The following is a 103798-nucleotide window of genomic DNA, read 5'->3' as shown; positions in this document are numbered from 1 at the left end:
GAAGGGGGCTATGAATCACAGAAGAATTGGCCACGGGTGGGTAATGATGAAGCCTAGATCCTTTCACTCTTTACTGCGCTTTGTCCCACAGTGAGCAACCTGGGAGCAGCATTAGAGGATGTAGGCTAGAGGAAGTGGAAGGCAGGGGGAGGGAATTGAGTGGAAACAGATTGGCAAAGAAGTGAAAGGGAATGTATTCTTTAAGCAGAGGACGTTACCTTTTCCAGTTCCTGCTGATTAGCCAAGAAGCTAAAGGTGTGTGTGTGTGTTTGTGTGTTTGTATGTGTAAGAAATGGGAGGGTAAGGTCTGTTGGAATAATGTCAACAATAAAAAGGATCTGGGAACCATTGTGTTGGGTGGTTTGGAGGTGGTGGAAATGGAGTGCAGTTTTAGCCACCAAGCCTATTAATTGTACCCACACTTCTAGACTTAAACTAGACTCAAACTGGAATGCTTTTTTTTGGGGGGGGGGGCTATAGCATAGAAAACAGCATTTTTTGTGCCTGTCTAATAAATGCTTATTTAAAGAATGAAATATTCAACTTAAACCAAAACATAAACCATTCAGGAACCTGTTTTTTAAAGAGTCCTCAACTTTTGGTAAATTGCACAACATGCTAATTAGTTTTTACGAAGATGCTTGTGAGAGCAGATGCAGTAAAACTGACAGAGGGCATTTGTGCCTTTGTAGTCTCAGCCTATGCAGGGCTCACATCTGGAGGAAAGGACGAGATCAAGGTAATGGGCCAGCCCCCTCTCTCTCCCCCAGCTCCAGGGAGGAAAGGCAATATCTTTGGGCCCAGAGTTAAATATAGAATGGTTACCAAGCAGTCAGGATTTGCATATCTGGGAATAAAATGGTCCTGTTCTGGAACGGCTTAGCAACTTCGGAGAGGAAACCTTGGGAATTTCCCCGGCTTCCCTGCCAGTGCAGAGAAAGCTCGAGGAGAATTGAACTGTACAAAACTGCTGCTTACTGACTTCAAGACTTTAAACGAAAATGTAAATCGTCTGTCTGCAACTCACATTTCCCTGCATTTTAATTTTCTGAAGTAAAAAGTGTCTTAAAATGTCCTTATTGTGTATGCTAATGAATTCGTTGTTGAAGTGACCAAATTCCTATAACACGAGTAATGCTGGTCTTACACCAAATTACTTTTTTAATGCGATTTCACTATTGTAGACAAATTTCCAATGTTGGACTAAATACTAAGTTCTGCTGCATGAGTTGCATGAGAGCATGCTCTTTGGCTAATAACCCAACCCACTCATTTGGACTCCGTCTATCACTAATGATGCCCCAATACGAGGTGGGTGAAGATTAGCACATCCCTCATTTAACATATATGAAGTCAGCCACCTCTTCTTTACGAACTGTTGCTGATGCATCATTGCCGAGTAGCATCACAGCGCATTTGAAGGAAAGCACAGCGACTCGGTTCTGATACATCAGCTCACAGACGCGGAGAGAGCTCCATCTACCCCCCCAGACAAAGCAAGGTCAATCAATTGTGCTCTCTCATGGCTTCAGCAGCAGATGCCCAGGTGCATGAACAGGATTCGAACCGGCGATCTCCTGATCATAGTGGCAGCGCTTTGCCCGCTGGACCACTCGGAGCCCCCTGTTGTTGCTTTTACACTGATGTGAAATAGTTACATGACAGCAGTATGTAAATAGATCATGAACTGTTACTTCAGGAACAGCTTGGGAAGTCCTACACCTGTGTAATTTGTAAGGTGTTATCTTGTAAGTGAAGTTAAACATTAACCAGCATGCTCATGGCAAGGCAACGTAAATTGTCATTAGTATTTTTGAGGGCTAAGAAATATTTCCAAAATGACAGACCAACATAAAGGATACTGTGGCATGAATCTAAGAATTTTTAAATGAGGGAGAAATACTTGGTGCAACATGGTGCCTCATACTGTAATGCATTGGTGCTAGACCAGAGTGCGCATACTAACACTTGTCCAACGTCACCTGTGCCTACCCTGGACACACAAGCTTGTGAACTGGTCTTAATCTGAGTCTTGCTTTCTCTGGATAGTCGTGTTCACATGCACTGTTATCCTTTGGGATGTATTGTTCCCAGATCAGTGAGTAGAATCTCCATTTGTAAAATAAACTATTTTGGTGGCACACAGATGAAAATCACTAATAGTAGGTAGGTGGTCATAATGTTTCGGCTCATCTGTGTATTTATTATATATTTATTCACATGTATGCTTGTGTTCCAGCCTCTGGCTCTTTGGGCGAAGTGGAGTTCTGAGGGGATGTCACTGCTGCTCAGTTGCTGCATTGCTTCCACTTAGCCGTCCAGACTTTCCCCTGGCTCCATTTCAAACCAAATCTTGGAGCAGTCCCACAGAAAGTGCATTCTTTCAGGGTCCCTGAGAGCTGTGATCCAGCACCATGCCACTGCCAAAGGTCGCCCAGGCAGACGCACTAAGCCAGCATTCATTTACACAATGCACGTCAGAAACGTAGAAAAAAATATATATGTAGGAAAACAAGGAGCTGCCTGTGCTGTATATGACAAGACATTATTTTGGTTCTGGTGCCTTATTTTCTGTTTACTTTTTTTCATCATGTGAGCGGTAGAAAAAATGACATTGTGAAAATGACATACCTTAAATTTAGTGGATTTTTTTTCTTCTTTTTTTGGCATTGTCATCCAAACTATAAAGAGTATTTTAGAATAGCCGTATTTGAGTAATATTCTAATCCATATTATGGCAAGAACTACTCAACTAAGTAAAGAAAAAATACTCTAAGAAATGAAAATCAGTCAATCCAAATTATTGCAAGAACTTACTATCCTCAAAAGTATCCTCAAGTGCAGTCACAAAGATCATTAAAAACGTAAAGATGAAACTGGCACTCATCAGGACTACCCCAGGAAATTAAGGCCAAGAGTTTCCTCTGTTGCACAAGTTAATCAGCCTCAGAAACCACAAGTTACCCGCTCCCTAGATAAGAGCACCTAAATGCTGCACATTATTTGGGTGGTTTTTAACCGTGTTAAGTTACTACATGATTCCTTATATGTTCCTTCATAGTCTGGATTACTTTAGTATTTATTTATATATTCATTTGTAGGAAAAAATAGAAACATTGTATAAGAAGGTGCGTCCAAATCTTTGACTGGTACTGTGTGTTTTAATATAGTGAAATATATGAACATTTCACCTTCATTTGAGAAATACTGAGAGATGAAGGAAATTTGTGCAAAAAATAATAAAATAATTTTCTTTCAAGGAAAAGGCCAGGACACGCCCACATATATTACTACTAAAACAGTAGACTCATCATCTGCAGATGATTAGAACATCATTAGAGATTTAGGAGAATCCTGTCTAGTTTGAACTGGTATTCCGTCTAAATTATTTTTGATTGTTGTAGTGATTGCTACCATCATAGCAAGATCCAAAGAGCTCTCTGGGGCCTTCAAAAATACAGTTGTAGATACTGATGAGTCTAAAAGGGGATTTAAAAAGATCTCAGAACAATTAGCAATCCTCAGTTCTACTGTCTGAAAAAATATATAGAAGTGAAACAACTGCCAATATGAGCAGGTCAGGCCATCATAGCAAGTTCAGTCCAAGGACAGACCACGAGATGAGTAAAGACGACTCCAATAGCGGTGTGTGCTATGTCGCATGGTATACAATTATACACAAATAATTTTGCCATGATAAAAAGTTCATATCCTGTTAATATCAATATTCTTGAAAGCAGTTTATTTTGTATTTGTTATTTTTGCTATTTACTATATTTATTTTATAAGTGTTTCTTTGCATTTTATATTATTATTATATACATTGCCAAGTCTTGATAAGTTGATTAATCAATGTTTTTGTCATATCGTCAATAGTTTATTTATCGCAAAAAATACCTTAAAATACTGTAATATTATTTTAGTGCTATATCACTCAACCCAAGTCCCAAACATTCCTAAAATGTCATAAAGAGACCTACAGGTCACTTTCCCAACAGTTTAATGGTACAATATCTAGCTATCATAAAGGGACCAAACTATTTAATTTAATTGTCAAGATGGAAAACTCTTGCTGTAAAAAAATATATCTACAACCTTCTTCCAAGCTTCATCTCCTTGGTTCTGAACATGGATGATACCACTGACTTCAACAAAAAAAGTTCCAATATTAAAGGAAAAATAGGCCTCTCAAAAATCTCTTCTAATCATCTGCAGCTTAATTACTTAAAGAATCTTGTTTGTTAAGTTATATTTTCTCCATCTCTAAATTATATTAAAATTACAGCTCTGGAAAAAAATATAGAGACCACGCCAGTTTCTGATGCAGTTTCTATTATTTTGCTATTTATAGGTATGTGTTTAAGTATTTTTTTGTTTGTTTTATTCTTGGAATTTGGGACAACATTTCTCCTAAATTCCAAATAAAAATATTTTTATTTAGAGCATTTATTTGCAGAAAATGAGAAATGGCTGAAATAACAAAAAAGATGCAGAGCTTTCAGACCTCAAATAATGCAAAGAAAACAAGTTCATATTCATAAAGTTTTAAGAGTTCAGAAATCAATATTTGGTGGAATAACCCTGGTTTTCATGTTTTCAGATTTCATGCACCTTGACATGTTTGTCCTCCTCCGCCAGTCTTACACACTGCTTTTGGATAACTTTATGCCTTTACTCCTGGTGCAAAAATTCAAGTAGTTCAGCTTGGTTTGATGGCTTGTGATCATTTATCTTCCTTTTTTTTGATTTGGTAAAATCAAGGACTTTTATCCACTAATTAGACTGTTGTTTTGTAGGCACAGTCTTATATATCGATAGAAAGAAAGTGTTTTAATGGGATGTTCTAGCTTTTCCACATGACTGTACAGTATATGACTGCAAAGAACATAGTGTTTTCTTTGTATTTACAGTTTGCATTTGTGTAAGAGATCTCTCATATAGGCTCCCAGCTCAAAGTGAATGCGCATGTTTCCTGTTATGTAAAATTGGTAGTTCTGCAGACTCAGCGTCTTCTATTGAGCAGTTCAGCGTTGAAGCGAGAATGTTAAACGTCTGGTCTGATCTGCTCTCCTGTTCTCTCCCTCTGTCCTTGGCAGGAGGTTCATGTTGACCCATCATTGTTTTACTCCCACTGTTGGCTTAGGACATTTGTGAATGTGCTGTTGGCGAATTCTTGAGATTGCCCGTTTGAGAAGTGAGATTAGGCAGCTGTTAGCATTTGATCTTACAAACAAAGACCCTAATCATTTCCCCCTCTCTCAGGTATGCAAACATCCGTTGATGGGCCAAATAATCCTTATCTCAGCCTGAATGTCACTGCATACTAAAAACTTTAATTAGCCCATAGAAGCAAAGACCCAGTTTAGAATATTCATTCTTTCAATATTGGCGTTATCTAGATCTTTATAGATTTAAGTATACATGTTAGTAGGTGTAAACTAGCTTTTTTTTAATCCAACTAAAAAAATCTCACCAAATACTTTCAGCCCTCCCTTCAAATTTACTCCCTCAAAACATAGGCTAGCTACCAGTCACAGTCAAGTATTCCAGAGAAGAAAGATTTTAGTATGTCAGAAACTAGATAATAATATATTGTACAACAAATAGGGAATTATTAAGTCATATTATGTATCTAACAAGTTTCCTTTAAAAAATCTAAACTTGTATTTGGTTTATATTTGTGACTTGCGTTTGATTTTGCCATGTATTTTTTTTTCTTTCGCTCTTTTATCTTGGCTTAGAAGTGCAAACTGGGGGTATATGTAATCATGTAACTTTTAGGGACTAAAAACATGGGATATGGGATATGAGGTAGGTTATTATACAGGTAGGTTGGCTATCGAATCATTTAATTTGGACTAAACATAGCTTGTACAGACATATTAAAAAAATGTACATTTCTTCAAAAATATATAAATATGTTAATAAATGTGCCCATTCAACAAATACTCATATATCAAACGTTTTTCTCTTTTTGGAGAAAAAATAATAAAATAAAACGCTTTTTACATAAATAAAAAAAATTAAATAAAATGTGCATTATTTAGACTTAGATTTCTTTGTTCACTAAGCCACTTAATAAAATAACTTACAATAGTAAAGAGATGAACTGGTTTCTCGTAAAACGGACAAAATATGGTTATTTGTAAGAGCTCAGTTATATTAGTTAATGATGTGCAATATTGTGCATTTGTCTACTTACCTACGTAACCACAAACCTATTTCTAAATTAAATTATCTTTTAGATTTTTATGTTAATCTTTAATTTTTTCTTTCTTTCGTTGATGCTTTTTTTTGCATGTATTTCTTTTCTAATGTATTTCAGTTTGTGATACACAAGTCACAAAGCCTGGACCCTAAAAAAGCTTCAATTAAAGTTGTTGAAATGAGTGGAGTTGGAATGGCAGGAGAATCCAGACAAAGCGAATGTTAGTCACTGATCTTTGTGGGAACCGCTGTTCTGTTATTCTTCACTTAGTCTCTGTTTCCTTGGCTCGCTCATTGAGGTGCTGAGAGAAAAGCCGGGCCTCCAATGAAAAAACAGAGTTATTGATTGTTGAGGTCTGGGGGTGTAGAGGGTTATGGTGCCACGCAGGTAGTGACCCCATTGGACCCGGCCACGCCTTCCCTTGGTTCTTTAATACCCTGTCACATTCCACGCATTCCCTCTGGCTCTTGCTCAACATTCTCCTCTCCCTCCCCAAACCAAACAAAGTCATCAGGTTCAGCCTCTACCCTGCCATTTCAGTTTCACACGGGGTGCAGGTGATGGTGCGTTGCAGATTCCACAGAAGCCGAAAGTCTGTTCTGCTTTGATGTGAATGTCATAATATTGGTATATTTAGTGCAATCATATCCCTGATCCTATCATTCAATAACTCAAGCTAACGGACACGGTGGTGCTGCGGTGCAAACAGCATGGAACACTGGTAGTGAACAGTGTGAGTGAACACACATGACTGAAGCTAAGGTATTGATTTCTTAGTTTTTAATCATTCACAAAAAACACCAGACATATTGGCTTGGAGATGGAGACCATGGCAAGAAAGGGGAAACAAGAAACAAGTTTAGTGCTCTCACATATTAAGTTTTTTTAGGTTATATTTAGGTTTTTTCACTTTATAAAGGCTGCATCCTGCAATGGCAAACCCCAAACCATTTTTTATTTTATTTTATTACAAATTTTTTCAATTTTCTTCCAATTTATAGAGCCAATTTCCCAACCCACTCATTAGGACTCCCCCTATGACTAATGATGCCCCAACACACCAGGAGGATGAAGACTAGCACATGTGAAGTCAGCCACCGCCTCTTTTCGAACATTGCCGAGTAGCATCACAGCATGCTCGGAGGAAAGCACAGCGACTCGGTTCTAATACATCAGCTCACAGATGGCTCGTGCTGCAGACATCACCCTTTGGAGTGATGAGGGAAGAGAGCACCATCTACCCACCCAGAGAGAGCAAGGCCAATTGCCAATTGTGCTGTCTCAGGGCTCCGGTAGCCGATGGCAAGCTACATTAACAGGATTCAAACCGGCGATCTCCTGATTATAATGGCAGCGCCTTGGACCACTTGGAGCCCCACATCCAATAATGAAAGTACCAAGGGCTCTAAGTAGACCAGTGGGCAAGTGCTATTCTTTACCCACCTGGTGTTGGGGCATTGCTAGTGATAGGGGGAATACAGCTGATTGGGTGGGATAGTTGGCATAAGCTAAATTGGGGATTAAAAAGTGGGATAGAATTTTGAAAACAATTAGTAACTAAAAAAGAAAGAAAAAAAAGAACCATACCATTAAAAAACACATTCTTCAAGAGCTAAAACCACCACTGCCAGTATCAATGGTTATTTTACATCAATTAAAACAGCTTGCAGGTCACTGTGTTTTTGCAGTATTTAGGGATATGATGTGTATTAAAATCACGTGGGTAGGACTGTACTAATCAGATAACCAGAGATAAGCCACTGCAAATCCAACTGTATTAACTAGGGTCCACTAGTGGGACAATGGGACGCATATTAAACAGGGACCAGTAATGCCAAATCCCATTGGCAGCGTTGTTGGCAGAGACCACTGCAAATTGATTCGATTCTCTGTGCTGCTATTTTTCTTGCACATTTCCACCTACCACATCAGTTGTTTAAAGTGCTGTATAACTATTATTTGTGTACTGTACTGACCAGGAACAAGTCATTGCAAATCCCTCTGGTAAAATTGCAAACTGCACTAAAATATTTTTTTTTTTAATAAAAAAAACAAAACAATGGAACTTTTATCGCAAAGACATACAGATGTTTTTTGTATATATGTTTAAATTTTTTGCACATACACATAAAATTGCACCCCACACCAGAACACCATGCATGCTGTACATGTGATATATATACATTACTACACATACACAGACATCCCAAGTTGCAAAAGTTGATTTCAGGGAGGCTGAAGAACAAAGTGTAGTTCCAGATTTCTCCTGGATGCTCCTCAGCCAGCATGTGTGAGCATATAGGTTTAGTTCCGTCAGCAGCTCACCTCATTTAACAAAGTTACCAATTTTTTACCAAACCAGGTGTTGATATGATGAGAACTAGAAATAACTCTATTAAACTCTAATCAAAATGAGGAGAGATTAAGAGATGTTTTAGGGAAATCAGGGCTGTAAATTGTAAAATTGCTGTTTTGCTGTATTTAATGTAATGCTGGTGTTTTACTGAGCTGATAAACACTTACTGCACAGATAAGAAGCTTTTTTTCTTTACTGAAATTCCCACAGGTGCATAAAACATGTGCATAATACTGTACATTGCACAAAAGTAGAAACAATACATTGCTGTTACTGCTTCTGTTACTGCTTCTGTTACTGCTTCTGACTTTCCTCAGCCAGCATGTGTGAGCATATATGTTCAGTTCCGTCAGCAGCTTACCTCATTTAACAAAGTTACCAATTTTTTACCAAACCAGGTGTTGATATGATGATGATGATATGATATGAACTAGAAATAAATCTATTAAACTCAGATGAGGAGCGATTAGGAGATGTTTTAAGGAAAAAACAGCGCTGCAAATTGTAAAATTGCTGTTTTGCTGTATTTAATGTTTTGCTAGTGTTTTACCGAGCTAATAAACACTTACTGCACAGATAAGAAGCTTTTTTTCTTTACTGAAATTCCCACAGGTGCATAAAACATTTGCACAATACTGTTGATTGCACAGAAGCAGAAACAATACATTGCTGTAGTGTTACTGCTTTGTTATCTTTCTTTCACTGTGTTTCTCTCTCTCTCTCTCTCTCTCTCTCGTTTTCTAACCAGATGAGGATCTGCTCCGTGCTTCGGCGGTTCAGTCTCACAGTGGCAGACTCACTTGAGATGTTTCTGGGGTGGTCAGGAATGTGCAGTGGGCCATTCACTCTCTTTTGAACACTTCCTGCCTCTGAGGCCAAGGTTCCATAAATTTGTCAGTGAGAGTGAGTTAATTGAAGAACAGAGCCGACTTTACTAGGCAGATACTGAAGGGTGTGTGTGTGTGTATATGTGTGTGTGTGTGTGTGTGTATATGTGTGTGTGGCATATGCAACTGCACACGTTAAGGAGAGGATGTGTGTACATATATTTATGTTTGTGTGTGTCTGTGTGTGTGTGTGTGTGACAGGGTTGCCGTGCCGTGAAAATATTTCCTCCTCTGGAAAAACATTCTCCTTCGAGGGAAAACTCACAAAGCTGCGGTTTGCTGCACACTGTCGCGTTCTGCGCAGCCAACACAAGAACAGCCATTTTGTTCTGACCATAACTCGCTCCATTCATAAACTTTACATGTGTCTGCACTTAGCGAGTCGGGTCTGCTGTCGCCATGTGATGGAACAGTGTGTGGGGGAAAGGAATTTCTTTACAGTGACTCGATGGAAGTAAAATAAACACCATTCCACAGAAATACATTCTTTGATTTACGGCAATAGATAATAGCCCTGATATCGACCCCCCGCTTCTTGTGGTCCTTCCACTAACAGTCCAGCGTATTCGTTCTGGAGAAAGGAAAATCTCTTTTATTACACTACAAGATTTTTACATTCCCAAAGGATACAAAAGACATGTGTTCCAGCTTTCTGGAACATTTTAGTATCACAATATTTGGGCCAAAGGTTCTTTTGACGTCTCAATATTGATAGGTTCAAGGTGAAGACCTTTTTACATAGATCATTAGTTAGATGATATTTCTGAGGAGACAATTATACCATATATACAAAATTGATTTAGGAATTTAAACAATACAAACTCTGCCTTCTCCAGCCATGTACACTCCTTAATTGTGGAACAGATACCTAACAGACACAGGTAGCTGTAACAAAGGTAAAGGATCAAAACAATAAACACAAAAGCATCTCAATAAATTGAGTTGCTGGGGTTTCTTTGTAAACTATGTTTTGCTTGAGGCTGATGCTGAAATGTGAGTTTGAATTCCAGGCCGTGCTACTTTGGCATCAGCAGCCAGAGCCTGAGAGGCAGAGCACATACAATTGGCCGTGCTATCTCTGGGTGGGTAGATGCTGCCATCTCCACATGACAAGACAACCATATATTCTATACCCATCTGTTTCTACATGAAACCTTTATATTTAATGCCTACAGAAAAATCCTCAAGATATAGCTGTGTAATATCAGGCAGAAATTTGACAAAAATGATGGCATGTTAAGGGGTTAAGCTAAGCTAAACTGAGGTAAAAAATGTAAATTATACTGTGAATGTCAAAAGGCACCTAAGAACAAAGAATAACAACTTTAAAATATGCAATTAAGACCCAAAATCTTATCAAATGCAAAATGAATTGCCCTACAGCACATTTTATAATCAGCACAGCATGTACATGTTTTTATTTATTTATTTATATAACCTCTACCTTTATGAATAAATTAAGCCAAAATTCAAAATTGCAGAAGTGGTTGATACTTCAAAAAAAATGTACAGTACACATTGCATCAGAGGTACAGCACAAAGCTTTCCTGCAATGTCGGACGCAGTTGTAAAAAAAAAAAAAAAAAGAAGCCAAGGTCTAAGCGAGTGATGGCACTGACCCCGGTGCTCTTAATGGGGATTAGTGTAAATTTAAACATCCGCTGGTGGAGACAAGCACAGGGCATGAGAGCAGGAGAGAGACACCTAGCCTGTGTGCTTTGAAGTCCAAGGACCACGGAGAGCAACCCAGGACCCAGCGACAGCTGCTGCCACTGCTGCTGCTGCTGAATCTTCTGTTTTTGTTTTTTCATTTGGTCACAAATTGAGCAACCTGCCCCATGTGTCACAGATTTGTTGAAAAAAAATAATAATAATAATAATACACTTTAAAAAACAAAGACAGCCTACTGAATAAAAAACACTTTAGGAATGGTTAAAAGTAGATGGTCCTTTCAAAATCTCAATAGAAACCACTTAGATGAACAGTTCTTTGTTGTTCTTCTTTGAAATCACAGTTTTTGATGAAAATATCAGATTGAAAATTTAAGAAGTTTCAAGAACTTTTGAAAAAAAAAATGCTTTACTGGTGTTCACTTTCGAACACAACAAAAGTTTTGGAGTGGGGGGTGTATTTTCCACTACAGCTGCTCCTCATTTGTATGGTATTGCATTTTTAACCCCCCACCCCCCCAGCCCTGCTTTATGTATCCCTCTAAAACATATTACAGAGCGGTGCAGTTAGGCAGTGGCACTGTTTTGGCATTTATAGTTTGAACCAACTGTGCGCCAAATAAACCAAATGACATTGAATTTGATCAAGTTTGTATATATTTCTACTTTCTGTGAACAGCAGGTATCTTCCACAGGCATTGTTTTACTGTTTTAAGGCTGCATTCCATACCATTTACCTATTTACTTGCTCTTGTGTTTCAGGCTCTATGCAGACTCTATACATCTCTATACAATCCAGACACAGGACAATAAGGGAGTCCACTTGCTCTCAATCTTCCTGGGAAAGCCCTCAGTCTCTGCCACGTACAGTAGCAAGGTAAAAAAAAACACACATCAGATCACTACAGAAAGTGTGTTCTTCATCTGGCCTCCAGTACGTCCGCATCATCCTCTCTCATTTGTGCCAGCAGATGGAGCCTTTGGCCTGCCAGCTTCCCATGCAGCAGAGCACGAACGTGCAGAGCTGGCACGGAAAAGGGCCGCGCAGACCCACCAGGTAGTCTTCCAGTCTAATTTATACTCCAGCAACAGGCTTACAAATACACTGCAGGAAATATTATCCATGCGGGGCTGAATTATGTGGGAAAGGCATGCTTTTAAAAGGAGCGCTCTGACTTTTTCATGCAGAATATTTTCAGGAAGAAGCGTAAATATGTTTTTATAATGACCTCAATGAAAAGAAGTTGATTTGCTTGGCTCGGCTCGTGTGAGAGCATTCCAGAGCAGTATATCAATGAAGCTACAAGTTGATTTTTTACGTTTAAATGGTCAACGTGAATCAAAAACAGCAGTTTTATATAAATTCTTAGTATTTCCACTATTTATAGAAATCTACAATGTTGTGTATTTCGTATCCAATAAACTCCTTTAGATTTTTTTAAGAATATGAAATGCACTGATTTACTGCAATAGACAAATTACTAAACATTAAACTAAAGCAGATTTGGTTTATTCAAAGGACATTAATTTCTAAAGCAGTCATTTCCGCACTGACTATATCCCTTACATATTTTATGTAATAACAGTATATAATAACAGGAACGTTTTCATTGCTTAAGCACCAAATAATCACCAATTGCATACTATGTACACATACTACGTATAAGGGCAGATAAATACACAAAACATTAACAAAATAACTCATTTTGTACTAACAGGAAGTAATGAAGCATTTTGCTATACCAACACAATACAGTATCAGTCAAATGTTAGGACACACCCTAAATTAAGTGGTTATTAATTATTTTTAAAAAATATTCTGCATTGTAGATTAATACTTAAGTTATCCAAACTATGAAGAAAAAAACGTGGAATTATTTAGTAAAATAAAAACATTTTTTTTACTACAACCCAGAATATGTTTTAGACAAGAGCCATCTAAATGCTTCACAGAGTATCTGGGTTTGTTTAACACTTTTAAATGACTATATGATTCTATGATTATGTATTTCTTTATAGTTTGGATGACTTTATAATAATTTATAATGTATGGAAAAAAAAAGGTGTGCCCAAAAATGAGTAGCTCCTCCCATTCTGTTTTGATTTGCATTATGGGATAAAAGTGTCAATTGTAACCACACTGAGTATGTATCTTGCGTTTGAGTATAGTCACGTTTATCTATACTACATACTTATTACTCAAAAAGTAGTGTTAGTAAGTAGTGTAGAATTGGGACGGAGCTACAGTTTTCATCACTTCCTGTGTGCTACACTTTTAACTGTCCCCACAAAATATTCAGAATTTTCTAAATAATGTGAGTTAGAATATAGAAAAAAATAGAAATAGAAAAAATGTTTCATTCAGTGATCATTATGCCTCAAAGAGCTAAAGCACGGATATACTAATGCAGTTTTATAATACATCTTATTTATGTTTTCCTGATAAATATGTTTGCAAGAAATGTAATATATTATTACAGTAGCATTTTTAAAGATCTTTTTATTTTTACAGAAAAATACAGAAAACTGGTAAATGTTTTTTCTTTAGCGTGTTACACAGTGCTAGTTATTCCCTAGCTTCTCTCAGTCTGGGAGACAAAGCTTCTGAGCTTTTTTAGAGCTCTACTTTGTTCTGGGTGTGGAAGCTGAATTCTAGCCCTCGGGTCTCTGGCAGCGCAAGGGTCAAAGGTCAGTAGGTTTTTCTGCCTGCAGCTTCCTGAATCACAGGAAATAAACACAGTGAGATTTGCCAGTGCACAGAAACAGCACTAGATCTAGGTTAGCATGCACGCTAGGTTTTTACTGTAGCTAACAAAACTGGGCTTTATGAAACAATTACTGAATAATTAGCATTATTGTCCTTTATTACTAAAGGTCTAACCTGATTAGTAAAAAAAAGAATAAATAAAGGCAATAATAAATTATATGTAACATAATTTATTAGTAAGAATTTATTTTGTAAAGAAACAAACTGTTTCTTTTTATCCATTAAACCAAACTCATTCAGGAGGTTGAAGATCTTTTTCCAAGATATGTTTAAGCATTTATATTTATCAGGAAATCTGGATATTAAATTACAACAGACCACTAAACTTCATGTGGCTGTCAGATTAGTAGAAGAACAGTAGAGCGTAGAAATCTTCATGTATTGGGATTCCATCGCCTAGCAGCTGCATATAAGCCATTTAATAAACAAACATTTGATAAACACAAGATAGTCGAGCAGAAACTTTTGGCAATATAGTAAATAGAGTCTAGATTATTTAGAAATTATATAAATATAAATGTCCTATGTTTTTCAATAGTTGAGAGAAATAATTAAGTTCTTTTTCAAATACTTTAAGTTCTTTTTGTATAGTACTTTTTCGTTACTGTTATATGGCAAAAATGTATTATCATTTCATTTTTAAATATAACATTTGTTTAAATATGTCATGAGTACTGGACTAATAAAAAAGCTAATACATGACATGGAATAAAATCTTAAAGAAGGTTAAGAAGGTTTTTTCCTTCTCCTGAGAGATTGCTGATTTTGGAGATTAAAAGTTTTTGATTGACAGCAATATTTAGTACATTGTCTTCTTTAAAGGGTAAAAAAACACAAATAATCTACCCTTTAAAAAGCATGTTTGTGTGCTTCAATAAATTAATCATTTAATACTTAATTTAATTAATCACATCCTTGGGTGTCAATATTAATACCATCATATCGATTTAAACATTAATACTGCTTAAAATAATATAAAAAATATAAATATCCTTTACAATAATAATAATAACAAAACTACAATAGTAATAAATATGACATGTGATTAACACAGTCATATAGGGTGTATTGTACATACCTGACACTGCTATGTAAGCTTGTTGATGAATCCTGTCAGCAGTAATGAAGGCCAGTGTTTTTAGCAGCAGGTCAGACGGTTTAACAGTGATACATGACCAGTGAGAAAACTCCCCAACACATCGGGTGTCTTATCCTTGCATGCCAGCGTGACATCCGTTTCCCATTATGACTGCTTCACTAAAGAATGCCCCGCATATAGCCCACTCTTAAAAACCCAGTCTTACAACTGACCTTCTGCCGGGGTCAAGAGCCACTGCACAATTAGTCTGACCTGCTTGTGGCCCAATGGACAACAGTCTGTTTCACCCAGCTAAATTGGAATAGCATGGTGGAAAATGAGATAGTAGATGGTGGCAGATGAAGCCAAAGCTAATTGGAAAATGCATGGAAATGGAGGGCAGTCGGAACTGACCCCTGTGTGTCTTCTCTAATAAAAATGTCCTTCCATTAAAATCAGGAGCCAATGATGGGCTTAAAAACGGAATCCATTATAAATAATGATATCTGCTGTGTGCTTTATTAATATTAACTGCCATATGTAATGTGATCTCATTATTACTCTAAATGTAACATTGAGATTTGGAGATGTTTTATACCAAAAAAGATGATCTAAATAAGGTATTTCAGGTAGTTCATCTATAAGAATGCCTATGGTAACCAGTGTTGGGCACATTACATTAAAAAAGTGATTAGTTATAGTTACTAGTTACTTCTCCAAAAAAGTAACTGAGTTACAAAATGAGTTACTCCACTACAAAAGTAACTAGTTACCAGTAAAAGTAAGTATCGCATTACTTTTGCATTACTTTTGTGTTAATTGCTCCCGTAACATACCTTAGAAATGTAGACTAAATTGGTAATATTTATTGAGCTACACATACAGACATAGTGTAATGCACATGTAACGCAATATGCCAAACATCTTGGCAAGATGTAGAGGTTCTTAATGGAGTCCTGTGTTAATCCATCCCATGTAGCTTGAACATTCTCACACAGTTACTGCAGTATGGGAAGAGTGTTGATAGTGTGTCCAATAGCATCCCACACATTTTCAATCGTGGACAGGTCTGGCGATGTGGTTGGCCATGGCATAGTATTTGTGTCTTTAATCCAAGCTCTTGAGACAGTAGCAGTATGTGGACAAGCATTGTCCTGTTGGAACTGCACACAGAAGTGTGTCTTCCTAAAAGCTAAAGCCACTGGTTGCAAGACCATAACATATAATTGGGTTTTCAAACTGTCCTGTAATGAATACTGTAGCTGATTTTGTATCACATGAAACTGCAAAGAAAACTATAGCACCAGAACTTCTGGATGTGTGGCATATGACAACAAATGATTCATCCTCTCACTGACCACAGCTTCTTTACACACAGAGAACTGTGGGAGCAAATACTGACATGAAATCAATGTGATATAAACTGTTGTTTGTAAAAGTCACTTAATAACTATAATGTTTATGTTAGAATGCCTTAAATTTCAGATGTAAGGTTGGGGTCACTGCAGGTGAATTTTTAAATATTTTGTCAGTAATCATCTCGTAATGGATGCCAATAAAGTTTTACTCTGATTATTAATGATGTATCATTTATTATATGCAGTAAAATATAGAACAGTATTGCAGCTGGTTTCACCATAAACCGAACAACTTCTCACCTGTATGATCTCACATGAGTTCCTTTAAATCCCCTAGTGAGCCAGTGAGGGTTCTGTGTTTAACTGGCTAATCCCCTTGAGGGTTCTACACAGATCTGGCAACCTATGACCAAATCTCAATGTGTTGCCTCCACATTCTCGTTCTCATCGCGTCTTGTCACACCTCTATTTGTAAAGAAATACTCTCATGTTATGCTACTCATACAACTTACTGGAAAATAGCATTAACTTTATTTAAAAATAACAACATTATCTTTATGATATACTTTTATTCGTTTAGATTATACACAACAGTTTTGTCACAACGGTATATTACATATCATCTCCCATATTATCCTGCTTACTCTGCTTTGCTCCCGTACTTGGATCCTAACCTTCTGCTATAGTAAATATTGGTTAGGCTCTTCTACTCCAAACACAGCAATCAATCAGATGACATCATGGTATGAACCTGAGGCCCTGGGTCTCCACCTCCCACTGCAGACTCTAGCATATCAGCAGAACACACACACACACACACACAGAGTGAACAGTGAGACTGATAGAGTCAAGGAGGCTGATAGCACACTCCTTTTACCTGCGGCTTGACCCCTCACCTGACCAGGAAACCTTACAATCACTCTGTTGCAGGCCATTGTGTCCTGTATTTGTTCACAAACACAAGTCTCTGTGAAGGTTGTGGTGGTCTAGGTCAGAGGCTCTAGAGCCTGGGAACATGAGAAGTTTATGAGACCTGACTTCACCTGAGCTTTCTTAGAATGGATGCTTCTAGACCCCCCAAAATGGCCTGGTCAACCTGACCCCAGAGCATTGTCTACATAAGTAAGGCAGATATGCCTGCTTAAAGTGTTAGGTTACAGAGCCAGCAGTGGAATGGTCCAAGTTCATTCTTATGCTCTACTCACATAAATTAAATTAAATTAAGAGCTCAGATTTGTGCATCATGGTTGGTATAGGTTTTTACTACTTCACAAACGGACAGTTTCCAAGCTGAAAAATATGAGCTGTACAGGGCCAGCCAAAGCCTTATCTCGATCGGATTTGTTTCTTTTATGAGATGTCCTCTGTGATTTTACTCCTGTCCGGAACGACCACGTATGTGTTTTTCTCAGACGTCCTCTGAGAAAATTACAGGCTGAATTATACAGTTTTACAGTTTTCGCTGAACTCCGTGATCCTGCGGTAATTTTAGTCCCGTTCAGACTCAAAGTTCTGAGTTTCGTCATCTCACGTTTAAAAAAATAGCTATTTGTCCACTGCCTCACACCGTTATTACACTTTGGATGTGTGTTTTTATGGAGTTCTATGTAAACACAACAGCGAGTGGAAATGGAGGAGCTACTGAACGTGATCAAGAAAACAAAAAACTCACTGGTTCTCCTGTTTTTTTCAATTGCAGTCCGGATGTAAGAGTTCTATCACTGAGTAGAAGTGTGAAATATTTGTTACAGATATGAGAAACATATCCTATCTGGATAAGGCTTAAGAACGTAAATGGAAAATTAAAATAGGGAAAAATAAAATATAAGCAAAATAAATAAAAATATTCAAGAAAAAATGTTTTTTGGCCAAATGTTTCATTTAGTTTATTTTGATTTTAGCGAAACGATCTTATTCTGATATATTCTGATGAATTTTTGACAGACAATTTCTGTAAGCGGATGGGTCTGGAGCAAATTCACTGCACAATTGTTGACTGGAGAGTTTCAGATTTATTAGAGATACAAGATACAAGACTATTTTTTTTGATCAGACAAATTCTGTAGGCATTAAGAATGTTATCAAAGTGTGAAGAGCTTCCAGATAACTTAGGTTAAGAGTTCTAGAGCAATCAAAGTTGTTTTTTCCATAGCCAGAGCCAAGAACTTTTTAGGAACTTGTAAATGACGTGTGAGCATGAAGAGGCTTTCCAAAGTGTGAAGAACATCGAGATAATGTAGCCATAGCCAAGATCTATTTAGGAATCTTTATTTTTAAGACTGTTTGGTAATTTTACACTAGAATATTCACAGTAATTCTAACTAAGACACCTAAGCCCACGCTGCAGTGCTCTCCTGTTTCTGAGATCCTTGCGAGGGTACGATTCCCACGTCTTGGTGAGAAGATGAGAAGGACCTTCTGACATGGAGACCTTGATGCGTATGTGTGTGTGAGAGTGTGTGCTGACCCTAGAATGGCACATCATACCCGCTTCCTCTCTTGGAGCGCTTCCAAAATTACAGGATGAGCTCACGGAGGTTAATTTGCACTCAGACCAGCTCCCCTCACCTTGGCCTTCTCAGCTCCATTAGACACATGAGAGCCTGCTGACTATGAATAGAGCAGCTCTCCCTGCTGCTCACCGGGACACTCTGCTCCAGACGGTGTAAGAGAGAGAGAGAGAGAGAGAGAGAGAGAGAGAGCCCAGGTTCACGCACATCGCTACGCGTCTCTCCCGCTGGGAGTGGGCCAGATGTCCGTGTCACCCACCCTAGAAGGGAGTCAACAGCAAAAACAGCTTAGGATGATAGTTTGCATCTCTGGGATGAAGTGACCCCTCATGCTACTCACTGCTCCTCCCCTCAAACAGTGCAAACGGCCCTAGATAGCCTCATTGCCCTGTTACCAAACAGACAGAAACACTGTGTGGTCAGTGGAGAACCAGTGCCACCCCCTCCCCATCCAAGGCCAGTGGGTGGTCAACCATCTGGATGCATTTTTGTCCTCCTTCAGCTTCTATATTTAATTTGTTAATTTCCTAAGCTGGGACAGGGACAGCTGTACCACCTCAGTGCAGGAAAAAAAAAACACCCAACAAAACTGAATTTTATTCTCTCTCTTTTTTTTATTAGATACTTTATTTCAAAATTTTATCCCATTTTCTCTCCAATTTTCATGGCCAATTACCCAGCCCACTCATTAGGACTAACCCCCTATCACAAGTAATGCCCCAACACCAGAAGAGTGAAGACTAGCACTAGAACACACCTCCTCTGATACATGTGAAATCTTTTTTTGAACTGCTGCTGATTTAGCATTGCCGAGCAGCATCACAGCGCGCTCGGAGGAAAGCGCAGTAACTCGTTTGTGATACATCAGCTCACAGACGCCTTGTGCTGTTCAACATCAACCTTTGGATTGATGTGGGGAGAAAGTGTCATCTACCCACCCAGAGAGAGCAAGGCCAGTTGTGCTCTCTCAGGGCTTCGGTTGCTGATGGCAAGCTACATGAACGGGATTAGAACTGGCGATCTCCTGATCATAGTGGCAGAGCTTAGCCTGCTGGACCACTCAGAGCCCCATGTTATCCTCTCTTTAAATCTGCAAAAAAAAAAAATACAATTATTAACTTGCTGAACTAGATTTTTATGACTGTCTTCAAACTTTTCATCTCAAAAATGTACCCCAAAGGAAATTTAAGTGTAGCCATGAAAGAATCACTAATTTGCTACCTAAAATACCCACGTTTGAATATAGATTTGTAAGTGTGAGATATGTTTCAAAAGATCTTCCTAAAACCCTTACATGGCAAAAGTCAAAAGATGTAGCAGCATGTAAATTCATGAATTATCATAATGTATTACTCCAGGGGAATCAGCAGTGTCTGTCTAGAAATGTATGTGTGAAGATCCACATTCCATGCTGGAGGTCCCACAGTGTTTTTCAGTCTCTATTGGACATGGCCTAAGTGTGGCTTGTCAGAGTGATATAAGAATGTTCTTCACGCTCACTCATCTCATCTGGATTCTTTAGACTTCAATAATAGGATGAATCCTCACAACGTGGCGCATGTATTGTCTTCAGATGAATCAGTATTCCGGATCTTTCTTTATGAAGAAATGCATGCCGCATGTTCCATTTCAAAGATGAAAAGGACCATCTAGACTTTTATCGGCAACCAAAGTTCACAAAGCCAGGGTCTGTCATGGTATGGGGTTGTGTCAGTACACTTCAGTCACAGCAGCATTAATGCAGAAAATACATGGAGATCTTAGCACAACATATACTGCCTTTAGGACAAAATTTTTTATTGTCTGTCCATTTTTTAATGCATTTTTTAACAAGGCAATGCAAAAGCATGCTGCACACATTACAAAGGCAGGGTTGTGGAAAAAGAAGGTTCTGCAGTCCTGACCTGTCCCCAATAGGGAATGTGTGGACCATTTCGATAACACCTAAAATACTTTGCTTACAGGATCAAAATATGTTTTACGTGTTTAAGTCTATTTTTTTGGAATGTGTAGCAGTCCTAAAATACAGCAATGGATGAATATTGGCAAATGAAATTAGGTTGAAAACACAAACCAAGCTGAACCGCTTGAATCTTTGCCCAGGAGTGGCATAAAGTTATCCAAAAGCAGTGTGTAAGACGGGTGGAGGAGTACATGAAACGATGCATGAATACTGTGATTTAAAACCAGGGTTATTCCACCAAATATTGATTTCTGAATTTTAAAACTTTATGAATATGAACTTGTTTTCTTTGCATTATTTAAGCTGCATCTTTTTTTTTCAAACATTTCGTATTTTCTGCAAATAAATGCTCTAAATGACTATGTTTTTATTTGGAATTTGGGGAAAATGTATGTAGTTTATAGAATAAAACAGCAATGTTTGTTTTACCTAAACATATATCTATAAATAGCTAAATCAGACAAACTGATTCAGAAACTGAAGTGGTCTCTTAATTCTTTCCCAGAGCTGTATTGGGTTCATTTTGTCTACAATGAAATAAGTGTTTCAAATATAAGAAATCTGATTTAAGGTTGTATTTCCAGCCACATGATTTTTTTTTATTTTGCTTGATTACTGGCAGCAGTGATTGCTGGAGGACATAAACTATAATTGTTTGTAATTAATATTTTCTGCCTGTTGATGCATAATGATGTAATCGAAATATATATAAATTTTAAAGAAGGATAAATGATAAAGTTACGCTCTTACAAGCTCTTACAAAAAGTCTTGTGTTGTTTAAATGGTGTGATATGATGGACGGTGTTTAATATGACCTGGGATGAGAACTTTCGAGGTACCAACTTTCAGAATTTCAAATTGACAACCCTGGCTGTGAGTCTAAATAAAAAGTCTAACAAATATCGCTCTCAATAAAACAGCAAATACGAGGTTGACGTGGCAGATTTACAGTATTCGCTGAGTTGCCATGTGCAGTTTGCTTTTCTTTTTTCTCTGTGTGCTTCTGGAACTGGAAGACTGGAGCAGTCTGGGCCTGATGTGTGGCTACAGGGCCCTGGCAGACGGCTTCCATAAATGTATCTCACATGGCGGGGGCTGCTATGGAGGTGAAACGGTTAAACATTGACATCGGGTGGCGAGGGGTCTGCGTGGTTGGTCTCAAATCTTTTTAGTGTGCAGCAGTGGACGAGTTCTCCTACAATTTGCCCAGAGCTCTCCCCTCCTCTGTCCTAAGAGAAAAGAGAGAGAGAGAGAGAGAGAGGGAGAGTGAGTGAGCGGTTGGTGGGGGGGTTAAAGAGAGAAAGGGGGGGAGGAAATCTGTGTTCAACCCAAAGAATGTCTTTTGAGATGCACATGCTCCTTCTTTTTACACCCGCTGAGTGCTTTGTTCACCCGTCTTCACATTTGCACAGACTTGGGCTGCATGCAGGAGAGAATGCAGAAAAAAATACTGAGAAAATTGTCACTAAAAAAAAAAACACAACACACAAACACACGCGCGCGCGCACACACAGTGACTAAAAACACACTTTCCCATCCGCAGTGTCCTGCCCATGTCTGAAGGGAGGGAGATGATTCAGGGCTGTGTTAAGTGACAGGATGAACACACACTATTTTTCCCAGTCTGCTGAGGTCTGAAGTCACTGTGCTTTATAGTGAAGGTGTAATGGATCTTGGTGCTCGTGCTTTTCCACACTCACGCTGCAGCCTCTGCCTATTGATTGGACTCGTTTCACGCGCTCGCGCTCGCGACGCCGCTCTGTCTGCTGGGGCGGAGCCGAGAGAGAGAAAGAGAGAGAGAGAGAGAGAGACAGAGAGAGAAAGAGAGAGAGAGAGAGAGAGAGACATTCCTTTCAGCTCCACCTTCTTTTGGGGGGTCCGAGGGCTGTTTTTTATGAATGAACTGAATACCAACGACAAAAAAACGAGCATGCATCTCTCTCTCTCTCTCTCTCTCTCTCTCTCTCTCTCTCTCTTTCTCTGTCTCTCTCTCTTTCTCTCTCTCTCTCAGCACACAAGCCTGAACTTCTAACATGGTGAAGTGGACAAACTTGTTCCCACTGTTCCTCAGAAAAAGAGAGAGAGAGAAAGAGAAAGCCATTGAGAAAGGTGAAGAACTGGACCTGTACTCTTGACACACACACATTTAACATCATGTTAATACAGATAATAATAATAATAATACACACACTGCATTGCTAACTAATACACTTTCAGCATCTAATTACGATAAAAGTCCCCATAAGTGCAATGACATAATTATCTCATTTTTTAAAATCTCATAATTATTTACTTGGCCCCACCCACATTTAACATACGTATCCCTGTTTAATTTTCCGCTTATTTCAATCAAGTTTTAAAGGGAATTCTAAAAAAAAAAAAAAAAAAGATTTTTATTTGCACAATAGTTTATTTGTGGTCACACATTATAATTCACTAATTTCTGTTGAGATACCTTTTTAATTGGTGCAAGGTAATTGATTGATTCAGTTGCCTGCCAGTCAAAAAGTAGTGGGCGGGGCTAGGAGCTGCCTTTGGGAGCAGCAGAGAGAGAGATAGAGAGAGAGAGAGATGGCACAGCAGCTAGATTTGTGCTCAAAACATGTTTAAAATGTGTCTAACAGACAGTTAGTTAAACCTCCAGTGTGGTGTGAAAGCATCTCTGATGAGGTAAATTGTGTTTATGTTCTTGTAAGCTCGCCAAAATGGCATGTATTCAGCTATGCTAGCTAACTTAGTATGGCTAACATACTGTATGATGTAAAGCTGCTTGAGTGTTGAAATGTGTTTTTCTTAAAAAGTTTGCTTAGCTAAGCTTAACTGTGGAAGTACACGGACAGTGTTTCTGGAGAGCCCAGTGAGCTGCACAGAACTAAAGCTGCTGATAAGGGAGCTGCGCCTGACTCTAAAATAATAATAATAAATAATAAATTAAGTCACTTTTGTATGTTAAATTAGGTGTTTAACAAGCTGTTAAAAATACACCACGCTGCAGGAAATAGCATCTAATTCATTAAACATTTTTTTTTTTTACCAAAACGTATTATTTTAATTATCTTGACATTTTAGCAGGACAGGGTGGACAGCTAAAGCTTTACTTCTGCTAATATTAAGACAATACGAATAATATTAAGTGAAATTGCAGCAAGTGTTTTCAATTTCAGTACCATGTCTTGTCTGAATAGCATTCTATTAAGTAATCTAGCCTTCAATTTTATTGGGCTAAAATGCTAACCGCTAATGACAACACAGTTAAACACTCATATCAAGAAGTGAGAACATTGTCAGAGTGTAGACCACCTTCAAAGTAAGATAGTGTCCGGAGCAAGAAATCAGATCAGCATTTCTTTTATTTTGGACACAGGGAAAGTGTATCAATTATATTTATGGTTATTATGGGATTTTATGTTGTTTGTGGGATGTTTTCTGTGTGAAATATGTGTCATATTTCTTTGTGGTGGTTCTACTGGTGGAGACCCTTATTCACTGTCCACTACAACAATAGGAGGGCGAATAAGGGTCTCAAGCTTGGAGCCATCATTTGATGAGAAAACCATTGCTCATTTCAGTCCTTCACACTTTCTTCTGTTCTATATAAAGTTGTTTAACAGGACTATGTTCAGGCCTTGCTACTTGCTACTGCATGTCATTGAATGTACCTATGAAGACACAATCATTTCAGTCAGTTTTATCAAGAAGCCTTTCTGTTAAGAGTTAATCACAGGAGAACCCCGGAAGCAGTAGAAATTGATGATTATATTAAACTAAATTAACTATACCATATATTTTTAAATGTCTCCTCAAATGTTGATGTTTTTCTGTCCTAAAACTGTATTCATTAGGCATTTCTAAGAGCTGTACTCCTTAGAAATATGGGTACATGAAAACACATTAGCCTGTGTGCTGTATGTTGTAAGCCTTGTGTACTGTGTGGTCAGTGTTGTGGTACAGGTCAGGTCAAGCTCGAGAGCCGCTCATGCTCCCGCTGTCCGGTGAGTCAGGGCTCGCGGGCAGATCGTGGGAAAGTGGTTAAACGTAAAGGCGAGTGTGTTCCTTCTCTGCCGCTGTTGTTCTTGTGTAATTGATCTCAAAGCATGTCGATGAGCGGAAGCTTCAAAGCTCAGAGGCCTACTGGAGCCGGGGGTCGGGGCGCATGCTCAAGATCAGGATCAGGAGCGCACTTGGCTGTGTGATGCTGGCAGAAAACTAAAAAAGTTGCATATTAAAAAAATAAGTTTACATAGTTTGTACACTGGTTATAAGTCGATATAGATTACATTACAATTGAAAATGTTTTTTTTTTTTCAAATTAACTCTTTAAATGCATGCCTGAACTACTTTAGTTGCACCTACTGCTGACCTGAAGTAAATAGTAAAGAAGTAGAACTACTTTACTACTGTATTAATCCCTAGAACACTAACGCCAGGTGATTTTCACCCACAAAATTTTTCCATGTGATTTTCATTGTGTTGCTGCTGTCTGAGTTGCATGGGCTCACTGATATCATTAATGTTATGGTTGATTCCCTCCTCCTATCTATGTTTTTTTCAAGAGGCATGTATTCAGCTGATTTTTCATCCGATGTTAGTGATATAGAGTAACATATTTTATGGGTGTAATTTACCTGATGTTAGTGTTTGTGTGTTTAAATCAGGCGCTAACATGTCCAAGGAATGGATGGACCAAAGACCAAGTTTCCAGCAGCAGTTTTTTTTAGGACCTGTAAAGGATTACCTGATTTTCCAATAATTTTTCTGCTTTTTTATAGGGTCATCCATGGTACCTTTTTATTTTATGTTATATTGTATGTTGTAAATTTGAAAAAGGTGTCCAAAACTTGTCATACAGAGTATACCCAACGTTAGTGATGTTGTTACTAATTTTAACGTTAGTGTTCTACAAAAATGCTGCCATTTTTTTCTCCTACTTCCACCTGTACTTCACTACAATTTTATGTGCTATGTTAATTGTTACAATTATAAAAATGTTATGAATCATTTTAAACCCACATGATCGCTAAAGCCAGAGCAGTGGATGCTCTGCACTCTTACTGATAAGGCTGTCATGATAAAGCTGATCTTATAAGAAGACCTCGCTTCTCCTGTTCTGCCTTTTGCTTTGAGAACTTTTCAATGCTTTCTGTAATTACTATGTTACATTTCTGTAATTACTAAGACACAATACATTTTAGAATACTTGCAATACTTAAGACATAATGTGTAAGCTTAAAGTACACTTAATATTCTACTCAAGTCACTTTTTTAATAGAGCACTTAAACTTTTATTCAAATCTGGGTGTTTTGTACCTTGTACCTGCTGCTGACACAGAGGTGCAAATCCAACGATGCAGACAGCTTGCAAATGTAAAGAGACATTGCCCATAGAAAAGAACCAATTCCAAAGGATTTAAAACATTGCGCTTTGTATGTATTGTGAGGAAATGTACACTGTAAGTAGGGCTGCTGTTGCCTTGATTGTCAGAAGTGTAGAAGCGGGTAATGTAAAGGTAGCGAGTGCAGTTATTGTAAAATGTCTTCTCTCTCTCTTTCCCCCTCTCTTTCTCTGTTTCTATATCCCTGCTGGACCGGCTCCACTAACATGAATGGTGTGGGACACGTGAGTTTGGCTCGCTGTGCTCTCCCCTCTTAGCACCGCAGAATTTCTCATGTTTTCTGTGGCTCCCGTCCAGTTCTTTCTGTCTGTCTCTCTCTCTCTTTTTGCACCTCTATGCGCTGCCTCCCTCCTTCCCTCTTCCCCCATGTTATCCACCCACGGGGGAAAGTGATTTTGGTCCGTCTTGTTTTTGTGTGTTTAATGGATCTGCCTCCGCGTCGCCCAGTCACCGCCTTCAGTTCCGTGGGGGCAGTGTTTTTTTAAATGCCATCATTTCTTTCATTTTTGTGTGTGGGTGTGTGTGGGTATGTGTGTGTTTATTTATTTATTTTAATGAGTCAGCTGGTGTGGTGGTCTTTGCCAATCTGGACCTGTGTAGGGCTCACTCTCACTCTGCCATTGATCACAAGATGATTTTGTGCCACTTTAATCCAATGCCATGCACCCTGTTTTATTCTCGCTCCACCTCTATTACTCACTGAAGTTAACAACTCATCTTCTGTATAGCCTCTGCACACACACACACAATCATTCTTTCTTTCTATCTCTCTCTCTCTCTCTTACACACACACACACAATCCTTCTTTCTTTCTATCTCTCTCTCTCTTACACACACACATACATAGATTAATACACAGAGTCCATATTTTACTCTTTCACAAAAACACATCTCTCCATCTCTCTCTCTCTCACACACACTTTTTTCTTTCTATCTCTCTCTCTAACTTTCTTTCTCTCATACACACCTTTCTATCTGTCTGTCTCTATCTCTCTTACTCATATATGTTTTTTCTCTTTCTCTGCCTCTCTCCATCTCTCTGACAAACACACTTTTTCTCTCTCTCCATCTTTCTTGCTTACACTCATTAATTTTCATCTCTCTCCTTCCTTCACACTACTTTCTCTCTCTAACACACACATACAAACTCTCTCTTTCTCTCACTCTGTCTCCTCTCACTTTTCTCTCTCTCTCTCTCTCTCTCTCTGTCTCTCTCTCGCACTAATACACACACACCCACTCCTCTTGCTCACTCTATACCCTCCTCCTCCCCCCTGCCTCCCCCTCCCATCTCTCTCTCTCAGTCTTCCCTCTCTCTCTCTGTGCCAAATAGTCTAGTGTACTCGAAGGGGCAGCACGTGCTTCCTTCACTCCACTCCGCATCCTCCTCACCTCCCCCCCATAATTTTATTTTTATTATCATTCATCTATTATTACCAGTATTATTATTATTATTCACCGAGTCATCATCGCTGCTCGACCACCACAGCACACCCCCTCACCACCTTCCTCCTCCTCCTCCTCATCCACCTCCTCCTCCTCCACCGCCTCCTCCTCCTCCTCTCTCGTATTCCGCAGGACGTCCGGTGCTGCGCGAGTCACAGCCCGTGCTGCGGGAACGGACGGCGCACGAGGGGGATTTCTTGCACCCGCTTGGCTCCCAGGTGACGAGATGAGCGCGCGCGGAGAGCAAGGCGGAGAGGGCGGCAGCGGCGAGGCTTCGGGCTCTCAGGAGCAGCCCGGTCCCGCGGAGCCCCCCACCAAGCGGAGACCCGGCAGACCGAGGAAGCCGCAGCAGGTCAGTGTGGAGCTGGAGCTCGGCTATAGGGGGGTGGGTGATGATGGCGATTAGAAGGGATGAAAGGGGGTGACTGAGGGGTGTTGGGGTAAAGGGGGGTGCGTCTGTTTACATGCATGCGCGTGGGGTTCTCAGAAGGCGCGCCTCGATCGGTTTCTGTTGCATGAACGGACGGAAGCGCGAGCTGTGCCTTCGAGCGCGAGCGTCTCGATCGCGACGCTGACTGAACAAGAAGCTGCATGTATGTAACTTTATGTTGCGCGCGGACAGAGCTGACACGAGCTGAATGCTGAATTTATGCACGGTTCTCCATGTTGTGTGTGCGCGCGTCAGAATGAACGCCTCGCTTGAATGCGTGCATTTCCTCATAAAAAAAAAAAAACATAAATAAAAATAGAAAGCGTTGCAGGACTTTCACGAGCGTCTTGCACGGTTCATGCATGCATTGTGTTGTTTTGTGTAGTTGCACGCTTGCACTTGCCGGGGACACAGATTTTGCACGGTAAGCTCGGGCGCTGCGCCCCAGTGACCAAAACGCGACCCTCGACTGCGTAACCGCTTTGGCAGACCGGTTGCACGCGCGTGGAAGCGAACCGGAGCTGCACGCCGGAGAGTTTTGTGGTTAAAAACAAAAGACGCGGTTCGTTAGTGTGCAGTCGCGAGCGCAAACCGCGCTGCACGAGACGGAGTTACGAGGGGCAGAAAAATAACAGTGCAGAAACTGTAATAATAGCTATAGTAATGGTTGCAGTGCAGTCTGTTAGTTTGATCTGTATTACAGATAGATATCACGTGATTATGACCCTTAAATATATTATATATATTATATATTACTATACATTTTTATCTTTATTAAACAGACATGCATGTAATGTTTACAGAATTTGATAAATACACAGAAAGTAAATGTTAATTTAAATTACTTTACACTCTCAAAATAAATGGTACTGTCACTGGGATATAGTATCCTCAGCAGTACTCATGTCTTTAGTAGCTTTAGTTTAGGGACATATTTGTACTTAATTCCTTTGCAGTTGTTTTTTTTTCACTATACTTGAAGCTTCACAGTTGTAGCTGAATGAGCATGCTGTACTTTTGATTGTGCATTTACGCAGATTTTTTCGGGTTTTATTTTATATTTGATTAAATTGATTTAATGCTCTATAATTGTGAAAATATGCAAAAGTACAAAACTTTGTGAATGAATGCATGTGCATGAGTGACAAGAGAGTTCAAAACAACAGTGGAGAAAGTCGCCAATTGTTGCAATTCAATGCAATTTATTCAATTAGTCAGTTTGATCTGTATTACAGATGTCACGTGATTAAGGCCCTCTACTAATGATCCGTTTTATATAGACTGATATAAATAACCCTATATCGAATGGGCCTGCATGTGATATAGTGTATTAGTAGAATTTGATCAACAAAGAAATGTAAAAAAAATGTTTAAATAACTTTTCACTATACAAATAGTACACAATTGTTACTGGGGTGGTATACCTCTTGTTAATGCTGTATCTAGTATCTATAATTAATTAAGGGACAAAGTTCAACCTGAAGGATCATTCTGTACCTTTTTGGAGTACATTCACACTTGTAAATAAGCTTCATGTTTATAATGCTAATTAGTTGTGCAAATATTTTAAATAACAAACATGACTATGTTTCAATGTATGCATGCATTCTGTTTTTATATAAATCCATTTAAATCTTAAAATGCAATTTTAAAACAGGCATGCAACATTTCATGCATGTACTTATTTTGTCTCACATAAATCAAATTTTAGGGAGTTCATAATCTAATATTGTTTCCATTATGACATTTCATACAGTACTTTCCACTTACTGATCCCCTCATTTATCCATACATGAATTCTGATTGTACTCATGCATGCATGCACTCAGGCTCACCCCATTCACACACACACACTCACACACAATCCAAACCTTTGTCCATCTCTTCGGTTCTGACTCATAAATACTAGAGCACCAGTAAATGAGTGCATTATTGTGCACTTCTCTGGTCTTGGTGGGTGGGTGAATGGGTGGGGAGGGCAAGGAGGTGGGGGTCTGCAGTGGGCAGGGGAGCGCAAGGTGCTCTGTGTTTCTGTGTTGAAGGGTCGGCTTTTGTTTCCTGTCCTCACAGTCCCGTGTTCACCTCCTCTTCTCCTCAGGAACCCACGGGCGAGCCTGTCCCCAAACGACCGAGGGGCCGCCCCAAAGGAAGCAAGAACAAGGGCCCCTCCAAAGCAGCGCAGAAGGTGAGAAGCAGACTACTGCCGCACACCTCCACAGCCTCGGAAAACACACATGCATTAACTCCTGTGGCACCTCATTCACCACTGGTTGGCTGTGAAAATACACACACTCTCACACAGTCACACACACACACACTCTCTCTCTCTCTTTCTCTCTCTCACACACATAGTTTTTTCCTCTTGCATTCCTTCTGCATTCATGTTCTCATCCATGCTGTGTCCTCATGTGCCTCATTGGGCTTTATTGATAAAGAAGAAAGGCCTCAGACTCGTAAAGAAGGGCTTTGACTTTTGTAAATCAGTCAATTCTCCCGAGTTTAAAGGCATGTGGGGAATGTTAACTAGCTGAGTGTGTGTGTGTGTGTGTATGGTCATGTATGTGTGTATAAGCTGCAGGAACGTGTCCTTGCTGTCTCAGTTAGCAGATGCATCCATAATCGCAGCACTATATGATCCTGCAGCCTTAGTTCCTGATACAACCCACTAAACTGTTTAAATACACACACTATTCATATGCACTCTCCTATGCAAGAGTTCTTTGAGGGATGCTATAGAAGAATAAATATTGCTTCTATAAAAAAACACTTTTTGAAAAAGCTGTGGATCTGAATATTCTTTAAATTGAAAAAGAATCTCCTCACTGAAAGGTTTCTTTGTTGTTTAGATGTTCTCTTTTGGAAATGTGGGGCATTCCATTTCTGAAGTTGAGCAGGGCATTTAACATTCCTCAATCCACAGTCACATACCGGGAATATTATTATCATGTTATAAAGGGCATTACCACCCACAGTGGACAGCACAGTGGGTGGTAATGATGATGAAATGGGTAGAATTGTCTGAGTGAGCTGAGTGGACCAGCGGTCTAATGCACTGCCACTATAAACGGGAGGTCGCAGGTTTGAATCCCATTTATGTAGCGCCCAAAGTGGCCCAATTGGCGGGTGGGAAGGCACTAGCCGCTCAGACAGTGATGCATCAGCAGAAGCTAAAAAAAACGTTGTGACTGACTTCACATGTGTCGGAGGAGGCATGTGCTCGTCCTCACCCTCCTAGGGTCGCAGGCGTCCTACTAATGGGGATGAACAAAGGGGTGGGACAGTTGGATAGCCAAATAGGGAGAAAATGGGAAAAAATAAGAGTTAGAAATAAGTACAAACAGACAAGCAACTGTTAGAAATCACATTCATATTACATGCAAGAGGTTCGCTGCATCAATCATTTGCTTCCATTTGACGTGGCAAAAGTCAAGGGACACTGTACTAGCTCATATCCCATGACGTGACATATGTCACTGTAACACATACAGCTCTCTAGGTCGGCCACTGATGAAGTCCTTAACAACAAGCCCCAATTTTTTTTGTGTGTGTGGTCTGGTCTGGCCTGCTGCTTGTGGGAAGTCCCCCTGACATCAACTGCAATCTTTGGTTTAAAAGTATTAGTGTGTGTGTGATTCTCATCTGCGAGCCATGGCATGGGGGGGAGTTTGGATGTCTTCATTCATCTGCTGGTGGTAGGAGGAGGAGGAGGAGAAGGCGGTGGGGGATCAGGCTGTGTTAATGACTCGCTGACAGCTCGGCTTGCTCTCTTCCGCATTAAGGTACCACTGTAAACAGTCACGGGCCCGCTTTTGAAAAGCCCAAGCACTTTTCTGCTGCCGTAATCCTGTTTCATCTCATTTGGCGTTGTTATGATAAACAGTGCACAGATAAATCTGCTAAGATGAAAGGAGTCGAAATCGCCAAGGCGCCTGACTAGGAACACTTTTCACAAGGTTTGCTCTCCCACCCGGAATCAATCATCCTCATCGGCTCCTACCGCTTTAATGATTGAAATGAAGTGTTCATCCCCGGAGTTTAAAAGCACTGCTCCTCACTCTGACCCCCAAACTGTTACCCAAACGCTGCTGTCTAAACCAAACAGAGAAGAGACTCAACATGGGGGCTTCTTCAGTATTGTTGAGGGCCTGATATGGGTAAAAGAACATACTGTATACTGGTGGGAGCACCCGCACCCTCTCGTCTTTCATTTTCATTGCTGTCCAATGGAAAACATGAATGTCCAAAACGGTGACTTGACCTACTGGTGACTTGACTTTATATGGAAGTTAATGTACAAACAAGAGTTCATTTCAGATATGTTTATAACATTCCTATAAGTCTATTCACATAGATTTCTATAAATAATATAGAGTAAAGCTCATGCACAGCAGTTTTTTAAGCACTGTGATCATCACCATTGCTTCCTCAAAGATTACACTGTGGAGTGAACAGACGGAAAGAAACAGAAAAAAAAATACTGAGCTGTTTTGTACTGATTTGTTTGACTGGGTTCTTAGATAACAGTAGGATGTTTGGTCTGGAAGCAGCTCTGTGCTGCAGAAATGCAACATAGGCAACATTCACACAGTGGCCCAAATCTGAGCTTCTCACCAAATTCAAGTCTTTTGGGTCTCGTTAATGGGACCCATGCTCCACATTCTTTTAAACAGTTTACTCTCCAAAACTGATGCCCATGCGCAAAATAAGTCATCAAATTAGCAAGGAGGTTTAGTGCCTGAGAGCTGGGCTTTTAGAATGCATTCAGGCTCTCTGTAAGAAAAAAAGCAAATTATTCATCCACACCCTCTTCTTCAATTTGCCTCTTTAGTTTCTTAGCTGCGTTTAGAAATTTCTTAAAAAACTGAGCTGTTCCAAAATGTTCCTTCTAATTTAGTTTGAAGAGAGATATCACCCCAAACATGTATGAGGTCTGTTATTTCACTATACAGCCACTTAAAACCTCCCTTGCCTACGTTGTGCATTTTTCCTTCTCCTCAGTGAATGTCTTGATGTAAAAAATCACATGAATTCTGCAGTGTTTTGGATATGTGTTCAATTTACATACCACATCAGTGTGACCCAAATCAGATTTGACAGATTTAGTGTATTTGTTTGCAGCTTACAGTGCCAAAATTATAACATTTCTGTGTCACATAAAAAAAAAATCAGATCACTTTTAACTTGTGTGTGAACGTAGACATGAATAGCTATGAATAGCTGTTTAAACCATTTTCTATTGGTCAACCAATTACAATCTATTATCTACTTAATAAGGTATATGTGATATCAAGAAACAGCAGAACATCTCTTGCAAAAAAGGCAGAACAATGAAAAAAGTTATATGTGATATGAGAACCTGCTTGTTCATTAGGTAAAGTAGGGGTCAAAGTAGTACTTCGTAATATTTTAAAGACAATAAAGGTTTAAGATCAACTAAAAAAAACATAGAATAACTATTTCATTAAGATATTTCAATAGATTAAAGGTATATAATACTGCTGTGAAAGCATAACTACAGTTTAGATCCAAACTAATTCTCATAAATAAAAAAAGGTTTAACTCCATCTTTGAATTCTTCCCTAATGCAGCTGCCTCTCAGCAGTTTATAGCTCTTCCGTTCACAGCTCTTAATTACCAAAGCACTGCTCCAAAATATAGACCAGATCATATGAACAGGCTGGGCTAAATCTGGAAGGATGACCTCGCCAGTTGTTAACACGGTCTTATCCACGTTCAAAAATCCCCCACGCACTCTGATCATCTGCTCAATACATTGGCCCCTAATGAAGAGCCAGAATATTTTCCATAGAGCGGTCATTGTTGAACTTGATACAATGGACCTGGGGCTAATTTTAAACCCTCCCTTTAGAAAACCGGGTCTAGCTGGGCAAGTCAGGCTCGCCTCTACCTCCCCCCACTTGCCCCACAACCCCTGTACCCTTAATGAGCAGTAGTCCCTCCCCTTAGGCCTGCATGCCAGAGTGTCCTCGTGTCAAGGAGGGGTGATTAAGTGCGGCAAGTATCTTTTCGAAGCTGGCCACTAGGAGTGCGCATGCAGTGAGTGCAAGACTGGGCTGCAGGGCTGGACCAGACACACAAAAGCAGCCATGATTAATTGATCAAGGTGTAGGTTTACAGACCATTAAATATCCCAATTAAAAATGCAGCATCCCAAACGGAGAACGGGGTAAGGAGACACAGATTGGCCATGCAGACAGACAGCCAGAGACAGTGGCAAGTAGAGCGACATAAAGGAGAGACACCCGAGGCCTCATGACCCAAGTGCTACCTTTGCTTTGTTTACACAAGTTAGGGTTCGAGCTAAAGAACATGCTCCTAAAAATCATTGTACAGTGAGCAGAAGTGTTCAGCTGAATCCTAAAACAGTCCAAGTCATCCTCTCGCTCCAGAATTTGATATGCCATGTCTAAAGCATGCAAGTTGTATGAGTTAGCGAAGCGGTCAGATGTGAAGTGAAGCACTGAGGTGATTGGCGGTCTGCAGTCAGACTGGGGATGAGCTCGAGGAGGCCGGCTCCTCTCTCAAAGCTCGGCCACAACGATTCCCGTGACACTTGGGCTAATGTTTCGCCTGCCCGGCCAGGCCTTTGCCGAGGACTGGGATAAAGCGTCCTTAGGGTATTTAAAACAAACTGCGCTTGTTGGAGGAGCGGTAACGCGAGCCACCACAATGCCACCCTTAACCAGTCAGGGCAAGCATAGTGAAGTGAGCAGGGGCAGAACCCGTCACACACATACATCGCTGATCACTCTTTCTGCAGAGAAGAGAAGAGCCCGAGAGAACGAGAGAGAGATAGTAAGAGAGACAGTGGATATGCTATTTGCCATCATATTGACCAAAATAATATATTATATAAGCAGAATATACCAAATTTTGGCACCATTTCAAGGTTCAGAGTTTGTGTGTGTCTTGAACTAGCAACTGGACTTGATGATTGGTGGAACAAAAATGTGAATTGAGAATATTTTGAAATCGTTTACAGAGGTGGCGAGGTTCCAAACAAATGTTCCAAACTTTACATTGGTTTGTATGTTCCAGACTTGATGTAATTGGTACACCACCACTGATCTGTGGTGGTACCTTTGGCACCTGCCAGTCCTGTGCGTGTCATTCTGAGAATTCATAGATGTTTGATGATTTGGCTAAGGTTACCTTCAGGCCTCTGCACAACAAAAGCCTGCAGCCCAGGAGAGCACTTTATATCCTATTAATTATTGAGATGCGTCTTGTCTTGTTAATTGTCTTCGACTGCCGCCGGCAGGGCACCTACTCAGGGCAGTGGAAGTCACCTAACATGGTGAGAGCTTTCTGCTTTCAACAGCTTCTAAATGACCTCAGTTATGAAATCAGATCACTGAGAGGCAGGCATGCTTTCATATCAAAGGTGCTGCCAGAGATCTCATTAATGCATTTGATGAGTTCAGAAAGGTCTGCTCTGGTACACTTTTTATTTTATTATAGATGGAATAAATTATTGAGTATGAAGCTCTTTAGTCTTTTTAGAGCTTTTAAAATTCAAGGTGTTATCGTCAATGCGCCTAACGTTTCTTTCTACTGCTGATATTTCTCACATGGCCAGGCCGAACAACCAGGGCAAATCGAGATGAGACAATTAAGTGGCGTGCTCATATCAACTTTAAGCTGATGAAAGAAATCTCAGAAATCCTAGATATTCCATATCAGTGCCTGGCCCGTTCCTGAGTGGTCCATAGTGTGATCCAAACCCCATAACTGTCCGTCACACTGCTTATCTGGACCGCGCGCCTGCTGATAATGGTGCTCTCATTTACACGTGAATGGCATAAAATTCCTCCAGTGAAATATTATGCTGCCCAGGCTGGGAACAACCTCCGCACACCCGCAGCAACATAGACAGCTCCTTGTCAGAGGCCTGGATATACCTTACACAGCCAAGCACCGGTTGGTGCTGCTCGAATAAAAGACAAGAAGCCCCCTATTCACTGTCCTTTTATAAAAAGAAAAAAAAATTACCCAGTGGGGAAAACCTGGGCTCTGACATGTTGTGTCCGTGTTCGTATTTGGTAGAAACGAATGTCGCTAATTTGTATTTGTTGATTTGTTCACAGAAAGCTGAGACCACGGGGGAGAAGAGACCCAGAGGAAGACCAAGGAAATGGGTAGGTTTTTTTATTGCCATCTTTGAGAAATCATGGGCCTCTTTTCCACTGTAGGTCCAAGGAGTTACTAGTGCTCCAGTGTACCATTCCACATCAGCATGGACCAGTTTGCCCAGTTACAGTCTCTATCCAACATCACAGCCTGGCTAGCCAATATGTAGATTTAAACTCTCTAACTGTACAGTTCGGTGGCCCCAAGTAGTGTTAACTAACCATGCTGAGAAAACCCGCTATTGAGTATTTACTGTATATATTGGTTAAAGGTAGGAGGTTCATCACCTCACAAATATATTTAAATAGTAACTCTTTTTCCAAAATCAATGCTATTAAAAAAAGAAGCTGTCTCTACTGTCCAGGCAATGCATTCTACGAGATTTTGAAGCATTGCTATAAGGATTTAATTGCATTCAGTGATGTACAAGAGCATTAGTACCATCAGTTTGTTGAAAGATCATCACAAAAAAATAATGGATGAAGCACCATCCAATCATTCCAGAGAACTGAGCTCCATGGTGCCAATAGGTTTATGTTTGTCTGCTCCAGAGAGTTCCATTCTATTGGCAATACAGTATTTGTTCTTCAGGAACTAGACAGTGTTATGTGTGCATGTGTGCATTTACACATTCTATCAGCATTCTATTAATGCAAACTGACAAGGGTAGCTGAATGCATTCATTTTGATAACATTTGGATATCTAGTGTACTTTTTCTTTCTAACCAAAAGTCAGCCTGTAGCCTGTTTTCCAGCTTAATATATTTTCCAACAAACAGGTTCCACCAAATGATTGTTTATAAAGCTCACAACTGTCTACAAACACACTCTGAATTATAGTTTTTCTGATTATTGTTGTTTGCTGTTTGAAATAGTAGATTACATTTATTTCCAGCCGCTTCTCACAGTAGATTTCTATGGCGGCTGGCAACCGTATTGATAATGCGGTTTTAAACACACTTCAGGCATGTTTGGGGGGCCCAGATTAGGCCTAGTCATGGACTAAAAGGATTTTCTTCAACGGGGAATCGCCATCAATCACTGCAATTTAATCCAGGGCTAGGCTTAAGGCTGTGCCTGGGAAAGCACCGCAGACTCTGTACTCAGCCTCGCCGCTGCTCGCTCGCTTGTCACTGTGTGCTTAACGAGATTGTGCAAATGTTTGTGTTATCAGTTAAAGAAAATGTTTAGACTTCAAGCTGACCACAGCTACACTTCAGTAATTCCGTAGACAGCTTAAAAACCGTGTGTGTTTATCAGCCCGTAAGTGACACGCTTGATTGATGGCACTGGGGTGGGTTAAAGGGGGGAGAGCAGGCTGTTAAAAAAAAGTGCCACCAGGAAAACTGTGAGCAGATATGAGGGAATGGGAACATTATGTATTCCTGCATGCCTGTGTATTCTCTCTCTCTCTCGCTCTTTGTCCTTGTGGTGTTTCTGCTCTGGCCTGCAGACCTCCAAACTGATTTGAGGGATTCAGTTGTATGTAGAAACAGGTTTGATGTGTTTTGTATGCGTTGAATGGGGATTTTTCATGGAGCAGCATTAGCGTGTAGCAGTTTAATTTTTTTCATATGTCGTTTTCATAATATGTCCATAATATGTCCATACCACGGTATACGGTATTACTGGAGGCAGAGATTTGCGTAAACTGCTATATTTTTGTACGTTTTTTGTGTCTACAGTCCTATCCTATTCTGGGTTATTTTTAAATCCAAAATAGTCAAATACAACGTTCAGTTTGTTTACAGACTAAGTAAACACTGCACAAACCTTAAAATCAGTCCTACATAAATGCTAAACCATCAGTTTCACGACTAAAAAATGTTAAGCACAGCTAATCAGAGAAATCACTTAGCTAGCATGATAGCTAATATTCTAACATTCACTACAGAACACAATGAAGTCTTTTTGACGGTAACTCCTCTTATATACATGCTTATAACTGATGAGAATAATAGTGTGGGTGGGTTCTGTAGATTACTTGCCTAGCTAATACAGTATCAGACAGCTTAGTACAGCTGTTTTGACTAACTAACCATTTTTTTGTCTTAGTTTGTGAGCTAGATAACGTTAGCTCACAGAATATCTGCTAACACCACAGCACAGACCAATAACTTTAGCAAACAGGCTAACCGCTAACAGTACAGATTATGTTATCTAAACAGGCTAACTGCTAACAGAACAGCATAGCTAACAAGCTAATTCCAAACAACACTGCACAGCCCGTGTTTCATATAAATGAGGCTCAATTCAAACATGTCTAAAAAAAAAACTTCAAACCTGTGCACATAATTGAGTGAATGATCTCAGGAGGGTTTTAAGGCACACCTTGCACACTCCTATTTGCAGGTTTAGTCGCTTTGCCTAAAATTTAAATTACGTCGCCCTGGGGTTTTTTCCTGCCTGTTTTTAGAGAGTGACTTAAATGTAGTGATTTCCCACAGCGCCCCCATCCTGTGGCCATCTTAAAGGCACACAAATAAATAAATAAGCTATACTGGCCTCTATTATTGAGACACAGGGACACACATTGGTCAAGAAATACTGTCCTTATTTGGTTATACTGTTATAGTGGTTTTATACACTGTAAAAAACAGAGGTACGATATGAGTACTTTTTTGTACTCAAAGGTACACTCTTCATAATTGTACCCTCAAAGGTACAATTAGTACAAAGTAATTTCTAACAGAAATAAGTACAAATTTGTACCATTTAACCAGCCAAAGGGTACATTCAGTATTCTGTAACACTGTACTAATAAACAAGATATATTTTAATTGCACATTTTTTATTTGGAAGCCAGACCATTTTCGATCATCAAGTTCTAGACACATATTTAGTTGATGGTAATGTTTATAATTTTTATAATCTTTACTGGCACAAAAACCATGGGTACAACCCATGGGTTTCTTAGAGTGTACCGTTGCATTGAGTAGTACCATTATACTGCCCAAGTTTGTCGAACATGCTGCTTAAGCAAGAGTGTAATTTATATATATTTCCTTACACTCTTAAAATTATGGTGCTTCAAACTAGGGCTGCATGATATTGGGGAAAAAACTGATATTGCCATATTTTATTGTTCTGTGATATATTACGATATTAAAAAATACAAGATACATTTTCACCAGATTTCACCAGAACTTAATATATTAATAATGCACTCTATGTATCCAAGATTGGAGTAAAATAAATGGACCACACAGAGTTATACGATACGGTATACAAGAAAAAAGCAAAACAAATTTTGAGACAGGTTTCCTATCATTTTATTTGAACAGAGAGTTGTGCAAGTCTCAGTATCATTAAAGTTGTACCATCATGTGTATAATTTGATTTACTGGGCACACATTTTAAAGATATAAACATTATTTTGCAGCCTAAATTTACATGGATTTGCTATCTGGTTAAATGTAGGTTGTGTCTTAATATCTAAAATCATCTGTCGTTGATATTTTGTTAGTTTTAAATTGTAATGCTTAACTTATTGTTGCTCAGACTTTTTTCAAAGCTTTAATTGAGGTGCACAGACCAAAAAAACACATTAGAATAGTTAATCAATTTGTTTTTAAATTAATCGACTAACCAAAGATAGAATCATTAGGTTAAATACATTAAAACATGTATCCCTACATGCAGTGCCTGCTGGGTGTGAAGAACTGTTGAATGCAAAGAAGTGTTCCCTTCACTGGTGACTATCATGGGGCTTTCCTACGATTCTGGCAGTTTTGTGTCAGCTTCAAAACTCGTTATATGTCATGTTATGAAGTCACAACGAGTATTAAACCAATTCATTTTAATAGTATTAAAACATTTCTCCTTGCTGCAGCTTTGCAGACATTTGTGGCCAATCAAGTAGAGTCTTCATCCCTGCATGCATTCATATCTATAACAGAAACTTGGACTGGTTAGCAGGAATGATGTATTCTACAGAGAAATGAGCACGTTTGTATTGGAGGAAAACAAACGTGCTTACTGCTTACAGCTTACTGTATCATCCAGGAATGCGATTTGGGTCACATGTGAGCTGAGCAGATCCAAAACACCCTTGGCTTTCATGTGCCTGGCCACCCCCTTCAGCTAGCATTGTAAAGCACTTCTCTGTAATTGAGCGTCTTTGTGTGTGTCATAACTTTAATATGAGTTGAAAAGATGAAAAGGTAAGGGATCTGGTTGCAGGGACTGCTTTCCTCCACCCAGAAGTGGAATATGGTGGAGTTGGGGGTGGGGGTGGTGGGGTCTGCAGTGCGAGGCTATCACTGTGGCTGTTACAGCTGCTGACTGCCACTGAACTCTTTGGACCGGGCTGATAAAGAAGGACCCGTTTATTGCACTTTTCTGGGCCGATGCCCTGAGGCGCATTCGGCTGCTCTTTCATGGTGTCTGCGTGCTGCAGGTACAAACACCTACGCAGTACATCGCCCACACACACACACACACTCACTCACACACACACAAACAAATGCTCTGTCCACCCACACACTGATGTCACTGAGTCCTGAACAAATAGAGAATAGAGTGCATTACAAACGCCGCTTTTCTCACACAGGCCAGAAAAGGGCTGCGGAAAGTGATACGTCAGAATTGAAATTAAAGCTGGAACGAAACTGTATGCTCCGATCAACTCAAGAGTATGAGAGCGACCTTTGTTGACCGTGGTTTTAGATGTTAACCTTACAATCCAATAAAACAAAACAAAGGTCAGCTTCTGTAAAGGCAAAAGTTAGTGAGTGACCAGGAGTAGGTTGTGGAACCAGATGAGAAAGAAAATGAAAAAACTATGCCAATGTTTTATAACAGCTAATAATGGCATTTTAGGTTTGTAATCTATTTAAACATAATGACATTGGTATTAGTTAATAATACTTAATCATTTGTAAAATGTAATTAGTTAATTAAGAGTTAGGATAAAGTTAGAACAGACACACATTCACTACTTAAAATGCCTAAAATTAGAATAAAGTGTTGCAGATAAGCTACAGATGATTTAGTTTAAGTTTGCGTGATTGTTGAAGTAAGTTGTGTGACCATGATACGATCCAATGGGTGTAGATGCAGAGGAGTCAGAACTGTCCACAAACTAATAATTATAACAATATTCTAATCTGTAGATTTTGTAGATCTACATATTTAAGTTTAATTTAGGAGTTTCTCCACAAGAGGGCAGAAGTATGACTCGTAGTCTTCAATTGGTGCGCACCATTTGAAAAGAAGTGTAATACACCCGTGATGAATGTGCTCTTGTTAGCAGCTACAAAAAGCAAATGTATAATACACTCTATGCTATACTGTACAATAATATATATATAGTTAGCTGGAATATTGGAGTCCTAGATCTTTCTTAGAATTCTCTTGAAATGTGTTTTAGATTTAATGTAATCGCTCCAAGTGTCTTTTCATGCCTTGTTTATAGTATGTTGGCAAAACTCACAGAAAAGCTGTTTTCCTCATTCATAAATATTTTGCATTTCTCAATGCTGTTGGCATTCCCAAAGCTAGTCTGTTCACCATTGCATTCACATGCAATACACTGTAATGTACATGATGTACGTTTTTCTGTCTTTATATCTGAAATCTAAGGGCCCTTATAGTATAACATAATAATAATAATAATAATGTTACGTGTTGCTGTCGATTTGCCATCTATGTGTGAGTGCAGAGGCAGGGATGGTGATGTGGTCCTCGATTGAGGCAGGCCAAGGTTGGAGGATTTGAAAACATCCTGTGACACAGAGTGAGCTGTGCAGTGGAAGGCTCGCTGATGTGTTGGCAGTGAGTTTATGAATGAGAGCGAGTGAGTGAGTGAGTCAGAGGCAGAGTGCTGTAAAAGCATGACAGTGTCCTCTCCTACGGCCTGCGAATCCAAGGCCTACATTTGCAAATGCCATTTATCCAAGCGCTATGACGCACTCCAGGAATCGCCCATTAACTCGAGCAGTGCGGTCAGGGGCAGAGCACCAAGTTTGTTTTCTGTTTTTTTTCCCCCTACTCTCTTTTCTATGAATGGACTGAGCGAACATGTGTCCACTGGCCCTCGTCCTCATCTATGGGTCACTTTGTGTACCCTTGAAAGCCTGGTTTATGATCCGTTTGGTAGCCTAACTTGTCACACACGAAACTGGCACGGACCAGGAGTCTACCATAGCCACACGACTGCCTATGCACATACAGGGTGGACTTGTCAAGAGCCTTACCGTTCCTTTCCTGGATAAACAAGCCAGCTTTCTTCATTCAGCTACTGCTCGCCCTCCTGGAACTAATTATAGCATATCCTTTTTGGCTACAAGGGGCCACTGGAATGTTTTCCTTTGCCTCACCCCCCACTAACCATCCCCAGCCCCCCCTTAAATGGTTAATGGAAGAAGGTGGCTCTGGCCACCGGGAGGGAAAGAAAGTAGTGTTTATCCATATCTATCCCCAGAGGAAACCGAGAGCGTGCGTGTAATAAGTCTCGCCAGAGATTTAGAAAACATTTTGAAATGGAAAATCATAAGGAGACCCCCGCCAGCTGTTATTTTGCTGTCCGTACACTAGTCACTGTCCTCCCTTTGTAACAGGCTTCATTTTGTTTGGAGCACAGTTGAAGCTTCTCTAGCTGCTTCTCCAGGGAACTTTAAACATTAAATATCCTCCTTTTGAAAGGCCAGCGATAGAGTTGGGTTCAACTCAGATCTAGGCTGGTTGATGCACAAATCAATTTTGTTTTACAATCTCCAAGCAGAAATGTTAAGGACAGTTTGATGCACATAAAGGTACATAAAAAAGGAATATTTCATACAATTACTTTCGATTTTCTAATTTAAGTTCCTTTAATTGCAGACAATATGAACGCAGAATAGTTAAAGTTTTGTCCGGGCATAGGAATAAGATATCTTCAATACTGTTCAATAGTTCTGCAAATAAAGGTCAAAGTACATGTAAGAGAAGTTGGCTTTCTGAAGCAGTGTTAGTGCAGAACTTTCAGTGTTTTTATTGAACCACATTAGATGGATGTCTGCTGGTGTTTTTGGTCCTTGAAGAACTGACGTCACTGTCCACAGGTGGTGTGGATGTAGAGATGTTCCTAGCTGCCGTTGGAATTGCTCTCCCCCAGAGCGATAAGGAAAAGAGAGATAGGTCTGGCAAAGACCTTGGCAGGTTGATGCAACACAGAATGTTGACATGAAGGGATTCTCTCTTGTTGAACAACACGTTGCGCTTATCCCGTCCTGCAGATACCATCTCCAGAATGTGGTGTTAGCACCTACCTTTTCCCCGTATCGCCCTGAGTTACGAGGATACAGCAGATGTCCGTTCTGTTTCATGCTGAATTCTATTTGCTCTGAGATTTGTGTTTGGCTTGTTTAATGTTCAGAATCCTTCCTGCAGGAACTCCTGTTATGGATGGCATTCAGTCATTCAGTAAGTCCTATCTAACTCAGCACATGTGCTGCTAGGTAGATCTTCTAAAGCAGCCCAAGTGCCTGATTTACGGTTCCCCTCTTCCTTTTCCCAGTGTGCACCCTGCACAGGTGCTGAGATAGACGAGGTTGGCTGTGCCAAGCGGACGAGCTTTGCTGTTGGCAGGGTGGGGAAGATTGGAAGGGGGACTCTTTGTCCTCAAACAGCTAGCATTAATCAGTTGTGCACAGCAGTTCCCCTTTCACGCGGCCAACTGGCCGGTGTCCACCAAGTTTTATGCGTTTGGTTCCTCACCAAGCAAGGCCGAATACAGTAAAGAGAGGAGCTCTTTATCCTCTTTCTGTGCCGCTTGACCCCCTTCTCTCGCCAGCAGCCTCACAGTCGAGTCAGGTTTTTTTAGCGCTCTGCTCCTCGGCCGGTAACCCTGTCCATTTGTCGCCATGGAAAGGAATGGGTATGCAGGCAAAGACAATAGATTTATGCCTTGCTGTGTCTTCCCATAGAATTCGTTCCACAAGGGACACTGGAACAGGCAGAAGGCCAGGACAAACGCTGCAAGGCGAGGGGGCGTAAGGCAAAGACATCCACGTGCTTTAGTGCCAAGAATTCCTTTGATATGAGGTGGAAGACAAGATCCTGATTCATGGCCGATTCATTGCTCACTTCCCAGGTCTTTCGCTCCACTTCCCTCAGTTGGTTTCCTCAACTGTGTTTGGTGGACCGGATCGCCTCCTTGTTGCCCCTGAGTCAGCTGGCTCACATGACACATAAACTGGCCAAGGCAACACCTCTTGTACCCCCTAAACCAATAATGTCCTTTCTTGCTCACTTTAAACTGAGTCAGTAATGCTTATATTACTACTAGTCCTACTAGTCCACACCCAAGGGGATCCAGCTATTCTCGTTGGATTCTGGTTTCCTCAAATATTATTCCTCAAATGTTTGTGAGGCATGGGTCAGATAAAACTTTCCCATCCATGGTTCTTGTAGCCACAGTCCCATCTTGATTAGCTTAAGGTTTTCTTTTACACTTAACTTGTTTTTCTCTATGGCTAGGAGTGCACAATATTGACAAAAAACTCTGAACAGATGTCGCTGCTGGATGTCCCGATATTGATGTGCGATAAATTAGGATTAACTAAAATTGTTTAAGCTCCTCAAAGGTCTAATTTTTCCAAGGATAGGAAGATTGGTGTACATTCTCTACCTCCAGCCCTGTTATGTAATGAGAGAACACAGTCTGTAGCAATAAGATTACCCTCTGTTTGTGCAAATGGGTAATGCAGTTTGTCTTTGCTATTGAATTCAATGTGTTATCACAGCTCTTTCACTGCACTACAGTGTAATGTAACAGGTGTTATCATTCTGAATGCAATGATTCCCTTGCTCTAGAGTTGGTTACATTTAGGTATGGTTGAAAGAAATACTCTGGGACTCCAGGTCAGATTGTCTTTGGACAGTACTGGAGATCAGTTCACAATTCCAATTCAGATTAATGCTGTAGGAGTCTAGGAGTTCAGTGTTTGGGGGGGCCGTATGAGTCACTATAGACTTAACGCTAGCAAGACTGCGGTCCTACGCCTTTGGAAAAGGCAGCAGAATGAGTAAATGAATGAGTAGAGGGGGTGCAGTTGGCTGGGCAGTGGGGTGTAGAGGAAGTACTCTCCTCTCACACAAGGCTGTGCTGCTCTTGGCCATGGGACAAACAATGTTGGCAGGTGGTGAGGAGCGGAATCGGAGCTCAGGGAAACAGGAGGGAGAGTCTGGCAGTGGGGAAGGAGGGGGAGGCTGGGGTGGGGGATGAGCGCTGTGATTGGGAATCGTCCAACAGTCTCGGACTGTGGTGGGGAGGCTTGGAAAACCCTCAGCCTCTGCCAAAGTGTGAAAAGATTTTTTTCTACTCGTTTTTTTTCTTCTTTCCTTTCTTTTTTCTTCTTCTTCCCTCTTTTTTGTGCATGTGTAAAGGCTGGAAGAGGGTATTATGATGGGAATTTGGTGTCAAACATCAAAATCTTTTTATAGCTTCAGCAAGCCTCTCAGGCAAAATATTGAACTTGGCCCCCCGGGCTTTCTGGCCAGCGGATCCTGCAGTCAGCCGAGTGCCTGTGCTCTGCTCTATGACTCAGAGTGTGAATCAGTGGCTTTGCTGATGCTCTACACTCTCATTCTCTCTCTCTCTTTTTTCTCTTTTAGCTTCTTTTCATGTTTACACTCACAAGCTGAACGGGAAGGAAGAGCATGGTGTGCTGCTAGCCTTACTAACAAACATAAACAAACACCAATGTGGAAAGGATGTCACAGCGGGACGGTGTGTCGCGTCACTCACGTTTTGTTTACTATAGAGTCTACTATGTTTAAATGGTCTTTTTGGCTTGTGTAACTCTCCTCTAAGTGGTCATTCTTCATGGGGAGTCCAGGGAAATAATAAAGTGCCCTGTTATGTGATTAAAGCATGTTGCTGTTTATTTACACTGCATAGTCGGTTGATTTTTATTGGGTCAGTGTACCCTGCAAAAATATCAAGCAAGAGTGTTGGGATGTCATGGCAGGTTCTTGCAAAGAAACAGCAGATTACTTTGTAGTTTGTACCGGCTTATGCCCCTCTTCTTAAATGAGTCAGACAGTAGACATTTTTACTACATTCCCATTATTCTCCTCAACCCCTCTCTCTTTTCCTTTGTCGCTTCCCACTTCCTGCTCTGGCTTCAGAGCCTAAAATCTTGCCAACAGGGTCACTGTTGGAAGCATAAGTTCCTTGATGAGCTTTTAGGGGTACTACAATTTAAAACTGTGAAGCTACCGCATGCAGGTTAAAAATTGTGTTACAAATGTTAAAAATGTTGTGTGTCTAAAGGCCAATATTTTGGTTTCAAACCTAAAGGCCAATGTATACTTCTGCGTTGAACCTATGGCGTAGCCTACGTGTATCCAGTGAGAGTGCGCTATGCAGCAAAGTGCGTTTATACTTCTGCATGCGAGTATCAGCAGCTCTTCATTGCTCTGCAGTCAAGCTACAGTGTAGGGTACGTGGCCACACAGGCTACGGCGTAGGTTCGATGCTGAGGTATAACTTCACCTTAAGCCATGGTCTACGTGTAGTCGTGTACTGTTGCCTGACGCACACCTTCCCAAAATCTACCCGTTAAACCTTGTGTTCTTGAGTTTAAACTGCAGAGAAATGCACACACATAAACTCACAAGTAAAAACACTAAAAACACTATATACCACTTGTGCAGGCTATGCTTTATTCTCTGCTTTGACTTAAAGTATAACTCAGCCTTTAGGCTTAAGAGGGAGGAAAGACCCAGAAATGAAGCGGAAAATAGAACAAAATGTCAATTGCAACAACTAATAAACCATCGAGGTCGCAGCGCAGGGTCACAGTTTTACATACTTAGATGCGTTCCACAGCTGGTTTATCATCTGCGAGCAACAGAAGAGCACTCACCTAATCAAGCTCTAACCGCCAGACCGTTCAGAGAGGTGTTGACATGAGAAAGAGGAAGAGAGGAAGGGAAAGAGATGGCAGGGGGTAGCGGGTGTGTTTGGAAGAGCAGGGAAAGGTATGTGGCGAGTATTATTGATGGTAAGGCCTCTACTCAAGCCATGGCCTCTATCAGGCCCAGGCCCCACATGCGCTGCCTCTGTTTCCTGCAGGGTGGGGGTTCGGGGGAGGTTACGGCTGGGTCGACACAGGGCTGCAGTGAATTCCTTCACTGATGTCTTTCACCGAGAGGCTGGACACGTTCCGAATGTTTCCATGTGAGGGTGCGTAGAAAAAGCTCGCAGCTATCCAGTGTCCTAAATGTGGACCAAAAACAGATGTGACATGTATTTAAAGTTATTGCAAACTGAGGTTCAGCATGTGTGCCATATATACACTGACATGCCACATACCAGTAGTATCATGTCCCATGACTTTTGTCATGTCCTACGGAAGCTAAAGAACTCTTCACTGACCTGCAGGATATGCATGTAGGGTCTCCTGGATTGGGCATGGATCTTTTTCAGATTTCAGATTGCTTGTTTTTATTTTTTTTCGTATGGACAATTCTTGCCATTGAGGATTGAGGAGCTCACGCCTTCTTGTCATGAGCACATTGGCCAGTGTTAAACCTTGAGCACATTGGCCAGTGTTAAAATGAGGAAATGAAGTCAGCATAGAGCTGTAGCCACGCATTTGAGATTTGTGCTCAATTTCACACTCTCTTGTGGAGGATCTTTAAAGCAGAAGAACCCCCCTCTGCAGCCCTCCAGCCCGTCCCAAAACGGATACAAGGACACGCTCACATGAGGGCTGTCAATTTGCCACAGATAACTAGCGTGATTAATGTGTGGAAAGATCGAGTTCACATCCATTACAGTCCGGAGACTGTACACAGAGTGATCAGGCAAACAAAAGAAGGGGGCTTCCACCAGAGAAGTGCCGCTAGGGACGTATATTTACTCACAGTGCCGGAGGAAAAGAGTGAAATAAACACTGAGGAGAACATCAGCCACTGGCCTGGGCTGTCAACACCAATCTGCACACCGGAGCTCTACGTCTCTGTTTAGGTTGGTGGGTTCATCTTTGGGAGAGCAGCCTGTGTGCTGCGCTTCATGGTTTACAAGATCATATTGTATGTAGGACATGGTGGAGATAAATACACATTGCGTTGATAAATAGTTTATCTGCCTTTTTGCTTGAACCTTTTCCATCCAGCCTTCTGCTGTTTTTGAATCCTCAGACTAAATAATGGACATTCATGCCATTAGAGCAGTTTTGCCACTACGATTAGGATACAGGAAGTGCATTGTTCCAAGCAATACAGGTTAATCCACAACATCTGCATTGTTTGGCTTACTATATGGTGAGCTGACAGCTTCGTATGGATTCCTTCCCACACGGCTCTTTCTTACGCCTGGAAGAAACCACAACTGCATCTTATAGTTCCAAGAAATACACTCTCTCCTATATGGTATGTGTGGATAAATGCCTATGAATAACTTAAGCAGCTATCAATAATAATAAAGAGTTTGTGGTTGCAGAGGAGAGAGTGAGAGAGTCTGAGAAAAGAAATCACCTATGAACTTGACCGCTTTCTTTCTTTCATCATCAAAATGCTGGGATGTTTAGTAAAACCAAAAACGGGACCAAAAGAGTGGAAACTATAAAAGTATGTTTCTGATTCTCCATATCGTCCCTTAAGACCTACTAAAGTACTAACGTAGTTCCCATCGCAGACCCTCAAGACAAGAAAAACTCAAACTCAAAAGTGGTGTGGAACAGAACTAAAACCTGAATTATAGCGCTGCCCCCCCGACCCCTCTCCCTTCTCTTCCCCTCTCCTTTGAGAAACTCTGGGAACTGATTTCACTTCAAACAGCAGAGGCTCCTAAACGGAGCAGATCCAATTTGTCTGCGCCTTTCTTTCCCTCCAGAACACCCCCCCTCAACCAAAAAAAAAAGAGAAAAAAAAACGTCCCAACAAAAGGCTGCTTGTCCTGCCAGGAATTTTCCACATTCCTCGCTCTGGCAGACATTTTTCTCCTCTACAAAGGGCCCTTCGGCAAATTCTCCCTAATCGCTGGGTTTAGGCCGGGGCTGATAGGTGCCATTCATAGCACTGTTTGGTAGGAAAGAGTAGGTGATTGGGAGACCAAGATGAGAGCACTGGGAGGTACTGTAGGGATGGAGGTTGTGGGGTTTGGGGGGGAAATTTGGGTACTGGTTGAAGAATCCTTTCAGGATCAGCACAACCAGTCAGCGGAGGCATTCCAGTAGAGATCACAAAGCCGAAGTTGTGGCCCTGCACCCTGGAGATGTCTGGCTCCTTTTCCCCACTTCCACCTCCAGTTTAACAGAACATGTGGCCTTTATTCGCAGGAGTGGTGGGGGCGGGGGGGGGGGGAGGGGCGGGGCGCAGCAGTTACTGGGTGGCTCGTCTGTGGGGTCTGCCTGTAGTGAGGGAGTCCTTGGATAAGTTTGCCTCATCAAATCAGGCAGAGTGTTTTTTATTTTTCCTGTCTTTGTGGAATTCTTGTCAGCAGCCCTAAGGAGACTACATTCGAGAATAGCTTTTTTTGCGCAAACACAAACCATGTGTTCGCAGTTTAACTTTAAAGTGAACGTGAGCCGTGCTCTTGTGCTCTAGACTTTCCCCTCTATTTTACTAGCAAGGTAAAATGAAAATGTCTTGTGGGCATGAGTGTTCCTTTGGCCTTCGACTTTGAAAAAATGCCTCAAAAAAGTGTATGGTGCAACACTTTTAGGATGCATAATTTATGCTCATTTTTAAGCATGCCAAGGCATTTAGAAATAAAAAAAATAAAGGAATAAACAGAGATCAGTAGAAGATCTGTAGGACAGACCACTTTTATTGTAATTTACTGAGTTGAAAACAGCTTGTTTAGCTGGTTTTGAAGCCTTAAACGAAGGACAGGTTCTTCTTGGAGGCATCTTGCTTGGTCACTTGGACATTAACAGAACTTTGTACTGGAGTCTAGTAGGACATGGTACCCTGACAAATCCTGGCAGGGGAGCATCTGGTACAATTTATAGAAACATTTTGCTGGGTAATGTGGCTCATGGGAGAAAGGGGCTTGTCAGATGTGGATGCAGGATCAAGAACAAGTAACAAGGTCATGCCACCACCTTGTTACTTCCATCAATTGGGAAGAAATCTTCAAAATCTCAGAAGAACTTACGGTGTGAATAAATAGACATCAGAAGGCCAAAACAATAAGAAAGGAATTGACTGTTTTAAACTGTTTAAATTTTTGCCCTCATTGCATGACATCAAGACAAGAGTCCAGAAATCATAAGCAGACGTCCAAGAAGAAATCCATTTTGCCAGCTTCTGCACCGGTGAAGTCATAAGAGGAATAAGGGGGTTTCCCCAAAGCGGCCAGCTTCCAGTAAATCCCACACGGCACACAAAATAGATCTTGTTATATATGCCATGTTCTGTAGGCACAAACCTTTTCCTTTCCTCCTGCTTGAAGCAAGCCTTTCCACTGTCTCAGCACGCTCTGCTCTGGAGCTGCTAAGACATGCAACTGCATGCTTCAAGACTGATGTCCCAGGTACTTGTGCCAGAAGCCACCTTCCAACCATTACATAATTTATTTTCTTTGCACAACTTCTGCCCCGTATTCTTCTTTAATGAACTCTTCTTGCTTCATGGAACTTTTAAACAAAGGTCAACTCTGGGTGCCCGTGAGGCAGCAAGACCTTCATGCTATTATCCAATGAGCGTCTGACTGGAGAGAACACACAGAGAGCAAGACAAGATTTTACAAGAAAAATGACTTTGAAATTCTTTGAAATCCAGGAGGCATGAATCATGGCTTCTGCATTTAGGAATGAAGAGCTGCTGCTTCAAAAGAAGGGGAAGAGCAGAGAAGTGTGAAAAACAGTAGCTCTTGTTTTTTTCTACAAGCTGGTATTGAAGGAACCCAGAACAATCCACTAGAACAAGACCAAGGTTGCTGTGTTGGTTTTCTTCGCTAGCAAAGCAACACCCACGCATCTCGCGGCTGGAAAAGGTTCACGCCTGTCTCATCAGTTGGCAGGCGATGGAGGGGGGTACAAACTGATTACTCTGTGTTGTCAGAACTTGAAAAGAGGCCGACAGTCCAGACAAGACTTAACTGGCTGTCGAAGAGCTTGCTTATCTCGTTATCTTTTATTGCTTGGCAAACCTAAATGCTTCCCAGAGAACTGTGAAGGAGTTGTTGACCATAACAAAGCAGGGTGTCCACTGGAGCTGGAGCCCACTGAGCTTTTCCGTAGAGAAAAGCTGTTGCACGGCAGGCTTTAGCATGGAATGAGCACCGGTGCCATGGTTTTCTTTTCCTTTTCTTTTCCCTCTTTTCCCCCGATAGCATTCTTTGATGTTATCATTCCTAAGCACGGTGTGTGTGCGAGTGTGTGTGTGTGTGTGTCTCAGTCTTCCTCCAGGCGGTTGTTGCAAGGCATGCGTAACACTGTAGGCTGAGAAACCATTCACTGTAGCACTTATTTCCAATGCAGCAGGTTGTGGCAAGCCGTTTGGTATTGGGGAGAATCTTGAGAACTCACATTAACTGCTGTAAAATTCAGTTGTTCTTGAGGAATTTTGTCCATTATATCTAGGAATGCACTGAATATTTGAGAATTGACATTATTCAGTGGTCGGCTAATTAATGAAATGATAAATGACTGTTTTTTTTTTCAGTGTTTTCTCTCATGAATGAATGGAGGATTTTTTAAGCAGCACTCCATCCGCTTTCCTGCCCACCGGCAGCACTCAGTGTGCTGCTGTGCACAGAGTAGAGAGTGAGGGAGAGCCAGAAGAAAGCTGACAAATGGCAGCTTTAAGTTTATTTTCACAGTCTAATCAGACAAATTAGACATGAAATAATGAACTCAACATACTGACCACTTTTCATATTAGTTTACTACATCTTTACAAACTGAAAGACATCTTTTCCAGCTGAAAACTATGAGCTGTACATGGCTAAGACATGTACATGTACTGTACTGTACATGGCTAAGATGTTAGCTGAGCCAAATTATCCCTATATAGATATTAGTAAAGGTTAAAGGTTCAATCTGTAGTTTTTACCTGTAGTTTTTTTTGAGTTTGCTTTTTCTTTAAAAAAAGTATGACAAAAGATATTGAGGCCATGAAATGTATTCAATGGTTTAAAAAGTGGCAAAATAAATAAAACCTGCAGAAAACCATGGCCATTTTTTGCATAAAAGGTTAATTTCAGTTAATATCTAATTATATCCTCATATGTCCTGAAACAAAGGGCACTGTGTATAAAAATCATTTGATATTGCGATTAAAGATATTTAAACACTGCATGTGTATTGATACTCAATGGAGTTTTAGTCTGTCTAGTATCATTAGGACTATTGGTAATGGTGGCCCCTGCTTTCTATACACACTAATATTGTGCATAGAGTGGCAAATGTTCATGTACCCAGAAATAATATTTGAGTACTTGCACTGTTCTCAGCAAGGGCGTAGGAGCGGTTTTGATATTGGGGGGGACACTTTTGCTAATGCACCAAAGCCCATATAGTTTCTTAGAACAACATTTAAGGAATTACTTTTAATCACAAATAATCCCTTTTTCTGTACTCTGTTTATTATTAGTTACATCCAAGTAAAGGTGACTTTACAACCACCATGTTACTCCACATTACATTTAAACAAATATGCGTGAAATGTCTGAATTATATACATATATGACAAAAACTGATCAGTTATCATCTGCGCTTTTAGTTGTTTCTACTGAAAGCACTTCTTATGATGGTGTCCTTTTTTGAAAAAAGAATGTAACTTTACGTTTCATAGAGATTTTTGACAGAAGTTAATATAAATATTAGACTAAAGAAAAAAACATTTGGTTTCACCTGGAATCCCTCTATTTACTCAGGATTTAGTCTTACTGTGAACTACAAATAAACAGAAGTCAGGTTAGAGCAGTGTTTCTCAACCCTGTTCCTACACATTCTACTGCATATCCCCACTGACATACATAATGAAAAGGATTTAAACAGGTAAACTCAGTAAAGGACTGTTTATTAGCTAATCAGTTGGACCTGGTAGAAAACACACAATTTTAGGGCAGAGATCAGGGTTAATAAACTGCTTTAAACTACCAACATAAAGTACTGTACTAAATTCTGACTATCCACTACATCTGGCTTCTAGCTAACTATTTTTTTAGTTTACTATAGCTTACAGTAAGTCCTGCAATCCTAAATTAATAAACACAATTTGAAAATGAAATAGTGATTAGCTGATCAGGGCAAGCTGAACATAACATATATGTTTTTTTTTAAGCCTTGACTCCCTGTCTAGCTAATTCCAAAGTTAAGCTAACTGACTAACACAGCTGCAGTTTATTATCACACGGTGGGTTTAATCTGTGTGTTTTGATTTGGAGAGTCTTTTTAACCAGCTATCAGAAATAATCTCAACACAGGCCACATGGTAAACTCCGTTACCTCTTAGAAAAATCGCCGTACGTTATATCCAGATTTACTTCAACACCAGCTGATGCTGGACACCGCTTCTAAATCTCACAGCGAGGGGGAGGGGCTTCTCCTCCACCAGCACGCTAACTCTTCTCGCAAGACCAGCGAGCTGATTGGCTGTTTCTCCTGAAAGGCGGGACTTTCTCCCTGAACCGGCACCGTGATTGGTTTCCCAGCGCTTAGCGGTCGGTCTCTTCATTAACAGTACGACTGAGCTGAGCAAAACTATTTCATTTTTGGGGGGGACAAATCCACCTGTTTTTAATATTGGGTGGGACATGTCCCACCCATCCCCCCCGGTTCCTACGCCAATGGTTCTCAGGCTGGCATTAAAGTTTAATGGCTGTTCCTGGGCTCTCCAAGAAGCAATTCTGCTCACTTACAGACACAAGCATTTACATTAGACAAATGTTCACCTACTGAAAGGAAAGGCTGTTAAAATTTAACAGTGTAAATGGTCTGGCATACCTTCGTTTAACAAGCCACATCTTTTACACAGGCTCTAATATAAAAAATATTTCTGCGAATATGTATTTCGGTGCAGTGGTATAATCCATAAAAAGCATAGGAAGGTGTTTTAAATAGCAAGAAAGTATAGATGTCATGTAAATGTGTGTTTTTTAGTCAATGTCTCTTATTTTTTTAGAACCAGACATGAGTATACACTATATTGACTATATTGACAAAAGTAACAGAACACCTGCTTTCTACTGAAAACAAAAGTATTAATATTGAGATTATTGTTTTTGTTGGAGTAAATGTCTTCAGTGACCCCCAGCTGATCCACAACTCCCAAACTCATCCCAAATGTTTTGAAGGGAGTGACATTATTCCAGACAAACCAAGTCTCCCTGAAGCTGCGGGAGTCTCCCGCATTTCGGTAGTGGCTCCCTGATGCCTGCGAGTCACATATGATCTCCCGGAATTCAGAATGAGTGCCCCAAACGCGCACACAGGCCACAGACCTTTTTTTCTCTAATCGCGTGTGGGAAACAGAGAGGGTTCTGATTGGCCTGTTCTCTGCAAAGAGTCTGTGAGACAGCCAATCAGTTTTTAGTGTGGGCGGGCAGTGTTTTTCCCCCCTCCCGGACGGGATTTGTTCAGTGAGTGAGAGAAAGCAGATCATAGCGGAGGCAATATTAATAATTATTGTAATATGATATGAAATGTTTTTGATGTTGTGCAATTTTTTGTGATATTGTAAATGTCAATTTTTGTCAAATAAAGGCTTTTTTTCCCAAAAAATAAAAAAAAGGAAAGCAGAGGCAGGGCCTTCCAAAAAGGAAAAAGATAAAACTCATTTCACCTCTGAATACTCTAAATTTAATTTTAAAAAAAGTTAAATGAATTAATATAAAAGTAAAGTTTCGTTATCCTTTGGTGTGTGTGCAAGTTTTTTTTTTTTGGCGGGGGTGGGGGATGGGGGGGGGGTTACCTCCCTGAAATCAACTTTTGCAACTTGGGATGTCTGTTATTCTGTAGAACACATATAGATGCACTGCTCCACAGCTTAATACTGGTTGGGCTTTATATATAAACCTCTAGCCCACACCTGGTATTAGGCATGGTGCCATGTTTATGATTGCAATATTCTATTGGAAGTACTTTTTTGCAGTGACTAGAGAAGCTGTGTGTGTGCATTTGTAATGTGTAAAACTTAAAGTACCTAAAAGAAGCATTCGCCTTACTGTATCTTACTACCAGGGATCATGACTGATCATGACTTTGCTGCAGAGCAAAGTTCCATGAGCCCTTTTTCCAGGGAGCAGCAAAGGCCGCCGGCCATGTTAAGAGCCGACACAGATTAAGCTGGTTAAACGACAGCAGCACATTTTCTCACAAGATAATTAGCTTTTATCTCCCACATGTTATTTCCCCTTTGATCAGTGAGCGTGGTTTCCTCCAGTTAAACGGCAGGTCCCATTATCAGTTGGTGGGGGTGTAGAGCTGTTAAAGGGGAAATGTGTTGAGCATTTATTGACCAGCACTTGATGGGATGCCTTTCTGTGGGTTTGTTTGCGTCTTCTTTAATGGCATACTTTGGATTTTGCCATTTTAAGGAGGAGAGCAAGGCCCTCCTGTTAATCAGAACAGTTCCCACAGAAACATTTGATTAAGATATTTGGAATCAGCTTTAGTAAGTAGGTGAATCTCTGTACAATTCCCCCAAAGTTACAATATATTTAGCAAAAAGTGTCTTTTTGGATGCGTTTTTGACAGGATCAAAATAATAATCCTACAAATTTCATCAAAGATGTTTCTAACACGCAGTAATGCAGCAGGATGTGCTATTTAGCTTAAGCCTAGTAAACTCTATTATGATACTATTATTGTATTATTCAAGAATTTCCCCCCGGGGATCAATAAAGTATCTATCTATCTATCTATCTATCTATCTATCTATCTATCTATCTATCTATCTATCTATCTATCTATCTATCTATCTATCTATCTATCTATCTATCTATCTATCTATCTATCTATCTATCTATCTATCTATCTATCTATCTATCTATCTATCTATCTATCTATCTATCTATCTATCTTGTATTTACTGTCTGTTGTCTGCTGTACTTGCTGTAATTGTCAGTGCACCATATGCCTTGTATTTGCACCAGTGTCCCATGTTCTTTATTTTATACTGCACAGATTTTATCCTAACAGAGTTTTGTTGTTCTGAAAAACTTGTTATTAGTTTGAAGTATTATGATTAATTATTAGTTTAGTATTGACAATAAAGCTGATTAAAATGTATAATTATTTTTCAAGGATTAAAATATTGTGATACTTCGATATACTGAGATTTTTTTCATTTCTTATGTTCTCATAAAATCAGGCAAGAAATTGCATATGCCCTGTATTTTGTGGATGTTCTCACAGTCTGACAGCATTTGATACGGGCACGTCTGCTGGAGAATGGCAGTTATATTGATTTGTATTGCATTATCTCCAGAGGAAGTGTATGTGGAGGGCTCTCCAAAGATAGGTGGGTGGCAGAGAGGGAGAATAAGGGGGACCGGGTGCATTCCTGCTCAGGGGTTGGGTTTCAATGACGATGGGGTGGCTGCCTCCGGCACTCCTTCGGCCGAACTCCTGCTTCTCTGGGAACATACCACTGGTTCCTTCGGCACTGGCCGCACACAGTGCATATGTGCGGGGGGAGTACAGGGAAGGGGGCCCGGGGTCGGCCGGCCCCGCCCAGACCCACGTCTTAACACAGCGCCCAGAAGTGATTCGGAGTGTCAGCTCCAAGCAACTTCAAAGTGAAGCCTCAGCCTTGTGAAAGACAATGCTGAGATTTCCCCTTTTGTGCGGCTGGGGGTGGGGGGGGGGGGGGGGAGTGGGGTGAGAGGGGCTGGAATCTGAAAGGGGAAGGGGTGGAGGGAATGTCCTGAGCCATAGAAAAAGGGGGCCTCTCTACCTATAGAGCTCTGGTTTCAGAACTCCATTCCACAGCCAGTGATGGGGAAGAGGGCTAAACTCACTTTACTTTACATGGATGGCTTTGCTGCTGCCATGTTCTTAGAGGTGTTAAAATGTAAAACTGGGTAAAGACTTTTTCTTTTTTTTCGTTTTGAGGCCTTCAACTTCATGCAATTCCATTTAAATAGCCACAACTGGACTGTTTTTTAAGTTCTGATATTCTAATCAAATCATTCTAGCCTTAAAGAGAGGGAGGTCTTTTAAACATAAAAGATGTGCAAATGATTCCTTTTATTTATGGGACTCAGTTAAGCTGGGTGTAGCATAACAATTGCATGTTCAATTTCGGATCTACTGAAGACAAAAAATTAAAAGAAGACTGGGCAAAGGTCACGTTATTTGGCGATGTGTAGGCGTCCTGTGACATCTGTGCCATTGACTACCAACAAGAGATATCTTGCAGTTCAAGGAGTGGCAGATCACACTGCCGGAAGAAAGAGCAATGCAGGTATTAGATCACCCACAGGCCTTCATAGGCAGTTAACCTTGCATATAATCCACAGCTTTCGCCAACACAAAGGCACAGACACTGCCTGACTTGCCTGTCACTCAGTGACCGCCAGCCAAGTCACGCAAAGCTCTACCATCAGTGATGGTAGCAGAATAGAACTGTTTGCCAAGTGAAAGGTTGTTGTTACATCTCTGCTTGCAGCAAATTTCTTCAGACAGGTTTGGAGTTTTGTGCTCTTTTAACTAGGGTTGTACAATTATTCTTTTTTATGATAAACCCAGGACAGCCATATTAACCATATTTACTTGTGCTGGCAACCGAGAGAATGTGGTCTCCACCATTAAACCACCTGTACAATGAACACACAGTGAGCACATGTGCCTAGAGTGGTGGGCAATCATTGCTGTTGTGACCAGCCCAACAGTGACAGCTGGCAAAACCCTGGTTTTGAACCCACAACCCTCTCATTGAGCTTATTCGGAGCTCTAACCCGGAGGTACAATGAGGTAGAGTGAAGTAGAGACCCTGAGTGAATGAACATACCAAACCAAGTGATGAAAAACCTGTAAAGATGTTGAAGTTTAATTTTATTACATTTTGCATTGATGTTGACATATTTAACATCACTTTTTTTAGTCGATATTCCAACGCACACCTGCTTCTAACCAAGAGAACTGAATGTCGAACAGGATTTGTTTCATATACTTTCATATACTTTCATATACTTCGTGCAAGCAATCAGACAGGTGCCTAAACCACACTTGTTTGTGCCGATATCGGTCAGAACTGGCTGATGGTTCCCAGAGTGTTTCCGCCTGCTCCCCTGCATTGCGGAATGTGTGCATCGTTTTCCCAGTTTCTCTTTATCGCCACATCCACTCTTCTCCCAGGTCCATCCGGTGTTGACATTTGCTGTGTTACAGCCTGCTAGCATTCCAGCAGGAGCTGGCACAAAAAAACACCAGCTGTTCTCAACAATCTGGCATAGTGTGTGTGTGTATGTGTATGTGTGTGTGTGCTCTACGCAATGGCTGGTTTGAGTTGCAAACACAGGGAACTCTCAGGGCTTTTTTTTCTCCCCATCTCATTCTTGGAGAAGCAGAAGACTCCTCAGCTGTCAGGCCAGGGGTCTTAGAGCAACTTCCTGTGGGGTGGCAGTGCTTAGTGGGTGTGATGTAATGCTAGGAGGGCACAATCTGGGCTTTGTTCGCCGCCTCTCTCGCCCGCTGTGAAGGCGCTGCTGTGTTTCGGCCCTGTCCGCCTTCTAATGCTCTGCCCGTGCTGGTGCCCATTGTAAGTCCATTGAGGCTTTTGTGAGCTAAGGTCCTCAGTGTGGCTGGTGTGGTATCGATTTGTGTGGTTTTATCACCAGTGAGAGTTACGATGTTATACTGTCATGTGCTGTACATTCTTATGTCCAATGAAATTTGAATAGTCTCTATGGTGTTAGTAGTAGCTAGTAGTATAGAAGTGCAGAAATGGTACAGGTACTAACGTTGTTTTTCTTCTGTCTTTCTTACAGCCACAGCAAGTGGTCCAACAAAAGCCTGCTCAGGTACGTAACCTGGTGTTTTCTATTCTTTTATTGCTTCCTTTACCACATATACAATAACTTGAGTATCCATCCTAGACATGTACAAATATTCAATGAAAAGATACAGCGATATTAAATGAACACATTATTATACTGACACTGACAGTATTACTTGAAAAAGTCCTTGAATAGCAGCATGCTCACAGAATAGCTTGCAAAAGCTCACACCTGTATAAGTTGTGAGGTGTTATCTTTTGAGTGACATTGGTCAACACAATGCCATGATAAGGCAATTTAGAGTTGAATGGCGTCACATCAATGTCAAAAGTCAAGGGCGCAAAAATACCAGGTGAAAAAAATTTACCAGCGTGTTTTAACATTTTGTTGCTCTCTAGCTTCATTTTTCTCCTCTCAGGTTCTTTTTTTCCTCGCACGCTGTGTGAATTACCTGCAGCAGCAGTTTGTGCTCGACTTTTTGTGCTCGAGTTTTTTGCGCCCAAATTGGTTTTGACAGTTTGGTGTGGTTTTGACAGTTTGGGGGCGGGGCCAGGCTCGCCTACCTCAGTGAACGCTATTGGCTGATATCTCCAGGGTTCGTGATGGACCGCCTACCACCATGAGCCGGAGGAGGGCGGAGAAAGAAGGATGGCAGGAGAGTTAGCTATGCTAACATCCAAACAACCCGCTCTCTGGCACGCCGTCTCTCTTTCTCCGCCCTCTTCCAGCTTGTGGAACCCTGGAGATATCAGCCAATAGCGTTCGCTGAGGGAGGTGACCCTTGCCCCGCCCCCAAACTGTCAAACCATCCTTTTCAAAACTCGAATGCAAAAAACTCAGTCTAGCACAAACTGCTGCTGCAGATAATTCACAGAAAAATGAAGCTCGAGAGCAACATTTTCTTTAGTGCGCACAAAATTCCCTTTTTTTTTTTTGCTCGCTAGTTTGTGCATTTGTGCTCACGAGAAGTTAATTTACACACGCAAAATGTTAAAACACGCCGGTTAATTTTTTTTACCTGGTATTTTTGCGGCCCCGACTTTTGACATTGATGTGACGCTATAGAGTTAGAGCAAGGCCTAATATGGGTGGGTGACAGATAAACGGGATATTTTAAGTGCGAAATTGTGTGAGCACTTTATGATCCATTTCTCAATCAATCCACAGTGTCACATGTGTACTGGGAATACATCATAGCAGGTTGCCTGCATTCAGTTGCTTGTGTTTGCATGGGCAATTCTAGCCAGACACTGCCAGTCCCAATCATTACCACCCACTGTGCTGTCTTTTGTGGGTCATAATGATTGTGACTGGCAGTGTCTGGCTAGAATTTGAAAGAAATCATATTTACACTGAATTCAGGAGACCCCACACACATATTCTACAGGTCAGCGCAGGGTTCTAAAGCTTCCATTGGCATTTCAGTGTATAATTGTAGAAACTTGGAGTTTCACCAGAGATTTTTTTTTTGTAGAGGCACAGTAGATAGTAGTTGGTTTGATTTGCTAACACTGTAAGCAATCTCAGGTTATCAGCAATAAAAACTAAAAGGTAGCAAAAGCAGGAAAAGGCCACAGACCACAGCTGAAGATCATACTGAAGTTCACACAGGCCTGTGTGGGCTTGGCTCACTCATCGAAGGCACATGTGAGCAGTCCATATTTCAAAAGGTTTGCTATGATGCAGAATCCAGGTGTACACAGTCTATCAGGAAAGGATGTGGGGGCCCACTGTGTCTGTGAGTGTGTGTGTGTGTGTGTGTGTGTGTGTGTGAGAGAGAGTGTGTGTGTGTCAAGGTGGATCCATAGGAGAGGCACCCCAGTTCAGTTTTTCAAGGTTACAAAGATCGCAGTCTTTGAGGAGACAGCATAACTCTTGCCTGACGAGGGACCTGCATGGTGGATCTTTAGGGCTAATGTAAATCTTCCACTACTATGTGTGGAATCTCTGCTTTCTACCATCCCGTCCTCTTTATGTGCCCTCACAGATGGATATGCAATCTGTCCTGGTTTAGTTCAGAAGAAATGACTCTTTCCACATTTTAACAATAGATCCAGGTCTGTGGGAACTCTGCAAAGATTGGCTTGTATACAGCGTGCTTTGATAAGTCGTCTGTTGACGGATGAATATGTCGAAATAGATTAATCTAGATTTGTAGATTTTTGGTTTTAAGAACTGGCCAGGGACCTATATTTAACGTCTTTAACTGGATGATTCACAATATGTTTTTTTTCTGTTGATTAATTAACACTGTCCCTGTTTCCAATTAACAAATAAATGAAACTTGATGAAATTGATATTAATTTATAAAATTTAATTCAGACAAGATCACAGATTATAAAAAATAATAAAGATTTAGCTTAATAAATAAATGATTCAAACTTTTTTTATATATACAATATAATAGAGCCACCAATTTTGGGTGACAAAAAATGTATTTAAAATTTTTTTATAATTGTTAGATATTGCTTAACATTCTGAACTGATATATTTTTTCTGCATTTAAAACAAAATATTTATTATATTATATATTATATTATATTATATATATATATTATATATATTCCACTGAAAGTGGAAGAATCATGTGAACTAATGTGGGAAGGTTATACAGTATTACAGGATATATTGGTTACACAGTGTTATGTAGTTCTTGGGAGGTGCTTTCATCACTAAATACATATACAGTTAGGGTGTCTGTATTTATACTGGGTTTATTTTTGTTTTTTTTTATTCTGACATGATTTCAAAGCTTTGTTACAAAGAAACGTTTATGAAAATGTTGCTTTAAGTGTTACATCATTTTATTAAAAAAAAAAATGTAATTAAAACTGAAACAAATTCAAATCCCTGATTCTTGGACAATTATACACTTTTAGATAATTGTCAAATAAATGAAAGTAAATCCAAAGTAATTTTCCCATGTATATACAGTATATTTTTGGATACATAAAATATTAGAGTTGAACTAAAGGATATCAAACAATTCCAGCACGGATTGTACCAAGCGAGGCCGTGTAGTGTGGAAAGGGGAAAGGTACCTATGGAAAGTAATGAATAGGTAAGAAATTCTCTCCCCCTCTCTCCCTCTGTTCGCTCGTGCGGACCAGTTTGCGGTGGGAATGCATAACTGCGGCCTGATTTGTTGCTGTGTGGGAACGCACGGGAGCTCCAGCCTGCAAAATGTTGCTGACGCTCGCTCTTACACACACACACACAAACACACACATACACACACACACACACACACACACATTCTGCGGCAGGAATGGCCACCGTTTGACCTTTCATTCTCTCTAGTAAAACATCCTAATTGACTTTAGAAACATGCCCGGTCACAAGCTTTCCCCTGATCACACACCAGCCTTGGAGGAGGTGGAGAAAGAGCTTTCCAGCAGGAATATATACCATAGGTTTTACTACTGTTTCTACAGCTTTTTCATTTGACTTTTTATTTATTCCAAGTCAGTTTGGAGCATTTCAATTGCTGAATTCATCATGGATCATTCATAACTGCTCATACCATAGACTGTGCTGACACACTGGCCTATAAACCTATTTGAAGGATTCCACTAAAAGGCAGTCCAGAGAACACAGACCATCATAAAGAACACTAACTTGGTCACACAGCCTTTCTTTATTTCTATTTTTCATTTTAAATGTTACTTTTTAAAGTTTTAATTCAATTATATATATAAATACAAATTAAATAAAAATAAAATTAACATTTATTTTTATTCTATAAACTACAGACAACATTTCTCCCAAATTCCAAATGAAAAAATATTGTCATTTAGAGCATTTATTTGCAGAAAATGAGAAATGGCTGAAATAACAAAAAAGATGTAGAGCTTTCAGACCTCAAATAATGCAAAGAAAACAAGTTCATATTCATAAAGTTTTAAGAGTTCAGAAATCAATATTTGGTGGAATAACCCTTATGCATGTTCTCCTCCACCAGTCTTACACACTGCTTTTTGGATAGCTTTATGCCTTTACTCCTGGTGCAAAAATTTCAAGCAGTTCAGTTTAGTTTGATGGCTTGTGATCATTTGTCTTCCTCTTGATTCCTCTTCCAGAGGTTTTTAATTTGGTAAAATCAAAGAAACTCATCTGTTTAAGTGGTCTCTTATTTCTTTCCAGAGCTGTATATATAAGTTCACACTACATGACCTTGGGCTCCATCAGATCTTTGTACATTTTAAACTATACAACTTGTTGTTTTATAATCAGGAGACTTTTTGCACAATACACAAATGATCAGTGCCAGCTAACAGATACAATCTGAAATCAATGTGTACATTAGTGTGCATTAATGGTCTTACACTTTTGCACGTTTGAAAGTTAGACACACTTGTACACTAACTGGAAAACCGCATGGATGAATACTGGTACATGTTAGTCTGATCTGCTCTGATCTGGTGGCCATGGACTGGAGCAAAAAGTATTTTAGGGAGGGGTCTGTCCCATATGATTCAAGTATTTTTTTTCTCTCCCCTGGGTTTAGTTAGTTTTCACAGCTGAAGTGTCTGATTGGTCTAATTAATGATTGGAGGTTGGTTTATATAATATAGACAGCTTTTTTGCTATGGTCCTTCCTATGAATGGAAGTGGTGCGGTGACTTGGGAAAGGAAGAAGGTTATAAATTGTGTCAGTTAGTCTCCCCATATAAAATGAACCCATGTGGAAAATGAAATCCATTTCGTTCAGAGAAATGTCAAGAGCGGCCGTGTATCCCCTCTCTTTTTACTCCTGCTCTCTCTCTCTCTCTCTTTCTCTCACACACTTTCTCACTCATTCGTTCTCAATGGTGGTCATCTCGGCGGCAGCTGGGGAATGTTGAATGTTGAATTTTGAAGGGGAAAAAATACTGAGGAAAAAAAATTAAACCAAAACAGTGAGGAACTGTATGGCTCAGTGCAGACAAAAGCCTGGTGGGCTTCTCTTTTGGTGCAAAGACTTTAAAGGAACCTTGGATGCTGGAAATTCACATTTCACAAATTAGGCTTGTACGCTGTCTGTCCAAATAGTTTGCAGCTCAACGCCCTTTTTGGGTTCCAATATGGAGTTTACAACATTGTAGCCCATTGGGGTTTGCCCGGTGGGGAACAAGGGCCAGAATCCAGCACGGTTTGCTGATTCCCCAGCTCCTGCACACTTACTAAACCTGGCAATTAATGGTTGAGTTGCATCAAGTGTGCCTGTGCAGGAAAAGCTCAAAATTCTTCAGGAATTTGGCCCTCCAAGACTGGAAATCCCCATCCTTGCTCTAGGCCACTCCTTAATACGCTCTAAATTTTTGCTCTATCACTGTGTGTTGTGCTTTAAGCTGAAGTTAAAAATATAGGTCTATCTAAAGCTTGGCATTGGTTAAGTTAATGCGAAAGCATCCCATTATACCTGCATTTTTCATGGTGCCTCTAAAGCCTAGAACAAAATCGATTATTTTAGGTACAAGTTACAATAAAAATTGTAGTTTAAATATGAAATGTTGTAATTATACAAGAAACACTTAAACTTCTGTTATTAAAAAGTGTTTACATTATATACACTTAACACAAGAGTTAAATTCTTCTTTAATATAATTGATTGTAGCTTAGTTAATTGCTTCCTATCTCTATACAGATTAGGAATGACCACTTTACTCAAATGTTTACATCTGGCTAAAACCTTACGTGGTTCCAGAACATTAATGAGGCTTTGAAAGCCATCGTTTTTAACAACACTTTATGAACATATATACTGACATTATAGTTACATAAAACAAAAACTTAACATGCTTCATAAGTATCGGTACTGCACTGTCCTGTCTTTTAAATTGTCTCGTCTTTTGTATTTATTGTATTTATTGTAATTTAGTGTTATAGTTTCATGTTGCACACTAGTTCATCGTCACTCCTGCACTTTATGTTGTCTATTGCTTGGTGTTCCATGTTGCACCATGGTTCCGGAGGAACATAGTTTCATTACACTGTGTACCTGTACTCAGATGTAATGACAATAAAAGCCCCTTGACTTGACTTGATAAATTTCTTATTTGTTTGCGAATAAAAGTGTGAAATTTACACAGACCCACTAGTTCAGATGTGATATCTTATAAGCAAAGTGATAATACATACACAACAAGCAAAAATAATTATGTAGAGAGAGAAAATTTAAAGGAAAAAAAGTCGGTCAGACCGGAGTTCAGCCTCCCGGCCGTTATAAAAGCCTCTTCCTCTGCCAGAAATCGTGTTCATCGCTGGGGACAAAATCACTGAATTAGTAACAGCGCTTCATAGAGAACACAATCATAATTCCACTATTTACACATTAAATCACGGAGTTACAGGTTAATCTGCAGTTATTCCATCTAACAGTGTGCCAGCTGCGTGTAAGACTAGGAAACCCGGCTAAAGGGGGATTAGCTTAACCGGTGAAACGGCTATCTCGCTAAGCTAACAGTGGATTCAGCCGGTCAGGTCTTACCTTTAAAATAAAGTACAGGCGAAAATAACACTGGAAAACAACTTAAAACATTGTTAAATGGGCTAATTCTAAAGATCGATTCGGGTTTATATGAATCGATATCGGATCATTCAAATGAAGAATTAATTTTTTTTAAACACACCCGCAAGTTTTTTTTCCAGATCATATTAAATTGTTTCTGGTCATATTCTATACAAAGTGGACTAAGTAGCTACCTATGCTAAAGAAAGGAGTGCTGGTTGGACCAAACATAGCATGCTAACTTGTATATCTAAAGAAGAGGAGCTGCGTTTCTGGTTGAAGGAGCTAAAATTAAAACATCTAGGATATTTTGTGCAGCCCTGCTGGAAACGCTGTGTGTTGCTGAGTGTGTATGAGATGACAGTAACTGACAGGAGGTGATTTTTGTGTTTTGTAGGAAGAGGAGGAGGAGGAGGAGGCGGGGTCGCCAGAGGAGGACTAAAGAACCACAGCATTTTACCTCTACCTCATCCAGCTGTCAGCTCTTTCCAAGGGAAAAGACTGCCTTGACCACTTATTGTTGACTTTCCACTCTCATTTAAATCGATCATTTTTCATTTGTTGATTTTGTTAGATTTATCATTTTCGATCGATTTTTTTTTTGTTTGTTTGTTTTTATTTCACATTTGTTTGTTTGGATTGATTTTATTTTTGTGATGATCACACACACAACCTCAGAGCACAAACCCGGGGAGGAAACAAAGAAACGTAAAAACAAACAAACCAAACACGAAATATCGATGATAATTATAGTCACGATGCTTTTGTCCACCTCCACGTTTTGAAACTGCTGTAGACCAGAGGTACAGGGGTCAGCCGCAAAGGATGTGCTGCTGTCGCTCCTGAGATATACAGAAATACACACACACACACACACACACACTGACTCTTACGTTAACTGACTGATTTTCCAGGCTACATTGGCGAAGGAGAAAGTCAAACTGTCTGGTTTTGTCATTCAAAAGTCCAGACCGTGCTGATGTTCCTATAGATTTCAGGTGGAATCTTAAACAGACACACAGAAAAAACCCTCTCACTACAGTGTCTCACCACCAAACACAGAGAATAAAAATGACCACTGTAGTTTTTTTCTGGCTCAGTTCTTTTCAGTTCTCTAATAGCAGGGACCCGTTATATCAGCAGTCAATATATATGCTAATATAAAAATGTTAAAAGAAATAAGAAAAAAGAAAGCCTATAGCATGCTTATGCTGCTTAGAACACTAGTAAATGGACTCCTTTTGAGTCCTGTTTCAAAAAGGCTAATTTACAGAATTCATAGATCTAGTCAACATTTCCTGAATGGCAGCATTTATAATACTTCACTACACTTATGTAAACCTATGAGAACCGACCTACACTATTTCCTCAACAGTGATTCCAAATGTACCAAAATAGTGTCTGGTTAAGAAGTTTCCTAAATCCCTAATGAGCCATAATAATATACCCCACTCTTTTTGCTAAAATAATCAACAAAAATCCCCAAAACAAACAAGTAACGAAAAATGAATACATTTTTATTATAGTGATCTAATTAAAAGTGATATAACTGGCCATTTGTTAAGCTCTGCTCTCCCTACTGTTGCTTGGTCTGGCAAGATTTCACATTTGGCATGACAGCTGTAAACTTTACATGGTAAATTTAGTATAAAGTATAAGCAAGTCTACATAAGTTGCTTTTCTAATTGCTAATTGCTCTAAATAGGGTAAAAAATACAGTAAAAATGTAACAAATATTCAAATGCTCTTAGCTAAGCACATTTGCTAGTTTAAATTTACTAATTTAGCAACCTACTTTGCAGCAGTTGGATATGTTCTTTGTAATGTTTGAGGGCTTTTATTGGTATTACCACGTTATATCCAAATCTGGAATTAAAATTTGGAAATAATTAAAAATTATTTAAACATGGCATATTATAAAGCTCTGAAAGCTTCCAGGAATTATAACAGTGAAGAACTGTTATAATAGCTGCTAAAACAATTGGCTTCCACTAACATTTATGCTGTTAAATCTGTGGTCCCTCTCTGTCTTTGGTGGTGAGTTTTTAAAAACAAGACACAACATTCTCTCGTGAACCGTTAGCCATGATTCTGCGAGCCGCGATTCTCCAACAGTACTAAAGAACAATTTATGCATCTACTGTACATACTTTCATAACTACGGCATCCTCGCAACCATCTTACATGTACATAAATGTTTTTATTGAGTTTCTTTTTGGGCTTTTTTTTTTTGTTTTAGTTTTTTTTTAAGACATAGCTTTAAGATGATGATTTCAATTAAAGGGAAGTACAGTCTATCAACTCATTCTGACTCAAGAACTGAACCTCAAGAGAAATGAAAAAAAAAAAAAAAAAGAACACACAGGAAACAAAACCACACTATACCTCAAGACACACGAGATACCTAAACCGCAGTGATGGCGTGACCTTGGAAGACTGCGTGTGCGCACTGTCGCCGATGCAATATATCTCCTCACCGTTTTCAAAGCTACCTCCGATTTCTTCACCCAGCAAACCAGCTCGTGAGACACACGCTGCTATAAAACTACTCAATATCAAAGCAGGGGGACGGCAGTGAGTGCCAACGTCGTTAAGAGGAAAGAAAAAAGATAGACAAACCAAATGTTCGCTAAAAAAAAAAAAAAGAAAATCTCTGCGAACGATCTGTGAGTCTGTGAGTCGGGCAGGTGACGACTGAAATCCGAGGTGTGTTTGTATTCTGTGTTGAACTCATCAAGCAGCTAAGGGAATAAGTACTGTTTTGATATTGTTTGTTTGTTTTCCTTATTTTTTTTTAACCTTATCATTTACCTGATGTGTAACACTTCTCTATCTCTACGACTGGGACATCTGTTTTACATTTTTAACTTGAATATATGTTTTGTACTGATTTACTCAACGGTTTCTAAGGATCAAGGGCTTGTATGACACTAAATAATGATATTATTGCGAATGGATTTTTTTTTTTCCTGCTACGGTTTTCTTTTCTCCTGCTCTTTCTTTCTTTTGCTTATGTTCTCTTAGTGTAGAGCTATGTACTATTCAGAAATGTACCTCAAAAAAGATAGAAAAGATAAAAATGGACTAATATTCAATTGACAAATACCTACCTCCAGTCTTGAAAATGAATGATTTTTCTTCTTTTTTTTTTTTTTTTTTTTTGGACTGGTCTTTTTTTTTGTATGATTTCAATATTAACATATGCTGAAAAAACACAAGGACTGCACGTGATCAATCTGTGCTTCACAAAACATTCAGTTTTAATCATCGCGATTATTTTAATTCATCTGGAGGAGAAGACAGTACTTCAAAACAGAAAAAAAAGAGAAAAAAAACTTGAAACTTCTTTCAGGTTTAAAAATATATATATGTTCGGGTTTTGTATATTGCATACATGAATATGTTTTTTTTTTTTTTTTTTGAAAATTAGTAGATATTGAGATATACTTGATTAGCGAGTTTTGTGTCTTTTACACAAATGTGATTCTTTGTTCTTGTTATATGGTTCAAACAGGTGTACATGTAAAGCTTCTTATGTAGTGAAAAGAAAAAAATACTACACCTTTTTCAGCCTTTTATCACCATGAAAACCTTTGAAATAGTAACTGGTATTCTGAACTGGGCCTGAGGTAGAGCCTCATAGAAAGCTAGTGGAACTGTGGCCGTGCCTTTTTAATTCATACAGTCGAATTCACATCGGCACGGAGGGGCTACCTTTCGGGTGGCAGCTGCAAACCAACATTGAACCTTTGCTCGAACACTGTAATGCTACTTCAAAACAAGACTGGCCACACTGCATCGATATATGACTCATCTGCGGTGGTGGAAAGGGGTAGCTTTTCTGTGTGAGAGCAGGCACTGAAACTCTGGAAACTTTGCCTTCTGGCAGCTTGAGACTAAAGCTGCGTTCTCATTTCTGATGCCTCTTCTCAAATACCTTTAAATAGTGAGGCGATACAGTTTAAGTGTACTTTCTGATGAATGTGCAGCTCCTTGTATTGAGTTTTATTTCATTGCATTTCATTTCATGCAACAGTGTGAGATTATGTGATCGTAGCTTGAACCAGACTCAGCACTGTGTTGATCAACATTGACTTTTTGAGCATTTAAGCGTTTATTTGTCTTCACAGTGGTGATAAAGATGCTTTTAGATCAATGTGTAAAATCAGCTTCTATCTAAAGTCCCATCTGATGCTTTTCCAGACATACAGGAGTGAGCACACTTCTTGCAGAGCAGCATGAGCAAGATAACTAGCCTGAAACAACAACCAATTAACTAGAACTGTGAAAGTCGCTTTACATTAGTCATTGAAAGGGGCGTCTCAAAATGTCACAGGGTCACCAGCTGTTGTGGAGCATAAGCAACAAACTAAACCAAGTACACAAAGTATGCAAACTTCAAATATGCTCCAGAAGTTTGCTGAGCCTTTTAGTCTGGTTTTAGTCTTACCAGTATTTTTGCGAGTGTAACAACACCATTAGACTGTAGTTATAAGTCACTCTAATGTCAGCTTTTTTTAATAATGGCATTGTAACGGCACTGTTTTCAAAGGTGTTTGCATTAAGCTTCTTTTTTGCTATCAGGAGATCTCTGGTTCGAATCCCGTTCATGTAGCTTGCCATCAGCTACCGGAGCCCTGAGAGAGCACAATTGGCCTTGCTCTCTCTGAGTGGGTAGATGGCGCTCTCTCTCCCTACATCACTCCAAAGGGTGATGTTGATCAGCACAAGGCATCTGTGAGCTGATGTATCGGAACCAAGTTGCTGCTCTTTCCTCCAAGCACGCTGTGATGCTACTCGCCAGTGCTGCATCAGCAGCAGTTTGAAAAGAGCAGTTGGCTGACTTCACATCGTATCGGAGGAGGCATGTGGTAGTCTTCACCCACCTGGTGTTGGGTCATTAGTAGTGATGGGGAAGTCCAAATTGGTAAATTAGGGAGAAAATGGAAAACGAAATTAGAAAAAAATTGTGTTTTGCTCTGACAGACATCTGCTTTCAAGAAGTGTGGCCACTCCTCCATGTTTATACTCTTAAATGTAACCAAGTACTACAAAACCTTGTTTAAGTGATGCCATAGCAGAACCACTTTTCCGTAAAAAGTACTGTAGAGGAGATTTAAGAAAGATCTGAAAGGATGTAAAGATTTTCTGTGTTTGTTTTTTGTTTGTTTGATTTTTTTTTACATCTTTTTACACTTTTCTTTTACAGACATGGTTCTTCTATGGCTTCAGCTTTATTTTTTATTTTAAGAGTGTAGAGGAAACATGTTCGGAAATGGAAACGGCTAAAAAAGGGCGATTCACTGTGATGCACATGTCTGTTGATGTTGTATAACGCTGATGTAACGTCACAATGTTATTTTCACCGTTTAAGTGCTTTCTCTTTACTTCAGTTGTTGGTTTGAATGTGTGTCCACAGGAGCCACTGTTCATGTGCTTTCAGCTGTGGGTGTCTTAATGAAGTTGACTTTGTATCTACATGATCATGATAACATGTTCTAGTACAATCGAATACACATTACTACCTCCAAGAGGGCCTCCTTTTACCTCATTATTCAAACTTAATATCTGCTTAAATCAGGTGGCTGAGTGCAGGGAGAACAACTATATGTGTATATCACCACTGTCGTGCAAAAGCCTTGTATCTGTAACGTTTTTTTTTTTTTTTTACTTCAATCTGGCAATTGTTTTTTCGGTTTTGTGTCAGAAAAGTCAATTTTACGATGGATAAGATACAATTAAATAGAATTGATAGAAGTGTTCTGAATTATTTGGAATTTAGTCTTTTTACATTGACTTCAATTCAAATTTGTGTAAAGCTGTCATTTTAGAGATGCAAAGTTCTTGCATAACAGCGACGATATACACATGAAATACATATATAAATACATATATATCTATAGTTTATTTTTGTGCATATATATATAATATAAATAGTTTATTTTTGTGGAGGATGCATTTTATAAGACTGTTCCTCTCTGTCTCTCAGTCACAGTCAGACTGGACATTTCACTTGTTTTTAAAGCATTTTTCTTCTCATTATGCAATGTTATGTAGATTCATTAGCTGGGCTGGGGAGGTCGAGGGCGGGGGCTTTACAGTCAGCCGCTGTCTCTGCCTGCTCCTCCTAATATATAACTTTAAATGTTTTCTAACATTTATGGCTTTTTCTCTGTTTCACCTAGTATTGCTGTCTATGATTACACTTCAAGTTGCTTGCTTGTTAAAAAAAATAAATAAAATGTTATCTTTATAGATATTCACCGCCTTATCCAGCACAATAAAAATGGGTGCTTGTGAACTCTGTCTGTTGTCTGTGAAATAATTTGTGAAGAAATGCTTCATTCATGTTCATTCATAGACTCTGTTGTTTTTCCAGACTCCAGTAAAACACAAGACACTGACAATGTAGTCTGTAGAAACCTGCTGCCTTGCATAATTGTATTGACTTTATTTATCTGTGGAATGTGTTCCAATACCTAAATGAGCCATAAACTCAAATGGCTCAAGGCAACCAGCTTCACAAACCATTCATGCAAGTAGAGATTATAACATAGATTGATTGCAACTCATTCAGTAAAAAAAAGCTGGGAAATCATTTGACATTCTTACTCTTTAAGTACATAGATTTTTTTTGTTAAGTATAATTATAATAATGGGATAATAATATGGAAATAATATGAATATAACATCCAAAAAATAATATGGTCCATATTATGGCCTCGTTGATGCTCAACTGACATTCAGCTAACATTCAACTGAATATCTATTAAATGCCTAAATGTCTATTAAAGCTACACCTAACCCTAAACTTAACCTAAACTTTAAATCTAACCCTAAACCCAATCCTAAAATATTACGATTAGATTTAGGGTTAAGAGTTGGATGTAGATTTGTGTACATTTAATTGAGAATCATTTACGTTCATCTTTCAGTTCAATTGCATTTAATAGACATGCAGTTAAACGTTAGTCGAATGTCAATCGAGCATCAATATGGCAATCAAATGGACCATCCAAGTAAAGTGTTATTAAAAATAATAAAGTAAAAATGTAGTATAACTTCAAATGGTAAATAAGTGCAGGTATATGCAAAGGTTAGTGTGTATAGGATAAAGATTATTGTAAATTCTGCAGAATATGTATATCTAACACAACAAAAATTTTGAACATCCAAAAAAAAAATAAATAAATAAATAAATAAATAAATAATAATAATAATAATAATAATAATAATAATAATAATAATAATAATAATAATAATAAATATATATATATATATATATATATATATATATATATATATATATATATATATAGGTCCCCTCACAGCACTAAAACTAAAATTTATATTACTAAGCTAAGTAAATTAAAGCTTTGGGTAAACCAGAGAAATATATGTACTAGTGGTCAACTGCAGCTAATGTTGATAACACTAATGGGTAGTTACATTAGAGAATTACAAAGAATGAGCAAGTACTCTCAGTTCGCTCAGTTATTTTGACAGCAGCAACTCAATGGATCTTAGGAATTTAACCCTATCAGTGATAGAAAAATATAAGAATGCTGTTTTCTGCCTGTAATACACACAAAATAACAAAATAATACTATGCTTATATGAAATCTCTATTAAAATAAATTAAATTAACCAAAACGTTTTATTGCTAAATGTGATAAAAAGTGTTCTAAATCAAAAGTAGTTAGAAAAATAAAGCTTGTATTACTTTGCATTATTTGTTTTGTATTGCTGCATGCTCTAATGCCTGAGTTGCTGATTATTTTTTGTCCAATACAGTGGGCGGGCCTAAGCTACTGTTTTATTGGCTGGTTTATGATCTACCCTGAAGGACAACAGGTCTCAATTAGTGTACTGTGCAACAAAACAATTGGGGGGAAAAAAGGACATGATGTCCATTGTAATTGACGCAGGGTCTGAAAGGGTTAATCCTTCATAGAAATCAAGAATTAATTTACAGACTCAAAAGGTACACCTTATCAGCTAAACTAATCTGAACCCCAAAACACTTGCAAGAGTGACTGTGGCCTTATTGTTTGGCTGCCATCTGTTTAGTCTTGATTTCGGAGATTTATTGGCGCGGTCTGATTGGTCACACGCGCCACGCAACAGAAGACTGGATGACTCATCTGTAAACCCCGCCTCTTCAGCTCTCTGCGATCATTTCATTGGTTGAAACAAGACTGGCATCTATTTGAAAGATTTTGTCACTTCTGGCGAAAAGGGTCTTGTGACTCTATTGTCTGAATGTCAAGGCTGAGGTCAATTTAAGGCAAGCCAACTCTATGTACCAAAGAGAGAGAGAGAGGACCCCCACCCTCCACTTTCCACACCCCCCACCCCAAAGAAGGATCTGATACAACATCTCTTCTTCCTCCACTTCTTTCCCTTTACTGCTATCCCGCCACTTCCTCGCCCTATTCCATTTCAGAAACGTCTCTACCTCCCTTTCTCTGGCACCCTCACAGGGGAGTTGTGGCCCACCCCTGAGCCCCTGACCTTTGCCCTGCTGTGGCCCCTCTGAATGGGAGGGTGGCCCCCTCACTTCAAAGTCCCGCCGCTCCCTGCACAATGACAAGATCCGTCACTCATTCAAACCACCCCCCCCCCCCCCTCACCCAGTGCCCCTCCCCCTATAACCAGTATAAACACTGCCCACCCTCCTTTTGGAGTTTGTCGTTAGTGGCAGCACACATCATACAGCTGCTCACTAATTCCTCCCAACTGACCTATGAGCAGGGCGGACAGGAGGAAAGAGAGAGAGAGAGAAAGAAAGAGAGAAAGAAGGGAAGAGTGGTAGAGGAAAGGGAGAGGAGGAGGAGGAGAAGGAGGTGGGAACGAGCTGGCAGTCTGGACGGAGAGGGAGTTCACCGCTAGTTTGACCACATTTCGAGGTGGTCTCTTTCCACCTCTTCCTCTTTTTCTATTAAATGAGAACTCCGGTGTGAAATGGACTTTGGATTTATTTAAACATAATAAAAAGTACTTACCTTTGTTAAATAGCCCACCTCTGCTCTCCCACAGCTTTCTGAGATCCAGAATTTTGTACACTTTACCCAAACCGGCTTTTAGATAAATCACTTTTTCCACTGTTATTCAGGCTCAAAGTAGCTCCACACTTCATCGGTAGAATCCGGAGAGCCCTGACATAGAAGTCTAAATCTTTAAGGTATTCGACCCATCTTTTAGCAGTTCATACACAGCAAATAAGCCAATATTAATTGAATGTTCATTCAACCTGACAAAAGTATAAACACCAGTTTATTTATTGTTTCTTCTAAAATTAATAGTATTAAAAAATAGTTTATCCTGCTTTTGCTGGAGTAACTGTTTCTAGTGTCTAGAGATTTTAGAATCCTCACTGCTTTGACAAGAGCACTAGTGAGGTCAGAATATGGATATATTGGATGATCCCCACCTCATCCCCAACTCATCACACAAGTATTGGAATGAGAACCATCACTCCAGAGAACCTAGTTACAATTCACTGCTCCACAGTTTAGTGCTAGAAATGCAGCAGCACGTCTGGTCTTCAACCAGCCAAAACGGGCACGTCACCCCACTGCTCATTGAGCTCCATTGGCTACCAGTTGATGCTCGCATCAAATCCAAAGCTCTTACAATCGCCTACAAGGTGATGACAGAACAGCTCCTTCCTACCTGCATTCACTCCCGAAGGCTTACGCTACCTCCCGGCCGCTGCGCTCCTCCAATGAACGTCTCCTCGCTTTGCCAAACAAACATTTACACAAAGCAATCCAGACTGTTCTCATACAGAGTTCCCCAATGGTGGAACAAACTTCCTTCCACTACCAGATCAGGAGCGTCCCTCACTATCTTTAATAAACTCCTGAAGACAGAGCTCTTCAAAGAGCACTTACTCTCCTAACACCTCTAACTAACTACCTTCTACTACCAGATCAGGAGAATCTCTTACTAGCTTTAATAAACTCCTGAAGACAGAGGTCTTCAAAGAGCACCTACTCTCCTAACACCTCTAACACACTAACTACTTCTAACCTCATTTCCTTCTCCCCCTCCTTCACTTCTCTATCCCTTTATTTCCCTTCGACCTCCTTTAAGCCCTATCTAAAGATGTTTTACCTTTAACTTCTATTACTTTAGTACTTGACTATTGTAAGTCGCTTTGGACAAAAGCATCTGCCAAATGTAATGTAATGTAATGTAAATGTAATTTTATATATCTGTAGCCCATGATTGGCATTAGGCATGCTGCCAATAGGTTCAGGTTTATTGGCAGTACCTCTCTACAGAAATTAGACAAGCATTTTCACATCAGTGTCAGCAATGTATGAATTCATTGGCCAGAGTGTACACAAACATCTGCAAGAAAGAAAAGTACACCTGGTTCATGAAGAAATTAAATAAATGCACTCAAACTTGTTTGTCAGCCAATGCTCAAAATGAATCCAATGCTCAGAGCCTTTCAGAGTCCTCAGCTTTTTCTAAATAAATGAAACATCCTCATTTAATGCCCAAGCATTCAAGGCAATTTATGTAACCACAAACCTGAATGAAATCCCATGTGAAATGTTTTTGTGCATTGAGCCCACGCTCCGTACTACGGCTGCTTATCTGATTAAACATTAAGCTTAGCCGCTAGTTAAACATTTACAGAAGCAGTCACAAACCTTTGCTTCTAAACATGCTGTTGTTTGTAGCTTTCTGACAGAATTGCCGACTGTAAGATGTTGAAGAGAAATGCATGTCTATGTACATGCTGAAAGGATATGCAGCTTCTCTTTCTCCGAGGTGAGCTGCACATGAACTTAATTGGCTGTTTCCTGTATCTTCCACTCTAAAGGATGTCCGCCCTCTCCGCTGAGCAAATAAAACACACTTCCTGCTCTCTGTCTCTGTGTGCAGCTGCTGCTGAGTTCTGGCGAGGGCTTAACATTCATGCAGTGTGCCAGTGGTGTGCATGTGCCACCACAGGCACTGCCACCCACAGGAGCCAAACAGTGTCATCTATCAGCAATATAATCCCGTCAGGCCTGTCAGTGTTCATAATGCCTAACCTACATGTATAAATGACTGACACACCCATACGACTCTCACAAATGCTTTATTTTGTAGCAACTGTGTCAAGCTTTGCTGACAGATGGCAAAAACATTCAGTAACAATCTCTGTTGTATAGAGCTGTACTTTACTGTTGTAGCCTAGTTCAAATTAGGAACCTTAGAAACAACATTAGTTACACCGCATGTCTAAATGTTTGTGCACAGCTACTTGCTGAAACACTTGTGCAGATTAACCCTGCTTGGAGCACCTAAACTTAAACCGACTGTCGCTGTCCAATGAAGCCACCATTTTTGTTCATTTTTAGTTTACTACATAATTTGAACACACAAACTATCCCTTAAGCTCTATCCAGACAGGATTAGTTTCCCAAGGAGACGTCTGTGAAAAATATTTCACACTTCTATTCTAGTTATAAACTCTTGCTTCCAGACTGCAATTGAACCTGAAGAACCAGTGAGTCTTTTGGCTTTCTCGGTCACATGACACTGCGTTCAGTAGCTCCTCCATTTCCACTCGTCATTGTGTCTCCACATGGATCTCCGTGGAAACGCGTTCCCAAAAGTGTAATTACGGTGCATGGAAGTGGACATATAGCTATTGCATCCAGACGGGACAAAAATGACCAGAGGACCACGGAGCGAGAAACAGTAGGTAATTGAGCCTGTAATTTTCTCAAAGGACGTCTGAGAAAAACACGTACATGATCGTTTCTGATGGGAATAAAATCACAGGTGACCCCCATTAAAGAGAAAATTACGCCCAAAGTGTCAATATTTTGTGTAGCCACCATTATTTTCCAGCACTGCCTTAAATTTCTTGGGCATGAAGTTCACTAGACCTTTACAGGTTGCTACTGGAATCCTCTTCCACTACTCCATGACGACCTCATGGAGCTTGTACTGGTGACCTTGTGTTCCACCACCTGCCTTTTGAGGATGCCCCAGAGATGTTCAGTTGGGTTTAGGTCTGAAAACATACTTGGCCAGTCCACCATCTTTATTTTCAGCTTCTTTAACAAAGCACTTGTCATATAAAAAGTGTTTTGGGGTCAATATCATGCTGGAAACCTGCCAAGCGACCCAATTTCTGCTTCAGAATGTCACAGTGCCTGTTGGAATTGAGCTTATCAATTCAGCCCTGTGAAAAATTCTCCTAAAATATTCACAAAAATGTGAGGGGTGTAGATACTAAATAATCTATTATATATGACAAGATCCCAGCTCCCTTCAGCACTTTACATATCTAGTGTGAAACAGCACAAATGCTTTGATAAGCAAATGATCTGGGTTTGCTGCAGTTGGTCAGGTCTAGGTTCAGCAACAGTATGTGCTGAAAGAATGAGGTCAGCTGACTACCTGAATATACTGAATATAGACCAGGTTATTCCAACAATGGATTTTTTCTTCCCTGATGAACACGGGCATATTCCAAGATGATCAATGTCAGGATTCATGGGGCTGGAATTGTGAAAGAGTTCAGGGTTCAGAGAACATGAGATCATCATTTTCACACATGGATTGAGAGAGTTCACCACAGAGTCCAGGCCTTAACCCCATTGAGAATCTATGGGATGTGCTAGAGAAGACTTTGTGGAAGAAGTGTGTGAGCTTTTTTTTGGTCTATTTTGATCCCAAAGTCTTACACTACTTGTGAGGGGCTGTAGAGGAAAACCTGGGCAGAACCATCAGAAGTTCACGCACCAGAAAACTCTTCCTCACTGACAAACAGTGATACTGCCGGTAACAATGAGCAGGAATCCTCATCACATGATAAACAGGGGCTGAATTTGCTGGTGTAAAAATAGGATTCAACCTCCTCCACTCACACACACACACACACACACACACACAGACACATTATATATATATATATATATATATATATATATATATATATATATATATATATATATATATATATATATATATATATATATATATATATATATATATATATATATATATACACACACACATGCACACACACCCTTGTAGAGCCACTTCCCAGCCTCTTGAGTAAATATTTAACCTCAATATCCCTCTCTGGCGCTCAGGAAGTCTGAGTTCTGTATCTCCTTGAAGGGAGAACAGAAAAAGACAATGAGTAGTGTGGAATGACACACGCTTTGCCAAGCTAACACGTGCGTGACCTCCTCCAGCCACTTCCAAACAAACAGGGTCTCCGTGTTTGTAACCGCACGTATAGCTGAAGTGCTTTTTCTTTTTGGTCCACGTCTGTCCCGTGAGTGCTCCGCCAAAAAGAGAGAAAAGAAATGCGGTGGAGAAGCTACGCTACCACAACTCTGCTTCAAGCAAGCATGCTAGCAAAGATGAAAAATGGAGGGTCCATAAGGAGCCATCAGAGGAAGGGAAAGATCATGCACTTAGGATGAAATTCCTCCCAGTGTTTTATTGATTCCGGCTCTTTCCGGCAGAGAAAAGTGCCCCCAGTAACTCTTGGGGAGAGGGGGGCCCCCACAAACTGTTGTGATGACAGAGGATGTTTTTGGAGAACAGTGTGAAAGTGCATTTCCCATGTCTTTAGGTCTGATTAAGAGTAGAGAGCTTTGTAGTGGCTGCTTGATGGGTCGTTGGTCTTTGTTCGTCTATCTCTGCTGAGTGTCTGGGAGATGGGGATCCAAAGGGGGCTGAGCTCCCGGGGTCACGGCCTCTTCCGAGGCCACTCTGCGTCTGGCCGCTTCCTGCAGACAAGTGTTTGGAGGGGTTTGTGTGGGTGTCTGACTGTGAGCAAGGCCAGAACAGGCCTGCTCCTGCCTTTATCCATCCCGCAACAGGAGAGGGTTGAAGGCAAGTCCTGTTGGCCCCTGGCAGGGTCACTTTCCATAGCACTATGAAAGTACTTAACCACCAGTTCTATGAACTAAATCAATCATACACATGAAACGAATAGCGGATACATGTTTTAAAAAGTCTATGTTGACCTGCTCATCTCTTGTCATATGTTACCATTCAGATTATGGTCCAGCTCAGTGGCCCCCAGTAGCAGAGAACAGAAGATGTGTAGGAGATCTAAGACGTTTTTAAAGTGCTGATACAGATGAATGACTCTGTATGGTATTTGAGTATTTCAGAGAGGATGTCACCCGTTCCTCTACCATTTCCTCTCATCTTTCACAATAACATGGCAACTCTTCCTTCCTTCCTTCCTTCCCTCTGTCTCGTGCTCTCCCTTTTCTCTTCTTCTCAAGCACACTTGTCCCCCACAGGAAAAAGGATGTCTGCAAACCAGTCACCTGAGCGTCCAGACTGAATGGAAAAATATAGGCACATAAAAGGACGGATTAAAACGATACGGATAAAAATAAAAAAGTGCTGAAAAAAGACACTCGCGTCCTTTGTTCTGCTGGCAGGTGTCCCGATTCACTCTGCCTGGTTTCACGCTTTCATGCTAAGACTAAAGGCATTGGAAATGAATGAGAGCCACCTCAAAGCTACCAGCTCAATTGACAGCTTCTAAAAAAGAGAAGGAGAAGCCGAGTGAATCATCAAGTAAACTGAGCTCGGATGAGCGATTAGACTTGATAGTAGTGGCTGAGTCACATGAAGGTATTCATTAGAAACGTGGCCGTGACGGCTCACAGGAACCGAACGCTACTCCATAACCTGATGCTGCGGCTTTGTTTCAGTGTCCGAGTGTGCGAGTGAGTCACGGCACATCAAAACCTCAGGCCATGCGACTGTGGCCACAGGGCATGGACCGGAGTGTGTCGGGTTTCCCCCACTGGTGTGTCACAGGGCCCAGCCACTGTGCGTGGGCTTCTGTCCACGTGGGCCTGGTACACCACTGCAGACAGCTGCAGGTATACTGAATGAATGGGGCTGAATGAATGTGGTGAAGGGTGTGTGCACACACACACACACACACACAAAGTGTTTATATCATTGTAGCAGTGGGTGTGCAGGGCCAACAGCTGAATCAGATGGAGACGATGTGTTTGTGTATGGAACTGTGGACTGTACACAGCTGACATTGGAGTGAAAGCAGGGCAAGTGGTGATTCAGAGCAGCTTCACCAAAACTGAATGAAGAGAGTGTTTGTCTTCAAGTCCCAGACAGATACTTTATTCATTGATCACTTTTAAAGTGTAAATAATTTTAAATGCAGCAGTGCATTTTTTTTTAGCTTTGTCATAGAGGTATCAAAAAAGTTATAGTGTAAAAGAAATGGAAATGGCAAGGACACACCCATTCCACTGTAATGGTTCAGACAAAGGGTTAAATAATAAAGAAAACACCAGCACAAATAAATAACAATAATATAAACAATTTTTTTTTGCAGTATGCTGTAAGAACATATGAAGTGTCATTAAATGCTTAATTAAAAGAAGAATATCCTAGATTGGTTTGAACTGATATCCCAGTAGTTACTCAATAATCTGACTTACAAATCGGACCTTGTTTGGCCTGAACCTAAAGAGCTTTCAGGGCCAGAATTTGATCATACAAAAATAAATCTGAACTAAAAAAAGAACAACTAAACCATATTTTTTCAATGGTCAGTCTTTTTTAGACAACGGATTAAGCTGGTGAATCTGCTGTAACTGTAGATTAACCCTTATTTCTGAACAGAAACAAAGAGTGGCAATTAATTTCTGGGCGCAGTCATGCACACACACACAAAACGTACATGCATACCACACACATAGACACCAGATAATTAACATTTTCTGGGCAACTTAGAGTATCCAATTTACCTGATCTCCATGTTTTTGGGCTGTGAGAGGAAACGCAGATATGTGGAGAACATGTTAACTCCACCCAGATAGGGACTTGAACCAAAGACCCTAGTGCTGGGAGGTGAATGTGCAAACCACTAAACCTCCGTACCACCCACAGTGCAAGAGCCTGGTGGTGAGACAGAATTTGACATGACTCCTGGAATAGCTACTCACCAAATTGACAACATGCTGACTTCAGATGCACATCCTTCTACAAACCAATCAATGTCAAGTATAGGGAGATATGGCCCACATAAGTTATGACGACAGGCTGTATCAAAGTTCTTTGGTCCACTTTCACAATTGCAGTGTAAAATAAAAAAACTAACTAGACCTAATGTAGACAATGTAACAAACACATGAACCACTCTCTATATGCTTGTTATTGAACCCCTATATGTACGTGGATGACAATTTGAAAAAAAAAGAAAGCTATTTGAAATATAGCAAATTATAAAATAGTAGGTCAATAGTTGAACATGTAGTTAACCATTCTTTGTAAAACACATTTGTGCAATAAAAAAAAAACAGTGATTAAAATGTGCAGCTCAGGGTGCAGCTCAACTAAAGACAAAAGTGTTCTGCAAGTTTTTGAGGTCGTTCTAAATGGAAAGAAATCAACATTTCAGTAAAGCCAAGTTGGACAAACATTTTTAGCATTTTTTTAAACATGGCTTCGATAAAAACGAGCATTTTGCACAGAATGTTGAGAAAAGGAAAGGTGATAAAACAATCATTTCAAGCTTATGAACTGTGATTCCTGACCAGTGCACACTAGTATCACTCAACAGCGGCTGGATGTCAATGAAATGTTTATGAACTGCACTATTTATGAAATGTTTGAGTCACACTAGGGTGCATATTTTTGCACTGAGTATGTGTGTGTGCACGCGTTCCCGTTGGAGGGCTTGTCTACAGGCCTGTTTGTTCTGGGAGACACTGCCCCTGAGTCACGCGGACGGCCCTGACTCATCCTGCCGTCACCGGCTGTGGGCTCGCGTGCCACCGCACACATCTCGGCCACACTCGCACAGTCATCGAGGAACGATTTCCTCCTCTTCCTCCTCTCTCCACTATTACTCCCTTCTCTGGATCACACTCTCTGTGAGTCATTTTGGTTTCATTTTGCCACCCTCCTCCTCCTCCTCCTCCTCCACACTCCTCTACTCTTTTCCTCCCTGGTTTTGTAAATGACCTCATTTTAACGAAGCACAGACTTGGCGGCCAGTCCAGACCGCACGGCTGGAGCCTCTGTCTCGCTCTCTCTCTCTCTCTCGGCTCAGTGTTCTCCGCAGTCCTGCACGCGAGAAGCTTCCTGTGCAGGCAGTCTGACAGCTCTAGGGTTTCACGACAAACGCTTAAAAGTGGTCCATACCTAATAGCGACAATACCGCACATAAATAAGAGTCTTTCTTTTTGCATGGCAACATTACAATGTCTCATAAAACTGCAGAAAACAAGCACAGCAGCTGCATGCTTTTCCAGTGATGTGGTCTCTGAAAATTGTCCACCCCAAATATAAGTGTATATATATCACATATACAGTGCTGTACTAAAGTCCTGAGCACCTGAGACACTTCGGCTATGTTCACACAGCAGTCTCCAGTTTACTCAAAAATGGTGTAGTATAGAAAAACCATCCAGTGAGTGGCTGTTCTGCAGAGACAGAGCATCAACAGAGAATGACCACACTGGTTAGAGCTGACAGAAAGGCTACAGTAGCTCAAATAACCATTCTGTAAAACACCAACTCAGTATGAACAACGTTCAGCAAAACACTATTCCAGGCCCATTTATATCAGCCAAAGCTAAGGCTGCTGTGCCACTAAATTTTGACAAGCTGAAGATTTGAAAGTCATAGCCTGGTTTGATTAATCTTGAGACTGGTAACCCTTTCAGACCCTTTCAGAATTATCTCCACTTCAGTGATGGGGGAAAAATATAGGAAAAAAACTCTAATATTCTACAATAAAATCTATAAAGCAAATAAATCCAATTAACTAAAATATTTTATAGTTTTTGTTTTTATCTCCATTGCATTGAAAGCCTGTGTGTAATGTTTTATATTTCATATTGACCATTTTATTTTATGAACCATACCTAAACAGTAAAAAAATGTGTTCTAAATCACAGTAAATTACAAAAAAATAGCTGTTACTTTGCCTCAATGGAGTTTTTGCAATGAGCGGGGCCAAGCTATTCTTTCAATGGTTTATAAACTTGTTTACTGGCTGGTTCATGGTCTATTCTGATGGACAACAGCTCTTAAAAAATGTTAAGTGCAACAAAACATAAAAAAGAGAAAATACATGCTGTCTATTGTAATGGATGCAGGGTCTGAAAGAGTTAATTGACATTTGCTATATGTCATATAGTTTGTCGACACCCCTTCTAATTAATGCACTTAGCACTAAGTTGTTCCTATTGCAGACACAGACCAACACTCTTAACACCAAATGCAATCAGATCCTTCCAGCAATTATCTAAACTCTAACTCTGCAACTGTCAGATTTTTTTTCCTCCTTGAATCACATTATTATATAATTATGGCATGGTCTGAACAACCAAACAATGAAAAATAACTAAGCATTTGATTGGAAATGTATACTTACTGGATGGTGTCTCTCATATACTCTGTAAAAGCAGCTAGTTTATGTAATGCTGGACTACTAATCAAAAATATCTACGTCTAATAATTTACCTTTTTTATTGTACCCAATATTTTCCCAATAAGCTGAGCCAATTAACCTCACACTCACTAGGACTCCCTTTATCACCTGCAATGCTTCTGACACTAGGAGGGTGAGAATAAACACACGCTTTCTCCCATGTGAGGTCAATCGCTACCTCTTTTTAAACTACCACCAAAAAGCATCACTATCCATTCAATGCACATGGAGTAAAGTGCCACATCCGCAGCTCTGATTGATCAGCTAACAGATGCCTGTGCTGGCAAGCATCACAATGGGAGTGATGTGGGGAGAGAACATCATCTACCCAGACAGAGAGGGCATGGCCATTTGTTCTCTCTCGGGCTCTGGCTGCTGATGCATCACTGATGTATTCGCTTAACTGCTTTTCTACTGCTACATAAATTAATGTGATCCTGATCCTGTTGGGCGGAGTACCAAAATTCAGCACTTCATAAATGATTATGCTTATATAATCATGATGATAATATCTGCATCAACAAATAATAATAATACAAATATCAATAAATATCAATTCACATTTCTCACTGCATTGTTTATTATTATTCCTGAAACTATCCTTGAAGCAGAAGATGACTTTAAACATTTAAAAACATATGGAACAAAAAGTCAGAGGTTGATGTTTCTGTCAGTGTAAAAGCATTGCACAGACCACAGTTATTGGACAAGAGTCAGGACAGGTCTAGTAAGCATTGTTAGGCCCTGCTGTTCTGTAAACGTCTAGTTATCTTTGTTAAGCAGTTAATACACTCTATAGGGCTGTTCCTGTGTATAAGGTCAAACAAGCTGGGGACCAGTGCGCCTGCCGCGTCTGCAGACAGGAGTTGTTCCCCCAGACTCTGAAGCCTTTGTTATGGTCTCTGCTGAAGCCTTTATGTGGAGGTGAATGTTACCACATGCACTGCCCCCGTGGACTACACCTCCACCCATGTCAGGCCTGAGATTTGTGGCCTACTGTAGATATAGACATGAAAAGTGAAACAGGTGCGAAACAATGGGTCATTTTCTCTCCCACTCACTCTCTCTCGCTCTCTTTCTCTAGGGTGTCTGTCATTTAATAGAGGTACAGATGTGTAGAGTAATGGCCAGAGATATCATGTTCCAGTACAGCTCACATTTGCACTTGATATGTAAAGTGAGCAAAATATGGGTTGTTTCCAAAAGGAAAGTTACAGAAACTTGTGTTTATGTGTAAAAATAAAGGGTTCAGTGGGTTAAGCGCTGCCACTATGATCAGGAGATCGCCAGTTCGAATCCTGTTCATGTAGCTTGCCATCGTGCCATTGGCTACCAGAGCCCTGAGAGAGCTTGCTCTCTCAGTGTGGGTAGAGGCATGTGCTAGTCTTTACCCTCCTGGTCTTGGGGCATCTCTAGTGATAGGGGGAGACCTAATGAGTGGGTTGTGTAATTGGCCGTGTGAATCTGGGAGAAAATGGGACAAAGATTAGAAATAAAACTAAAAAGGTGTAAAAATGAAGTTGCAATTAGTGTGTTTTTCATAATTGGTTATTTTTTAATTCTTTTATAGCATTAATAATGGAAATCAAGGGTGCAAAGTGTCTAAACACTGATATGCCTCATATCATGTCTAATGACTTTTGCCATGTCACATAAAAACTAAAAAAAAAAAAAAAGACGTATTCCTGGTGAACATGTGACACTGTGGATGAGAGAATGTAAAATGAAACCACTTCAGAAATGGTGAAGTTGAATGTCCCATCCATCTAGCTCTCACTATCATACCTTACTCAAAGTATGATCATTCATGTCACTGCTGCATGGGCACAATAGCCAAAATCACAAGATAACACCTCACAACTTATATGTATATGTCTTCTCAAGCCATTTCATAGAGGAACCCTTCATGATTCACGTGTATACTTGCATTTTGCATATGTCAGATTAGTTCAACATGAATTATTTTCGTGAAACTGTAACTTTTAAAAATAAATAATTATTATAATAATTAATAATTTATGACTTATACTACTTAAAAAATAGGTGGCATTATAATTTGACAGTAGACTAAATACAATGCTGATCTTGCATTTTTTGCAAAAGCAAAGATATTCAGTAGATTTACTTTCCAAGTTTCAGCAATTATAAAATGAATTCAGTGAAACTCTACTTGTGTATGTGTATGTGTATGAATATGTATATATATATATATATATATATACACACACACACACACACACACATATATATATATATATATATATACACACACATATATACACATCTATCTATATATATATATCTATATATCTATCTATCTATCTATCTATCTATCTATCTATCTATCTATCTATCTATATATATATATATATATATATATATATATATATACACATTACATTACATTACATTTGGCAGACGCTTTTGTCCAAAGCGACTTACAATATTGAAGTGCAAATAATAGAAGAGGTTAAGTACAAACATAATAGAAAAATAAAGCATCTATAGATAGGGCCTTAAGGAGGTCAGAGGGAAATAATGGGATAGAGGAGTAGAGAAGAGGAAGAAGGAGATGATATATATATATATTTAAGTCATATATATATATATATATATATATATATATATATATATATATATATATATATAAGTCATATATATATATGACTTAAAAAAAGATACGAAAGGAGTTGGACCTGTAATTTCAGGACATAAACCATTTATGTTGTTCAAATAAGCATGCTCACACAAAATTCTAGCGCCTGCTCTACAAACACAGTGTGGCAGACAGAGTAAAGACGATGCTGGTGCAACGCTGCCATCCAGTGTCCAGGAACAGTAACAGGTCGCATTCTTGTGGGTCTGATGTCAGTGGAATTTGAAATGTCAGTTTTATGGCCTTAACGTGCATGACCTTCGCTACACTTTCACTTCCTTGCTTTTCAAAACTATGAAATAACTAAGACTGAGACCTTGCTGACGCGTAGAGAAAAACACAAACACGTACCATCTTCATATTATCTCATAGGTCTTGCGACACGTTTTGTGTTGTTTTTGGTGCCGTTTCATCTGCAATAAAACATATCTTGTCAGATACATCTGTTTTTGTTACAAACTATGTCAAAACGAATATAAAATATCTTACCCTGCACCTTTAGAGTTCATATACCATGAAGAATGAGCGCGTGAAATGCGCTGGCTGAGATAGCAGACAGGCCTGCTGCAGTCTATTTGTAGACTTTTTATAGATCCTTACAAACACTATAAAACATTACAAGGTCTCCCCGTAGTATGGTGCCATAATATTGTTCTGGGTAGCTATGGTGACTGGGGTAAAGGTGGAATGTTTGCGGCAAGGGGAACAGGCCTCTGAGCCAAGCCGCATATAACATGCGCCTCCTCGCCGCTTCGGTATGCCACAACTTCGGAGCCAACGCTCACAGCTCCAGAGCCTGGGAAACACACAGCTATAGGTGCAATATGGCAGCCTAACAGATACAGCTACACTGGGTTTAACTTAACTGTTGATTCCTAAAGCTGATGTGTGTGTGCATCCAGTTCTGGACACTGACAGCTTTCAGCACTAAGCATTTACTTCATCAGACATCCCAGAAATTCCAAAAGTCACAGCGTAATCATTATTGTCAAAAATTACAGAACAATATACCTTTAAGTGATTTATCAGGTCTTTATAAAATGCTGTGCAACTACAAACAGCTCTAGAAAAAAAAATGCTTTTTTTTGATTTTGCTTTTTTTATAGGTATATGTTTGAGTAAAATAAACATTTGTTTTATTCTATAAACTACAGACAACATTTCTCCCAAATTCCCAATTGAAATTTCGTCATTAAGAGCATTTATTTGCAGAAAATGAGAAATAGCTGAAATAATAAAAAAGTTCAGAAATCAATATTTGATTTGATTTGAATAACCCTGGTTTTTAATTTAAATTTAAAATTAAATTAAATTTAATTTAAATGTTCTCCCCCACCAGTCTTACACACTGCTTTTGGATAACTTTAAGCCACTCCTGATGCAAAACTCCAAGCTGATTATATTCCAGAGTTTTTCAATTTGGTAAAATCAAATAAACTGATTTTTAAGGGATTTGGAACCAAAAGCACATGGAACCAAAAGAGGAAAAAAATAGTTGGTAACAACACATTTATCAGGGGTTTTTTTTTTTTCAAAAGCATTTTAAAAAAGATAAATAAAATATCACACTTGCTAAAACATATTTTATTATAGAATAACTCACACAAATCAATCACTATGTCAATCAATATGTTTTTTTTTCTGGCAGTTATTCTTTACACTTTATCAAAATTTAATAATATATATATATTTTAAACTAATCTCCATTTAAAGGCCATTATGTAGATGCAAGAGCTATACTAATTAGACTCCATTTATGTAAAAACAATTCAATCTTGCTTGATTACATATGTGTAGTAATCAGATTACTGTATTATAAAATAATTTAAGTAGAAGTAATATGTTGCATATATTTGTCTGGCACTAGTTTGTGTGCATTTCCGAGGCGTTTTGTGTTCTTTTTAGAAATTTGTTTTGGTCATGCCAGATATTCTTTTCAGTAAAGAGATAATGTTTGTTAATCACAGTCTGTCTCTACCATGCACCAAATAGGGGTGGGCAATATGGCCCTAAAATAATATCATGATATTGCATGGTATATTCGCGATAACAATACTCTTGGCGATATGACAAAACATACACTATACACTGCAAGAAAATAAAAAAAATACTTTATTATTACATACAATATAATATTGCACACCCCTAAACTAGATATTAAAAAATACAAGAATTTTACCAGATTTGTACCAGAAGTCAATGATTCAGAATGTCATGATACTAATAATAATGCTAATAATGCACTCCAAATATCTCCATATATCCAAGATTAAAGTAAAATAAATGATACTGGATAGATATAATCTGTTTCTAGTAGATATATAATGGAAAATCAGATGGGTGATATAATGGCACGATATTTTAGGGCATAATATCGTTCACGATATTTAAAAATTTTGACGATATTATCGTGTACGATACGATATGGCACACCCCTAGTACCAAATTCTCATTATTTCACTATATCAAGGTAAAACATCTTAGGGTGCTTTTAAGTGTTTAAGTCCAGCTTTTAGTCAGTAGGCTATCTCCTATAGTCTAAGACTCTAACAATATACTGGTGTAATTGCTGGATTTTTTAAGTTTAATCATCAAAATACTACTTTAAAGTTACTTTACTGGTGTTGTGTCAAATTCTGGGGACTTTCTTTTGGGAGGTGGTTACTCTTTACTTCTAAAAACTCTTGAATTCTTAAAAACTTTCAAACAAATGTGCACCAGTTCTTCAGGTAGAAGTTGTTAAGTAATTTGTACTTATTGGGATCAAGTAAATACACAACAGTGTTTAATTCAGTGTAAATTGTCATGAACTGGACTGATTTGTTTTTGTGAATTACTACCATAATCAGCATAATGTGGTAATATTCATTTAATAAAGTAATTAAAAACAATGTAAAGATGTTTTATTCTATTAATACAACACAAATGGGGTATTATGTGTTGAATTGTGAAATAAGTCTGACAAAAGGTTAAAACTACTGTCAGATTAACTTTCATTTTCTCCTCACCTCCATCATGTGACTGCTGTTTTCACAGTAATCAAAACAGGTGGGAGTGGTTTATTATGGTATCTTAGGGTATTTCCCAGAGAGAGAGATTGTTACCACTCCAGCTTCAACCTTGATGAAGCCATTTTACCTAGCAACTGCAGCGTATACATTTATGATTGGCCAGAATATTCTGGAGGATGAGATCAGACCTCCATTTTAACATTAGATGTTGCAGCACTTTCGTTATATTCAGAGAAACAATCAGCACTGGGAACACAGCTGTGACCGAGCTTAACTACATTTCTGAAATAATGAAGCTGCTGTTGTCTTTTGTGGTCGCCTGCTTCCTGTACATCAGTGCAGAGGCAAAGGAATGTAAGTGTGTTTATAAATATTTATTTTAAATCATTTTTACATTGCAAGATTAAGAGATTACTTATTGTCACAACAGGCCAATGCTCACATCATTTAAGACTTTATAAGACTCAGATATACAAATTAAATATGCTTACAAATTAAGTAAATACTAAATAATTTAATAAGCACTTTATCTTATTTATTTTTTTAGCATTTTTTTTACAATGAATTGTTGTATATTATGTATTATATTATATTTGTTTACTTACGTTTTTTTTTAAGAAATAGATTATAACTGAGCCCTTCCAATGAATAACCATATATAAAAACCATTTCTTCATTTTAGAGGAGGTTATTTTATTTACTAATGTGAGGCAAGTTGTTTAAATAAAATAAGATGGGAATAAATATTTAGTTTCTTTATATACAGCTCTGGGAAAAAAATAAGATACCACTTAAAAATGATGAGTTTCTTTGAGTTTACTAAGTTGAAGACTTCTGGAATATAATCAAGAGGAAGATGGATGATCACAAGTCATCAAACCAAACTGAACTGCTAGAATTTTTGCCCCAGGAGTAAAGGCATAAAGTTATCCAAAAGCAGTGTGTAAGACTGGTGTAAGAGAACATGCCAAGTGCATAAAACTGTTATTAAAAACAGGAATATTCCAGCAAATATTGATTTCTGAACTATATCTTAAAACGTTATAAATGTGAACGTGTTTTATTTGCATTATTTGAGGTCTGAAAGCTCTGCGTCTTTTTTGTTATTTCTGCCATTTCTCATTTACTGCAAAGAAATGCTCTAAATGACGATATTTCTGCTTGGAATTTGGGAGAAATGTTGTCTGTAGTTTATAGAATAAAACAACAATGTTCATTTTACTCAAACATGTACCTATAAATAGAAAAATCAGAGAAACTGATTTAGAGACGGAAGTGGTGATTTTTTTCACACCTTTTTCATCTCTATAACTCCTTTCTTCTTCAGCTCCTCCTAAGGTCCAGGTGTACAGCTACAGCACTGGTGAGTTTGGCAAACCGAATCATCTGATCTGCCATGTGAGCGAATTCCACCCTCCAGACATCAACATTGAGCTTCTGAGGAACGGAGTGGTGATCACCGAAGCCAAGCAGACGGACCTGGCCTTCGAACAGGGCTGGAAGTTCCACCTCACCAAAAGCGTGCCCTTCACACCTCAGAAGAACGAGGAGTATGCCTGCAGGGTCACACACATGCAAAAAGCTCCTCAGAAATACTCCTGGGGTAGGTTTTGGTCTCAGTTTTAGCACAGAACTACTGATGTTGACTAAATAACATTAGCATAATAATATTAAAAGCATATATATTATGTAATTATGTTTTGTTTTTTTGTTTTTTTAACAGACCCCGACATGTAAAACTGAATGGGGACACCAGATGGTATGTGACACTGCATTATGCTACATAAAGTAAAGTATACACAACTCTTAAAGGTGCTGTATAAGATTTAAATTAATTAAAATGTACCAAATCAATTTTGAGGGGGGGGCGGGGGGCAAATATACAGGGATAGGACAATGAAACTGAAACATCTGTCATTTTAGTGTGGGAGATTTCATGGCTAAATTGGATCCGCCTGGTGTCCAATCTTCATTAATAGAACATTGCACCAGTAAGAGCAGAGTGTGAAGGTTCAGTTAGCAGGGTAAGAGCACGGTTTTGCTCAAAATATTGCAATCCACACAACATTATGGGTGACATACCAGAGTTCAAAAGAGGACAAATTGTTGGTGCACGTCTTGCTGGAGCATCTGTGACCAAGACAACAAGTATTTGTGATGCATCAAGAGCCACAGTATACAGGGTAATGCCAGCATACCACCAAGAAGGACCAACCACATCCAACAGGATTAACTGTGGATGCTGTAAGAGGAAGCTGTCTGAAAGGGATGTTCGGGTGCTAACCCGGATTGTATCCAAAAAACATAAAACCACGGCTGCCCAAATCACGGCAGAATTCGATGTGTACATCAACTCTCCTGTTTCCACCAGAACTGTCCGTCACCACAATAAATTATTGTGGTCTAAAACCTGGTGTTTTAGTTTAATTGTCCAACCCCTGTACATGTTAACACTGGTGAGGCGAGACTTCCAAATATTGAAAGCCTTAAATAGGAATGAAGATGTTACTCTATTCTTGGTAAATAAATGAATAACATTGATATATTTTAGTATATATATATATATATATATTTTTTTTTTTTACAAAAAATAGGTCAGTAACATTTTGCATATTTGTCGTTCTCCCAAATCATATACAGCACCTTTATATGTGTATGTTAAAAGACTTGAAAAGCTCAAAGAATGCAATGTACAATATATTTCAAACACCAGAATAACCAGAAGATTCTTTTTCTCTTTTTTTTAAAGGAGAATGCAGTGTATTTCTGTGATTTCAGCAGAACTAGATCTATTACCACTATCACACAGTTTTGGACCTGAAGCTGCTGCGATCAGCCGGTGTTAGATGACTTACTGTTTTGTAAGCCTGACACAATAATGGCGAGTGCTGTTGAAGGTGATTTTTGAAGATGCCTCTTTTTAAAGAGTCTTTCCATGACTTGCTGCTGTTAAATTTCTGCTTGATCATTTTTGCCAGCCTTTACTTTACATTTTACTGTCATTTGTATGTGCACTGAAGTTGCAGTGCTTTGCAGTGCTAAAATGTCCTGTAGTTAGCCCAATGCAACACGTTTGTACTCATTTGTATACAGAAACAAATACTGATTCTAATTTGAATCCTGATTTAAATATGGAAAGTTATCCAAAGTTGCATAAACTAGAACACTTATCTGTGTTGCTGTAACTTATTGTTTTTTGTGCAACTACTGGTTTTTGCCACAATAAAATCCAGTGTAAATCCAAAATTCCTTGTTTCATTGTACAGTAAGTGAAGGTGTAAAATACAATTCTTCTTTTTACCATTAATACCAGATATATGCATATATGTCATTTCATAAATTGCTTACTTTTAGTTCAACAGAAAACTATTTACTAGAATTAAATGTGTAATTCTTCTATTTAATTCACAAGATTGATGGATTACTATAATCTTTAATGAGCTTTTGTTGGTTTCTCTTTAAAATAAACATCTGGAAGAACATGTATGGTCCAATTTGTTTTATTATTAATTTGAAGAAATTCACTTTTTTGTCTGATAGATTTATAGATTCAAATGAAATTAAGGACTGTATTGACATACTTCATAACAGGATATTATATACAGTGGATGTTTGTGTCTGTTGGAAAAAATGTTTGTTCTTTTATTTTAATTAAATTTTCTTTAGAAACATAATGCATTGTCTTTAAGTTATTTGCTTTAGTGATGGCTGCACAAGAACCTAGTTAGCCAAATTACACTGATTTCTGCACAATCCCATCAATTAAGGGAAGACTTGTTAATTAGTTGACCCAGATATAGATAGAGATGTATCCGTTTTACAATTAAACTTTTTTTGCAAAAAAAAAAACAAAACACGTTCCTTCTCAGGCACGTGTTCCCTTTCATTTTATGATTTCTTACATTGTAAATGTAACATATTCAAGACATTAAAGCTATACAGAAACAGACGTGAAATTATTCTGCAACCAAAAAGTGTTAAAGAAACCAGAATATTTTCTTCCAAGTTGCTACATTTAGATTTTATGACAGATTTGCACACTTTTTCTTATTTTCTCAGTGGCATTGTGGGGATTTGTAACATTTTTATAATTGTAACAAGTAACGATGCAGCACTTGAAAAATGTAAAAGCATTACATGATTAAAAATATAGCTCTGGAAAAAATAAAGAGACCACTTCAATTTCTAAATCAGTTTCTCTGATTTTGCTATTTATAGGTATATGACTTCCAGGTGTTCCAGGTTTTTCAGACACTAGAGGGCATTACCGATTAGGCCCAAAATTAATAGGTTTAGGTGGAGACATTTGAGCATTTAATAGATATTTAACCATTTTATACCAAAATAATTATTCACTTCATTAACACAGAACTGTATGGAATGTTCCAGTAATGCAGACTTATTTTTAAAAAATGTTAAACTTAAATTAACAACGTTTTTTAAAAAGAATATGTCTGTAACTTCAGAATTAAGACACGATATAATGACTTGTGGTGCAGCCAGACTGAAAAAAAGGATAGTTTGAAACTAGTATTTAATTAAAAACTTAGAAGTGTATGGAAGGCGAAAATTTGTGATTTTACACACAAACTTAAGAAGGTCCATATCACTAACTAGCCAGCTCACCGTAGTAGGTCCGCTAGCGTCTCTGCTATCCAAACTCTATTTAAACAATTAAATATACAGGTGCCTCTTTGCGCAACTTAACAAAATTGTAGATATTAGTTACCTGATCATGTTTAATATCTGGCTCTGTCGACGACTAGACGCCAGGAACAGCGGCTACATACAGCCAATGAGATCACAGAAAGATAACCACGGGTCCAAAACACACCAGAGCTGTTTATGGAGAGTCTGACCACCCTACCATCCCCTGTGATATCAGTAAATGACTCTAGAGGGAGCCTGTGATTGAGTCCTCTATAAATAGGTTTGAATGAAGCCAAAAGCTAAAAACGTTAAATTAAAATGTATTATGAACAACGTGTTCTGAATATTTCTTTAGTTTTATAAAGCAGAATAATGTATTTTACTAAAAAAAAAAAAACTAAGAAAGTTTGCCAGTATATTTTTACACTGTAAAGCACTAGCATTACTGCTACAATGACCTCAGTGGCTGGCGAGCTGATCCTGGAGATACAGGTAGAGCATGTTTAAAAGGAGTTCTAAATAAAAACAAATGATGTCTGCAGTACTGAAATATTTGACATAGTTTTGTCACATAGTTGAGCACATAAGTTAATATTTCAGTATAAGATGATCAGACATTTATAAATTCAGATTTTGCTTAGTTGCTTCATATGAACCTATTCATGTTGGACTCACTGCGAGTGCATATTCTCCTCTATAGAGATTCTCTGGCATGGCATCACTAGTTTTCGTGTGCATTTAGTTCAGGTGTGTTCTCGTGACGAAACTTGTTTCTGGAGAGCAAACAGTCGGCGATTTCCTATGATGAGAAATCGTGTAATTTGTGACCCTGAGTCGCTGATCAGTCACGTAGTGTGAAAGTCTCAACAACTGAAGGACTCAGTTTTACAGCATTACAGCACAACCAGTCGTGTAGTGTGAACCTGGCATAAGCGTTTTTTCCCTATGAGGAAAATGAATGGGCTTTAAAAAAACTGGCCTCTATCACATCCTGTGGTAAATAATAAATATGTCCATAAGCCTGTACTAATGTGTAATGCTAGTTTTAAGCTAATGCTACGGCGTAACTGCATAGATTAACAGGGGGCTCTTTTCGGCGCAACACCAGCGAACTCCGGCCGTATATTTACAACAAATTACACCCAGCTGATCCAGCTAATGAACTCATCTATGTAATGCTGCAGGCCGGAGCCCAAGTGGGCGTGGCTAAAGGGCGGAGCGTGTGTCAATCATTGTCGACTGCAGCCAATCAGATACTACACTTTTGTTGTCAATCACTTTTTATTAAGCCAATCCTCACACAGACCAAACTGTCCATCATTTTTTACTGCAGCCAATCACCTTAACAGATCTGTTAAAAGAAGGCGGAAACTGCGTTGCTACTGGTTAAACGTAGCGCGATTTAAACTTCTGAACAGCGGTGAAGCTGAATGTGTTTTACAAAATACTATATTAACAGTTTAAACACATTTATGTGTTACTGTAGTTAGTCCTGCCTATATGCCACTCTTAAACAGAAGTAACTGAATGAAAACATTAGAAAAGCCCTGACTTTAGATATTTTTAAATCAAAGATTAAAATACTCGTTTTTCTGGAATGGCACTTTCGTGATTTTTTTCCTTTATTGCAGTAATTCCAAAATTTCTCCTCGGGGATCAATAAAGTGTCTGTCTGTCTGCCTTGCATTAAATTGTGTATACGTATGTGTACGTATATATATTACGTATATATATATATATATATATATATATATATATATATATATATATAAACACACACATACGTATACACGATTTAATGCAATTACTGCAATAAAGGAAAAAAAAATCACGAAAGTGCCATTCCAGAAAAACAAGTATTTTAATCTTTAAAAAGTCAGGGCTTTTCTAAAGTTTTCATTCAGTTACTTCTGTTTAAGAGCGGCATATAGGCAGGACTAACTACAGTAGCACATAAATGTGTTTAAACTGTTAATGTAGTATTGTGTAAAATACTTATACACATTCAGCTTCACCGCTGTTCAGAAGTTTAAATCGCGCTACGTTTAACCGGTAGCACCGCAGTTTCCGCCTTCTTTTAACAGATCTGTTAAGGTGATTGGCTGCAGTAAAAAAATGATGGACAGCTTGGTCTGTCTGAGGATTGGCTTAATAAAAAGTGATTGACAACGAAAGTGTAGTATCTGATTGGCTGCAGTTAAAAATGATTGACACATGCTCCGCCCTTTAGCCACGCCCACTGGTGCTCCGGCCTGCAGCATTACCCTTCTCAATGAACTGCCCTCACTGAGGAGAGCTGAGCGTGTCACAGCAGGTAAAACACTAACCTAGAGTTTCCCCAGAACCAACTTTAAACGCTGTAGCAGGTCTATTTACCGTCTTTATTGTGTAGTGAAATAAATTCTGGCTCGTTGGTTTAGTACATCGAGCCACGTTAAGATGTTTCCTTATAATTGGTTTCAGTTGAAAAAACATAAAAAAAAAAAAAAAAAACATTTAGTCTTTTTGGAGTGGTCCTGCTAGCGAGCGCAGCTAGTGATTATTTAGTTGTTAGTTGATTGATCAGGTGTGTTGTAATTCGTATAAACTAATGACCGTAATTGCCTTTGTTAAAAATGTCCGTTGTTTTTCTCAACGCTTTTTGGAAATGGTCGTGGTTTTTCTCAACGCTTTTTGGAAATGGTCGTGGTTTTTCTCGACGCTTTTTGGAAATGGTCGTTGTTTTTCTCAACGCTTTTTGAAAAATAGCCGTTGTTTTTCTCATCGCTTTTTTAAAATGGCCGTTGTTTTTCTCATCGCTTTTTAAAAATGGCCGTTGTTTTTCTTAACGCTCTTTGGAAATGGTCGTTGTTTTTCCTCAACGCTCTTAGGAAAGGGCCGTTGTTTTTCTTAAGGCTTTTTCATAAATATACACAGAATAAAACGTACAGGGTTCTGAACATATTTATTTAGTACACAATGTGATAGAGGCCAGTATTTGAAAAGCCCTATGGTCGGGTTGCAGCCAGGAGCGTCTTTTATTTTCTCATTGGCTAAAACAAAACCAACCCCTCATTTGTACCCCATAGTAAGAGTACTGCTAGCATCTCTGTTGTCCAAACTGTGTTTGCTGTATAATTAAATATACAGGTGCCTCTTTGCGCAACGTAAAAATTATAACAAGGAGTTGGACATTTAACTTTTTAACGAGTTTTTACCAGTTTTAGCTCCATTCAACCCCATTCATTGAAGACTCACTCGCGGGCTCCCCCTAGCGTTTCACAGGAATTTCATCTGATCTCGAAATCCATAGGATTCAGTGACGTTCAGGAGAAATTGTACACAGAATAAAACGTACAGGCTTCTGAACGTATTTATGTAGTACAGAATGTGTACTTGAGTGCTTCTGTTCTTAAAAATCCCATTAACTTTCCACTGAAGTCGTGCATCATTCTGTAGTCCTTGTATGTTTCCCGTGTCAAAGCGTTTTTTCCCTATGAGGAAAATGAATGGTCTTTTCAAAAACTCGAGATCGCCTCTATCACAGTTTTCCTGCTGTATCACACAGTTCGCCTCAGCGAGCGCAGATAGTTAGTTGATTAGTTAGTTGTTGGTGGATTATTTGGATCAGGTGTGTTTTTTAATTAGTAAAAATGACCGTATTTGCCTTGTTTTTCTCAACACTATTTGGAAATAGCCGTTGTTTTTCTCAACACTATTTGGAAATAGCCGTTGTTTTTCTCAACACTTTGGAAATAGCCGTTGTTTTTCTCAACGCTTTTTGGAAATAGCCGTTGTTTTTCTCAACGCTTTTTGGAAATAGCCGTTGTTTTTCTCATCACTTTTTATAAATATACACAGAATAAAACGTACAGGGTTCTGAACATATTTATTTAGTAAAGAATGTGATAGAGGCCAGTATTTGAAAAGCCCTGCCGTCGGACTGCAGCCAGGGGCGTTTTTTATTTTCTTATTGGCTAAAACAAGAACAACCCCTCATTCCCATTGGTTTTAGTTTCAGGCACTCAAGAACAACTTTTGTTTTTCTCATTGGTTTAAGTTTCAGACACTTGGATGAGGTCAATATGACTTTCAGTCGTTTTTTTGGATCACACTGTAGTTTAAGCACATTAAATGTTTATATATTTTGTTTTTGACCAGTTATTCGTGTACTGGTTTTTAGTGGGTAATTTCCTCCTTCTGAACAAATTTCGTTTTTAAATTTCCCTCAGTTTAGTTTAACATTTCCTGCCCAGTATCATGGCCTATATGTATCCCAAACGCCTTTTATTTAAGCTAGTATTCAATATCAGCACTAACACAGAGTCCACCGCTGGTTAGGAGACAAGGCGGTAAAAAAGTGTTTGGGCGAGGCGCGTCTGTTTGACCGGGGACCGCAACGCTAACTAGGATAACCAGCTGCTAACCGCGACTAGTAGTAGTTAAACTAACAGGCTAACTAATCTAAACAGCCAGCTAGCTTCTGCACACCGTTCTGCCTGTCTGTGGGTGTCTGTTTATTCTTTTTCTAACCGCTTGGCCGATTCAGAATGCCTGAAACTAAACCAATGTGTATGAGGGGTTGTTCTTGTTTTAGCCAATGAGAAAATAGAACTGCCCCTGACTGCAGCCCGACTCTCCTACACCCCAGCTCTCATTCTACTTTCGGTTTACTTTTTTTGAGACGTAGCATTTAATCCGACACCAACTCGCCATTTGCAGCAGAATTATCTCTAAACACTCGTGAATCATGAAGCTTCTTCTCTCTATTGTGGTTTTTGTTGCGTTGGGCTGCAGTTCACTGGCTAAACAGTGTAAGTAGAGTCTCAGTGGCGTGTTTTTCTCTGTGTTTCTGTGTGTTTCTATGTTTTTATGTAAATAATACAGTTTTAATAACTTGTATGGATTATGTAGTTAAGTGTTTTGTGTGCTTTCTGTAACATTTCAATAGATGTTGTAGCTAAATATTTAAATAAAAATAATTAGTTATATAAAAATGACAGTCATAGTTACTGGAATTTCCCACCCTGTTTAGTTTTCCTGTTGGTCATGTGCCCTACCCTCTTCAGTTTCTCTTTCCTGTTCATAGAATGTTTAACCAAGGTGAATTTAAAGTCACCCTTAAATTATGATTAAATGAATAGAATTGTTTTATTAGCTCAAGTTGTTTTAGTTAATTTTAGTTGTAATTCCCATCAGTGAATGTACTGTAGTGGTTGAAAATGCGAAGACAGAGTAGATGTTATTAGTTTTTATTCTTTCTCTTAAGTTTGTTTATAGCTAATATCTATCTGTCAGGCACTTCACTAGACTACATGATGTTTCCAGACTTTTGGAAGAAAGAGCTTTTTATTTCAGACCAGACCGAGCTGCGGTTTTGCTGGGATTTAAATTTATGATCTCATGTCTCTTGATAAATAAAGAGTTAGACACTTGTGCCAGAGGTGTTAAAACATTTACATTGTTGTGTCAAATACTAAAAAAGTGTTGTTATTGTTTTGTTTTTTAATAAAGATTTAAGATCACTTTTTACAGCCCTAGAGTGGCACAACATTATAAATTCAAATTCCAGAAGTTTCTCATTGGCACTTTCTCACCTTCTTTGTTTGATCCAGATTTTGGTTCTTTTCAGTTTAATCTGTACCAAAATAGCTAATGAATGCTGGAACAAAATCACATTTTCAACATGTTTCCGTTCTTTTGCAGTGTGAAAGCACATTTTTAGATCATTTGGACTTTCAGACCTGTATTATGAAGTTTATGTGGACTATCATCACCCATTAAACAATAAAACATGACATTTTCCATGTCACATAATAACATGACATCCAGCTTAACGTTATCCATGTGTGTTATTTATCTGACCCCAAGGTCCAGGTGTACAGCTACAGCCCTGGTGAATTTGGCAAAGAGAACATCCTGATTTGCCATGTGAGCGAATTCCACCCTCCAGACATCAGCATTAATCTTCTGAAGAATGGAATTGAGATCCCCAACGCCAAGCAGACAGACCTGGCTTTTGAACAGGGCTGGAAGTTCCACCTGACCAGGAGCGTTTCCTTCACACCTCAGAAGAACGAGGAGTATGCCTGCAGGGTCACGCACATGGGCATCGGCAAAAACTTTGTTTGGGGTAAGGGTACAATTTTGAGCTCCCTCTAATGCATGTTTGGCAGTAGATGTATCAACATTACTCTGCATGCATGTGTTACATCATATTCTTTACTCTTTTTACAGAGGCAGACATGTAATCAATGAAGAAGCTGGGGTATAAGCAATTTTGATGATGTAGGAAAAACAAGTACACTGTTAGGAGTTTATCCTGTATTGGAAATATGAAACTACTCTGAAAGTGGGTCTAAAATACAAATTCTGGCCACAAATGTTAACCCATATGTCCCACCATATTCAATAGAGTTCAGGTAACATCTATATGTTATGGACTTTAATAATGGAACCAGCAGTCTTACTACATCACCTTATGCAGATTTAAGATAGATAGGTAGATATAGATAGGTAGATATAGATAGGTAGATATAGATAGGTAGATATAGATAGGTAGATATAGATAAGTAGATATAGATAGGTAGATATAGATAGATAGATAGATAGATAGATAGATAGATACTTTATTCATCCCGAAGGAAATGTAGGAAATGCTGCCATTTGATTTTGTTTGTCAGAATTTCCCAGTTTCATGTAAGAACTTCAAGTGGAATACCCCCTTAAGTAACATTTCCTACTTGGAAAATAGGGAGAGCACCACCAACCCAGATTTCACAATCCAACATGCCTGCCCCACATAATAATTTACCATTACTTATATTTGTTTGTGTCTCATTAAATCAATGGTACACACAGTACTGTCAAGTTTTTAAGTGTGGACATTGCTATCGCTAACAACTCTAACCTGGAACAATGCTAACAGTGGTAAACTAGGATGTAAAAGGTAATAGATATATTAGGTGGGAACTAAGCAACAAAAACAATAAGGTATTTTTGGTTTGTTTGTGTTTGCTAAAAACTTTGAACCAGATGAATGTAATTTAAATTGTGTGTATTGCAAATATTTGTCACATTTTATTCAGTAGTATATATTTAGTACATTTATTTATATATTTTTTTAAAACCAAAGAGATATATTCATGATAATATATAATAATATATAATATAATATAATATATGATCACACACTGGAATGTGGCAGATATAGATTAAAACATTACATAGATCATCACAATCATGGTAAAATTAGGGTTTTAATCTAGATTTAAAACCAGACAAGAAAGGTGAGGACCTATTGTCCAGTGGTATACCTACTTACTTACTGGTTACAGTAGTATAGTTAAGATAAAAAGAAACAGCATGTTTATCACCTTTTCTTGTGGTCACAGAAACAATTTAATCAACAATTTAATCTTATCAATTGATCTAAGAAGTGGAAGTGGATACTTTAACAGTTGCGTTCAAATATTAAGATTCTTTACCTGAGGCCTCACGTAGGCAGTATCTAATGCTGTTATGGTGTATACCCATCCCTAAAAATGTTTCCATACAAATAACAACCATTTACATTTACAGCACTTTAATTGTATGGGTCTTTAAAATCTAAATATGTGTTGACTGTTACATTTGAACAAGAAATGAGAGAAATCATTTAGTCATTGTAATCACTGACGAGCGAGCGTCATGGTTTAGATCATCCTGCTGTGCTTGATGTTGCAATTTGACGTATTAACACTACTTACTGATAGATAACTTTCTTTGGCGCACAAATTATGTTCATATGTCTGTGATGGGATTTTTCTTTCATAATCTTACTTTGTAATTTCAAGGTTAATGGCACTACTTTAATGTGGTTATGAATGCTACTGATGTTTTAAATACTTTTAAGCACCAAGTTTATCTACTATACAATTGAGGCCTTCCAAGAAAACAAATTATAGTTTAAAATTAGGTTAATTTCTTTTCTAGGTTTTTTTATTTTAAGTGTCTTTATGGATAAAGAAATATATCTCTAAATTAAGCACATTTTAGTTGTTAATGTAAAAAATATTCCTCCCAAAAGGGAGATATGTTTAATACATGGCTTTTTGTTGGAAGGGCTCAATTTAATTTAATTAAACTAAGAAAATAAATATTTTTTTATTACTGGGGTAAACTTACACTATGTTTTTAGTTTCTATGACCTGTGATCTGTGCCAAGTAACACTTTCTTCTCGGGTAAATAAAAAATAAAAAAATAATAAAGTTAAAGCCTAAAGCTTCAGAATGTTTATGGTGTGTTTCTATCTCATTTTCCATTTCATCCAACCATTGCCCTGCTTTTAATACTGTTATGTGATGTTTAACAAACTTAGCTAGAGATTATATTAAAAAAACAAGGCTCTTCTTTTGGAAAATGTGAACCAAAATAGGAGGTCAGTCAGCTGAATAAAAGAACATAAGTACATGGCTGTGAAATATTTTTACACTGACATACCAAAAGTCATGGGACAGCAGTATTTAAATTGAAGTCATGAAGTGTTAAATCAGAGGACTGCGTGGTAATGCCCACACCTCTATAAGATATACACACCTGGGTAAGGTGTGATATGTTATTTTGTGAATAAGGTTAAACAATATCCAGCAAACTCTCGGCAAGAGGATGTTAATTTTTAGAGTTCAAACAAGGCCTGATAGTTGGTGCCAGATAGATCGGATTTTCTTTTTTTTTTTTAAAGCTGTGCAGACATTTAACATTCTTCAATCCACAAACAGTGTCACGTGAACCTGGAATACATCATCAAAGCTATTGCCACCCATAGTGGCCAGCTCAGTGGGTATGGAATGTGACTGGTAGCGTCTGGATAGAACTGTCATTTAAGTTACTTACTACAGAAATCACATCCACATTTAATGCTGGAGCCCCATATGCATACTGTGCAGGACATTAGATCCTTCAGCTTGTGACAGCCAATGTATATGTTTCATTCTTGACCTGTGACTTTTGGCATGTCAGTATACTATGGAAACTATTTCCCCGAAAGCCTTTCTACTCCAAATTTATATTACAAAGCTGTCTCTGATGGCGGTTGTAAATATATCTGATTCCGCGCTGCACTGATTTTCAGTTTTAGTAAGTTTGTGATGATAATGCCCTATGATGTGGAAGTGGTTTTCCCCTTGTGGTGAATCTGATATGACTGATATGAATATATATGTGTATGTGTACGTTTGCTCATTTATTTTCAGTTCTATACATCATAATTTTACTTTCTAGGGTCTTTCCACAAGGTTTTCTTAGTATTCCAAGGCTTATTCTTAGCCAGCATTCTAATGTCAGGCTCTCATGGGTGGAACATAGGCTAGGTGGGTTCCAGGTGGGCTCCAGGTGGGCATGGGCTCTGAGTGGTTTTATTTATGCAGTGGGCATGGGCTCTGAGTGGTTTTATTTATGCAGT

At 39.2% G+C, this 103798-nt stretch overlaps 3 protein-coding genes and 1 long non-coding RNA gene across 4 annotated transcripts; 3 read left to right on the top strand and 1 right to left on the bottom strand.

Moving 5' to 3' along the window:
• Positions 1-13605: 13605 nt before the first annotated feature.
• Positions 13606-15121, bottom strand: LOC125792415 (uncharacterized). Its single transcript, XR_007432152.1, has 2 exons — positions 14968-15121; positions 13606-13838 (listed from the first exon to the last, which is right to left on the bottom strand). It is a non-coding gene; the product is annotated as an uncharacterized LOC125792415 (long non-coding RNA).
• A 12387-nt stretch (positions 15122-27508) lies between these two features.
• Positions 27509-67955, top strand: hmga2 (high mobility group AT-hook 2). Its single transcript, XM_049473342.1, has 5 exons — positions 27509-27989; positions 30166-30252; positions 36176-36226; positions 59095-59127; positions 65991-67955. Exons 1-5 carry the CDS (start codon positions 27864-27866, stop codon positions 66033-66035), a joined length of 342 nt encoding a protein of 113 aa, XP_049329299.1. The 5' UTR covers positions 27509-27863; the 3' UTR covers positions 66036-67955.
• A 21990-nt stretch (positions 67956-89945) lies between these two features.
• Positions 89946-93400, top strand: LOC103031987 (beta-2-microglobulin). The gene is made up of 4 exons (XM_049473340.1): positions 89946-90080; positions 91054-91329; positions 91450-91485; positions 92476-93400. Exons 1-3 carry the CDS (start codon positions 90017-90019, stop codon positions 91461-91463), a joined length of 354 nt encoding a protein of 117 aa, XP_049329297.1. The 5' UTR covers positions 89946-90016; the 3' UTR covers positions 91464-91485; positions 92476-93400.
• A 5562-nt stretch (positions 93401-98962) lies between these two features.
• Positions 98963-102627, top strand: LOC103032312 (beta-2-microglobulin). Its single transcript, XM_049473341.1, has 4 exons — positions 98963-99169; positions 100216-100488; positions 100593-100913; positions 100968-102627. Exons 1-3 carry the CDS (start codon positions 99106-99108, stop codon positions 100604-100606), a joined length of 351 nt encoding a protein of 116 aa, XP_049329298.1. The 5' UTR covers positions 98963-99105; the 3' UTR covers positions 100607-100913; positions 100968-102627.
• The last annotated feature ends 1171 nt before the right edge of the window (positions 102628-103798 follow it).

The sequence above is a fragment of the Astyanax mexicanus genome, chromosome 2 (assembly GCF_023375975.1).
Source record: "Astyanax mexicanus isolate ESR-SI-001 chromosome 2, AstMex3_surface, whole genome shotgun sequence".
NCBI lineage: Eukaryota > Metazoa > Chordata > Actinopteri > Characiformes > Acestrorhamphidae > Astyanax > Astyanax mexicanus.
Note: the sequence above shows the minus strand (reverse complement) of the source record. Positions and strands in the feature narration are given on the sequence as shown.

Bases quoted from the DNA above. Each gene is read 5' to 3' on its own strand.
- hmga2 (XM_049473342.1), top strand. From the start codon at position 27,864: ATGAGCGCGCGCGGAGAGCAAGGCGGAGAGGGCGGCAGCGGCGAGGCT. The intron at 30,253-36,175 runs GTGAGAAGCAGA...ATTTGTTCACAG, and splicing joins CCTCCAAAGCAGCGCAGAAG to AAAGCTGAGACCACGGGGGA. The intron at 36,227-59,094 runs GTAGGTTTTTTT...TCTTTCTTACAG, and splicing joins GAGGAAGACCAAGGAAATGG to CCACAGCAAGTGGTCCAACA.
- LOC103031987 (XM_049473340.1), top strand. From the start codon at position 90,017: ATGAAGCTGCTGTTGTCTTTTGTGGTCGCCTGCTTCCTGTACATCAGT. The intron at 90,081-91,053 runs GTAAGTGTGTTT...TTTCTTCTTCAG, and splicing joins CAGTGCAGAGGCAAAGGAAT to CTCCTCCTAAGGTCCAGGTG.
- LOC103032312 (XM_049473341.1), top strand. From the start codon at position 99,106: ATGAAGCTTCTTCTCTCTATTGTGGTTTTTGTTGCGTTGGGCTGCAGT. The intron at 99,170-100,215 runs GTAAGTAGAGTC...TGTGTTATTTAT, and splicing joins CAGTTCACTGGCTAAACAGT to CTGACCCCAAGGTCCAGGTG.